Genomic DNA, 129,187 nt, shown 5'->3' on the forward strand with positions numbered 1-129,187 from the left:
TTTTCTCTTCATGAACTGTTTCAGTGCTTAACAGATTTTGCTGTTTGAAGGTTGTTCTGCTTAGCCTCGGTCCATTTCTCTTGATCCACTTATTGAGGGGTTGAGAGGGGCTGGTTATCTCATACAGTCTAGCATGACTGTTTCATAAATGGTTCAGAGGCTATGGTACCAGCAGACTGGCTGGGCTCTAGTACTGTCCTTCATTGACTAGCTGTGTCATGTTGGGCAAGCCACTTAACCTCTCTGCCTCAATTTTCCACCTGTTCAGCTTGTCCCTCTGAGCCATGGTTTCCTCCCCTGCCCAAAGGAGCTCACCAACTGCTGGATGGCTTTGTGGCATCTCCATTATAGAATACTATGTTGTAGTGACTATTGGTTTGTACATTCCCCCACTGGACAGTGAGCTCTAAGAAGGAGGGGACCACATCTTTTTCATCTCTCCTCTAGCATCTAGAAGGGTGCCTAGCACATAGCCAGGGAAGCAGGGTAATTTCTAGGCAAAATTTCCTATGGCGTTATTTTCCCCATCTACCTACAATTCCAGATCTCATGATACACTCTAACTCCTCTCTTCTCTTCACACCAGTGTCATAAGGGGCGGATGGCGGGGGCCAGCGCCCAGGAAAGCTGAGACTAAACTCGCTTGGATGAGGTTCGCGACGCGATCAGCCGTGGTCGCGGGCGAGGGGACTTCGAAGGGGACAACGACGCAGCTCCAGGCTCCACTTGGGCCCCGTTTTCCGTTTGCTCTTCTAGCCTAGCGTGCAGGGTTGGGCTGAGCTCCCCGGCGCTCTGCAGAAGTAACGCGACCGCGAGCGGCGCCCGGGATTTCCCACGGGCGCAGAGAGAACCGATGATGCCCGCGGCAGTCGCCCCCAGCCCAGCAGACGAAGTCCCGATCGGGTCAGCCCAGGTGGAGGTGACGCACCTGGAAGAGGCGTCCGCAGCAGGCTGGGTAGAACCATGGCGGCGGGAGGCGGGCGAATGCATCACAGATTAACGCGGGCACAGCGTGGAGGTGCACACCCATAACCATCGAAAACGCACAGAGGCCAGAAGCATGTCTTCCCCTGTGCACCGCAGTCGTGGAGGACTACCCCGGGCAGAGCCTCCCAGTGGTTGATTCCAAGTCAAGATGGTTGCGGTGCCGCCGGCGCTCTCGCCCGGCGAGGCAGGTCCTGTGGGCCGGGCCAAGGGAAGGGGCGGGTCCGGGGGTGGGTCCTTGGGAGGGGCGGGGCCAGGTGCTGGGCTGTCTCTGCTTGTCAAAAGGCAGCCGCGGAGCCGGAGGCGCCGGGAGCGCGGAGCAGCGTGCCCACCCGCCGGACCAGGTGCGGACCCGGGAGCGGCGGGGAAGGGGGTCCCGCGATCGGGATTGGGCCCGGGGGAGGGGCGTCGGGGGTACCGGCCCCGAGTGCCCGGGTGCAAGCACGGGAGTCTAAATCGCCGGGGCAAACTTGGCTACCTGGGCTCTCGTGCCATGAGGCTGAGGCACTGACGGGACACTGAGGTCTGAGGAAGAGCTAAAGTTCGTGCCAGGCTGGCGAGAGGAGCAACGACCTCCTCTGGCAGCTTAACACACAAATTCTCTGCTAGCACAGCGCTCCGCACTTGGGCAACAAGAAGCATTTGTTTTCTTCCTCTGTTGGGGAGCTTGGCATGGAGTGGAGGAAAGGGAGATTGGCTGTCGATGGTGCTAAGGTCTCCTGGAGGTGGGGTGTGTGTAGCCTTAACATCTTCTCGGACCTATGTAGGGTCACCTGCGATGGTGGAGTTGGATCTTTTAAGTAGAGTGTTTTTTTCTTTTCTTTTCTTTTCCTTTTTTAAACCACCAATGATTTTAGACCTACTGAACCCTAATGCACTGGATTTATTTTTTCAGGAGAGCCTATCCATGGAATTAGGGGCAAGCATCGAATCGAGGAGGGGGCTCAAGGAGTGGTTTCTGTTTGGGGAGTGAGGGGTCCCACATCTGTAAGTGGTGGGGGAGAATTCAGGAGAAGTATCTAGGAGGGCACAACGTGGGGTCTGGGAGGGAGCAGTGGACACTGCCCCCCCTCCCCCATGGACCACTGAGGCCGAGACCCAGGCTGCCTGGGCTGGGAGAGCACTGGGTCTCCCAGCAGAGGCCCTTCCCGCATCTCCTCCTCCTCCTCCTCCTCCTCCTCTTCCTCCTCCTCCTCCCTGCGGTGAGTGAGTCAGCCTCCTGTCTGGGCTCAGTTGCAGCCAGAGGGGCCAGAGCCCAGGCAAGCAACTGGGCAGGCATTTTCTGAGCATTGCAGAAGCTCCCCTAGGCAGAGTCAGCTCCACTCCAGCTCCCTGCTGGAAGGCTGTCTTCCTCAAGGCCAGTGGTGGCCACTCCTGTGAAGGGGACACCCAACACAGCCATGATTATGGGATCGCTATGGTATGACTGTGAAGAGATTGTGGATTTGCGGTAAATCCACATCTCTTATCCTTCTCCAAAGATCAGGAGGTGCATCCCAACCCTGTAGACTTCCAGCCTCTCATTCCATGTCTGCCTAGTGATCTTGTTAGTGGCCCATCTCTGTTAACAAGGTCAGTGTGCCCAAGAAGTCAGGAAGATTCTAGGACTAGGGAAGCCATGGTGTTGTCAAAGAAAGTTTTAAGCCAAGCTCAGAAACGGGGGTGGTTTGTTGAGGTGGAAATGGATAGTCTGGACACTGGAGCCCTCAACTCTGTGAACTTCAAGTGTTGTGTATTGGGGGCCTTCCTCGTCCCTTCCCTGTCCAAGTGCTGGAGGGGATTGAGGATCTTTCTGGAATGGTATGCAGCCGGACCAGGAGGTAGTAAGACTGTAAATTTCTCTCTGGCTTTTGTTTTGGGTGGTTCAGATCCTTGAGCAGAAACAGGAACACCCGAGTCCATTGCCCCCCTGTCAGCGGCCTCTCTGGATCCATATGACATGAGCCCACAACCAGGGTGTGTTGTGGGGCTGACTCAGATTGCAAAATGCTGGGACTTCACAGTCTGTACTCTTGCTGGGTCCCATGGCTTCAGTTTGGCTGGTCCCTCTTTAGCCACAACTTGGACCCTGTCCAGGGTAAAGAATAAGAAAGGAGGGAAGAGGAAAAGGTAAGAAAAGAGGAGAGTGAGATTAGGAAGGAGGGAAGGAGAGTTAGGAAGCTTTCCTGACCCCTCACAGCACCTTGGTCAAGGCCCTCACACTCTATTTGTAGAAACATTGTGGAAGGTCTGGTACAGTTTGGGGTGCCCTGGTTATTTGTGTTTGTGGTTTCTCAGTCTTCTTCCCCATCCCACCTCAGAACTCATCTCCTTTTGGGATTAAGTCCCAGAGCAAGCACCAAGAGGACCTCCTGGACCCCCACCCTCCACTCTCAGAATAAGTAGCCAGTGTCTGAAGCCAGTGTCTTCCATGTTTGGCCTGGGGCTCAGGGGCCAGACCAAGCAGTTATCCAAGCAGGAGAGGGAGCTGCAGCTGTTCAGTTCTGCACCTCACATCCTTAGGAGGCAGTGGCCACCTTGGCCGAGATCTGCTTCTGGAACCTCTGCTAGAAACCTGCTGTTGTCTTTGTCTAGCAGTTGGGTTCTGGTAGCTGGAGGGCCAGAGTCAGGAACACTGGAAGTCTGAGCTCGGATGACATCCCAGTTTGTTGCTGGACAGGATGAGTTCTAGGCCCCCGGCTTTTGGTTTGTCACCACTGTGAGCCTGTTGTGGATGCAGGTAGAGGGAAGCAAGGAAATGATAAGATTTGGTTAAGAGCCTCTTAGGCACCCAGCTTGGTGTTAGGCCCTCTGAGGGTGACAGGAAGCGGAACCCACCAAATCGGGCCTCTTCCCTGAGACAGCGTGAGCCCCAGGAGGGGCACTGCCCTCGCTGTCTCTCCACTACCGTCCGGTTCCGACAGGATCTAGCTGGGCGGAAACTAGCGTGGCTGGCGTTCTGGACCACAGGGCCTTGCTTCCAGCCATGCTTTTCTCTAATTCCCTCTTCATCCTGTCCTGTGTCAGTGCCCTCTGGGTGGGCTAGGGACAGTGCCATACAATTTACTGTCCAAACTGGGAGACTTTGAGTGTGACAGGGGTGTTGTTAATAAGTCAGGACAACAGACACACACCGCAGCTGTCAAGGCCTCACTGGGACATTTAGTCACTCTCCAAACCCAGCGGAGGTCACATGGTGAGGGGAAGATGGGTGGGAGCGGGTTTAACAAGGAAGAGAAGGTGGGGGAAGTCCTTCATGATGAGGGGAAGATGGGGTAGCTTAATTCTGAGGGCAGCCCCAACACCCCACCTTATTCCCAGGTATTATCAGCCAATTCCAGGCTCTTCCCTGAGGACAGCACTGCCCCCAGCCGCCTTCTCCCACTACCCGCAGCCGCCTTCTCCCACTACCCGCCACCCAGCCTACCACTTGCTCGTGTGACTTCCCTTCACCCTTGGCTTATGACTGGCTTCACCTTTGGTTTTCCTGCCCCACCTCTACCTCAGATGGGGACAGGAAGGCCTGCCAACTCCCCTTCAGCTGCCCCTAGGGGAATTGGGATTTTTAATGGAGCCAAGACTGGGCCTCATGCTTCCTCTTCCCTCTTCCCCCATATCTGCAGCCTCTTCATTTTGTCTGTCCAGCTTCCCGGATCTCTGGGGGCCACACCATACCACAGGGAAGTCCAGCTGTCAAGCGGATAAACAACAAGAAGGGGAGGTAGTCAAACCTTGCTCGTGTGGATAAAGGGCACAGGTCACTTGTAGTCAGGTTCTGGGGAACTGGTGAGCAGAGTGGAGGTCAGAGCCAGAGAAAAACTGCTTAGCAGGGGATGGAGTCAGTCCTCCTGGACACTGGAGTTTGACTGTCTCCTCTGGTCTGACTGTTGGGGAAATGGTCCAGGGCGGGGACAGACTATTCTTGCTCAACCCAAGCTCTAGGCGTTGGTGGCAGCGACTGCATCCTGCTGCGGTGACATGTAGAAAAGAAACTGCCCTCCCTTCTGCGTTCTTGGTTCTCGTGGTCCAGATGCTCAGGGTGGGCTCCCTGGAGAGCCCTCAGGGGGCCAGCATGAGAGTGACTGGGGAGCCTGGCATGGGGGTGGAGCCTCATCGGTAAGGTGTAGGGACCGTCTACTCTGGCAGGAAGGAAGCTGTTCTCCTCATCAACAAATGAAGAGGGCAGGTGAAGACCTCTCGGGAAGTCCCACCCTTTGAAGCAACTTGTGGGGCCAGCGAAGGGAAGAGGCGCCCTGGGCTGGAAGGGGAGGAGGGGGGCGGCTGGTCAGTAAATGGCAAAAGCAAGAAGCAGGAGCAGCAGGTGCTAGGGGCGTCTGAGCGTGTGTCATGCTTTTGCAAACCTGCCCTGCAGGTCCTGTGCCAAAGGAATAGGCCAAGCAGTGTTTCCAGAACCAGATGCCACACAAAGTCCCCATTCTGCGCAGGGGAGAGTCCTGGTCCCGAGCAGGGCGTGGGCAGAGGCACCAGCGGGCAAGTGGAGCTTGGGCGGGACCCAGAAGCCAGTTCCTGGGAAGCTGCTGCCTCTCACTGGCCTTCTGACCACAGGTTGAAGCTTTGAGGTGTTGTGCAAGGTGTGACATTCCAGGCACTATGGGGCACCTACGAGGCGCAAGGCTTTGCTGGCGACACATCCAGCGTGTGCCACCTGCTGGCACTGGATTTGTAGCTCCAAGAACAGCTACTCGCTGAACCCTGAGCTCAGTAGTACCAGGGGCTGTGCTAAGTACGTTGTGTGCGTGGCCTCCCAGACCCGCCACAACCTTGTGAGATAGGAACCACTGTTTTGCTTCTTTTGCAAATGGAAAACTGAGGCTTGGTGAGGTTGAGCAATGTGCCGAGGCTCCACAGCTGAGGAGTGGGACAGTCAGGACTCACGCTTGGGTCCGTCTTAACCTCCACGGAACCCTACCACTTCAGCATTCGTGGGAAGCCACAGGGCATTTAGCACCATGCCTTGTACATAATAGGCCAGCAATAAATGTTTGTGAGTGGCAGAATTAGATTTACTAACTGGTTTGAACAGGTTGACCTGGGTGCAAGCTCAGTTTGCCCAAAGGTTACTCTGGGGACAGTGGCCTCTCAAAGGAGGCTCCCTCTGCCAGCACCCTCAGGCCTCAGAGCCTCTCCAGCAGTCTTGGGCACCTAACTTGGGTAAAAACAGCAGACAAGAACCTGAGAAAGAGAGAGAGAGAGAGCTCCATGCAGAGAGATTGCATGGGATCAAATAAGATTTGAATGGTCTAGAAGGCAAATAACAAACACTCTCTCAATGTCACACAAGCCACTCTGTTGATAACCTACTATGTGCTAGGGGCACCAAGGAAAGGTCATTGTCCCATTGGCCAACCGGGAGCTAATCTCATCTGTCCACCCGTCCCCCGCCTGGCCACGCCTTCAGAAACACTCCTGAAGCGAGCCTACCTGGAAGGAGAAATGGACTCTAGCCGCATCTAACAGCCTCTGCCAGGCACTGTGCAATTTCTTATCTCCTTTAACCTTGACAGCTTCCGCTTGGAGGAAACTGCTGTTACCCCCTCCAGCATGTGTATGGGAAACTGAGGCTGGAGGTGATGCAGCAGCCTGCCACGCTGCAGAATTAGCCCGTGACCACTGCTCTGCCCTGCTTGTCGGTGCCGGGCCTGGCCGGGGCCAACCACTCTCAGTGCCAGAGCCCAGAGACGGAGGGAGAAGGAAGAGAAAGCGCTCAGCCCACCCTTCAGCGGGGGCCTCCGGGGTTCCTCGGCATACGACTGAAACGTTAGGTAGCGCTGTTAGAAGCTGTGCTAGCGCCTCGCCGAATAGGAGGAACACGAGGTTTGAGCTGGACACCCTTGGGTTCAAATCCTGGCTTTGTCACTTTCTAGCTTGTGACCTTGGGCAGGTCTCTTAATCTCTCCGAATCTCAGTTTCCTTATCTGTCAACTGGGGTAAGAATAACTCCCTTATGGAGCGTGTGTGAGGACGAGAGGTGACATAAGTGAAGTGTCTGGCACGAAGTAAGGCCTCCAAAAACATGAGCAGACAGATGGTCATTCAGTAGATATGCCTTGAGGGCCTACTGTGTGACAGGCACTATTCAGGATGCTGGGAATTTAACAGTGAAAAGTAAAGACTCTGGGGGCGCCTGGGTGGCTCAGATGGTTGAGCGTCTGCCTTCGGCTCAGGTCATGATCTCAGGGTCCTGGGATCGAGTCCCGCATCGGGCTCCCTGCTCAGTGCAGAGCCTGCTTCTCCCTCTCCCTCGGCCACTCCCTCTGCTTATGCTCTTCTGTCTATCTCTCTGTCAAATAAATAAATAAAATCTTTAAAAAAAAAAAGAAAAGAAAAGTAAAGACTCTGGCAATTGTTCTCAAATTGACTAGACCAGAAACTCTTTATTGCGAGAGGTCCCTTTAGAATCCAAGAACGGCCGTCTTGGTAGCAGGCTGCGCTCAGATTTGGTACATTTCTCTTTCTGCCATTTGTTAGCTGTTGAGCTTGGGAAAGTTATTTAGCTTCTCTGGGACTCAGATTCTTCCATTCTTTTTATTTTGTTAACGGTGAAATATATCATACGCACAATATGCTTATGTATAGATTAAAGAATAATATAATATATATGTATTATATATATCCCGTACACATCACCTAAATTCGGGATGGAACATTGGTAACACCTTAAAAGCTCCCGTTCCTCTTCCCATTTGCATCCCCTTCCTCCCTCCCCACCCTGCTAATATTTTGAATGTTAGTTAGTTATTTCCTTCCTTTTCTTTTTAAGTTATCATCTACGTGAGCTTTGCCAAACAATGTATTTGTTTACCTTCGCGTGTCTTTGGAGCTTACCCACACGCATGCTCTCTGCAATGTAGGTCTTCTACTCCATGTCACGTTTCTGAGATCGGTCCGTGTTGACGCAGCCAGAGGTAGTTCACTAGTCTTCACTCAGCGTGGTGTGCACGATAAGGATGTGCTGCAATTTGTACATCATCCCTCATGGTGATGGACGTTTGGGTTGTTTCCAGTTTGGAGTTAGCATGGTGACACTGCCCGGAGTATGGCATGCTTGTCTCCTGGTGTGCGTAGGTGTTTTTCCGGGGCCCGGCCTGGGGGTAAAGCTGCTGGGGCACAGGGAATTCGGTTGGGCATTGCTCTACGCTACCCAACCCTTTTCCACGGTGCTGGTTCCAGAAAGCACTCACTTCAGCAGGGGATAAAATTTCCCGTTGTTCCCCATCCTTTTCAACACCTGATATAGACGTCATTTCTAAAATGAAGAAGTTGCGCTTTCGGCTCTCGTAATTGAATCATCCTCGACTGGCTTTTGTGTACACCCGTCCGATGTGTCGTTTGCAGGCGGCCCCAGCCTAACTCTGCGGGCGCTGTGCAGGGTCTCCGCGTGCGGTTGAAGCCTTCCTTGCTGGGCTCCCAGCAACAGTGAGGGGGGGATCCCACGGCTCCACACCTATCCCAAACTTGGCATTCTGTTCGGTTCAACCAAGAGCCTGGTGACAGTGCTGAGCACATACTAGGTGACCAAGTAATACCCACTGAATTGCATTTTGCCAAGGGTGTTGGGATGGTAGATTTTTCCTGGGCAGTGATTTTGAGAAAAGGGCATGGAAATCTCAGAACTCTGTGCTTATTAGCTAATCAGAGTTCAGGGCACTGGGGGCAGAGATGGGATTCACATCTGTCCAGGGCTTTTTGAACTTTTGAAGGCTCCAGGTGAGGTAAACCGAAGACTAATTGTTCAGAGTCTGGCCTTGATCTTTGACCCTCTGACTTGTCCAATCTGAGGAGCGGGGTCTTGGGGTACTTGAGAGTTGGGGTGGAGAGAACAGAGGAGGTGCCCTGGGGAAAGGAGCAGAATGCCCACAGAGAATCCTTTTCCCTTCCAAGGTTGAACACTCTGCCTGGAGGTGCTAGGTTGAATAGGTGTTAGATAGACCCTGTGTCCTGGCAGTCACATCAACAGCCAGCTGCCCACTCACCCAGCCACCCACAAAAGAATGTGGCCGGCTGGGCAGTTGCATGGGCCACCCCAGGCCGCAATCCTGTAATTACCCATCTAGTCTGTGCCTGTCAGCTCCAGAGGCAGGCGAGTGCCTCTGCCCTGGGCCTCAGCTTGGTCACTAGGCCCACGCTGGGCTCCGTGGTAGAGCCCCACCTAGTCTTCAAGCACCTCCCACCCCACTCTGCCCCATTGTCTCTCTTTACACCAACCTTTGACCTCTGTGAGGCTAACATATCAGATAAAAGCTGACAATCGTAATAAACCAAGGGCTATTATAACTTACACATTCCAGGCAGCGTGTTAAATTTTTTCATGCATTTTCTCATGTATGCCCTTCAATAATCCTATGGGGTAGGTAATATTGTTATCCCCATTTTACAGAAGAGGAAACTGACGTTCAAAGAAGTTGAGTTGGGGGGCACCTGGGTGGCACAGTCGGTTAAGTGTCCAGTTCTTGGTTTCAGCTCAGGTCATGATCGCAGTGTTGTGAGATTGAGCCCCGGGTCGTGCACCATGCTCAAGTGTAGAGTCTGCTTAAGTTTCTCTTTCCCTCTCCCTCTGCCCCTTTCCCCTGCTCTCTTCTCTCTCTAAAATAAATAAATACATTTAAAAAAAAAAGAAGAAGTTAAGAGGTTAAATTTCTTTCCTAAGTCAGAACCAGAACTTAAACTCAGATCTGAAGTCCAGAACGTCTGCCCCTGCTTCACCTGCCCACGATTTGCCCTGCGTGGTGTCCTGGTTGTTCAACTCTGTCTTCTCTTTCCCCTTCCTTTCTGAGGAGGGCTGGTAAAGAGGCAGTAGGTGGTGCCAGTGGAGGGTGAATGGGACGGTTCCAGGCTGGCCAGGATGATGCAGGAAAACACCTTCAGGGCAGAGTTCTTTGTTCCAAACAACTCTGACTTTCCGGACTTCTGCCAGGGGCAGGAAGGTACCTCTGCCCAGCCTATTTGGCAAGCACACCAACATCTTGGGTGCCATGATGTTAAGAAGTGGGGGATGACAGCCTCAGGTAAAATTCCATTATAATGAACTCCATCAGAGATCTGAACAGCTTTGTTGAGATGAAATTCTGTTAACCAGTGTGCCGCGGAAGAACTCAAGTGTGGAGCCTGAGAACCCGGAGGGGAAGTGGAGCTAATTTGCCATTTAGTGTCTTTTAGTAAAGTTCTGGAAGGTTTTGGAACTTGGAAGGAGAAGGAGAGTCAGGGGCACCCCTGGTTCCTTCTTGAAAGCCAAGCTCCTGGCTGGTTGGGGCAGGGCCGAGTGGGGGTGTGTGGAAGCTCTGTGCTCAATTGCACCTGACAGGGCTGAGCCTGTCTGTTCAATGGTCCATGTCCCCGCTGTGTTGCCAGCCCCTGAGAACAGGGCTGGAGCCCATCTTGGAAGTGTCCCGACTCCACACAACACCTAGCTCATCACAGCTATGCTCAGTCACTGTTTATTGGATGGAAATATGTTTCTAGGTAGCCTGGGTCCCCTGAGCTAGAGAAGAGAGTTGAAGGGCAAGTGCTTCGTGTGACTAAAACATTATACGAAAAGCTGGGCTGTAGCTCAGAGGACTTGTCCCCAGTTCCCGAAGCAATCCTGATAAGAACAAGCACTAGCATTCCCTGAGCAGGTCCTGCTACCAGGCGCTGTGCTGAGTCCTTGACATGCATTATCTCATGGAGTCTCACAGACCAATGAGGTAGGTATTGTTCTTTTTCTCCTTTTGCAGGCGAGGGAACGGGAGCTTAGAGAGCTCTGGCCAGTGGTTCTGGGATGCAGCTGGGGGGAGCTGGGGGAGGGGTGGAGGCAGGGTTTGCGCTCCTGCAGCTGCGTGCACAGCCTGTTCTCTCACCTGTGAGGCTGGAGGGCTGCAAACCCGGGGCCGGTGGGATGGAGGGCGCAGCCTGGTCTGGAGGGGTAGCTCCACCTCAGGCCAGCAGGGTTGCCACGGGGACTGCAGCCCAGCGTGGCCAGATTATCCCATTTTTTTAACAGGAAGCTGGACATCCCAAAGTGAAATCTCTCTATTTTTCAGAAACATTGACAACTAATTTAAAAATTTATGATGACCAGTGGTGATGGTGGTGGGGGCACACAGGCCCCACTCGTGGCCAGGTTTAGCCTGTGGGCCTCCGGCGTGTGTTCTGGGAGTTTCTTTTTTTGAACACGTGACTGTTAGATGGAGTGGGACCAGGAAGGCCCTTGTGGATACCGAACTCCTCACTAAAGGCATAATGGCTCTCCAGGGGCCCACTGTGCAACACGCCATAAGACTTTATAGGGGCCAAGTGTTTCTTTCTGGAGAGTTATCGTGAAATCAGGCTGATTATAGTCCATGAGTGAATCCCCTCCCCCCCACCGACCCTGTATCCCCGGCAGATATTTTCCCCTAGGTGTTAGAAGGAAAATTCTGTGTAGAGAAATCAAAAAGAAACTAATAGTCAAGCAAAGGGTCTCTAGGAAAAAAGGAAGGAAGGAAGGAAGGAAGGAAGGAAGGAAGGAAGGAAGGAAGGAAGGAAGGAAGGAAGGAAGAAAGAAAAAGAAAAAGAAAGAAAGGAAGAAAGAAAGGTAGGAAGGAAGGAAGGAGGGAAGGAGAGAAGGGAGGGAGGGAGGAAAGAAGGAAGGAAGGAAGGAAAGTGGGACTTGGGGCTTGGGCTTGGGTGGCAGTGAATGACGGGTACGCTGCAGTTTGGGCTCTCCCGGCTGTGAGGAGCTCGGGCTGCCGGACAGGGTGATCCCAGCATTACTCCAACATACTCTCACAGCCTTGGACTTTCACACCTGAATTTTGTCCTCCTTTTAAAACCTGGAGGAAATAATTGTACATTAGTAACATTTTTATGGAGTATCGCAATTTGTATAAAACACTTTATTTTTAGATTTTATTTATTTATTTGACAGAGAGAGAGAACACAAGTAGACAGAGAGGCAGGCAGAGGGAGAGGGAGAAGCAGGCTCCCCGCTGAGCAGGGAGCCCAACCTGGGGCTCAACCCCAGGACCCTGGGATCATGAGCTGAGCCGAAGGCAGACGCTTAACCGACTGAGCCACCCAGGTGCTCCTAAAACACTTTAAATAATTTATCTCTGCTGATACAGCAGTGCTATGAGATAGGCAGATGGGTGGAGAAGCTCCTTTCCCAGGCTTGGTAAATGAGCAGTGTTTTCTCTTTCTTCTTCCTTCCATTCCATCAGAGAGGAGTAGCCATGGAGCATTGAAACCCAGCATGCAGGCGGCACCGGGTTCCCACAGGCCTGCCCTTCCCTGCCGCCCTCCCTCCTCACCTGGGGTTTACCCACCTAAGGTCCCCCCTCCCTGAAAATCCCACTCCAGGGGGAGTGTGGAGGGGGCATGGAGAAAGCCCTAACCCAGTGGGTGGCCCGTGGCCAGCTTCCTCCCCAAGGCTGCCCCCACTGCCTGCCACCTTGAGCTATTGTTCCCAAAGCTGGGCAGAAAATAGCTCACTCCAAGGAATTATTTTTGTCTCTGTTAAACTTCAATCCTGGGCTACTGAAGAGCCTGGCTGCAGAGTTGTTTTTCAGGTCAGGGGGAGCTCTGGCAAAAGTAAGGTGTGTGTGTGGGGGGGCGTGTAGGGGAAGCGGTGGGTGGAGGGGCCGCCCCCTGTCCCCGCCCCAGGGAGCAGACATGGGCCCCAGGCCCCTGCCTCTTCCCCTAGAACGCTGCCCATCCCTACCTGACTAGCAGCAGCTGACAGAGGGCGGCCTGCCCCACCAGCGGGAGTGAGGGCTCCCTCACAGCTCCTTCAACTGAGTGCAGGCTCCCAGCCGCCCCATCGGGCGCCTTTCCCAGGGATGTTTGCTGCTGCGGAAGCGTGTGGAGTAAAAGCAGTGGCAATTCTGTCCCCTGGTGCCGAGGCCCAGGTGGGGAGGTGGGGCAGGCCCGGGGCCGAGGGCTGCAGACAGCTGACGAGGGAGGGAGGTGGTTCCTCTGCAGACCCGGGTGTTAACTCCTCCTGAGCCCTGCAGCCGCCCTGAAAGGTACTCTGTGGAGCAAATCTGTTCCATTTTTGCCCCTGGGTGTCAGAGAAAAACAAGGAAAAGGAAGATGGCCAGTGGATAAGGCTGTGGGAGGGGATTATAGTTTGGAGAGGGTTCAGGGGTTAGGACAAAGACAGCTATTTCCTACAACAGTGTGGCTCTGGGGAAGAATCCTCCAGACAGATCTGGCCGTGTGGGCCTGAAACATAGAAACAAGGCTGTCTTCAGCTCTAGGTCTGAGGGGAAGGCCGGGCTGCTTCTGTTGCCAGCAGTGAGCGTGGACATTTCGACCCAGGGTATGGGTTGGCGTGTGCCCACACGGGTCGGGGACTTGCCGCAGGTGTGCATGCTGAGAGTTGTTTGTGAGTATTGTGTGTCTGTCTGTGGCTGATGCCCTTCCTTACAGCGATTCCTGGCAACGAGGAAGTGACCTTGTTGACCGGGAGAGAGCAGTGAGCCAAGTGGCTCAGGGGAGGCAGGTTTGGGGACGGGGTGGCTGTGTGCACCTCAGCTCTCCCCATGTCCAGCAACCGTATCTGGCCGCCCCGGACAGAGTGATGCATTCAGTAAGGATTGAACCGGTGACGTGCGGCTGAGCTGTTCGCCAACTTCCATCTGTCCTTTGTGAGGCTTCTGTTCTTTCTTTGATTTTCTCTCAGAAAACATCTATTTTCCTATTCAGCTGGGCTGAGTTTTCTAGAACTCTCTCCTTTATCTCTGCCTTTCAGCTCAGTTGTGATGGTCCTACTCCGGGGGTGGATTTGCCCCAAAGGAGGACGGAGGTGATGGTGGCTCTGCGTGTGCACCTGCCGGGACCTCCATTGTCTGAAGAAGAGGCCACTGCTCTGCTGACCTTGGGGCCTTTCTTGATAAACCAGTGGCAGAGAGCCCTATTTTTATTTTCTGCGCAACACCCGAGCTCAGTTCAGGTTGGAATGGGAATCAGACTGGAGTCTGAAAGTCTTCAGTTTAAATATCATTACAATAATTTAAAATTCCTGGTATTCAAGACTCAGTGGGTTTACTAGAAGAAGTAGTCTGTAGAAGGAAGAATGGAAGATACTTCCTATGCCAATGAGTGTGGTCAGTTGGTTCATCTCTTCCTGGTGACCTCCCTGTCTCGGGCTGTGCAGAACTAGTCTCCCTGCCTCTGACATGCCCTCTCCCCTTTTGCCTCTCGGTCTCTGCACAAAGACTGTCTGCCTGGAAGCCTCATTAGCCTTCCTACCACTGCCATGTTGAACTATGATCCTTCGTGTCTCCGTTGGCAGGCTGATAAGTGACCTCCTCTGAAGAGCCTTCTTTACCTTGCGAGCACAAAGCTAGGGGCTCTCCTGCACGCTCTCGTCCTGTGGGCTTACCTGTATGGTGGTAGCATGGACCCTACTCACTTGTCCTTCCGTTTGTTCTCCTCCGTGGACTGGAAGCTTCAAGAGGGCAGGATCGCTGTGTGTCTCTCCATTGTGTCTCTGACTTCCAGGATGGGGCTTGCCATGGTGTCGGTGCTTAAAACCAGCCAGGGGTCACCATCGAAGATAAGGCATCAGAGGCCAGAACCAATATGCCCACCACAGTGTGAGGCCACGAGGAAATGTCACAGTTCCCTGGCCATCCAAGGGCATCCCTGCGAAGAAATTTCTGGGAGGATGTCTGGAACCCTGACAAAGCTGAAGTTCTGGGAAAGATCTTTAGGGGGAAACTGTTCTGATCAGAAACTGAGGAACAGCTGGTGTTACCTTGGGGTAACTGCTCTGTGCTCTAAAGTGGATGGGAACTTCTGTCTTTGGCCCAGGCCCTGAAAAGCTTCCTGAATACCCGAGGAGTGTCCACCCCCTCACTAATTACCCAGAAGATAGAGAGGATGCCTCTGGGTGGATCAGGACCTTTGGGACTGGAGCTGCCCTACCTGTCCCAGAAGACCCGGGATCCTTCACTGTTTCTGGCGCAGGCCTAACCGCCTATCCCAGCATAAGTGAAAGGCTTTGCAGGGCCCCTAGGAGCTGGGGGCAAACAGGAGTGCAGGCTCACTGAGCCAGAGCCAGCCCAGTGTCTGGGTTGGGGGCCATGGTGTGCCCCCTGTTGCCAGGGCAGCTGCAGCTCCCACTGCCACCTCTGGGCCCCAGCCCCCGGCTCTCTGCCCCAGTCTTCCCCTGCGCTCTGCACCTGCACATGGTCAAAGCAGGTGAGGAAGTACCACGGCCCCGATGACACACAGGCCACGCACGTCACGGGGCCACTGAGCTTCCGGTCCCACTAGGAGAGAACAGATATATGACAGATGCGTGACCAGCCCTAGGTGACAGAAATGGGAGGAAGATGGCACTGGAGGGCAGAGGGAAAGGAAGGGAAGGGTGATAAGCAGAAGGGCTCGGTAATCAGTGGCACCTAGGGAGCCACGGGTCTTCGCTTCCTTGCAGAGGAAAAGTCCTGATGTAGCTCAGCTTCTCTGCTTGTAGGGGAGAGATTAGAACGATCCATTTTTCCCCACCCCGAGCAGCCAGATTTTTGGAAGCCAACAGCCAATGGGTGTGTTGGTTGGTTTTTTCCCTGTTCAGTGGAAATGTGGCTCTCTAGACAATGTTTGGAGTGGTATGTTCGGGACCGAGAGCAGGCTTTCTGCCCTTCATGCACCTCTCTGGAGACTTTTCCAGGCTCTGGACTCTCCAGTGACTATACCGAGAGCAGTTAGAGCTCTTAACAATGAGCACAAGCTTCCATCAAACTGCAATGTGCCAGGCACTAGGCACGGTGCTGAGCGCTACGCAGAGATGTGGGTCCCTGCAACAGCCCCATGCCCCAGCTGCAATCATGTCCCTGTTTGTAGAGGAGGATGCAGGAATGGGCTTTGGGGGAAGCTGGACGGTAGGCAGATTGCCCGGGGTGTCAGGCTGGCCAGGTTGGTTGTGGAGGTAAGCAAGGGATCTGATGCTGAGGATCCTGAGTATCTCAGAGCTGGTGGGACCTGGGGTACTGACCTTTAGGACAGTGCAGAAAGTCTCTGAGTGAGGCAAAGACTGCATTGGTCCCAGAGGAAAAAGGAAAAGAAGCCTGGCCAGGGTGGACTGGAATGGGGTAGGCCTCAAAGCCATCTGTCTGAGCAGGGGTGGACTCAGGCCTACGCGGACTTGGGCCGGGGGCCCGGCAGTAAGAAAGATACTTAGTCTTGGTAGAGGCCCACAGAGACACTAGAAACTGGGCTTGGGAATCTCTTGGGAGGGAGAAGCGGCCATCTCCTATTGTCTTGAGGCCATCATTGTTGCTTTAAATCCCATTCAGCCATCAGCTATATTAGCAATAGTAGGAGTTCAGGTCTCCCCAGAGGAGAGCTAGAACCACTTCCCCTGTATTCTTGGTGTTCTCCATTTGGTCTGCTCCAATGTCTATTCCTTGGTCTCCAAGTCACTGGACCAAGAGTCTCCTTGTCCCATCAACTTTGGCCTGGAACAGATACCCCACGGAAGTACCCCCATCCTCGTATCCCAGGAGAGCCTCCTAGAGTAGGGAGAGAGCAGACCAGGCACATCCCTCTTCCCTCTAAGATACTCCCTTGCTGCCTTGACCTGGTCCATTTCTTCAGGCCAGAGAGGCCAGAGCCAGGAGCGGGAGCTGGTGGGCAAGAGCAAGTGGGTAACCTTTACCCACTTTGTTCCTTTGTGTGGCGTGTCAGGATATCATCGGTGTTAGGTGGTCCCACTGCAGTCCACATCAGGGCCTCTTCTGTGGCTTCCCACAGTTCCCCTCTTCCCATGACCCATTTCTCTCCCACTCCACTCTGACCCCCTGGAAGCTACTTAGGCTGGTGATGAGAGGTTTTGAACTTGCCCAGGGTGGAGGTGGAGAAGCACTCTTCCTCATTTGTGGCCTTGGGACAAGTCCCTCCCCCTCTAATGGCCTCCGTTTCTTTGCTCTAAAACCAGAGAGATTGGGCTGCAGTTTATGAATGGGCCGGTTCCCTATGCTTCACCAAACACCGTCACTGCCCACACTTTCCAGCAGCGACAGGGCCTGGCCTGCTTGCTGCCTGGAGAGTTGTAATCAACCCAGAAATCTTGTTGACAAAGCTAAGGGCAGAGTTTCCACTGGAAAAAAGCAGCTTGCAGGAATAATTGTTGTTGATAAGAAGTGGAAATATATCTCAGTAAGTCATGTATCTCCAGCCCCACTGTCTGGGGCCCTGTGGGCTCCTGCCTCTGGGTTCTGCGCAACTCCTAGAAGCTGCCAGTGCTCCCAAGAGTAACAAGACAGTCAGCTAAGAGAGAGTCTTGGTAAATGGCAATAGAGTGGGGGCTGATAGCATGGTTTCATGGGGTGACCCACTAACCCTTGACCCTGTATGGGGTGTCAGCCCATGACCTTTATCAGGTTCCCAAAGGTGATGTATATTCTCCAAATTTTGATTAAGAAGCACCTTCAGGGGCACCTGGGTGGCTCAGTCGGTTAAGCGTCTGACTGTTGGTTTCCGCCCAGGTTGTGATCTCAGTGTCGTGAGATGGAGCTCTGTGTCAGCGGGGAGTCTGCTTAAGACTCTTTCCCTCTCCCTTTCTCTCTGCCCCTCCCCCTCTAGAATAAATAAATAAATCTTAAAAAAAAAAAAAAAAAGAAGCAACTTCAGGGTAAACTCTTTCCTGCAACTGCTGGATCACCGGTCACTTAATTTCCCATTTTTCAGTCAGTCGTTAAATAGTTTGGGATGCCTTGCCTGTGTTCTTAGTGCTGCAGAGGTGAGGGCCAGCCTCCCCTGGACACAGCGGAGCCAAAGAGAGGAGGCAGGCAGGCTTGGGGGCGCTTGCGCAGCTACTCACACTCTCCTACAGAGCCCTTTTCTTGGACTGGAAACTGTTCTCTCTAGGCGAAGGCCACGGAGTAAGACGCTGCACTCCCCCCCCCTCCTGTTCACTGCCCTTGTGGGAGTCATGGTCATACCTGGAAGTTTATGAGGTCTAAGCCAAAATTAAATGTGGCCCTGTTATCTTTTCTCCTTCTCCCCTGCAACCTCACTTACATCATAAATATTCTAAATTTTTCTACTTTTTACAATAGTTTTCTAGCAGATGAGGAATGGGCCCTTATTTAATTTGCACGATGATGCCATGTGGTGGTCCCACGAACCCTTCTTCCAAAAACTCTGTGGGAATGGCCTAGTAGCTTCATCTTATTTCCACCTTAGATGGCTGTAAAGAGTTGGTCTAGGGCCAGTGATTGAAAGCTACAGGGACTATTCCATCTGTGCATAGTGAAGAACTTTCTAAGCATACAGCCATCCAAAGAAAGTAGATTGCCATGGGAGATAGTTTTCCATCAGGAAAAATATTCAAGTACAAGTTAGAATATTACAGGGGGGATTTAAGATGGTTGGACTAGGTTTTCCTTCCAATCTTGAGAGGTCTGAGGTGACAGATATCTCTTGGGTTTTACTTTGGACATTATAGTCTGCAGAAAATAATTTCAAACCATTCTCACTGTAATTTAAAATGTATGTGTGTGTGCGTGTGTGTGTGTGTGTGTGTGTGTGTGTGTAGGGGCTGGGGAGACAATGAGGCAAGAAATAGTTGTTTTTTTTTTTTTAAGGAATTGACAGAGAGATAGGCAGAGTGGCAGGCAGAGGGAGAGGGAGAAGCAGGCTCTCCGCTGAGCAGGGAGCCCGATGCGGGGCTCGATCCCAGGACCCCAGGATCATGACCTGAGCCGAAGGCAGCCGCTTAACCAACTGAGCCACCCAGGTGCCCCAAGAAATAATTTTGAAAAATTCTGTTCATATGGTGCACTTTCCTCTCCCCTTTCCCTCTTTTTCACTCTGTTCCCCCTCAGCTTCTTCTGGGAGGTAATGCTGAGACAGTTCTGGAAAAAGAATGTGGGCATATATTGGGGATGGTGGGAAGGAAGAAAAGGTATCACCTTAGCTGACCAGTACATTGCTGTGCCTAAGTTACACTAGAATAAAGAGATGGCCAAAAGTGAGGTAGGTCCTATAGTGTTCAGCACCCTGTGGATAGAGTTGAAAGGATGATGAAGTGAAAAACACCAAGAAAAGGGTGAGCACACACAAGCTCGTGCTTGGTGTGGCGGGTCTACAAACTGACCCATCTACTCCAGAGAGAGCCCCACTTGTGGTTCATTCTGTGTATGCCAATTTCAGGAAGAAGAATTTTCTCTCCCTCTTCTGGGAAATCACTTAGGTTTCCATTTCTTTCTAGAGGGAGGGGGAGCTCTGAGCCAATGTCAACAATTAGAAAGCTCAGTTTTGATCCCTCTAGTCCCAGCCTGGCAAGCAAGCCACCCCCGTCCTGGGCTCCCCTTCTCCATGGGGCCCGTGAGGGGCCACACCACTCATGCCCTTCCTGGTCCTTGGCTTCTGAGGGTGAGGGAACTTCACTTGCACCAGCACGGTATTGGGGCTCAAAGGGGTTCCTGAGGAGGTCTGAGAGAAAGCTCAGTAGGTGGTCTTTTTTTTTTTTTTTTAAGATTTTATTTGTTCACTCGACAGAGACACAGTGAGAGAGGGAACACAAGCAGGGGGAGTGGGAGAGGGAGAAGCAGGCCTCCCGCCGAGCAGGGAGCCCGACGTGGGGCCCGATCCCAGGAGCCCGGGATCATGACCCGAGCCGAAGGCAGACAGACGCTCAACGACTGAGCCACCCAGGCGCCCCTCAGTAGGTGGTCCTAAGGCCTCATCATGATGGGAAATCCAGCCTTGGAGTTGCACACTCTCAGATCTGGAAAAGATCTTAGAAGTCAGACCTCTCGTCCACCGCTTATCGGATACTCCAGGGCCATAGCTTTACTGCCCTCAGGGCTCCCAGGATGGCTCAGTGAATGTGGTGGGGTTAAACCGAGCCCAGTGGCATTTTGGTCCCAGTTTCCCCAGGCTCTGCCCAGCACACTCTGCAGCCACCACCCCACGAGACTGTTCTAGGCGAGCCTGCCCCAGGGAATGCCCATTTAGCAGAAGCTCTGGAAGATGAGGTGCGGGGGGTGTGAGCTGACAGGCAGACATGTAGGAGGGGCAGTGGTTGTGCCTTCAATGACTGGAAGGAAACACGTTATGGCCTCACTTCTTGCTAAGGCAGGGTCAGGACTGGGTCAGGCTCAGGCAGGGGTTTTGATGTGGGATGCAGTCCCCGGAGGAATGGAAGCTAGGGGCTTTCTGCAGAGTTGAGTTCCCCACCCAGTCTCTCCGAGGCTCAGTGCCAGGGGTTTGGGTATTTCTACAGCAGAGCAGGAGGGGGTTGCTCTGGGGACAGTCCCAGCCGAAGCAATGGGATGTTCTATGTACTCAGAACATGAATTGCGGGGAGAGCTGGGGGGTGTATGATGTGGCAAAGGGGGGTGGTATGAAGCGCTTTTTTTCCACTGGTCCTTTTTCTACCCTGTGTCTTTGCCCCACTTTCCATGCACTTGAACTTCAGGCTAAATCTAGGTTACTCTCTCCTCAAAGGACCATCCAGTACTGCACAGTTGCCCAGGGAGGAGAGGCCCATCTGTCGAATGGGGCTTTCCCGGTAAGAGGGGTGCTGCCTGCCATCCCCTAACTTCGAGACATCCTTGATGTCCTTCCATCACGGCCCGGGGATTGTTCTCTTCATTGCCCCCTGACTTAGTGGAAGTGATGGGCATGCAGGACTTCGGGCTGGGGTGATGACTGAGCTCTTTCCCTTAGGAAAGGCAACGGAGTGGGGAGTCAAGGCTCAGCTTTGGGCTCCAAAGACATCGACTTCTCTGTGCCTTAGTTTTCCCATGGCTAGAATAGGGATCATACCAGGGCCTGCCTGTTGAGGTTGTGAGGCCTGAATGAGCGAGCACGTTGGAGAACCTGGAGCAGGGCTCGGTAGAGAGTTCGGTGTCTCCGCTGATGATTGTCGCTGGAATGGGAGGGGTCAGCAGGAGCAGGGGAAACATCTGGGCCTTGCACGCAGCTTGTCTTTGTTTGGCCCCTGGCCCCACCACTTGGCTGGCCATGGCACCCTGGGCAAGTCACTGAAAGTGCTCTGGACTTCGGCTTTGCCATCTGTCAAATGGGACAGCTCCCCAGCTCCCAGGACTGTTATGAGACTTATGTAGATGGTACGTATAGAGCCTGCCACGTTGGCACATGGTAGATACTCCACACATTCTTTTTTTAGCTCAAGGGTGGTAGTCTACCTGGATCTCAAGGCTGACTTTTGAAAACCTTAGGGGTTGAAGACAGGAAGGCAGTGGTCCTTTCTGTACCAACTCAGCCCTCACTTCAGCCTCTGAGGAGCACACAGGGACTCCGGGAAATTGATAAGGTCATGGGTAGAGTCCAGAAGAGTGTGGTCAGCTGGGGGCCTTGGGCAGTACAAGCAGGGGGAGTGAAGGAGAGCCTGGCTTGGGGTAAGTGACAACATGTCTGTCCCCAGCAGGTATGCTTCCTCCCACCCATGGCCCTTGGGAGCAGGCCAGCCTGGCTCAGGTTATTTCTGCTCATTGTCCACCGGCATTTTCCTCGGCTGTTCGTTGGGAGCTGCCAGGGCCCAAGGGGATAGTAAGTGGGCTCAGTGGGCTGACTGTCCTAGGGCCCACATCTCGGAATTCCCTTGGGCTCTTCCCTTCCCTGCCTAGTTGAGCCTCAGGGAGGCCGAGAAACAAAAGCTGGGGGTCTGGACCTTCCCCATCTGGGGATTGGCTTACAGGCCTTTGCCAGGGTTCAGGGTCAGGCACCTCCTGTTGGCATCCGGGAAAGAAGGGTGTGTGTGTGTGCGTGTGCGTGTGGTCTGTCTGTCTCTATGGGTAGACGAGCAGGGCTGGGTGTGGGTAGAAGTGGGAAGGGTGAAATTCTGCCAGCCCCACCTTGATGACCCAGCATGCCACTAACACATAGACTCTGGGCACCAGAATCGGCCCACCTTCAGCCTTTGAGGCCCGGGGGTGTGGAGTGTGTCTCAGGAAGAGCTAAAAGTGGCAGAAAACATCCTGTCTGAAAGCAGTAAGTTGCTGTATTTAACCCCTGCTGTACTTGTTCCAGCCGCACCCAGTCTGCAGACAGGCATCCCAAACACCTGTCTTTCAGGCTGTCCCAAGAGGCCAGGCCCCAGCCTGTAGTCTCCGCCTGCACCGTTCCCAGCCCCGCTGAGGCGTCTCGGCGGTACTCCCCGGGGTGGGGTCTTTTCCCTGCCATCAGCAGCATGCCAGGCCACCCTCTGGCTCTGCTCCCCACTGAGCATCCCTCAAATCTGGGGGTGGGGGCCGTGGGAGCAGCAGAGCTCCCTTAGAAAAAAGCCTTTCCTGGGCTCCCGGGTGGCTCAGTCAGTTAAGTGTCCACCTGCCTTCTGCTCAGGTCGTGATCCCGGGGTCCTGGGATGGAGTCCTGCATCGGGCTCCCTGCTCAATGGGGGGCCTGCTTCTGCACCTCCCCCCCCCGTTCATGCTCACTCTCTCTTTCTCTCTGTGTCTCGAATAAATAAATAAATAGATAGATAGATAAATAAATAAATAAATAAATAAATAAATAAATAAATAAATACCTTTAAAAAAGGAAAGCCTTTCCTCCCTCCCAACATCCTCTGCTGTGAAAGAAACAGGAGAACCTACAGCAGGGACCACATGCTAATTGCTGCCCCCCACCCCTTCCTCACTGCTTCTCACTACTCCCCACCTCAAGGGAGGGCCTGTCCTGGCTGCTGCCTGGCTCCCACCCCCTCGCCCTGCCAGGGATGACATGGCACGCCTGTGCCCAACAAATCACTCTGTCACGTTTTCAGTCCCTGATCTGGAGACTAAAGTCCCTGGAAAGAATCTCACCTACTGCATATTGGGCTTGCTAGAGGACTGGCTATGAGGTCAGTGCGAGCTGTAGATAAAGTCTTCCCCTTTTGTCATTGCAGGGTCCTTTTGGTTGGCTGTGTCTGTAACCTCACAGAAGGGCATCCCTGGGCTCACTTACCTGCCCCCCTGCTCCTTCAGGTGGTTGTTTAACTCATCAGCCCCAGCCTCCCTGGCCTTCTGTCTTCCAGGGGCAGGTGCAGGCCATAGTAAGGAGGGGGCCAAGGGAAGGAAGAGAACACTACCCTGGGTTTTGCACATGAGGGACAGGCCCTGTGTCAGCAGAACCCACAGCAGCCCACGCCTGAGACCCAGAGCCAGCTGGAGGCCGGGTGGGGGCTCAGAAGGGAGGGGCTTGCTGCCTCCCAGGCCGGGGCCCCAGGGGACTGTCCAGCATGGTTATGTTTCCTACCCAGCTCTAGTCTCCTCTTTCTCCCTCCCACCCTGCACAGTCTCTGCCTGCCATTCCTGGGACTGCCAGCTCTCAGGCCCTATATGCCTGGGCCTCTTTTCCACCTCTGGACTCTGGTCCTGGGCCCTGGCTCCTTGGTAGCAACAGATAACTCCAAACAGGGCTGAGTTTTCTCTCAGCTCCCCTGAAATGGTCCTGTTTTTTTGTGGGCCTCTGGCTGCTGGGTCCAGCCTTCTGTCTGGCCTGACCAGGGCCCAGGCCCCCACCCCCTGGCCAGCAGCCTTCCCAGTGTCAAGGTAGCAGCTCACGCAGTTGCAGGAAGGCACTGTTGCCATGCTGGGGTATCCTGTTCTTCCAACTCTCCTGCATCATGACATCCCCAGTGAGCCCGTGTGATGATGCACTCTTGTTGGACCGATTTGACTGGTATTCCCCCCACCGCCGGTGCCCACATTTGATTTCTCTTTTTTCCACCAAAGCCAACAGATGGTTGGTCGCCTGGGTGACACAGACTCTATAGCAACATCATGATGACTGAGAGTTGCGACATCTCAGCTGACCTGGGGTTAAGCCACAAGCATCCTAGACAGTTTCTCCTATTGCCCCATGATGGTATTGGACCTCTGGGATCCCTGCCCACGGCTTGGATGTGTGCGGCACTCTAGAAGCCCCGGGGGGAGTCAGCTTGGACTTGGGATGGGCTACCGGGACGATGTTGACAAACCCACAGGGGCTTTTTCTTCTATTTTTAATTGTTTAAAAATTGTGCAATGTCTTAGATACACAGGCATATAAAACATAAAATCATGTTTTAATAATAATAACAAAAGTAACAAGATACCATATACTTACCCCTCGAAGAAATAGAGTAAACCTGTCCCCAATCTCAATCCCTCCAAGGTTTCTGTTAATCATTCCTTTGTTCTTTTTTTTTTTTTTTTAAGTCTCTGTCTCATTCTCTCTCTGCACGTGTATATATATAAACATTGCAGTTTAACAAGTATCAGTCTAGCTGTGATAAGGATGGACCATAGTACTATTATTACATTACATTATAGTTCTCAGGAAAAGAAAAGCTGAGACAGTTAGGGGGTCTACAGGGCTCCCTCCACCCCTATCCTTATCTGTCCCACTTTCTTCCTTGGGCTTGAAGCTCTTTGTGGAATTAAAAAGAAAATTAGTATCTGCTTTGGGCATGTTGTAATCATAGTTGCTAGAGATATCTCAAGCTTTGGGCTTCTCTGGGCCTCATTTGTAAAGAGAGTGAGAGTAAGAACATTTATCTCGTGGGGTGATAAGAAGAGTAAATGGGATAGGACTCGAAGGGGCTTCGATATGCCAAACTTCAGCTCAGAGATTGCATTGGAAAGAAGCTCAGAGCCTCCCAAGGGCCCCCCAGAATCTACCCCTGTCACCTGCGGGTAGGAGAACATGGCATTGGCTCATAACTGGCTTTCCCTCTTATGTTTCTTCTGCCCTGAGGGCCCCTCCTGCCCTGGGGCCTAGGGGCCACTTAAGCCTGCAGTGGGCCTTGTGCGGACCCAGATAAAGGTGGGAGGTAACAGGGTCTGAAGCGTTTTGGGGAGGCCTGAGGAGCTCTGAGCCTGACAGCGTGACGCCGAGGGCTCAGTATGCCTAATGGAAGAGTCAAGTCAGCTGCTTCCTGAGAAGGGTTTCCAAAAGCTATTAGTTTTGTTCCCTCCATCTCTCCTCCCCCCTCAAGTGTGAAATCCATCTCGAGATGATAATGCCTATTTATAAAAGCCATCTCGGAAAACAAAATTAGTTAATTGTCTATGACTCACTTCATTCAGAAGGATGTTCAAATCAAGGGGTAAAATTTATACTGGAAAAAAAAAGAAGAGGGAACAGGATTCTGATTACATTGGTGCCAGGATGGCGGGGACATGGGCCTGTCAGTGCTGAGTTGTGTGGCTGGGAGGAGCAGGGAGGGAAATAACAGGGTCTGATTTGGGCATGTGATTGATTTACTCCATTCCCCTCACCCTCTAGGAAGAGTGGCTGAGGGCTTCTGTCGGCCTGTGAGGCTGGGGGCGGGGGGGTGGCGCTCCCCTTTTCTCATGGAGGGGGCACTGGGCAGAATAGAGGCCTCTGACTTGCTGCAGTTCTGCTACAGAGATGAGCCCATGCCGGCAATAGGCGAATGTTCACTCAGGTCATCCTTCCTCACACCCTGGAAAGAAAACGCCATTCTTCAGGGGAGGGTGGTAGGGCACAGACAGGCTAAACGTGTCACCCAAACGAGCCCGCCTGGTGGGCGGCAGGTGTGGCCTTTGAACCCAGACCAGGCTGTGAGCGGCTTCACCGCCGTTGTGCCCCGGCAGATCACTCCTGACATGGGGAAGGGAGCCCTGCCTCTGCTCCCCGGAGAGTCGGGAGGGGACGCTGCCGCATGGAGAGTCACGAGGTGAGGGCGCCCAAGAAGTCCTGCTCCAGCCTGGGACCTGGGGAGCTGCCCAGCCTCGCTGAGCTTCCGCCAGATGGGGGTGGGTGAGCAAAGGATGCTAGCCAGCCTTGGCACTGACCCCAGCTCTGGCCTTGGCCTCCTTGCTGTTCTTGCAGGGATGGAGGCAATGGCAGCCAGCACTTCCTTGCCTGACCCTGGCGACTTTGACCGGAATGTGCCTCGAATCTGTGGGGTGTGCGGAGACCGAGCCACAGGCTTTCACTTCAACGCTATGACCTGTGAAGGCTGCAAAGGCTTCTTCAGGTGAGTCCTCCCCAAGGGCAAGGGGACAGAGAGCCCTTCTTGCCCATGAAGAGAACCCCCACATCTTCCATGTCTCCTTCCTTCCCATGCCCATGGGACATGCTAGCTCTTACAGCCACTGGGAGTGACGGGATCTTGGGGAGGGTATCTCCTTCCTCCCCTCACCTCAGCTCCAGCTCTGTCCTCTGCCCCTCTCAGAAATGGTTTTCATGAGACTGTTATCTAGGTCCCCATCTTTCCATGACCCCTTTGACCCACGGCCCTAACCCGTGTGTCTGTCCTTCTGGAGTGAACCTCCTAACAGACTGATGATCACAGGCATGTCCTTGGGGAAGCCCCAGAACTTGGCCTCAGAGCTCGTCCTCTGATCCAAATCAAACCATTCCTTGGAACAAGGGGAACTGCACCCGGGCTGGATCTCCATTCTTGGTCTGTGCCCATGTCTTCACCCGCGGCTCGCTGTCCTGGGTTGGAAAGCTCAAGCAATGTCAGCAACGTGCCAGCACTTCTGTTCAGTCAGGGCCGGGTTCTCTACCGGCTGCCTCTTCTCTCCTCCAGTGAGCCCAGCATCACAAGTGCCAACAATATGGGGAAAGTACTGGAAAGGCTGGACGAAGGGTGTTCCCATAGAAAGCCAGGACAGGAGGATGGGAAAGTGATGCATTACAGTATAGATCTGGGAACCAGGAGAAATGTGCATTTGGCATATGTAGGAGAGAGAGCAAGAGGGAGAAAAGCCTGGAAGAACCCATCAAAGTGCGAGCTTCTGTATAGTAGTCTTAACTGGAGGTGAATAAAGAGAACGGGGCCTTTGGCCATCAAGAGGGAAAAGAGTGAATCAAGTCCAGAACAGGGATGCGGAGTTCGGCCTGGTTCTCTGAGCTGAGGGACTCACCCAGTGGCTTCGAGGGCAGAGTGAATCAGACCTTGGGACTTGAACGGTACCTGCCCCCCAACCCCCAACTCAAGGACCCGTGGGCCGTTGTGAACACAGCTCCCAACTCACCTGCCCTCTGTCCCGGGAACCAACAGGCCTGGAGTTTCATTGCCTTGAGCAGTCACTGGGCAGTGGGGTTTCTGTGGGTGCTAATTGACTGTTTGGCCTGGCGCGGGTTGCCTGCTTGGCTTCCTGGCAGGCTGCTCCCCAGCTTGGGGAACCAGACGGGCAGCATCACTGGCTCCAGATCCTCTTGCCATGTCTCTCATTCCTCTGCACTTCCTGCAGGGTGGGCCTTCCAGAACCCAGGTGCCACCTGGCCCTTTCCTGCCAGTGGCGAAGGGCGGCGGGAGCACCTTCGGGCTGCTTCCTATCATAAGAGCAGGCAGAGATGCATGGGCTCTCGAGCGGGCTGTGCCATTGTATGTCCTGGCTCAAATCTTCTGACTTCTCTGTTTCGGTTACCTCAACTAAGCGTCTGAGTTTAACGTGTGACCCCTTTCGTATATAGTGTTAATCTGAGGGTTGATGAGATGACATGTATAAAACCACTTTAAAAGACATAAAGTATAGTTGCGCCTGGGTGGTGCAGTCGGTCCCTCCTCCCCCTGCCCCTCCTCTCTCTCTCTCTCTCTCTCTCTCTCTCCAGTTAATAAGTAAATAAATCTTCTAAAAAAAGACATAAAGTACAATATGCTATTCTTGAGACTGATGGGTCAATACTTAGGTCCTTAATGGAACACTGTCCTAATAAAACAAACACAAGGCTCTCCAGCCATCCACCCACCTTTTGTTTTTTTTCTTTCACACCCTCACTCCCCAGATTTTAATGAGCATCTATGACCAAGGCACTGGGCTAAGAGCTGGCAATATGCGGGCTCTCACCAAAGGTTGTCTGTCACCAATCTACAATCCAAAGATCTCCAACAGTTCTTGGGGCTGTTTGGTTAACCCATAGAACCCTGCCCCCAATCCACTCTTTCTAAGCCATCTATCCCCGGGGCTCAGCTCTGAGAGATGGGACTCTTAGGCGGCTGCTCGTGGGGTTATGACAGATTGAAGGTCACTAGAGTGGCTCCAGCCCCATGCACCAGTGCATCCTGCCTTCACATACACTACTAGGCTCCAAATTCTTGAGACGAGACCATGTTAGGGTCTGGGTGGAGGGAGGACAGGTTCCCTCACGCCCAGGGCCAGGTGTGGGAAATGGCCAAATGGACAGGGATGGTATGTTTGCACACCCACGTCACCACAGTGTGGCTCTGATGCCCGTGGGCACATGATGCTGCTGTCACCCACCCTGGGCCCCTCCCTCCGGCAACCCCTGCTGTTTTTGTCGCGTTACCCTGTCCTTGTCTACCTTGTATCTCTACCGTTGCTGCCTTGATGACGGGGCCAGCAGTGCTTTCTGAAGAGCCAACATCTCTTATTGTTTGTCTCGATTTTGTTTGATAAACACACACACACACACCCCGATGGTCGATCTTCATTATTCGTGGATTCTGTCTTTGCAAATTTGCCCACCTGTTACAATTTCCTTGTAATCCCCACATCAATACTTCCAGCAATTTTGTGGTCATTTCCAGACGTGCTCAGAGTGGTGAAAAATTCAAGTCCCCTGAGGCACACATTCCCAGCCACGGAGGAACAAGGTGATGCTCTGCCTTCTTGTTTCAGCTCTCATGCTACCAAAAAAGTGTCCTTTTGGTGGGCAGTCTAGTGCCACGGTTTTTGCATTTTTGAGCTTTTCGATGGTGATCTCACTGTTTAAGATGGGCTTAAGCGTAGTGCCGAAGTGCTGTTAAGAGGTCCTAAGCACAAGAATGCTTCGATGTACCTTATAGAGAAAACCTGTGTTCAAGAAGCTTCGCTCAGACATGAGCTATAGTGCTGTTGGCCGAGTTCAGTGTTAATGAATCAACAATATATATTAAGTCAGGTGTCTTTAAATAGAAAGCACATATGAAACAAGGTGATGTATTGATTGATTGATGAAAATGTTGTGACCAGAGGCTCGCTGGAGGCTAACCCTAGGAACAATGGTTCAGTGTGTATTGATTCAGCGTTCACGTTGACTTCACAGAACATAACTGCTGCCAATAAGAATCAACTAAATATACATAATTGCTCCTCTTTTTTCCCCCCTTCGCCTGCCTCTTCTTTGCTTCATCCAAATTCTATTTGATGTTTATCCATCTTACTCTAGTTGAAATAGAGCCCTCTTGTCACTTACGTCTGTTTGCAAAATCCTGATCCCAGGAAGAAAAGTCTCTACCAGTGGGGTACCTTCTCTGTATCAGGCTCCACATCCTTAGGAACACAAAGATAAGTGCAACCGAGTCCTTGCTCTCAGGGAGTTCACCCTGCCCTTTCATGATCGTTCTCAAGGAAAGAGCATCCCTTTAGTGCTGGGTCACTGATGATTTTCCAAGCGCTGAGGACCAGTAATCTCATTTGACCCTCAGCGTTTGGTTTGACTTCCAAGATAGTCAAACTAACCTGCCCTAGGAGCTAGTTGTGGTCATCCTAGCAGGTCCAAAACTCATAATCAAACCAAAATGGGATCATGAAGGTTGGACAATGACCACAGTTCTATTGATCAATGGTCAGGAATTAGAGACCATCACTGGCCAATTCCTCCTACAAGTTATTTCATGCTGTTTCTGCTTCCTGCTCCCTGGAATGCGTGGACATCCTCAGGGAAAAGGGATATTTCCAGTGTGAAGAAAACGTTGGCATAGGCAGGCTTCTAAGAGGTTATATGTCTTGGTTATGTTAACACCGGAACATAAGTAAAGGCCAGAGGGGAAAAATATGTAGGTCTACTACAAAGTAGGTAGTGGGTGATCGATGGAGGTGAATGAATCTCTGGTCATGGGTGGCTTAGTCCAGCCTCTAATATAAAGGGAAAGGTATAAAGGACAGAGAAGAAAATCAGAGGGACCACTTCGATGAAGAGAATGAAGAGTACGGTGAAATTTAAGAGGTGGTCCTGGAAAGCAGGGTTGAGAAACAGATCAATGTTAGCCTCTTCCTCTTCTTCCTGCCTGTTGATACCTTCTTAATCCAGACGTTGCCCTGCCAGCATGGAGCTAACAAATACGGTGTGGAGAAATGTCTTCTCATTCGCTGGCCCCAAGGTTCTCAGGGACCTTGTTCATTATGAGTCCTGTGGAGTGCAGGGGGCAAAAGGCAGGCTGGTGAGGATCCGGGAACATGGGAATGTTCTGGCTTTCAGGAAGGCCACCCAGCTGATACTGCAGGAGCCGTGATGTGAAGGCGAGCAAAGAAAGGGGGCAGATGTCCAGTGACTTAAAACTCACCAAAGTGTGCACAAGCACTGGAGTAATCAGAGAGGAGAGAGGAGCATCTGTCCAGGGCATTCCATGGGCGCAAGTAAATGAGTCACCACAAAGTGAGTGTTGCTGGAGAAAACTTTGTCCAGTTCAGCTTGGCAGCTGGCCCCCTTCCATGGCGGCTCAAGGCTGTGAATGAAGGAGAACAAGGAAGGTGATCTATGGACGGGCCAAGAGTAGTTTTGGAAGCTTGGGTAGAGGAGGCCAGAATATTTAGAGAGGAAATGTCACTGGAGTTGCCAAGAAAGGCAGTTGCAAGCATGTGAAGAAGATCTTGTGTGTCTTTGGGAACTCAGCACTTTCATCAAGGCTCATTGGCATGAAGTCACTCTCAGCACACGTCGGGGGGGGGGGGGGTCCTCTCTGTGCTATGGCAGTATGGGGCTGGTGGAGAGGACCACCAGAGGTCACCCCACACTTCCAAACTGCCCATCTCGGGGACTGCTTCTATCCCAATGGCTTTGTCCTAGAGGAGACCTTCAAACAGCCTCTGCTGAATGCTCTTAGACTTTTTTTTTTATTTACTTGAGAGAGAGAGAGAGAGAGCAAGTGAGAGAGAGAGCACAAGCCATGGAGGAGGAAGGGGCAGAGGGAGAGGGACAAGCAGGCTTCCCGCTGAGCAGAGAGCTGATGTGGGGCTTGATCCCAGGACCCCGGGACCATGACCTGAGCTGAAGGCAGACACTTAACTGACTGAGCCCCCCAGGTGCCCCTGGACTTTTAGGGGCATGTTTGGACTGCTGCTCTGGCTTGGATTGAAATATGGTACATTCACAATGAGGACCATATTAGGGAAGAATACCAGAAGCTTTGGAATCAAACAGACCTCGATTCTGATCCCACTTTCATACTTATTAGCTGTGTGACATGAAGCAAGGGGTTTAACTTCCCAGTGCCTTTTCTTACCACCTGTAGAATAGGAATAGAGCCTATCCTGCAAGGCTGTTGAGAGAGTCGGAGGTGATGCATGAAGTCCAGGCACAGAAGGCTCTCAGCAAGTGCTCGCTATTATCCTCGTCCTTCTGTAGCGTTTGTGTCCGAGAGCAGACAGTCCTTTTCTCTCCTCTATCACGGAACCTGGAATGTGTGTGTAAATAATCCCTGTATATGGTTTAAAAAAAAAAAAAGAAGCGGCAGCAAATAGTTCAAAGGGGCATCTAAGTGAAAAGTAAGTCTCCTTCTCTACCCAGTTCTCACGTGCCTACCTCCTCCAGAAGCTGTCACTGGGACCAGCTCATTGCGTTTGCTTCCAAATTCTCTATATAAGAGCGCATGTATGGGTTTATGTGTGCAGACACACGCACGTGCACAGGAAGATGGGAGCGTACTATCCTCGCCCCTCTGCGTCTTGCTTTGGTCCACTACAGAACACTTCCTCAGGCTGGTTCCCGTGGCCTCGGTCTTCCCCTGTCCTTTCCGCAGCCCCGTCATTTTGTATGGAGCTACTGAGATGTAAGGGACCAGTTCTCCGTACAGCGCTTCAGCGACCACCTTCATGCACGTGTCTTCGGGCCCACGGGCTGATGGACTCACAGGATGAACTCCCAGAAGTAGGTTCACTGCGTTAAAGGCTCTGTGCCTTTTACGTGTTGGTGGATATTGCCCAACTGCCACCCAAAAAAGAGGCTCGCGCTCTTTACCACAGTGTTAGCCTAGCTTCCTGTAGAGTTGGCTTTTTAAAGTCCCCTGAGAAGCCCTTGATGTTGCCACACAAAGATGTGCCGTGCGGGGTCCTCCCTATCAGACCCTGTTGGTCTTTCCCATCAGGAGCTCCAACAGACTCCTGGATCCACTCCGGGCTCTGAGATTTCCGTGATACTCAGGGCAGCAGTGGAGACAAAGCCAGAGCTCCCACTTGGGCCCCAGGCTGGGATTTTTCAAGGTGGGTCTCTGGTGATGGGGCCACCTACCCGAGAAGGACCCTACGGTCCCAGGCCTGAGACCCTGGCCCCAGGCACTTCATGCTCTGTGAACAGCTTGTCTGTCATGTTTTGATGAATTGGTCAATGTCCTCTCTCACCCCTGACTTTCTAGAAACTGTGTCTATATTTAGCCTGGTTGCACCACCCTAACCCCTCCTTCCTGAGCTGGGGTATAATTGCCAACCATCCAGAGGATGACAGGGTCCAGGCTCAGAGAGCAGCTAAGGCAATGGGCTCCCATGGAAACTCGAAGCTCTTATTTCTCAAAACCAAAACCACTCACAAGCAATTAGCATGCAGAGCAAGGCAGGGCAGGGCGTGGATCTTCGGGACAAAGCACAGAGCCAGGGCTGGCCAGTCTGGCTGCTCTGCCTGCTCACGGGCAGAGGCTAGATGGCAGCCGTAAGTGTGGAGTGCCCTCAGAAGGCTGGAGAATGGGGAAGAACTGGGCCCCGGAGCCTGTGGGACCTGCAGCCCTGGCAACTATGCTGGGCGGACACACTGGCTGGGGCGGCGGGGGGCGGGGAGGACCTGGGTCTGCCTGTTGGAGCTGGCGAGGGAGCATTCCCTCCCCTGAACACTGATGGACACTCCAGAGTGTGACAGTTCTTCGTGACGGCTAACCTCCATGTTCCTGGCTACAATTCCAGGGTCTTGTCTCTGATTCTGTATTTCGAGGAGCCAGGGAAGAGCTGCTTAGTATAATTTTTCATAATAATAATTCAAGAGCTCCATAAATTTATAGGCTGCTTTCTGCATCACTCAAATAACGTGGAGACATGTGGCAAAGTTGGTGGTCTTTGGGATAAAGTATGGCAATGGGTGAAAGGCATGGGTGTGAGCCTTGCCATGGGATAATGTGTCTGGCCAGAAGGACTTGTAACATTTTCTTTCTTCCTTCCCTCCTTTCCTTCCTCCCTCCCTCCCTCCTTCCCTCCCTCCCTCCCTCCCTTCCTTCTCCTCCCCCTCCTTCTTCTTCTCCTGCTTTGCTTCTCAGTATTCATGAGCTTCCTACTATAACTACAAAGCTGGAAGCAAGGACACGGGGTTTTTTTCCCCCCAGTATTTTCTTTGAAGCCAGTTCTGCACTTTTTTTTTTTTTTTTTTTTTTTTTTTGGATTCCTACCCAGCCTCGTTAGAGTCCATTTCTGTTGTCCGGCAAAGCTGGGCTGAGTAGTTATCTCCAGCGCTCCTGCGTGTGGAAGCCTGGGGTGGGCTTCAGATTTACAATGAGGAAGATCCAAGAAAGACGGTGAAGTGCTTCCTTCTGAGCAAACTTGCAGCTGGGGGACGTGCCCCCCAGTGAGAGTCAGAGGCAGGTGCACTAGAGCCCAAGGAAGGAGAGACAGGTCCCTGGGGGATGTGGGGCTGCCTCCCACCTGGGGCCTCAGGAAGCTCTCAATCCCCAGCACAGGGCTGGTGAGAGGGTTTGGCTCATGTGTCTGGAGGTGCCACACAGAAGTTACGCTCCTCTTGGTGCCTAAAGCCCTAGAGAATTAATAGGAAGAGCCCTGAGCCAGACAAGACAGTGGGTGGGAGGATAGAGCAGACCCTCAGCTCCTGGGCAAAGTGCCTGGTTGTAAAAAAAAAAAAAAAAAAAAAAAAGGAAATGAGAGTTTACGCAGAATTAGAAACTTCTGGCCCTTGAGTAAGTTTAGAGAATTACAGGCATCCTGGGGCCTGAACATTTGTGGTAACAGGCGGAGCCTCAGGAACCATAATTGGGAAGGAGGGAAAGGAGTAAAGGGGTGAATCAATCTCATATCCTGTGGTGATTATAGTAGCTCATTTCAGGGTAGCCAAGGTACTTCCATATTTGCCTGTCCCTCTGGAGAGCTACAATAGATGGATGGAGGCTCAAGGAGAAAGGCTTTCTCTTTCCATAAAGGTAGGCAAAAGCCTGGTATACGATCTCTCTCTGGGTAGTCACCACAGGGTGGGTGTGGCCGTTGGTGGGCTGGACTCGACGCCCATAGCCTCGTGTTGTTCTACCTCCCCATGGAGCCCAGTCTACTGGGGGCCCCCTTAGGTCAGGAGAGGGGCAAGAGGAGGGTACTGGGGGCCAGGGTCCAAAACCAAGAGCAGCTACCTCGTGGGCCACTGAGTCATCCTTGGCCTTGAGTTGTTCTCAAGGGCCAGCTGCCGGAGCTGTTTGCCTATAGGCTCTACTTCATTGAGCACCTTGAGTTTCTAGGGATGAGAGCGGTGTGTTCAATCCAAGAAGCCAAAAGCCGAGCCTCACATCTCTAACAGCCAACTGGGGAGCCTCCACTTCTTGCTGAATCCCCTCACTGATAAGTTTCTTCCCTTCAGTGGTCTCACCTAAAAGATGAGGAGGTACACCAATAGTCTCTTGGGTCATCCCCTAATCTTAGAGTCTGATTACCTGTGACTGGTGGCAGGCCATTTCTGTGTTCTCTTCTCCACTATCCCATGGGTCCCCATCTGTCCATATCGACTGATGAGTATGTTTGTCCCAAACCCCATTTGTCTTCTAGTGAATGTGAAGTGTGAGTCATTTTTCACCAAGAAACATAACTAGTGTGTGACTAGCTCATCTCTGAGAGAGGGAAATAGTTGGGCCTGGGCCTTTGCTCACAAGGTTTGAGCATCTCCTTGGAAGATGCTGCTGGTCTCAGAGAAAGTGATTCTGCCACCATCTTTCCCCAACTAAATCCTGTCACCTGTCCCCGGGCAAAAAAAACTGGGGCCTGCTCCTACTGGGACTGGGAAGAGTATGAGGAACCCCTAGGACACAGATGATGTAGCCTCCTGAAAGTCCCATGTGGTGTGGCTGGCAGCAGAAAGCCAGAATTAGGAAAATGAGCCCTCAAGCTTGCACATGCACGCATGGGCACACACGTGTGTGCACGTCCCCCCACACACATAATTTTACATAGAATACCAGGGGCCCGGGGCTACTGGCTTCCCAGCTAAGAACCTTCAGTAGGTTTCTGTCCTCCACAGTCCTTGCTTCCTCTGCCTTTCGGCGTGCAGGGTGCGGGTCTCTATGATAATCACCTGTGACCAACAAAGAACAAACAGCCCCTAAAAAGGAAGTAAGCCATCGAAGGTGTTATCAATAGAGATGTTAAAAGGATTGAAGTTCCCTGGTTAGCTTTCTATAAAAAACCAACCCTAAAGGCCCTCATTGCCACCCTGTCGGGACCCCTTTCACTCTTGAGAGCTTTTTCTGTATTTTCACTTAATAAACTTCTATCGCTTTACTCACACACACGCAAAGAAGCCCAGGCCAGACCTCAGGGCTCCCACGCACTCATCTGGCCTTTTCTCTCTGGGCGTGTGATCTGGAGGCCTCGAGCTATGGTCTGGGCCCCTTCTCCCTTCGTGCACCCACGCACATGTCTGTCCCTGGACCAGGGATGCTCTAGCCATAGATCTCCAGACTCCGGATCACAGACCTGCCACCAGCGTCCTCACCTCCCCTAATGGCTCACTACAATCAGTGACGGCTGATCTGCAGATTTTAGTATTTTAAAAAATGTCCCTAATTCACTCATGTATTTCCTGTGTGATAATAATAATAATAAAAAGAGTGAGAAGTAGAGTACCATAAGAGTAAATCAGGGGTGCTGGGCTGGCTCAGTTGGTAGAGCAGGCGACTCTTGATCTCAGTCAGGGTCATGAATCCAAGCCCCACGTTGGGTGTAGAGCTCACTTAAAAAAATGAAAGTGATAGGGGCGCCTGGGTGGCTCAGTCGTTAAGCGTCTGCCTTCAGCTCGGGTCATGATCCCAGGGTCCTGGGATCGAGCCCCGCATCGGGCTCCCTGCTCCACGGGAAGCCTGCTTCTCCCTCTCCCACTCCCGCTGCTTGTGTTCCCTCTCTCTCTGTCAAATAAATAAAATCTTAAAAAAAAAAAAAAAGTGAAAGTGAAAGTGATAATAAATAAATTCTTCCAAATACTAAAAAAAAAAAGGTAAAACGATGATGGGAGCAGAGTAGGCAGTGAAAGCCTAGAGCGTGGGGGAGGGGAGTGGTGGTCGCTGGGAGTGGCAGGGGCTAGGCCCCAAACCCTCTGTGGGAGACAAGGAGATCGGGGGTGGGGGGCAGCCTTGTGGGCAGGTCTCAGTGGTCACAGCCCCACCAGGCAGCCAGGGCTGTGGCTGGAAGGCGGGTGACCCGGAGCTGGCATGTGCTCTCTCTCCCCGGGCAGGCGAAGCATGAAGCGGAAGGCGCTGTTCACCTGTCCCTTTAACGGGGACTGTCGCATCACCAAGGACAACCGCCGCCACTGCCAGGCCTGCCGGCTCAAGCGCTGTGTGGACATCGGCATGATGAAGGAGTGTGAGTGTCCGGGGCCGGGGCGGGGGTGGCACTTGAAGAGGGCGGTCGGAGCTGCTCTTTAGGCAGGTTTGGCCCAAGAGGTCTTCGTGCCTTTCCCCTGGGGCTGCCGGCACCCGGGGCCTGGAGCTGGGTTCCTGCGGCCAGAACAACAGGGTCAGAGGCCCCAGGGTTGTTTGGACTTTGGGAGAGTAGGCTGCTGAAGTTGGGGAGGGGCAGGAGTTTTGGGGAGAATAAGTATTCAGAGCATCCGGGTCCTGCCCCGCCCTGGCCTTCGGGCCACTCTGGGGCAGATCTGTGGGCCGGAGCCCAGGGGAGACCAGGGGGAAAGACTCTGTGAGGGGAAGCACTGGACTCTAGGATGGCCCTCCAGATCCAGATGGAGAGAGAAGAGCAGTCCTATAGGTCTTCTTGTCCGGCTCTTGGGGTGGAGGAGAGGACCAGTGGCAGATTGACTTGTTCTAACCCTCGGTTAAAAACAACCCCTGGACTTTGCATCTGAGCTCTGGTGCCAGTTACTTGGTAACCAGAGTAGCCATTGAATTTGGCGGACCCTGGGAGGGGCAAGCCAGGCCCTCCCTGGGCTAGAGACCAGGACCCTGGGCTGGCCTGGGCACAGGTGCCCTCTGCATCTTCAACCCTGCTCAGCCTCTTGCTCACTCCTGTCTGCAGTCTGCACACCGATCCCCTCCTTGGCCCCAGGACAGAGCCTATGCCTTGCTAAGCTGCGGACCTGAGGAGGCTTAGGAGGGATGCTCAGATGCAGGCACGCCTGGAGGCCCTCCTAGCTATGGGGCTATTGTTTTGGGGGTGAGGGAGGCAGGTACAGGGAAGATGTGTCCACAACAAGGGAAAAGTCATAGGACAGGGCTTAGGGGATGGAACATTTCTTCCCTGATGGGAAAAAAAAAATTCTCTGTTGTTGGGGAATAGAGACAGAATGAAGACCTTCATGGGGGGCCTCCTCCTTGGGCCTTGACAGGCTCCCCTCTGGTGGGTCACAGCCCTTCACTCCTGATCCCGGCTCCCCCGTCAACACTGGCAGGCCTTGAAGAAGTTTCCAGGCTGTTGTTCCTCCTCACCCCCATGGGAGTGTGCAGGCCTGGACATGCTGATCCCTCCTAGCACAGTCCCCTGCCCCGCCCAACTCCTGTGTTTATCCTGGAACAGAGGAGGCCAAGGCTGAGTGCCTCATGGGGCTTCTCACACACCGGCTTGGTGTGGTCCGCCCTGTGCAAGGCACTGGGGTGAACACAAACAAGATGCAGTGGACACAGCCTCTGCTCCTGCCCCCAAGGGGCACACATCCTCCACAGGGCAGGGAGCCTGGCTCTGAGGCTCTGCCAACCAAGAACAGCACAGTTCCACCACTGGGATTCAGTAAGACTCTGCCCTAGAAGTTCTGGGCAGGGCCAGCCTCACTGAAGTCCCAGACACTCCTCTCCTATGTCTCAGGACGAAGGAGATGTCCCATCAGCTAAGAATAGGAAGAACACTTAGAAATCATCTGAGACTCACAAAGGTAAAAATATCAGGATTGGAGTCAGAAAGCAAGTCTCCATGTCTGCTTCTAGATCTCTTCTGGTCCCCAAAGACAGCACTGCATCCATGGTGATAAACAGGTCTTGGGTGCATCGGGGTGCCCCTAGGAATACCATGTGGTGAAGGGAGCCAGCAATCCGGAAGTGGATGCCCACCCCAAACCCCAACAGCTTTGTGCTTCAGTCACCCAAAACACAGCCCCAGTCTTCCCCAACAGAGCCCTGTGCCCCACCCTGCTATATGCCCAGTGCAGCCCTGTGTCCCCCACACTCAGGATGCCCGTGTGGGGAGCTGTAGTGAGTTAGCTGTGGGCTAGTGGAGTCTGGGTAAAAGAAAACCTGGAGCCAGCACTAGGCTTGTTCCTCTCCACTACTCCAAGGGGAGGTCCTTCAGGAAGGGCTGTAGTTCTCAGACTCAAGTCAGCCAGCTGAGAGAAGTCTGTCAGAGTGGTCTGGGCCTGGAGCTCCCAGCTCTGAACCCTAGGAGAGCTGCTCATTCATCATGTGGGTTGGCTGTTGCCTTAAGGCTCAACCTCCCAGAGACAATTTTGTGTCAACATTTGTAAAACCATAGGACACCCCAAGACTCCCTCTGAAGGGACCTGCGAACACAGGCTCCCTTCTGGCAGAAGCAGAGCTAATAAGATGGTATGGTATCGACATTCTAACCTGGGTCTGTTTGCTTCCAAAGGCCAGGCCTGTGGGCTCTACCCGGGTGCAGCCCGCCAGGTACCCCCAGTGGGCCAGAGCTCTTCCACTGCGCATTTCCAGGCACATCTGGTCCCTAAGGGATGGGCTCAAGAGACCGTTCCCACCAAAGACTCCCTTTCTCTCTCTTCAAGTCCTAGTCGACTTGAGCATGTCCTTGGAGCCCAAGAACTTTCACAGTTGAATTCTTGCTTCTTATTGACCTGTCCTGCCCAAAAACACCTCTATGTGACTTTAATGTTTTTACAGATGTATGTCTTTCCTGCCCCACATTAGCACAGCACCTGGCACAGCATAAGTGCTCAATAAATATGTGTTGAATGACTCTTAGCTCCCCATGATGCTTCTTTGTACCTCTGCATCTCCCTGTAGATCAGGAAGATCTCCCAAATCTGATATTGCCTGTGTCATTCATTTGGAAAGACGTTACGTTCTCTTCTCTGATGTTGTCCTTAGGCCACCAGGGGCAACTTGAGGTGTTTTTAAGTTGTTCATGCTTTCAGATCTTGACTTCCAAATGCAGTTCTAGACTTCATGAGGCAGGGAACATCTTGCATGGGAATAAACGGGTGCAAAGCCATTTTAGCGCTCAGCAAGGAGCCTAGAAGGAAGGTGGAGAAGCTACTGAGCAGCCATATGGGTTTCACAAAGTCCATGGACACAGCTCATGCATCTTATTCATTGGAGAGCCCATCAAATGCTCTTTCAGAACCTGTTTGCTCTTCTTCTAGGTCAATGGCTTTCAACTCCAAAACATGTGTCCTCCTACATGATAGTAACGGGCATTTTCAGTAGTGATTCACTGAGAAAATGATTTTTTAAAAATTTCCTGTGAAATTAGTAACCCCCTCTAAAAAAAGACTCATTTCCTAAATCACAACAGCATCTGTGCATGTGAGAGCCTGATGACTTACTCAGTCTCCAGACACTGTTGCCTGGAGGGAGGCCCATGGATTGGCAGCCCAGGGAGAAAATGCCAGATCTCAGCATTTCTTTCTCTAGTACTGCACCCCGGATGGCAGTCACCATTTGATGCAGTGATTGAGAGGAATAATGTCATAAGGTTAACCTTGAATCTTCTTAACTTTGTCCTTTTAGAGTAAATCATTTACAAACTTTGCTACTTTATTTATTTTTTCATACTCTTCAGATGGATTGGAACATTTTGTGTGTTCCATGGCTGAGGACAAGAGTCCTACGGAACAGTCATAGCCAATTATAATCAGAGGGGATATGGGGCAGTAGTTACAAACATGAACTCTTAACCATATTGCCCAGGCCTGAGTACCAGCTTCACCACGTGTTAGCCATGTGACGTGGAGCTAGGTACAATAGCCTTGGGTCCCTCATCTGCAAAATGGGTATAATAGCACCCGCCCTAAGAGGTTGTTATGAGGACTAAATATCTGTGAGTTAATATTTAAGAAGCATTTAGCGTAGTGCCCGGTACATAAAAACTTCTATATTTTTTATCCATTTTTATTTCATGATTTTTTTTTTTCTTACCTAAAACTTGATCACCAGGATTCCCAGCTCCCCAGCAGACTAGAAGTTAACTGTTAAGGGGAAGAAAGGCACCCTTCTAGAGGGAGGCACCAATAAGAAGAGACAACATGGAGCTTGCCAGCGCCTCTGCCCACAGAACTGGGGAGTTTCACAAGAGCGGGGAAAGCAACCCCCTCACCAGAGAGGGGGAGACTGAAAGCTATGAAACGTAGCACAAGACGTCCAAATCCTAGCAGGCTGAGTCATATAGTGCCCGAACACAGCCCTGTACCGTCCTGAGGTCATAACCTTGCTCCTGCAAAGTCCAATAATTGTTCCGAATGATGCCTCTGAATCATCAAGTAAAGGTTACATGATGTTACAGGTGTTCTGTTACAAGGTAGTCTGTCTTGAAAATATTTCAATCACAATTATTTAAATTGAAAAGGTGAGCAGGGCTCAGGTATCTAGTGGACTGGTATCTGACGTGTGCCATCCCGACATGATAGGACACACGTATTGGTGCACTTCTCACTGTCATTTCCTGAGCAGAGGACAATGACTAGCACATAGTAGGTACAATCAGTGTGGATGTGTTAAGTGTCCAGTCTCTCAGACTACTGAGCAAACACCGTGGCCAGGAAACTTCGCTGGGCTAGCCATTAGGGGGGAAACACAGGTAACTTATTCTAGTGAAAGAGATCTTGATCTCTATACGGGCATTTATTGGAGCCTGTACTAACCATAACTATTACAGAGAGGAAGACAGCTGGGTGCCAACGTGTGTGGGAAACAGTAGACATACCACAGAAAGAAGAAATGAAAGCTCAGTGCAGATCGGGGCAATCCAGAAAGGCTTCACGGTAAAAGAGGGCTGAAGGCTGGGTGCTGGAGAACGGAGAGAACTTGCCCAGCTGTTGGGGAGAGAAGACCCAGTTGGACAGGCAGCCAGCATAAGTGGAAAGGCAGTGACAAGACTGAGCAGGTCATGTTCGCAGGTCAGCAGTCTCAACGTGACTGGAGCAGGAGCAGAAGCAGAATGAGGATGGAAAGTTAGGAAGAAGTAAAATCATGGAGAATCTTGACTTTAACTTGGACCGTGGTAAGCAGGAAGGATCCAGAAAAAGTTTCTGAGCAGGAGAGTGACATCATCCTCAGAATCACAAGAGATTATCAAAGCCCAGTCAAGCTGAGAGGCATGTCCGTGGATGCCTGTGGTATGCCACCCTCGCCCCCCAGCTCCAGCCCCAGCACCTCCTGCATCCACCCTCAGGGGAGCAGGAAAGACCAGACACCTAATCTTGGATTCCCCAGGCGAGGGCCCCACACCCTGCCTTCAACGCAAAGCTCCCTGCTCCTTCCTTTTCTAACCCGCTTGACCTCTTGGGGTCTGAGCAGACACCCACTGTGGGAGAGGGCTGGCAGCTTTCTGGGCAGGTGAGTCAGTCAGCTGGGCGTGGCCTCCTCCAGGCCTCCTTTTAGTAGGGCTTACCTCAGCTGTGGAGGGAACTTGCCATCCTTTGCCACAGGCCTCCCTTCCTGCTGTGCCGGAGGCTCTGGCTACCCACTCCCCATCCACCCACACCCCATAGGCTCTCCCTCCACCTCCCGCCAGCTTCTTTCATTCTCCGCCCACCTGAGGGGTCTGGGGCCAGTGGGCCCCTCCTGAAGCCCAGAACCCACCCATCCTGGGGTTCTGGTTGCTTTCCCCGCTCTTGTGAAACTCCCCAGTTCTGTGGGCAGAAGCGTTGGCAACAGCGGCGCAGTTGAGCAAGTAGCTACAGGCCAAGGGCCCCAGTGCCCACTCCTGCCGTCAGCGCTCGGCAAGCCCCGGCCAGGAGGTCTGTTTGCCCGGCTGCCGTGCCAGGCATCCCTGCTCACAGCCCCGCCCTCCTGGGCAGCTGCCCAGCGCGGTGAGGTGGGCGCCACCCCAGAAGCCCCTGCACTGCCCGACGACGGTGGCCTAGGGTCTCCCCGTCGCCAGACACGCGGGCTAGCGGATGGAGAGGGCTGCAAGTGAGGGCTTTGAGGTGTTATCTTTGGGACTTTTTTAGAGGGCTCAGAAACTTCCCTGGGCAGAACTTTCAAGACTGGACAGGCTGGAGGAGGGGTTGTTTTGCAGAGAACCAAAGACGCAGAGTCTTGCTAAGTTGGTCAGAGTAGATCAGACGCCCGAGTTCCATGCCTCGAAACTTGGACGTGGGAATGCCCGTGTAGAGGGCTCTTTCAGCATCTTCTAGCTTCCGACACTGGGACTGGCCACACAGTGACTCTCGCCCTTCTTCCCCCCACCCCAGGTCTCCGTCAAGATCATGGGCAAATATCTGAGGGAGAAAGACAGGGCTTGACATTTAATGAGCAGCTGCTCTGTGTTACCCATGCATTCAGTTCTCAAAACAGCCATCCTCCAAGGTCGGTGTTGTCGCTCTGCCACCCCACATACCCACGCTTTCTGGAGGAAGGAACCACAAAGGACCTTAGAAGAGGTTTTAATGGAGCAAACTGCTTGTTTGATTAATGAGATGACAAAAGCCCAAAGAGTTCAAACAGTTTGCCCAGAGTCCGATCACTTGCTCCTGAGAACCCAGACTCACTAATAAGGCCTGACCATCCCACCTCTCAGATCCCTTTTCCTCCAGTCTCATGCACCTGCCTTTTCAGTAGAAACCCACTTTTCCATCCATATGGTGGGCTCGGAGTCCCCCATGGCAGGAAGCGCCCCCCCCACCCTGTGAACCCCTCGCATCTTTTGCCTTTAGCACCTGGAGGGAGGTTTCTCGGAGGAGCTGCAGGCCCAGCCCTCCCGACATCCCCCTTCCTGCCCCACAGTCATCCTGACGGATGAGGAGGTGCAGCGGAAGCGGGAGATGATCCTGAAGCGGAAGGAGGAGGAAGCCTTGAGGGACAGCCTGCGGCCCAGGCTATCCGAGGAGCAGCAACGCATCATCGCCATTCTGCTGGATGCCCACCACAAGACCTACGACCCCACCTATGCCGACTTCACCCAGTTCCGAGTACGTCCGCTCCCTGGCTGGCTGGGAAGGATGAGCTGCGGAGTGAAGAGCCGCAGCTGGGGCCGGGGCGTGGGAGTGGGGACGGAGGGCTACGGCCAGCCAGACCCAGGGCAGGGGTAGAGGCTGCTCTGGAATGGGGGAGGCCTCCCCCTCCCGCAGGCCTGCCTCGAAGCCACTCCTGTCAGAGATCGGGGACAAGGCAGGAGAGTGGCCCCCAACGTGAGCTTCTGATACTCCATCTCTCCCTTCCAGCCTCCAGCTCGCGCGGATGGGTATGGAGGGAGCCATTCCTCGAGGCCCTCCTCCCTCCACACGCCCAGCATCTCTGGGGACTCCTCTTCTTCCTGCTCAGATAACTACACAGCCTCTCTAGGTGAGTCGATGCATGCCCCCAGTGAGCCCAGCTGTGGGAGAAGACCCCAGAGCTTCCACAGCCCACCTGTCCTTGGCTGTGGATGGGAAGGTAACACTTTCATACTGTGTGCCACACAGTGTCCTCAGAACACCGCCCCCCCCCCTTGTTTTTATGGAAGAGCGCTAACTAGCTGAAGGGCTCATGCTGGGGAAGAGGCCAGGCTGGGGTCTGGCTGGGCAGGGTCTGTCTGCAGAGTCCCCGCTCTTTCCTCCATGCCAGGCTTCTGCTCCTGCCTTCCTCCCTGTGGGTAACCTGGTTCCTTTAAAGGGTATGTTGAGCCTGGGCCTTTTGGGGGGTTCTGTTTTTGTTTTTTTTCCCAGTTCTATTGAGATATAATTGACATAGAACATTGTATTCGTTTCACGTATGCAACATAATAATTTGATACATGTATATATTGCAAAATGATTACCACAATAAGTATAGCCACTATCCATCATCTCTCAGAGTTACAAAATTTTTAATTTCATTGTGCTGAGAACTTTTAAGATCTACTCTCTTAGCAACTTTCAAATATACAAAAGTGTATCATTAACTACAGTCATCAGAGCCTAGAAGGTGACATCTGGAGTGGAGGGAGAACATGTAGGTCCCATTGCAGCCTACTTTCACCCCACCCTGAGCTCTGGGGGGTCACCACAGCACCGGAGGACTCGTCATCTCCAGCTCATCCTTGCTTTCCTTCTTATGGTCCTTTTCCACCTTCTTTTTTTTTTTTTTTTTTAAAGATTTTATTTATTTTTTTGACAGAGAGAGACATAGCGAGAGCAGGAACACAAGCAGGGGGAGTGGGAGAGGGAGAAGCAGGCTTCCCGCAGAGCAGGGAGCCCGATGTGGGACTCGATCCCAGGACCCTGGGATCATGACCTGAGCCGAAGGCAGACGCTTAACGACTGAGCCACCCAGGCGCCCTTCCACCTTCTTCTTCATCTTCCTGCTCCATCCTCCCCCTCCCCCTGTCCTTCATTCCTCTGCCTCTCACCCAGCCCTGCTGCCCTCTGCGTGGATCCAGCAGGATGGGAAAACCCCTTCCCTCTGGGGAACTGGAACCCTCAGATACGGTACTTCTGTACTTACTGATGGATCTGGGCCCAGATCCCCAAGAGGTGGGAGGGGTCTCCGTGGCAGCTGGACAAGGATGGCAGTGGAGCCAGACATGGTGTCTACCCATCCAGGAGTGACAGGAGGGAGGTGGTCAGGGACTAAAGAGAAGCAATGACCATTGCAGAGATTGACCCTTTGAGCCCCTCGTCTTATAGGGATTCTTCCCAAGTGTTAATTTTCTTTTTTTTTTTTTTTAAGATTTTATTTTTTTATTTATTCATTTGAGAGAGAGAGAGAGAGAGCAAGCAAAAGCATGAGCGGGGGCAGGGGCAGAGGGAGAAGCAGGCTCCCTGTTCAGCAGGGAGCCCGATGCGGGACTCGATCCCAGGACCCTGGGATCATGACCTGAGCCAAAGGCAGACGCTTAACTGACTGAGCCACCCAGGTGCCCCCCAAGTGTTAATTTTCTCTCCTTACTTTGTTGCTCTTTCCAATTGGTGGGGTATTTATTTGCATCGATGAGGATCAGTCTGCATGTTACACATTTAGCTTTTAATAATTCCGTATTATTTAATAGTTTTGATACCCTCATAGGTTAATTGATATGAGGTGCTCAGCCCCACCAATGTTAAGTTCAATATAGCATATATTGATTTAAAGGAACACCTGGCTGGCTCAGTTGACATAGCATGCAGTTCTTGATCTCAGGGTCATGAATTCGAGCCCCACGTTGGGCATAGAAATTACTTAATTTAATAAATAAATAAATAAATAAGATTCAAACTAGTTAACATTTTTAATTTAAAAATATTTTTTAAAGGTTTTATTTATTTATTTGACACAAAGAGAGAGAGACAGCTAGAGAGGGAACACAAGCAGGGGGAGTGGGAGAGGGAGAAGCAGGCTCCTGGCTAAGCAGGGAGCCTTATGCAGGGCTTGATCCCAGGACTCTAGGATCATGACTTGAGCTGAAGGCAGACGCTTAATGACTGAGCCACCCAGGCATCCCTTTAATTTAAAAATATTAAGCAAAGGTAATACATGTTTACTGTGGGCATTCAGAAAATATAAGCTAAATAATATATATAAAATAAATATGTATTTTTATATATGTAAAATCTTTAAACCTACTACCCAAAGGTAATCACTGTTAACACTGTGATGTATCTCTTTCCCATCTCTTTTTTTTCTTTAAGTGCATATGTATATTTCCAAGTGGAATTATGCTATACACAATCTGGTAACTTGCTTTTTTCTTTTAACAGTACATCATATCATATTTTCATGTCATCAATATGCTTATGGAATATATGCTTAAAGGCTGATTAGTATTCTGGGGTATGAATGTACAATAACATATCTAATCTAGATTGTGTTTCAGCTTTTCATTAAGATAACAGTATGCTTGTGGCTAAATATTTGTCCTTATTCCAGATTTTTTTCCTTAATGATGAATTTATGGAAGTGGGGTTACTGGTCAAAGAATATACATCATCATAGGCTTCTGATGCCTACTGTCAAATAGCTCTCCAAATTACTTGCACAAATTTATGCTTCCTTTAGTACCCCATGGCACAAGGGTTGCCTAATTCCTTGACAATGGCATCCACATTTAAACATATTTGTTTCTAGTTTATAGGTGAAAAGCCTAGACGTTCTACTCTGTGGTTCTTTGATCACTGGTGTGGTTGAACATTGTTTTCCATAAGTTCATTGATTCCAAATTCATCTTTGATTTGAGGTCATTAGAAACAGGTGGTCTATAAAATCATGGCTCCAGGAAATCTCATTTCTTGGAGCATCTCTGATCTTTGATTGTACTGCCTTGCTCTGCTTGAAAGAAAAGCCAGGGGGAGTCCTAGAGGAAAGGCTGGGCTGAAGAGTGACCTTGGAGAGAGCCTGTCACTATGGCATTCCTGGCCAGCCCTGCGGCAAGGGCATGGGAGGTCCTCACAGGGCCAAGCAGGAAGGCATCTGGCTCAAGTATCCTTAAGTAGCTCTTTCTCTCTCCTCATCCTTCCCCAGATGTGATAGAGCCAACCAGCTTCTCCAATCTGGATCTGAGGGAAGAAGACTCAGATGACTCTTCTCTGACCCTGGACCTATCCCAGCTCTCCATGCTGCCCCACCTGGCTGACCTGGTCAGTTACAGCATCCAAAAGGTCATCGGCTTTGCCAAGATGATTCCAGGGTTCAGGTAAGAAGAGTCAGACTCCTAGACTGAGCTAGAAGAAGGCCTGGAGGTCACCAATCCACTGCTTCCCAAAATAGAGACCCAGACCCTACCTGAGGCCTCCTAGGTCAGAATCTCTGGGAAGTACGACCCATCTACATTACCCAGCAGGCCCGCGCTAGAAGAGAAATCCGTCCCCCTCCACACACACAGTTTCTGGATGACAGGACAGAAGCCCAGAGAGGTTCAGTGGCCAGCCAGGATTGTTTTCTAGTGCTGGAGCCAGGATGTGTGAGAGCCAAGGTCTAGAATTCCAAGTTCACTGCCGTGTGCACTCCAGCTGGCTTGGGTCTAATCCTCATGTTAACCGTTTAAATTAAACCTCCATTAACCCTCCACACCCTAATCTGACACCAAAATGAAGTGATAGAGAGGAGAAAGGGTTGCGCAAGTGGACTTGTGAAATAATTTAGGGATCCCAGAGGGAGACAGGTTTCCTGGAACACATAACCTGGGCCTCCATCACCCAAATTTCTGTGAAAAGGCCTTTTCCTAACCATACTGAGACCTTTGCCAAAACATATACGTGTAAGGAGTTCTACTGGAGTAACGATCGGATGTGAATTTCATTCAACTGTTTTCTTGTTTTGGTAATAACAGCTCATATGCTTCTATTTACATAGCCGTGCAGCATTAAATATTCTTAAAGTAAGAGAGTGTAGATGCTTTTAGTAGAATGTCGGGAGGTAGTTATATCGATATTGACACATTATTTATGTCATTTGGAGCATTGCCATACAATACATATATAATGCGGTTGAGAAAGAGAAAGAAAGAAATCACTAGCAATTACTGTTGGCCTCAGGTCAAGGAGCAGTATTTGCAGTTGCCAGCAGAAGGGGCTTCTGAGTGCTTTCCAGATGCCAATGCTCAGATTCAGTGCTGCAATTCTGGGAGCCCCAAATTATTTGACCTTGGCTAGCTCTGAATGGGAACTAATGTGATGTGCTAGTTATTGTTTCGTGAATCTCTCTGCCGTGCAAGGAAGCCATCGGTCACTGTCTCAATGACCTCACTGACAGCTACATGGTGATAATTCAGAGCGCCCAGCCCAGTTCTTCCCAGTTTGTGTCTGCCCTGAGATAGCTGGCTCTGTGTGATCTTATGCCCCTCAGCAGCTCAGAGACCCGGGGCTCTCCTGTGCTCTCCCACGGGAATTCGTGTGAAAATCGTAAAGAGGAGAGAACATCAAACTCGCTTACTGCATCGAGACACCCTTGAGATGCCCCTGCCGCACCACACGTTTTGGTTGCGGAAGGAGCCAAGGCCACTGTGACATCCAGCAGGAGTGTCACCTGTGAGTGCTGTGTCGCGCTGGGCCTGGAACTTACCCTCCAGAGCCTTTCCTTGGAGCTGACGACACATTCCGCTTAGCCCAAGTTCCAGCTCCCTCCCACACTCTTCAAGTTAGTGTTTGCGAACTCGGGCTGTTCCAAAGTCTTGTTTGGTGTAAATAGCTAGAGACAAAAACACCTCACGGTGCTGAAGGATGCGCAGGAGCACCCGGCTTCTGTCCCAGCTCCAGAGAGCAGTCCTCACCTGTGAAGGGTTCGTCTTTCCTCGCCTGGTGGGGAGCTGGGGCACAGGGCCCCTGAAGCTCCGTCCAGATGCTCGGGTTTGCTGATTCTAAGTGGTGGCTGGGATGGCACACGTGGCAAAACTGTCCTTAAAAAAGGACATTTATTTAACCAGATGACCTCAACGCTGCACCCTGGAGTGAGTAAACCAAAATCCCATTTTTCTCCCATGCCCTTGGTTACCCTTGCCCCATATTCTCTGACACAAGTAGCATGAGCCCACCCTTAATGTCTCTCTCCAAGGATGAGTTGTAGTCTGCCCCCTTCCTCCCATACCCAGCCTCATTTTCCCCGGTTCCCCAGTCTAGCCGCGCAGTCATGGCCCAAGTAAGTTATATAGGAACAGACACTGAATTGATCCAGCGACTGATCCCAGATCGGTTACATTGATCCTGCATGTGCTTGGTTGGCTTCTCTCTCTTCAGAGTGACTTAGGAAATCTCAGAATGGAAGGTGTCCCAGTAAAAAGGGAGCAGGCCTGGCCAAGAGCTCTGTGGGTGGGGGGCCACTGATGGGGATACTCTCTGTGACTGGACAGAGGTGACACCGAGCCTGGACAGAGGCCAGAGCCCCGGCTCTGGTGGGCCCCAGGTGGGGCCAGCCCCACACCTCTCCAGCTCTGCTGGTTTCTGTGTTTAGGGGTTCTGTTTTTCCTAGAAGTGAGAGAACAGTGGCTATGTCCCTGGTGGCTTTGATCCTGCTGCCTGTAGGCAAGGGTGGAGGGTGTGGGGAGGGCAGGATGAGGCTTCTCTGTGGGTGAGTGCGGGGCGGGTGGGGGGGGGGGGGCGGGGGTTGGAGGGGGCAGGCTGAGACTCCAGTGCAGGCAGGGGACCAAAGTGGGGCAGGACTGAATAGGCCGTGCTAGGTGTGAACTGCACTGTGGTGTGCCTTGGCCCTGCTCCTGCTTCCCACCTCCCCTCGTCAGCCTCTCCCTCTGCACCCCACAAATCTCCCGCCCTCAGCGCTTCACCTGGAGGTGGGGTGCCTGGGTTGAGTATCTGCTTTCAGCTCAGGTCATGGTCCCAAGGTCCTGGGATCGAGCCCCACATCGGGCTCCCTGCTCAGCAGGGAGCCTGCTTCTCCCTCCCCTGCAACCCCTCCCCCTGCTTGTGTTCTTTCTCTCTGTCAAATAAATAAATAAAATCTTTTAAGAATGAAAGAAAGGCATGGAGGAAGTGAAATCAGGAGCAGCATCCAAATGGCCAGGAGCCAACTTGGACCTGAGAACCAAGGACCCCCAGGTTTCATTGCCAAGAGAGGGGTAAGACGGACCAGGCCAAACCAGCCAAAGCCCAGCCCTCTGGGAGAAAGACCTTTGACCTCACTGTCATTTCTATTCCCAGGGGCTCCTTCCTGGGTCAGAGGCCTGAGGCCATAGCGTGTTTCCCTCCACCCATGTCCTCTCCTCTGTCTTCACTTGCTCATTTATGTAACAAATAGCTTTTTTCCATAAACTGTGAAGGATACAAGTTGACTAGGACACAGTTCCTGACCTCCAGGGTTCAGTGTCTGATGGAAGAGATAGACATGAGACAATTGCGGTGAAGAGATAAGAACCAAGAGAGGTCTGCTGGAGGTACTGTGGGAATGCAGGAGAGGAGGGGCTGGGCTCTGCCTGGGGGTGGGGACGACCAGACAGCCGCTTGTCTCCAGAGCGCCCCCCAGGTGCCCAGAAGCAGCCGGCCACCGGTATGGAAACTAATCAGGGGATATAGATATTACACAGGTCCGGCGAGGAGGCATAGAGCCTGACCTGGTGCCTGTCAGCAGGAAAGAGCTCTCTTACCGGTTTCCCCTTCACTTCCACCTGTCCCCCACCTGCCACCATCCCCTCTTCTGGCTGCGACTTGCACTTAGAAAATTCCTGGGTTTCTGGCCATAATCTGAGGTCATTCTAGGTTTGCTTTCATAGGAGCCACGTGCCTGGATCACAATAAGAGAGGTGCCCCTGAAATCTCTCTTGCAAGTTCACTTCCGGCCATCCACTTCAAATGGGGCACTGAACAAAAGGTTATGTACAAAGAAATGCCTCACAGAATTACTTATAATGGCAAAAGTTAGAAGCAACCAAAATGTCCCGAGATAGGTGGATGGGAGACTGATTAAATAACTTATAGTATGTTGATAAGATGTAATTTTATGCAACTCGCTATGGACTGGGCCAAAGAATTGCTCATGATGTAGGAAGTGGGACACAGAATTACCATGAACTCAAGTATGTTTGAAAAAGAGAGATTTGCGGCTCATCTGGGTGGCTCAGTCGGTTGGGCATCCGACTCGGTTTCTGCTCAGGTCATGATCTCGTGGGTCCTGAGATTGAGCCCCAAGACAGGCTCCACACTCAGCAGGGGGTCTGCTTGAGGATTCTCTTCTGTCCACAGGTGTGCACTCTCTTTTTCTCTTTCTCTCTCTCTCACAAATAAATAAATTTAAAAGAGAGAGAGAGAGAGATTTGCATTTAAAAAAAGATAGGAAGGAAATAGACCAAAATGGTCATTGTGTTTATGAACAATTTTTATTTGCTTTTATATTTTTTCTGTGTTTTGCAAAGATTTCATAATGAGTATCTTTTATTGTATAATGAGTTAAAACTAAAATGAGGCATTAGTTTTTATTTTTAAAATGTGTACTGAGCATCAAGAGAAAAGTGGCAAGGGTGGTGAGATGTCTAGGCACCATGTCATCAGGGCTGTCTGTCCTGGAGAAGAGGCAGGGGCTCATGGTAACTTTCTTTAAATGGTTAAAAGATGCCGATGGCTAATGGAGAAGTCTAGTTCTGTGTTCCTTGAGAGGACAGAATGACAAGCAGTGGATGAGTGTGTCATCCTGTGGGTGTAGCTCAATAGAAGAAGCTATTAACCCAGGAGTTAACAACCTCATGGCTAGATCCAGAGACCTCAAGTATCCTGGCCCCAGAAATATCCTGCATCTGTAGGGAATGCTGAAGAAGGAAATGGATCACATAGCTTCTAAGGGGGGCCTTCCAACTCGAGCGCTTTGAGATTGTTTTCAATGTAGACCCTTTGCGGCCATCCTAGCCATCATCTATCACCTGCTGATACAGAACTCTCCGTCTGTCAACATCTGCCTCCCACCTCTCCATGTACTGAAGTACAGCCATGGGAGAGGGCAGCAGCCTTTCCATGAGATATCCAGGTGGAAATGTAGTCAGGAAGAGAAGAGGAGAGAAAACTGGAAGCAAGTTGATCTGTGGGTGCTGCTTTTTCCTTGTCATTGTTCAGGCAAGCCCAGCTCATGACTCAGAATAGTGGAACTAGTCATTGGCCTCTTGACTCATCAGCACATATTTATTGACCTTGTTGTGCTCAGGGCTCAATAATCATTGTGCGGGCAACACTGAGGGAATTGGGAAGTGGTGCTGGCCCTTAAGGAGCTTGCCTGTTCAGAGCCACAGACAAGCACGTTAAGAGCAGAGCTGAAGGGGGAAGGGCAAAGTAGGAGTGCAAGCTGCAGGCTGTGAAGAAATGGTTCTAATCCTACAGAAGGTAATTGGGGGGGGGTCTCCGAGGGAGACCTCACCAGGTTCAGAGTCAGGAAGATGAGGTGGAGCAGTAGAAGCAAGGCATTCTTGGCTGAAGCTGTCACATGCCCAAAGGCAAACTGGTGTAAGAACACACGACACTGTGGAGTAGTGTGAAGTTGCGAGAATGGAGGGTTGGTGGAGTTTGTGAAGGGAAGTGGGCTGGAAAGACAGGTTGGAGCTAAGGGATGGAGCATGGGCTTGATGCTGAGTGGGTTGAGAGTCAGGAAAGTGGTTCTGAGCACAGGCAATATCTCCCTGGAGGAGCCGTAAGCACCATGGAGGAGGCAGCCGAGAGAGACTGGGTTCCAGAGTTCTAATAAGAGGCAACTGAAAAAGATGATGGAGCTCTGAACCAGAACAGTCCTGATGATAGTGGAAAGGAGGTCAAGGGCTCAAGAGATGTCCTGGAGACAGAATTGACTGAGTTTTACTTCTGGGAAGGACCAGAGGACAGGAAAGGGAGAAAAAGAAGGCATGAGAGGTGTAGAAGATGACTGTGGCCATACCCTTGCTGACCTCCGCATTCATGCTCTAACCCTGAGAGCTCCCCCAGGCTCTTCTTCCTTCCCCTAATAGCTCTGGCCACTTAGGCCTGGGGACCCTGGTAAGTCCCTGGGTTTTCCCTGCCTTCGTAACTGAGCTCATTTACTTCCAGCCTTGGTGCACAATCACAGTCTTGAGATGTTCTCCCTCAGGGAAACAGTTTTTTTCCTTTCCGATCAGACCACCAGCTCTTCAGTGAAGGACCCAGGGCACATGCTGGTCACCTGGCAGGCGCCTGTCAAAATGCTACAGTGATTTGCGTGACTTGAAATTCTTGACCAGTAACCTGGCTCCTCCCTGCCTTCCCTGGCAGAGACCTCACTTCTGATGACCAGATTGTGCTGCTGAAGTCAAGTGCCATCGAGGTCATCATGTTGCGCTCCAACCAGTCCTTCATCATGGACGACATGTCCTGGACCTGTGGCAGCGAGGACTACAAGTACCGCGTCAGTGATGTGGCCAAAGGTAACTTCAGGCCCCACCTCCACCCCATCCTCTGCTCCTAGACTCTGGCTCCGCCCTTCCTGGGGTCATGGGCCCCGATCAGGTGCATCGGAGGGGGCTAGGCAGCAACAGGGTGAGAAGGGTGAGAGGCAGGCCCAGTCAGGGTTGGAGGTGGGGTGGGGTGGTTTGGGTAGGCAGCTCCTCAGTTCTGCGCACAGCATCTGGCCATCTGTCTCATAGCTGGACACAGCCTGGAGCTGATTGAGCCCCTCATCAAGTTCCAGGTGGGGCTGAAGAAGCTGAACTTGCACGAGGAGGAGCATGTCCTACTCATGGCCATCTGCATTGTCTCCCCAGGTATGGGGCCTAGCAGTGGGGACCTGAGAAGGGGGAACATGAAGCACTAAGCCCAGCTGAAGGCCAGCAGGGCAGTCTGGAGGGAGGAGGGAGCAAAAGGAAAGAGAGACAAGGAAATACCCACTTTGCTGGGTTTGCACAGCCCATATGATATGTGTATGTTGAGAGGTCCTTCACTGCCTTTGGCCCTGAGACCATAGGTGATTCATAGGTAGGACTCTGAGGAACCAGATAAATGGGGTTTCTCGGGCCACAGACAGGTCTGGATGTCCCCAGTATTCAGGTTCTGCTCTTGTATGAACTGGACTGAACTTTGCTGACACTTGAGATCACCTATGGGGTAGGGTAGAAAAACTTGGGGCTTACAGACACTTCTGCCTCGGAAGCTTACCCGACGGATTTTGGAGGCAGTGTGCTGTGACCCTGAGCTCTTCTGTCTGTTGGGGTGGGAAGAAAGAGAGAGAGGCTCAGAAGGAGGTTATTGTGATCTTGGGGATGTTATATTAGTGATGAGGCCTAAGGGGGGGCAGCCCTGCCTCTACCTATGTTGAGGGAACAAACCAACGGCCTCTGATCAGGGTTGAGCTGAGGACCCATGGAAGGAACGTGGGCTCCCTTCCCCCTGCCCAGCCAGCATTCACTCATTCATTCCTTCCTACACTCAGCAATGATTTATTGAGTACCTACTAGGTATCAGGCACTGTGCTGGGCATTGGGATTTAGCAGCAAACAGGACACAGACTTCTCTTCCATGAACTGTAGGAGGAGACATTAAACAATTACTATTTAATGACTGATTTTACTGTGATGAAAGTTTTAAAAATAACTGTCTGATACTATAGCAGGGTATAATAGAAGGAGAGAACCTGATGCAGTCTGGGGAATGGAGGTAGGGGGTCATCGGGAATGGCCCTTTTGAGGAAGATCTTTTAAGCTGTTACCTGAAGGATCAGTAAGAAGCAAAGACACAAGAGCTAAGTTCCAGACGGAGGGAACACAAATGTGAAGAGTGGAGGCCAGAGAGCACGGCACATCAGTTTACTCATGGAAACATGGAGCCTAGAGATGGAGGGAGAGAGTTGAGCTGGAGACAGGGCCGGATGGGACCTAGGACACTTGATCCGAAATGCAAGGGGAAAGGGTTGAGAGGCTTTAGGGGGGACTGTGGTGTCACAGGTCAGCAGCCATACAGGGGTGACCTAGGAGGATGCTGAGGTTGGGTGTCTGTCTGGGCATAGGGGTCCTGGGGAGATGGACTATTAAGGGACCTGGCTCAGAGCTCTTGTGCCTTCTCCTCCCGTCTCCCTGTGCGCCCAGACCGTCCCGGGGTGCAGGATGCTGCCCTGGTTGAGGCCATCCAGGACCGCCTGTCCAACACACTGCAGACCTACATCCGCTGCCGCCACCCGCCCCCGGGCAGCCACCTGCTCTACGCCAAGATGATCCAGAAGCTGGCTGACCTGCGTAGCCTCAATGAGGAGCACTCCAAGCAGTACCGCTGCCTCTCCTTCCAGCCCGAGTGCAGCATGAAGCTCACACCCCTCGTGCTGGAGGTGTTTGGCAATGAGATTTCCTGACTAGGCCAGCCTGCCCGGGCCCCTGGGCAGGGCTGCTCCTCGGGGGCCTTGTGCCCTGGCCTGGGGCCCGCTGCTGCTCTACGGGCCTCCCCGCCCTCTCCGGAGCCCAGCCCCTCCTCCCGCACCTCCCCTCCCCAGCCAGCCCACCGGGTCTCCTGCGCGACCTAACAGCAGGTCTCCCCTTCCTGCTGGCCACAAGCTGCCCGCATCCCTTGAGACCTCAGTCATGAGGAGTTGCTGTTTATTTGGCCAAGAAACTCAAGTGGGGGCAGAGGGCAGATGGTGAAGGTGGGGCCTCACCCAGGGATGGCCCTACAGCTCCAAAAGTGGCCCCTGGTTGCTGCTGAGGGAACAGTGAGGCACGAGAAATGCGCCCATTCCTCAGGGACGGAGATACCCGCACCTCCCCACCACGCCCGGCCCGGACGCCCAGAGCCGAGTGGGCTCTCCTTCCCGCTGCCCCACCCACGGTGAATAACTCGCCACAACTCCCTCCCCTCGCCCCCCATCCCATCCTGCTGCCAGTCTGTGCTGTTTTGTGCCACAATGGGGCCCTCTCCCTTTGCCTTCCCAGCCCTGGCCTGTCTAGGACACTCACTGCCAAGGACGAAAGGTGACAAAGGTCACACCTCCCCCCTCACCCACCTCTGCTGGCCAAAGGGCACTCGCCTAACACATCAGTGCCCACCTTCATCCCATTGCTATGGTGACATTCTTCCCGAAGTAGCGATGGTCAGGTGGGCTTTCACCCCACGGCAGGGACCACTAGCCCAGAACCCACCCGCCGAGAGGCCCAAGGAGGGAGGAGAGCAGGGCCCAGGAAGTGGGGGACGGGCAAACCCAGCCTCACAGGAGAGTGGTAGATGGTGGCCACAGCTGTCCCTGTCTCCAAGCCCATGGCTCCTTGACCTGGATCTGAGAGGTTGGTGGAAGCCAGAGCTCCCCTTCCAACGATCTACGTGGCAAGACGGAATTGCCCCCAGGTTGCAGAGAAATGCCCAGCAGCATCCTCATCCTCACCCTGCCAGTCCCTTACCTCCCACTCAGGAGAGAGAGAACCAGTGGCCGTGGGTGCTGGAGGGGCCTCACCCTGGGACAGTGGAGGGTGACCCTGAGATGGGTGCACTCTCCCAAATCCCCCACGGCCTGGAGAAGCAGTGCCCCTCTGCTCACCCTCAGTGCCACCTCTTTTCCACCTAGCAAGGTGGGATGGAAGAGAAGAACCTCAGACCCCAACAGCCCAGGCCCTGGCCTCCCGGGGGGCCCATCTAGGTATAGTTCCAAGACTGCCATCCCCCAGGGACCCAGGAGCTAGTGCTCCAACACCTCGCTGTGGGTGGAGGGAGAGCGGGCTGGCCTCGCATGGCTAGGCCGGGGGAGCATCCAGGGGTGGAGTCATGTGGGGCTGGTTCGCTTCTTATTCTCACTCCAGCACCCCCAATTCAGAAGGGGTGGGGGGTACTTAACTGCCAACTCCATTTTCCCTTCCATAGTCGGTCCAACCCGGGAGGTGGGAACTCTCACTCTGTTTCCCCTGGGGTGGGGTCCTCCGGTGAGTAAGTTGTAGGTGTGTGGGGCCACTGCAGAGGGGCTACCTCCAGGAGTCAGAGAGCGTCCCTCAGATGGTTGCTTGAGTTTGGGGAATGCGGCTCATTCGGTGTCTCACTGGGGAGGAGCTCCTGTCGGTCGGATGCTGCCTCCACCTTCCCTCGCTGTTCTCTGAGGACCCCGGGAGCAGCGAGCCTTCCTCTGTGAGCACTGTCCGCGTCCCCTGGACCCGGTGTTTCTGCTGGTGGAGAAACCTCTGACAGCCCTGTTTCTCACGGCACAGTACTTCCGATATGGCCAAGGTTGACATTTATTAGCTAGGAGTTGTTTTCAGAATCAGACTACATTTTTTTTTACCACATTCTAATGTAGCAGGTAGTAGGCACCACTGATGAGGAGATATTTATGGGGGGAAAACTTACATTGTAAAAAAATTCTATACATCAGCTATCGTTATTGTCCTTGCTGTTATTTCACGAATTAGGGAGAGGCCCTTCTTGGATTTTAGCTGCAGAAGACACTGGTCTAGCATGCTAGTCAGTGGGGGAAAAAAGGCTTAAAAATCGCTACACTAGTTAACTTCCTTGCTAAAGAAAACCTGACCCTTGGCGGAGGGTGTGGTCCCCCGAGCTCAGACAGCTAGTTAGAAAGAGCTCCAGGGATGGGCCTGGTCTATGGACTCCCCGCCCAGTGCTCTATTCACTATACCACACTTGTGCTCAGACCCCATTTCCCGCCCCCCCCCCCGAAGGCTGCCCTAGTCCCGTAGGGGAAGGTCTGGATTTTAGACAGCAAATCTAGATCCTGGACCCCTGCGTTCCTTCCCTGAGTTGTCACCCTGCTGACCCATCAGGAGGAGGAGGAGGGACACCTCAGCCTGTGTCTCAATGTGAATCAGAACCCCCTGCCCCAGTGTGGCCCTGGCCAGACGGGGTCTCTGCCTCAGCTCTGTATAATGTTGTTGTCTTATCAATAAAGTGCATTTGTCTTTGTAATGTTTCCACCTTCCCAGTTCTCCCTCTGGCCCTGCCTTCTCCAGGGCACCCCACTGGACACCCTGGAAACACCAGCTCCTCAGCCCTGGGGCCCACACCAGCTCACTACCGAAGGGCAGTCTAGGAGTGGGGGAGAAGACAGGAGGAAAAGTGAGGTTTCCCAGGACCGGAGTGGGAGAAAATATTATCATCTCTTCTATTTTAGAATGAGAGAATGAAGGTAGACATTTGTAAGTCTAAAATGTTTAAAGCATATTATTGGAAATGCTGGAAAGTGCACACCTAGATGCCAAAGACGCAAGATTCTGGGAGATGGGAAAATCTATCTGCAGGGTTAACTGGAAGCAAGTGGGGTCCTCCCAACAGAGAAGGTCGGAATGTAAGACAGATCAGGAGAAAGGAATAAAGGAGCAAAAGAAGGCTTCACAGAGTGCCTCCTCAGGGATTTCCAAAGAGAATATCAAGTTGCCAGAAATTTGTCAAATAAACAAATGAAGAAAGCTTTGCTTATGGTAATAAAATGAGCTTATACTTACGTAGCACGTACTTTGCGGCAAGTCCTGCTGTAAATAAATCTTATGCAAACCAACTTGGACCCCAGGGGAGCTGGGCTGCTATGAACCCCATCTGACAGAGGGGTAACTCGCCCAAAGATAGGATTTGAACCCTCGGCAGCTGGCTCCGGAAGCCATTCATTAACTGCTGCACTAGTCTGCCTCCAACCGAGTTGAGGAGCCTGACAAATGACAGATAACAGTCTCGTCAGCAGAAAGCAGGGGGTCACATGTGTTGGGTCCAATCCAGTGCGGCTCTCACCTGAGACCCTCAAGAATGAGAACCAGGCCACTGTTGACAAAAATGTGCCTCATATTCAAAATGCTGTGTCGGTGACTTGGAGAATTGCAAAGGTCTCCTGTGCCTAAACGGACTCCCAAGGGACCCAGAGGAACTGATGCACCCCACTCCGTTCCCCAAGGAAGTGAGGTGCGTGATAAAGGCAGCACCCCTAAACGCAGCAAGCAAAAAGACCCAGCCAAAGCCAAAGCACCGCGCTCTGTGAACGGGGAAATCATGCGCAACCAGTGCATTTATTTCAGGATAAATAGGTTAGTCTGGAAACGCGTAGATGTGATTTACTTTAATTTTTCAGAAGTATCTGTAAAGATTTCAGACGAAAGGCTATAGTGTGTCACCACGAGATGAGATAGTAGTAGAAGAATCGGGGATAGAGGCCAAGGGCTATTTTGTCATGAAAGATGAATGAGCTTCGAGAAGGAAGTCAACAGCTGCATAAATGGGCATGTCTCTGGCTGGAGAAGTGTGAAGAGGAAGGTCTTGAAAACTGTTAGGAGAATCTGATTTAGCATTTTATGGATGAACTAGAGGAATACAGGATCTCCAAGGCTGTGTGTTACCATAAACTGAGAGGAAGGCACTCCCAAAAGACCTTAGGGTTAGGATAAAGAAATAAAAAAATCTTAAAAAAAAAAAAAAAAAGAAATTCATTAAAAGTAAATAAAAGGAAACATTTAGCTCTTTAGTGGCACTAGCCACATTTCCAGTGCTCAATAGCCCCAGGGCTACGGGAATGGACAGTCCAGACTCAGAACATTTCCCTGGCTGCACGAAACTCTATTGGACAGTGCTGGTCTACACAAGGCGTTCTTATCTGGTACTAATTATGGATGACAGGCTTCTGTTGATCTGTTGGGCAGATAGCCACTCTACTAAACTCTGCTTTTCTTCCTTTTTTTTTTTTTAAGATTTTATTTATTTATTCGACAGAGAGAGACACAGCGAGAACAGAACACAAGCAGAGGGAGTGGGAGAGGGAGAAGCAGGCTTCCCGCGGAGCAGGGAGCCCGATGTGGGACTCAATCCCAGGACCCTGGGACCATGACCTGAGCCGAAGGCAGACGCTTAACCACTGAGCCACCCAGGCGCCCCTAAACTCTAGCTTTTCGTTGAAGCTATAAAGGAAACATCCTCCCTTTACCCCAGGCAAGGCTGTAACTGGGCTGCTGTGAATAGGTCTGCTCCTTAAAAGAGACAAAAAGGAAAAGCACAGGCCGTGGGGTTGATAGCTCAGAGCTTTATGTGGCGTAAATAGGTCGGAGGCTGTCGCAGGGTGGGGTCTGTCTCCCAGCGTGGCCAAGGGGAGGTCTCCTCCTGCCCGTGTCCTGTCGGTGATCAGTACTCAGGGTAGGCAAGAAGCCTGTGAGGCTGCCGGGGCAGTCTGTGCACAGGGGGTGAGAAGCAGTGGTTGGTGGAAGTCCCTGCTCCGGAGGGGTGCTTTGAATCTCCATATTCAGACAGGTTACATACAGGATATACGAGAGAGAGAGTGTGGCTAGTCGGGTCCCCAGGAAGCTGACTCTGAAATGCAGCATGAAGTAGAGAGGTCTCAGATCACCAGCTTCTGTGGCAGGGAAGCAAGTGGGTCAGGGAGAGGGAGAAGTCGGGCTGCAGTGTGATCTCAACCACCGTCTCAGCTAACCCTGATGGGGAGTTCTGAAACTGGGATGACCCTTCACGTGGCCCCAAGTTGAGGTGAGGAAGACGGCTTCTTTATTCTTGCATCAGCTAGTCATTGGATGCAGGCCAGTCCCCAGGAAGAGAGTGTGACCTTGACAGGACCTTGAGCTGGGTGGCTTTTTTCAGCCAAGGGCAAGTAGGGCTGGGGGTGTGTTTATCTTTACAGTTTGTACAACCAGGCGGGGCTTTTCAGAGTGGGCTGCTCTGCCTTGGGGAATGGCCAGAAGGCTTCCAGGCCCTGCCCTTTGGCTCTCTGGAGGGGGGCCCCAATAGTCCCTGGAGCTCCCTCCAGAGGATGGTGTTCCCCGCCTCTCCCCAGCTACGGACGATCTAGTGCTTTTTTCCTAAATCATTTTGAACTTCACCACTAGGTGGTGTTACTGCCCTACAGGGACAGGCTGGAGCTACTTGCTTGGCCTCTTCCCCTGTCCTCCCTCTATCTCCGGCTCCCGCCCCTCTCTCTCTCCGTGAAGGCGGCTGAGATCCAGGAAGGTCCTGACTCCCCGCCGCTGGAGACACCCGGTGCTGTTTCTGTTTCCTCATGTTGGGGGACCAAGCAGGATGGACAAGGGACCTGCTCTCTGGCTTCCCAGGCTGTCTCTGGAATCACAGCAGGTGGGGCGGGGGGTGGAGAATCTGACACACCTTAGCTAAGGGCCCCCCAAGACGGAGCTCTTCTGCCTCTGGTCACCTTCCGTGCTGGCTCCAGCTTCCCTCTGAGGTCCATCCTGGTTGTGCAGTCCTTTAGTGCGTTCAAGCACAAGCACTGAGCTCAGTGCGGGAAATACAGAGGTGAATAAGACATTCACTGTCCCCAAGAAAGGTGCAGTCCAAGAGGAGAAGACAGCCCTCCAGACAGAGCATCCCCCAGCAGCGCAAGCAGAAGCCACCAAGTAGATGGCAAGTAGATCACTCGATGTCATAAACGGTTGGGTCATCTCCTGGCCCTATGGGAACTTGGGCAATTTACTTACCATTTTTGAGCCTCAGAATTTTCACCTATAGAATAGCAACAAAATGGTGCCTCCTTCTGGGTTTGTTGTTGTGATATAATCTGTGTAAAAAACCAACCCCACTACCTGGACGTAGCCATGACTCAGAAATGCTGGGCAGCATCATCACTAGGCTTCAGAGTGGAGGGATAGTCAAGTAAATTTTCGTTAGGAGTTGACATTGCTCCCATCCTCTGACCACTCATCCTTGCTGAGCCCTCTGGACTCACGCCAGAGGGTCTCCTTGGCCCCTCGTCCAGACCTCAGCCTCAGGACCCGAGGGCTCCTACTCCCCAAATAGCTGTTAGAGCCGGGGGAAGGCATCATTGTGCCATCTGGCCACCAGAGGGCAGGTGTGCAACTTAGTAAGCCCGAAGCCGCCCCTACCTAAACAGCCCTGCTGCGGAGAGTGGTGAGGGAGTGATGGGAAGCTAGGCACAAAAATCGGAAACACATGGAACTCCAGATAATACTGTCCCCAACTTCTTCCAATGACGCTCTTTCTCTGCCCGTGTCTACTAGACACTTGCCCCTCTGGCGAGGTACGTAGCCCACCACGATCCCGCCTGGCTGCCTCTCACATGGCACTGTCCACACGCTGAAACTCCAGCCGCCTGCAGCTCTCTGATGGTTTGCCTGTGCCTTGGGGGCCTGCCTCCACACCGGTGGCTCTCAGTGCTTTGGTCTTAGGACCCCCTCACTCTATTGAAAATAAAGACCCCAAAGAGCTTTTATGCATGTGGGATTGTATCTATCCATATTGGCCATGTTGGAAATTTAAATTGAGACATTTTAAAAGTATTTATTAAATTTTTTTAAAAGATTTCATTTATTTATTTGTCAGAGAGAGAGAGAGAGAGAGGCAGGCAGAGGGAGAAGCAAGCTCCCCGCTGAGCAGGGAGCCCGATGCAGGGCTTGATCCCAGGACCCCGGGATCATGACCTGAGCTGAAGGCAGATGCTTAATGACTGACCCACCCAGGCGTCCCTAAATTTTTTTTAAAATTTTAAAAAAAGTAACAATAATGAATGTAAGTTAACATAAATAACACGTTTTTTATTAAAAATAAACTTTTTCTGGGTGCACCTGGGTGGCTCAGTCGGTGAAGCATCCGTCTCTTGGTTTCAGCTCAGGTTTTGATCTGAGCCCCTGGTGGGGCTCCCTGCTTAGCGGGGAGTCTGCTTGAGATTCTCTCCCCCTGCCTCTCCCCCATTCACCTGTGTGCTCGCTCTCTCTCTCTCTCAAATAAATAAATCTTTAAAAATAAATTTAAAAAATAACCTTTTTCCAAAGCAAGACAATTTAGTGACAAGAAGGCACTGTTTTACAGTTTTGCAAATCTCTTTAACGTCTGGCTCAATCAAAGGCAGCTTGGAGTCTCATATCTGACTCTGCATTGTCTGTTAGGATATCACACATCATGGAACCTCTGGAAAACTCCTCTGTACACGGTGGAAGAACGAGAGTAAAAAGGCAAACCATGCCTTAGTTTTATAACAAAAGTAGTTTTGACCTTGCGCTGTCCCTACATGGGGCTCAGAGCCTCACAGGGACCCCCAGACTACACTCTGAGACCCACACTGTACGTTTGTCTATCCCGTTGTTTCCTGGGCCTTCAATGCCCTCCCCTCATCCTCGATCCCCCAGTTTTCTCCGAATACTCCTGCCATTGCCAGCTCAGGTTTCAAGTCTTTCACAAAATCTTCCTGGAACTTCCCCGAGCTGTACCCCCACCCCCCGCGCGCCCTCTTGGGTAGAAGTGTGCACCCACCCTATTGTCAAATGAAGCACCCATTGTGGTGTGTTGTAAGTTTCTGTTTTGCCTTTGGTGCTCCTTACCAGACTGGAATAAACGAGGGATTCCACAAAGGCTGGAATAAATGGACTAATGAATGAATACGGGGCAATGTGCTAACCACTTCTGTGAGCCTCCAAAAGATCTGGTCTTCACCATAGATGTCAAGTGGAAAAAAAAAATCTGCTTGGGTCCCTGCTAGAAAATGAAATGCAAACGGACTTATGCAAATTTAAACACCTTCCCTTGAACTTTGGAAACTGAGAAGTTAAGTCCCTGTGGCTTCAGAACCCATATGCTCACTAACTACCTCTCCCTACAGCATCTGACACATCTCCCTCATTCTGCATGTGGATGGACAGTCTGTTTCTGGACCAAAATGCCGAAATTAGCATTTATCCCGATTCCTGTTTATCTGACTTGATTTATCCCACACTTTAGCAGGCTCAAATCCTTTGAATCCTCATTTTGTCATTCAGTATTCTGGCCATCTCCCCTGGTCGTATATCTTCCAAAACTTAGGTCTGCAGACCATGTGCAGAGTTCACTGAGACTGAGCCAAAGGCTCTGCCCTCCTGCCCTTGACATTAGCACACTGACCAGAAACACTTCAGTTCAATTGTTCCCTGGGAGCAAGGGGACGGGGTGGGCAACGAGACATTATGTCTCAGGAGAAAGGAGTAGATGGAGAGACCCAGGCATCCACAGGAATCGGGGGAACTTGTCAATGCTTCCACAGCTCAGCCCTCCCCGAGACCCAACAGTCTTGCCCAAGTCTGAACAGACTCTTACAGAATCCGACCAGATCCGAACCCTGGATCAGGGATCCAGGGATATCTGATACAGAGAATGCAGGCAGAGATGGATCGAGTATCACATTCCCAGCTGGATTGTTCTGCAAACCCTATCCGAGCTGGACTCAAGGAAGAAAGGCATAGTCTCCGAGGAGAGGAAGGCTGTAGACAGTGGGCAGAACTCTCCCTAGGCGTCCCTACCCCGATGGAGAGTGGAGAAGTCACATGTAGCCCAGTCCAGCCCTTATTTAGCTTCACGAGGCCGCCCCACTGTCCTTTGCACTTGTGTGCAGAATCCTACAGGGCTTCTAGAAAGGCCTGGGCCTCTCTGACCCAACCCCATCTAATTAAAAATCCTGCCTGTGAACACCTGGGGCATCAGACGTGAGGCTAGGGCAAGGAGGGGCTGGGGTCCTAACTGTGTCTGTGCCTGGCTCCTCTTTTTCCATTTGCCTACCAGGGTGGGCTGGGTAGATCAAGCAGCCCATCAGAAAAGGATTGGCAACCCAGGTCAGCCCAGCCTGGGTGCGGAGGACTGGGAGCTCCAGGTTCAGAGTGCCAGGGAAACCCCTTCCTAGTGTCCCCTCCATTTCTGCCAGCCACCCCCAGCCCCACCCCCAGCTCCTGGGATTTAAAGTTCTTTCGTCTCCCAGCCTGGAGCCCCAGGGGAGCGGCCCAGAGGGGACGGTGGATCAGCCAGTTGTGTTCGAGTGGGGATGGGGAGAAATGATAAAGGGGATGGGAGAGAAGCCAGCCCCGCTTCCTCTCTGATAGGACCCCACCCCAGGGGCTCCCTGCCTTTTGCTGTGTTTATGGGGAGGCCTTGAGGTGGGAGAGGAGTGAAGAGGAGGAAAGGAACACTGTCAGGGGCCTTTGGAGAGGACCTGTGCTTGGTTGTTAGTTCATTCTTTGAGCAAATGCTTACCCAGTTCCTCCTCCCCCAGACCAGCACAGTCTAGGCTAAGAGGGCGGCATAGACAGAGGGAGCTCAGGGCCTCTCCCACCCCCTCTCCTGCCATTCCTGGCCCTGGGGGAAGCCAGACTAGTGAGGAAGAACCTGGACTTCAAAAGTAGGTTCTTCCTACCTGGGGGGAGTGATTTGAGGTCTCTGGGCCCGGGTTTCCTCACCTATGAACGGTGATGCCCGTGAATAGGTGTTGTGAAGACGGAGTGACTGCACACACACAGCATTCAGAGCAGTGCCTGGACTGAGCAGGTGTTTGATAACTGATTATTATAGTTCTCGTTACCGTCTGGGGACCCTCTCCTCTAAGCGGATATCCTCTTCCTTATAAGGAGCGCCCTCCCCTCAACATGCACACATGACCAGGGCAGGGCTGGAGGAGGTGGACGTTGGGACTGGCAGGTGGACACCTCTTGTGGAGGACCAAGCTGGCACCCCAGGGGCGCTCACAGCCCGGCTCAGTCCCCCAGCTCCGGCGCCTGTGGCCAGGGCAGCTTCCGTCCGTGGCCCCCAGGGCAGGAGGAGCTGGGGTGGAGAGCCGGTTGACCATGCCCGGACTGAGGGCACTCTGTTCCAGACCGGGACTCTGCTCCACCCCATTATCTCCTCCTGCAAAGCCTCCTCCACCCATCAACCCCCAACCGAGATTATAGACCCTCAACTGTCTCCAACTGCTCTGATTCAGGGATAAGGCGGGACCCTTGTCCCCGCTGCCACCGTGCACACCCCCGGCCACCCCCCCACCTCTGTCCCATGGAGGGGGGGGCTGCCTGTTCTCTGGGTCCTGGGGAGCTGGGAGGCAGGTGTCCCCAGTGGGGAGAGATCTAAAGTCTCCCTCGTCTTCCTCTTGAGTCAGTGCTGCTTGGTCTTTCTGTCCCTGCCTCTGTGTGTCTCCAGGGTGCTCTGGCAGAGTTTCTGCCTCGGGCGGCTCTGCACCCACCCCCCGAGCACACCTGGCTCCTCACATCAGATAACCCAACCACAGCAGCTCCCTCACCCCCACTTGGCTTCCAGTAGCCCCCTCCTCGCCCCTTGCCCTCTTCCTCTCCCTCTTCCTCCCCTGCCTCCCCCACCTCCTAGCTCCCTGACTCACCTAGATTCCGGGGTGGGGGGGGGCAACAAAGCTTTAAGGTCCTACTGGGTAATGAAGGTGTGAGAAGACAATTCTTTCTACTCCCCAACACATTCTCTCTCTGTCTCTCTCTCTCATACACACACACACACACACACACACACACACACACACACACACGGTGGAAACTCTATACCCCTGTGCCCTGTAGGAAACAGAGTGAGGTATGAGGAAAATCCAGCCTGAGGAAGTGAGGGGGTGGTGATTGGGGGGGGGGCTGCCTCTGGGGCTGGGGGCTCCACAGCTTCTAGGCCAAGAGAAACTTCTTCCCTTTTCCAGGGCTTCCTGTTTGTGAGCGGTCACCTCCAGTCGTAACGCCACGGGCCTTCCCAGCAAAGCCTCCCTCCAGCCAGGTCCTGGGCTGGGGAAGCGATGGATCCCATCTGGGCCATTCGCAGCCCCTGCCTTCTGCTCCCCACCCCAGGCCAGGGAGGGCAGAGCTGGGGTGTGGGTGCTGCGGAGGAAGAGGCGCTGAGGGTGGGGGTACGGCCAGAGCTGGGAAGACCCAGTGGGAAGAGAGCAGAGGCACACAGGGGCGCTGGGCCAGGGGACCGGTAGGTGCCTGGGGGCTGGGGATGGAGGTTTTAATGCCTCTTGACAACAAGTGAATCATAGGCAAATTATGTGGAAATGATGGCATAAATAAAGATGTGTTATTTCAAGGCCCCAGTGTGTCAATGTAGGAAGAGAGCTAGGGGCGTGGGGGCAGGAGGCAGGCCAGGCCGGATGGTGCCCATAGGTGGGGCCCAGGTGGAGTTCCTGTGGGGGGCTGCGGAGGTGATGGCCCACTCCCATCTCCTGTCACCTTCGGGGAGACATGAAACAGTAGGTGGCAACCACAGCCCAGCAGCTCCTCCCCCGGGGCGAGCAGTCTTCACAGCCCCCACATCCCTGGTGATCCCTCCCTGGGGCCACTGCTATCCACACACACAGCTCCCTTTCCCCAGCGCCTGCTCTGGACTTGCCTGGGTCCTGTCCTCTGGGGTCTGTCCCTCCGTGCCCAGGACTAGGTCTTGCCCCCATCGGCGACACAAGAGCCAGCAAAGCTCCAGGAGCTTGGAACCCAGACAGGGAATCTATGCTTTTCCCACCGGGAGAGGGCTGAGCTAATGCCCCAGTGACAGCACCTGGCGCGTGCGCAGAGCCCCATAAATAAACCAGGTGGATGAATGAATTCATGACCTCCAGAAGGTGGTCAGGGCCCTCCTTGTAGCCCAACCTAGGCTTCTGATGGACCTTCATCCCCACTCTCCTTCACAATGTTGACAATCTTTAAATGACTAGAAAAACATGTACACTCATACCACCCTACCTAATCAGTACCTACTGCGTATTTCCTCTCGATCTTTTCCTCTATGCCCATGTTGGGTTTTTTTTTTTTTTTAATACAGTTGCCATCACAGTGCATACACAAATCGATACTCTCCTGCGATGCTATATTGCATTCATAAACATCTTTATAACAGCTTCATAATTTTCTATTAAGTGGAAATATAATTTGCTTCACAATTTTCCAGTTGTAGGTGTTCAGATTGTTTTTAACTTTCCATATTCTAAATAGTGCAGGGGTGAACGTCATTATGCACATATTCCACTCCCCCTCCCGAATTCTGGCTGTAGAAATCTAGTTTAGGGTACATTGGGTGGCGTAACTGAGCAAAGGGTGAGACCACTTTATAGCTCTGACTGTCTATTGCCAAATTGATTTCAAACATGTAAATTTCGCCGCACTCTCACTAATGTTGGAAGACAGCGTCTACCTTCCTCTTATTTTAATTGGCATTACTTTGATGGAGATCAAGCTAAACATTCCCCTACCTCACCTACTGGCTGTATCTCCTCTTTCCCTGAAGAGTCTTTTGCGCTTTGAACTTCAGTCTACCCCTGTTTTCTTGTTCATTATCAGTTTGTGTGAGCTCTTTTGGTCAGAATGGTTTTAAGGCGTCATCATTCGCAATCGAGGGCAAATCTCCCTTTTTGCCCCTTCTCTCCCACTTTGGCTTCTGACATGGCACCTGCTCTTGCTTCATTTAAATCTCTGCCTCCTTCACTGGCTGCCACACCTCTGCCCACCCAGAATCTTTGTTCTCTCATGTTCCTATAGTTAGCCATCTTTCAGGTTCCCTTCCCCTCTTTTCCCTGCTCTTATGATCTCATCCACTCCTACCTACAACTCCAGTTCTCACTGGTGACCGCAGATCTTTGTTTTGCCTTCCCTCCTTGGATGGCAACTGTCCACTCAACATCTAAACTCCACACATCCGCTTCTTGACTCTGTATTTCCCTCCAAATTCACTCTCCTCCCACACTGCCTAATTTTGCTGCCTGAATCCCTTTGGTTTGGGGTTGTGTTTGGAAGGGGAAAGAGAAGGGTTGCGGCTGACACATTTGAAGAGGAAATAGGTTTCCTCCAACCTTCAGCTTAGAGCAAGAGGTTGAGGAAGAGGAGGAGAAGGCCCGTTGTCTAGGAAGATGCTGCTCTGTGACTCAGTTTCCCTGCTTGCCTGTATGTTAAGACTGGCTCCAGGTCTAGACCTACATGCTTGAAAATCAAAGCAGGTGGCCTCCCTCCTAGAGCCAATTAACCCTTCATATGGACCTCACCTGCCCCCTCCTCTACTTCTGGAGCCTCTTCCCCAGCAAGCGGCTGAAGAAGCAGCTCAGCTACGAGCCGTGTAGACCCGTGCTATTCACTACAGCGGCTGCTCGCCCAGAGATGTGGCCAGCCAGGCCCGCAACGTGAGGCAAGCGTGGTATACACATGGCTTTCCCAGACTGAGTCTGAAAAAAGGATGTAAGACATCACATTAACAATTTCGCTGTTTCAATTACATGCTGAATTGATACTATTTTACATATATTAGGTTAAATACACTATTAAAATTCACTTCGTCTATTTACTTTTACTTTGTTGCTGGTGGTGGTGGACAATTTCAAGTTGCACATGTGGCTCACATTCGGTTTCTATTAAATGATGCTGGTCTAGACTATTCCAGCAGGCAATGCACGGGGCTCCAGGCTGAGAGGCAATGATGGGTCATTGCCCACAGACCCCACTGGAGACATGGACCAGCCAGAGCTCCAAACAGATGTCATCAACCAGTCCGACACCGAAGGACAGGCTCTCGGTGGCCAGTCTCTCTCAGGCAAAGCAAAGCAAAGCAAAGCAAAGCAAAGCAAAGCAAAGCAAAGCAAAGCAACATTTCTGGGATGACTTCTTTAATCCTGGACTTCATGAAGCCCTCTGACCTAGGTCTTGGCTCTCCCGGGTGTGTCCCCATGGATGCCCTGTTACTCCAGGAAAACAGTTACCCAGATCCACACCAGCGTTTTGGATCTCCTCACCCCAACGGTTCATGGGGAAGTTCTCCATCATATTCCACTGGTGCCAGGCCCTGGGCCCCTCTGGCAGCCCAGAGGCATCTTTGCTCCAGTCTAAGCCGTCTTTCCCACCCACTTGGGCTTAGGCTCAGGCCACCTGTGGTCTGGGAAGGGATGAGGGAGGAAGGTGGGCTTGACATAACACCGGGCCTCTAGATACACTGCCTGCCTCGCATACATATTTTAAGCTCCAAATCCCACTGATAGGGGAACAGAAAGGGAATAGGAAGGGGTCTGGAGTGGCAGCCCCAGTCCACTGGGCTGCCCTTGTCTGTTTCCGTCACCCTCACCTGTACCCCAGCTGAGCCATAGGAGGGCACTGGGAGCCTGTGCCACAGCCTGTGTGGGTCTGCCCTTCCTCCCATCTCCTAGATGACTCCACCTCTCCCAGGTCCTGGCTGGGATCCGAAGGCCCCAGGCAAGTGGGGGAAGGGAGCCACTCCTACTTTCCCAGCAGCTGCTGCTGCCTCTTCCTGTTTTGCTAAAACTCTGGCTCTGGACCCAAAGGGGTGGGGGAAGTCGCGGGCCGCTCCCGCCCCCCAAAAGGTCAACCTCATCCCCCTGGTCTTCTTAGCTAGTTATTTATAGCCCCCTAGGCCCTGGCTGAGGAGCTGGATCTCTCCTCCCTCAAATGTCAGCAGCTGTGAACATTGCCCCAGGGACGCAGCCAGATGTGCCGATCACTCCAGATGCGTGGTGCCCGGATTTGAGAGAGGCAGCGGGGCCCTTTCTGCAGTCTGTTTGGCTGTCCTCTGCAGCCCAGCCCATCTAGACGTCCCTCAACTGAGTCAACTCGGAGCCCACACCTGTACCTTGGGAGGGTCAGGACAGGTTCCCCAGAGTTCCCCATTCCCACAACCCTGCCAAGCTACTCTGTGCGCCCCAGAAGGGTCAGCCGCTGCGAGACTATCTGGATTTCTTTGCATAAATTAAGACAGTATTTATTTTGAGACTGAGTCTGTAGGGGAAAAGTGTGGCTTGGAGGGACAGAGAGGACAGGACACTGTCTTCTATTACTAATGTCTGCATCGGGCTGTGCCCCGAACAAAGCCCAGAGTGGGCAGGCTCTGCACGAAGCGCTGCACTCCCCATGCCGACGGTCCTCACAGCTACCCCAAGGAGGCAGGCCCGTCGCACCCCTGTTTGAGGATGAGGAAATGAGCTTCCCAGAGGTCAAGTAGCGTGCTGAAGGTCACACTGTGGGTAAGCAACAAACACCAGCCCAAGCAGACTGACTCCACACTCTTGCCTTGAACAACAATACAACACACCCTCTCTTTAGCTGTTCCTTTACAGGTTTTTAAATGTTTCCTTGACAGTTCAGTGTAGGGAAGTGTGGAGCCCAGCGTCGGGGTCCGCCCAAGGGGAGAGGGGCGTCTTCTCTGCCTCCCGTGCCCTCCTACCCCTAGCTACTCTGGCAGAGCTGGAGTAAGGGATGCGACGGGGGCAGAGACTTCTAGAATCACCGTTTCAGGCACAGAAGGCAGCAGGTCAGAGCAAGACCACTGCCCTAGCCCACCAAGACCCCGTGGTCCATCAGGTCCCTTCAAACATGGAACTTCTGCAACTCTGAACCCAGTGTGTCCTCGACGGCATGGGCGTTGAACACGCGAAGGGGCTCTTTTTCTCTGGCCATAGCTTGCTCTCCAGGAGATGATGAATTCCTCAGGGGTAGGGATTGTGGCTTCTTTGGCCTCTGTGCCCAAGAACCTGGCACAGAGTAGGCGCTCAATAAATCCAAAATTACGCTGGATGGAAAAGAGGGTAGTGGTGGTCATCTGTGAGTGGGGTACTTCAAGGTCCTAGCAAGGACACCCTGTTCACATCCTGAGTATCCAGCCTCACCCCATTCACCCTCCCCTCCGCTCCTCACTTCTTTCTTGCCTCCACTCCCCTGACCTACAGAGACACCATCTAAACCCACCCTGAAAGACACCTCTGGGGAAGATTGGTACAAGCCCCTAAGCCAGGACCTCCTCAAGGTCTTTCTAGAGATTCTGGGGCCAGAGGCAAGTGCTTCCAAAAAGGAATCGTTAAGACATATAGCTAGGTCAGACCCTGCCTTCCAGCCAATTCAGCCGCTGGGGCTACAGAGGGTCCTCCTGGGGGCATGTAGCAAGGCTGAAGCCCCCAGCCCACCAGAGGGTGGACTACAGCATCCCTGCAGGGGCCCACTGGAGCCAGTAATGGTGAGCTGGCTGCAGAAAGGCATTTTGCAACTCAGACGGATTTCTTCTTGCTCATGATTAGAGCATGGCCCAGTGGCTGCCTCCCTGACCATAATCTCTGCTGGCACAGGTATCTCCAGGGCTGGGCAGTGTGGGCTATTGGCAGGAGGGCTGATCTAGAAGCTGAGACACCTGAGTTCTCTGCCTGCTCCCCGCCACTGATTAACCATGCCATCTCCGGCAAGTTATCTGCCCCTTGGGCCCCCAGTTTCCTTATCTGTAAAAGGAGTGGTTTGGATTGGATCAGAGCATACTAAACCCGAGATTACTGGGTACCCCCCGCCCCAGAGAGTCTGACTGAGTCTGTGAGAGGGCCCAGAAATCTGTTTTTCACAGATCTTTCTAAGTGATTTTGATATAATGTCAGGTTTGGGGGATCCTACAGATGAGATAATCTTATAAATCTACTTGCAGCTCTTAAAGAGCCAAGATTCTAGTAAACAGAACAATGGTATCAAGATGTTTCAGTGCTGTGGGGTTTATCAGAGGGCAGGTGGGGGGTAGTTTACCTCCCCAGTCGTCCTCATCATCATCATTACTATTATGGTGATTTTGCCTCTGGTGTTATTGTTATGGAGGGACGTGCCAGGGCCCCCATCTGTTTGTTCCCGTCACTAATGGAGGCTCTGGCTCCAAGGTCCCTGGCTTACCTCAAGGTTGGGAGTGGGGCTGGGACAGAGGGAAGGGTGGATGGGGCCTCTTGGCAAGGGAACCTTTCTTCCTTTCTCTCCTGGGTGGAGTTTGGCTGGTTGGGTTCTGGCACCGACCTCTGGGGCTTAGAGAGTGTCTTCCCACCCATATTCCTCCCCCACTTTCTATCTCAGCAGCCTCAGCCTGGTGACTGCCCGCTCTCCTCCTCCTGTCGGGACTTCCTCTCCAGATTCCCTGAGTCCTTACCAACCTCATTCCTGAGCCTCGCTAATCTGTTTGCCACCCCTCTGCTTCCTTGCCTCGCCTTGCACATGCCATTCTCCCCACCTGGAATGTCACCCCCCTCACCCCACACTGATTCACATTTCTGGGCTCCTCCAAAACCTAGCTCAAAACTCCCTACTTCATTCGGCCCGGATCGGCTCAGGTCATTCCTGTTTGCTGTCTACTCACTGACGCTTGGAATAACAGGATCAGAAAAACTGCTTTAGACTCAGCAAAATAAGTCGACATGGCCTAAACCAGCTCCCTCATTTGAGAGATGAGAAAACTGAAGCCCAGAGAGGTTGTGACTTGGTCAAGGTCACACAGTAGTGAGATGTCCAAAAGAGTTGGCTTCTTAGCAAGAGGCTTTCAAGTATTTTATATTTTTGTTTCCTCAACACACTGTGCTCAATAGGAGGGCAGAGGCTGTGCTTTTGTTTTTGTCTTTAATGTCCTTTATCTTCACTGTGGTATGTGCGCACGCGTGTGTGTGCTCTGCGTATCCAGGGGCTATCAGGACAATGATTCTAAAACTCACAGTGGTACAGATGTTTGAATATGTACTTCATGTGACCTCAGATCAGCCCTGTGAGGAGGGAGCCAAGATACTGCTATTTTACAGAGCAGAAAACTGAGACTTAGAAAGGTGTGGCCTGTGAAGTTAATGGCCTAGTTCTAGAACTAGGTCTAAAACTCCAGTCCGCTGACTCCCAGCCCAGAGCCCTGATCCCCACAATGTCTTTCTTCTAGCTCTCTCCTGATGGTCCAGGCTGGGGCCCTGGAGTAGTCAAGGGGGTGACCTCTGCCATCTTTTGCATTCATTCTGCCTTCTTCATCTTGGGGTTAAGGAGACCCTGTCTTTGGCTTCCTGCCCCTCCCCATCCTGTCCCACTGCTTTCTCCTTGTGTCCTCCCCTCCCCATGTCATTGCTGGTACATAGACACATACACATATGCTAAGAACTGCAGGTGTGTAGGGCAACAGACCACAGGGGAAACCACATCACCTTTGTTGACATTGGAGGGAGGCAAGGGGACGGGGTGAGGGGCTTGCTTCTTTCCCTCCACCTGCCTTAGTCCCCGCAGTCATCTGGCCTACCAACCTGAGCCATCTGGACTTGTAGCCATGCCCCGGCCTCTTCTTGACTTAGCCATCCAATTCTGGCCCAGGAGGATGTATCCCCTCTTCCCTTACATCTTGAAATCCAAAGCAGGGGTCTGGCTGGCTGCGCCCCCAGTCCTAACTGGAATACTTACATAACTCCTCTAATCCTGCCTTGCGATGCCAAGAGAAAGGTGGGAACCAGGGATGAGAGCACATGGTTGGGGCCAGTTAGGAGGTACATTTGGCATGTAGAACGTCACACGTAGATCAGCTGAGACCTCAAGCAGCCAGGTTTACAAAGCCAGCTTCTCCATTGTTCTGACCTGCCACAAGATACTGCAAAGGCTCTGAATCAGACATTCAGGATTAAGTCACTTACTGGCTTTGTGGACTTAGGCAAATCATTTTGTCTTTCTGAGCTTAAGTTTGCTCACTAAAACAATGGGGATAATAATGAGGTATAAGTGAAGGGGCCTTGGGCAGCACATCATACAGAGGAGACACTCAATAAATCCAAATTATCTTCCCTCCTTCCTTCCTGCCTTCTATGTGTTATATCTGGTCCCATGAGACCCTTTATTTGGAGTTGGAGATCTACCTCTCCTATCAATCTGCAAATCCCAAACCCTGTGAATTGGCATTTTTTTTATTCTTATGTTAATCCCCATACATTACATCATTAATTTTAGATGAAGTGTTCCATGATTCATTGTTTGTGCATAACACCCAGTGCTCCATGCAGAATGTGCCCTCCTCAATACCCACCACCAGGCTAACCCATCCTCCCACCCCCCTCCCCTCTAGAACCCTGTTTGTTTTTCAGAGTCCATCGTCTCTCATGGTTCGTCTACCCCTCCGATTTCCCCCGCTTCATTCTTCCCCTCCCGCTACCTTCTTCTTCTTCTTTTTTTTTCTTAACATATATTGCATTATTTGTTTCAGAGGTACAGATCTGAGATTCAACAGTCTTGCACAATTCACAGCGCTTACCAGAGCACATACCCTCCCCAGTGTCTATCACCCAGTCACCCCATCCCTCCCACCCCATCCCCCACTCCAGCAACCCTCAGTTTGTTTCCTACAATTAAGAATTCCTCATATCAGTGAGATCATATGATACATGTCTTTCTCTGTTTGACTTTGTGAATTGGCATTTGATCCCAGGTTCAGAAACTGCAGGGCAAGGCCCAACCCAACCCAATGAAAATGGCTGTCCTCTGAGATCTCACAGAGGCCTTGGGGAATGAGCGCTTTCTGATTGGCTTTGTGGGGAGTGTGTGGGAAGTGTGGGTTAGGGAGGGATTTTGGCGTCGGCTACCGCATCTAAAAGGCAGGGACAGGAGTGGTCTCAGAGCCCTGAGTGTAGACCGGTTGACTCTCTGGAGCTTTGAATCCTGGCACAGGGTGGGCACTCAATAATATTTGTTGAATGAGTGAATGGCCCCATCACTTACTTTGGGTAACTTTGATCAGATTTCTTAACCTTCGTGGGTCATACTTTAATCGTGAGCATAACAAGAATTATTAAGAATAAATGACCTAATGTTTGCCAAGGGGATAGCATAGGGCTGCTACATGGTATATAGTCGGTAAAAAGTAGCCAAGTAAGGGAAGGAGAGGAGAAAGAGAAGGTCAAGTAGGCCCAGAGGCCCAAAGAGAAGCAGAAGGAGTGTGCCCTGGGGCTTGGGACTGGCCAGAGACTCCAGGAAGACTTGAGGGAGCCAAGGCAGGTCCTACGGGGCTAACGTCTTCTGCGAGGTGCTTGGCTGAGTAGCCTGGGAGAGAGGCCTGACTCCAGAGCTTTGCAGAGAAATTCCCATGGTAACCAGGATAGAGGAGAGACAGGCAGCCTGCACTTTCCTGCCTCATGTCTCTCAGGGTTCCTGGAGACTCTCTGACATATCCCAACAAGGAGCATGGGACTTAGAAACTGGCTTAAGACCCTGCCTCGGGTGGGAGTGTGGTGGTGCTGGAGTGAGAAGTTCAGCTGTCCAGGGAAGGAGGGACACTATCCAGCTTCCCGGGTGCAGGTCTCACATGTTGTCTTTCTGTCTATACTTTGGGGACAGCGAGTCCTGGTGTGTGTAGAAAGTGCTGGATACTTGGGGGACAGACAAAGGCAGGGGGAGATACCCCTTTTTGCTCCAATCTCTTAGAACTCAGTGATTAGGTCAAAAAGAAAAAGAAGGCTCACAAACAAATACATGAATGATGCACATGGCAGAAATGAGACAACAAGTGCCTGATTTCAGTCCAGAAATAACTACAGGAGTCCTGGGGTGTATTGGGGGGGGGCGGGCATTGCAGGGTTAAAAGAGAGAGGGGGAGGGGAGAGGCTAGGAGTCTGAAGTAGCCAAGCAATTTTTCTGGAAGCCATGGGCACAGAGGAGGGATCTGAAAGGAGAGTCATCTGGTTTGGAGGTGAGAGCTGGGAAGAATGCACCTGAGGTAGAAGAACATGCATCTTGCAGAGTCGTCATGGGGAGTGTATGGGGAGTCATGGGAAAAATGGGTGTCCAGGTTGGGGGGGGATGTCCTTGAAGGCCATGAACATCTGCCTCACTTCAGCAAATAACTCATGGAGAACTTGAGCTCTCTGCAAGCTACTTAGCAAGACACTACAAGAAATGCACCCATGACTAAAGGGCTCGAGGGATGTCCGCTCTTGAACATTCTTGGCAAGAAGGAGAGTTGAGACACGTAGACTAGGTGGATGAAGGTCAAGACTGACAAAGTGCTGGGGTGGGGTCCTTTAAGGGAGGGAGAGAATCCCTCTGGCTATGTGAATCCTGCAAAGGCTGCTGGAGAAGGTGGTTATAGACCCCAAGGATTGGAAAGATTTCAACAGGAGCAGCAAGGGGCTGGGAGGGCATCACATGTGGAGGAAACATGATGAGCCAAAGAAAGGGAGTAGGAAGGCACGAGGGCATGATGGGGAGCAGACAGCAGCCCAGTTTAGCTGAAATAATCCGAGAAATAACAGCAACTAATATTGAGCACTGCGTACCAGGAGCCACTGGGCGGAATAGCGAGAAAAAAAAAAGAGGGAGACAGAAAGAGGGGGGGATGTTTGCGAAGTGTGCTGCCATGTTGTAGAAGGGCTTGGATGCCAGGCAAGGAGCCTTGTGAGGGTATGTTAACAAGAGCAGAGGGGTTAGATCTGCCTGCTGAGTGGGCCCTGGGACAAGGAAAGGAACTATGGTAGGAAGGCAGCTTCTAAAAATCCCAGGTAGCAACAAGTGGTGAGGCCCGAGCTGTGCTTGCAGGAACAAGGGTCTGTGGTCAGAAGCTGGACCTTGCCATGGCTAAGCCCTCCTAGGCCACTGTGGACTCTTGCTTCCCATGAGGCATGGCTCTGCCTCAGTTTCTCCTTCTGTAGAATTGTGAGGCTCTTGGGGTTCCTAGGATAGAGGGAGGGAGGAGGGGTAGGAAGTCAGAGGGAAGCTGCATCCTGCCTTCCAGAGGTGACGCCTCCCACCACAGGAGAGTCTAGTGTTTCGGGTTGTGGACCTCTCCCCTTCCCAGAGCCAGCCGCTGTGTCTCCCACCCAGCAGACTGCCAGAGGCCACAGGGCTGATAGGCTCCGCCTGGAAGCACAATGGGGAGGTCCTCAGCCCCTGACCCCTGAGTCTGACCTTCTGGTCCTGTTAAGGGGGGTGGGGGGCGCAGAGAGCACTGCTGGGCAGAGCTGGCCCAGAGCTGAGTTTATTAGCTGAGGGAGGGCTGGAGGCGGCTGCATTCCGACTCACAGACTGGAACATTTCTGTGATCCGCTGTAATGCACTGGGAGACACTGGGCACATTGCTGAAGTTTGACTCATAGGGACCGGGAGGGGGAAAGAAGGGGGGAGGGTTGTGGGGGGGGAGAGGAATGGGAGGAAGAGAGGAAGAGGAGAGGAGGGAAGGAAATCCCTTGAGAAATTTCTTTAAAAAAAGAAAACTTTCAAAATCAGCACCACCCCCACCCCCTTTTTCTTTTAATAGGAACAGGCTGGACCCTTCTGTTCCCCTCAGCAGGCGTGGGGGGGGGCAGGGGGGTAGGGCTGGGCAGTGATTCAAATCAGTTCCTGGAACTTTCCTCAGGCAAGTCGTGTTGGTGAGGGGTATTGGGGGGGACGGGGGTGTCCGTCTGGGATTCCTTGCCCGGGACTTGGGGCTCCACGAGTGTCCCACGTCCCTGTGTGCGGCTGTTGGCCGGTGGGCTGTACGTGCACGCACTTGCCAGCGCGGGGGTCCCTCCCAGAAGTGTGTCTGTCTGAACGATTCTGCCCCCGTGTAAACAGGGCTGCGCGCTCGTGTACGCTGTGTGTGCAAGGCTGCGTGCGCTCAGGTATCGGGGTTTCCGGGAATTGTGCGCCGGTCGGCGCGCCGCGCCTCGGGCTGGGCGGCAGCGCGGCGGCCGCGCGCGGGTCGGGGCCGCGTCCCGCGTTCCGGGCTCGGCGCTGCCTCCCGGGCCGCGCGGGGTGTCCGCCGGCCGCCCGTGCGCCGCGCCGGGCAGTGTCTGCCGCGGTGGTGTGTCCCCGGGCCGCGAGCGCCTGCCCCCTCCCTCCCCTCCCCCTTGGCCCGCTCTCAGACTCAGATAAAGCATTTCCTTCCATTGTCATCCTACCCGGCCGGCCGGGCTGCCAGGGCCCTCCCCCTCCCGGCCCCCTCCCTTCCTCTCGCCGTCTCAGTCGCTCTGCAGCCGCCGGCGACTGGGGGGATGTGAGGCCGGCGCCCAGCCCCCCCCGCCCCGCCATGAGCCCCCCGCTCTGAGGGCCCCGGCCACTGGATGCACAGCCCCGGCGCTGGTGAGTACTGGGTTGCGGCCCCCCGCCCCGCCCGCCCCGCCCTGCGCGCGGCACCCAGCGCCGCCCGCCCGGGCTCGGGCTCGGCTCCGGCTCCGGCTCGGGCTCCGCGCGGCCCGCGGGCCCGGCCTGGAGGGCGCCCCCGACCGCGCCCGCCCCGCCCGGCTCCGCGGGGGGTGCGGGGGGCTCTGGGAGGGCCCCCGGCCGGGGCCGGTTCCGGGGCCGGAGGGCTCGGGCCTCCCGCGGGGCGCCCACATCCGCCCGCCCCAGGGCAGCGACAGGCCCGAGGGAGGGAGTTGGAGGCCCCGGGCCGCTGGCGCGCAGGCCGGGGCGTCCCATCACCCCCAAGCCCGGGGAGGACCGACCGGCGGACCGGGCAGGGAGGAACGGCCGCCGCGGGGCCCGGGAGGGGGCGGTGCTCCGGAGCGGAAGGTTTGGAAGCGCGAGGGCAAAGGGCAGGACCCGCTGAGTTGGGGCCGGCCTCTTGGCGCTGGACATCAGCGCCCCCATCCCGCGGGTCCCGGGAGGGCCGAACTCCGACCCCTCGACATGGGGGGGGGGCGGCGGGGGGAAGTGATCCCCTGGAGGGAGGGTCCCGGACCGTGAGGTTTCTCTGAGGACCGCCCCCCACCCGTGCTCACCCATCGGGACGAAGAGACACCTGTGCCCAAGTGAGCTGCTGAGGTGCGGGCAGCGGCGCGGGAGGGTGGGGACTGAAGGTTGTGTACTGAGGGGTGGGGGACGGGATGTGCGTCCCCCAGGCCTGGGGTCTGTTGGTGCTGGGGAATGTGAGCGGGGGGCGAATCTGGCAGCTGGGCCGGGCTCTGGCGCCCTGAGTTCCTAGGCCTGTGGCTAGGAGAGAGCCCTCTGGAACTTGCAGGCCACCCAGTTCCCCCAGCCTCATTTCCTTCTCTCTGGCTACCCATTCGGCTCTGACCTCGCCAGCCACCGCTGCTACCCCCGCCCCCCCCCCCCCCCCCAGTCCTGGCCATTCCCTTGTCTCTGCTGGCTGTCCTGCATACAGAGGCCTCTTGCAGCATCTGGACGCTGGCTCTCTTGCTGCCGCCCATCCCTCCCCACACCCAGAGTCAACATCTGCTTGAGGCCCAGCTCTGCCTGCCAGTTTTTAGGTTGAGAATGAGACATTGGCCCTCAACATCTGGACTCAACAGCCTGTTCCTGAGACTTGCAGCAGGACCCATGGGGACCTTCCGCAAGACCACTGCCCAGCCACTGGGCTAATGGAAAGGAGACGGTGACTCAGTTCCCTACCCCCTAAAGGGGTACTTTGGCAGCCCATATCTCCCCAACAAGGACCCCATAGGCCAGGTCCCTAAAGTGGTTTGGCTGCCACACACACTTCTCTCCTCACTCCTCACCCCAACCCTCTTATACTTCCCAGGCACCTTTTCTGGCTTCTGCAAACCACTCTTAGCTCCTCATTGCTTATCAGCTCATCCTCCTTACTCTCTGCTGTTTCCTCTACCCACCTCGTTTGTAAGTAATTTTCTTCTTCTCTGTAGTCACTTTAGAGGGAAACTAAGGTACAAAGCAGTCACTGTGTTGTACCCAGTGAACCTAGACTGGAACCGGGTCTGGACGACCTACCAGGACTCCTTCGCTGCCTTTAGTCCCCTGATGTTCCTCCGCCTGGTAGGGACAGGCTCAGAGCGGCCTCTTGGTGTTACATCTAGAATGGCCCTGGGGCAGTGTTCTGAGGCCTCTGTGTTCTTAGCTTCAGCCCCTGGGTGGGTGTCTCTCTGGCCACTTGGTCTTAAGCTGGGATCCTGAGGCTGGCAAGGTTGCATTCAGGTCTTGCATTGACCTTCCCAAGAATCTAAACTGGTCACTCTGCTTTGACACTGAAGCTCAGTTTCCCCATTAATAATATGGGGACAACATTTCAGGTGCCCTTCCCAGAGCACAGAGGAAGAGAGGTTGACTTGAAAGAACTGGACCGGCATCCACTGTGGGGGCTGTTATGCTGCCCCTAACTTCCTTCAGGGATGCTGGACAGACCCCCACTTTCGTCCGTGGTGGCTTCTGGGAATGAGAGGTGGAACTCTTTCTTTCTCCATCCTCTCCCCAATCCTCATTTAAAACACTTGGGAGTGATGAACGAATGTGTGATGGGGGTGGGGACCCTCCTATAGTTGTAGGCATGCTGGCCCAAGGACTTGGAAGGTAGAAGCTGGTGTAACCCCAGCCTCCTGTTGTCTTTCTCCTGGCCTTTCATTAAGAGCTGGTAATTTTGAAGTTGCAGGGGCCCGAGAGAAGGTGAGCTAAGGCAAAGTTCAGGGTCATGCAGCCAGGGAATGGTAGGCTGAGTGGGGCCAGAACCAGACCCTCTAACTCTGCTGGTGCCCATTCTCCTGGGCTTCCCCTCCTCTGGCCTGGCTGAGGTCCTGCCCATGCCCACTTTTCACACATTGGCTCTGGCCTGTCCTTAGTCAGACTTAAGACTGGCCGGGAGGTATTGCTAGAAGCAGGGGCCAGAGTAAGGCCTGGGAGCTGGGGGGAGGGCATCTGTCCAGGACTGTGCATTTGTGTGTGTTGGATTTGTTCACTAGATGGGGCACTTCCTCTGGGGCAGGAAGCTTTGATTTCCTGTGGTGGGGGCGTTGGTAGGATTAGGAGTGGGGGGCTCAGCTCCGGGCCATCCCTGATGTTGTTTAGAACCACAGAGGGGCACTTTCTGTCTAAGGCTGCTTCCCCCAAGCCAGGGGAGGCAGGAGGAAGAGCACTGGTGAGGAGGCCCAAGCTGAAGCCAGAGAAGGAGGCTAGAGAAGGAGGCCATGAGGGCAACGAGATGGTGTGTGTGGGGGGGCAGGTAGTGGTGGGCAACACAGCAGGAAGCCTGGTCAGCAGGTGACCCTGCCGGCTATTGTGTTTCCCTGTGCTATTTCCCCCCCGTTTCTGTGGTAACCTTCCCCGGGGGACCCAGGCCTTCGGGCCGCAGGAAGGTGCCCCCAGACAGCCCTTTCCTTAGAAGCCTGAGTATTAGGAGGAGTCCCTAGATCGGGCCACCTCCCTAGCCCTTTTGGCTCCTGAGGACCAGGGCCTGGGAATCCAGGCGAGTGGTTTGAGCGAGTACTGATGGGGGTGGTACCTGGGTGTAGGCCCTCTCGAATCTCCTGGGTGGGGAGGGGGGCGGGCAGGGGAAGAGGAGGGGCTGCTGGACTTTGGGGAGGGCTCTGTACCTCCCCTCATTCCATCTCTCCACTGTCCTCCTCCGGCAGCCCTCCCTCTACCAGGGGAAGGTGGACAGCCTGCTGCCTGGGGCACGGGGGAGGGGTGGGGGTGGTAGACGCGGGAGGGATGTTTTCAGCAGAGCATAGCTCCTTTGGTCCTGGACCAGTTCCCAGAGGCAAAATAAATTCAGGAGAGCGTCTGTTTAGTGTGGGTCACCATGTGATGGGTGTGTGTGCACACTGGGTTTGTGGCGGGGGGTCTGTTTGTGTGCCCCCAGGGCTCTGTATGTACATGTGTTTCCGTGGCAATTTGTGACCCATGTGGTGGCTCTGTGTTGGGGGTTTGGAGAGCATGCACACGTGTACTACAGATGTACGACATCCGTATCGTTGTGTACCTTTGCAGTTTATTGCTCTGTGTGGGATATATGGGCATGTTTTGGGAGAACGTATACCTGTGTAAGAGTGGCTTTTTTTTTTTTAATTTTTTATTTATTTGACAGAGAGAGACACAGCGAGAGAGGGAACACAAGCAGGGGGAGTGGGAGAGGGAGAAGCAGGCTTCCCGCCGAGCAGGGAGCCCCACGTGGGCTCTGGGACCATGACCCGAGCCGAAGGCAGCCACTTAACGACTGAGCCACCCAGGCGCCCCAAGAGTGGCTTTTTAATAGAAGTCCAGATGTTTGCTGAAAAGCACTGTCTTCCAATGCCAGTGCCTGTACCATTTGCTTCAGTCACCTGGGAGGGTGTTAAAAATAAAGATCCTTGGGCCCCATTCCAGACCAACTCAGAATCTGCAGGGTTGGGGCCTAGGAATCTGGATTATAACACGTGCTTCAGGTGATTCTGGTGCAAAGCCGTGTTTGAGGATCACTGATCGGGGCCAATCTTTTCGTTTTTTTCTTTTGAGAAGACTGAGACCCATAAAGGTATGTGGTTTGTCCAAGGACACAGGGCTGTGAAGAGGAAGATCTAGGAAAACTCAGCCCTTTCAAGACCAGTCCTGGACCTACCCAACCACTGTCTCTGTGTGCATGTATGCACGTGCCCACACTGGGCCAGATGGGGCTGGTGTAGACACTAACTGGGCCTTGACCTTTCCCCTGGGGTGCCAGGCTTCCTGACCTTGCTCTTCCTGTTACATCCTGCTTTCTCCTCCCTGAGGAAATCCTGGAACTGTTGAGCATCTACCGTAAAGGTGATGCTGAAAGCCAGGAGGCCCCATTTACTGAGCTGGTCATTCAGCTAGTCATCCATTCATTGGAGGCTTACTGGCCCTGCCGTGTGCCAGGCACCAGGCACAGATACACAGTGAACCCATAGGCAGAGCTTGCTTCTGACCTCAGGGAACTTCCACTTTAGTGGAGGAGACAGACAGTAACAAGTAGGCAAGTAAAGAAATGAGTGTATATATCTAGTTACACACTGTGATAAGCCCTAAGGAGGAAATGAACTGCGTGCAGCAATAGAGAATAGCAAGGTGGGACTTCCTTCAGATAGGGTGGCCAGGGGAGGCCTGCTTGAGAAGGTGACATTGTTGCCTTCTCTCACCTCCCCAGACCAGAAGTGGGCCCTCAGCGCTTCTGAGCATGCTTGGGAACTGCCTGGCTCCTGGTGGGGGCCCTGGGCTGAGCGCTGGCTGAGGACTGAAGCCTCTTTCCTGGCATGGCAGGTAGCAGGGTCTCTGCTCCCCAAGCAGCCCCCTGAGGTTGGCTGAGGGGGAGAGGAGGAAGGGGAGCTGGACAGGGCTGAAACTGAGGCTGCCCCGTTGCTCTGAGGAGCGGCAACCTTTTCCCTCTGCCAGGCTGAGTCCAGGGCCAGGCTGAGTCCGGGGCCCTAGGCAGGCATGGTGTGGGGAAGGCAGCAGCCTCTCCCCAGCAGCTCTCAAGCGCCACCCCATTCCTGCCGCTCCAGCCTCACCTTCCTTCCGCCTCATCCCCTTCCTCCCCATCTCCCCACCTGGGAACTCCTGTGCCAAGTCCCTCCTCTCTGGGTCCAGCCTGGCTGCCTCGGTAGCCACTGGGATTTATCTGCCTGGCTCAGGAACCACTGTGGACAGGGTCAAGACTTAGAGAGGACCTGGCCCTGGAAGACAGGAGAGACCAGAGAGCCTCTGGGGCAGGACCCGAAGAAGACCCGGCAAAGGAGAGAGCCAAGGCCAGCCGATCCGGGGTCCCGGCAGGAGAGAAGGCGTGAAGGAGTGCTTTGGCTGGTTGCCCCAGAGACTCTCCTGGGCCCTTGGAGTCTGCTTCCCAAATTGGGTGAGACTCTCAGCCCAGGGGGCAGACATTAGCTAGTCCCCCTGCAGTCCTACCCCTTCTGCCTCTCAGGAGGCTAACTTTCACATCGGGCAAGGAGCCCTCAGACCCTCTCACCTCCAACCTCTTCTGCAGTGGGAGGTGGGGGGGAATGTGTTCCCTGGGGAACATAGAGCTGAGGCTGCAGGGAGCTGCAACCCTTTCCTTAGAGACCGAAGCATCAGAGGAGCCCCCCAATAGGAGAAGAGCCCTCTTCTGCCCCCTCCCCCTACTGCCTCGGCTGGCATTCTACCTGGGGCCTCCTTTAGGCTGCTCAGTGCCCAAGCCCCCTGGACTCCACTCCCAAGCTTAACCCCAGCCCCTCCATAACCCCCGCAGTAGGATGGGGAGGGGACTTTTAGTAAGGAGGGCACAGGGCTAAACTCACCATCCCCACCCCACCTCCTTCCCACTTCCTTTTTTCCCCAAGTTGCCTGCAGGGATTGGAAACCCTGGTGGTCAGAGACCTTGGGCCTGCAGGGAGAGCCTCTGCCCTGGGAAGAGGGAGGGCTACCCCATTCCCGCTCAGGAGTACAGCTCAGCTCCCTGCAGAGCCCGTTCCAAGGAGCCCGGCGCTGGCTCCTGCTGTCGCTCCCAGCCCAGGAGGTCTCATTCCTGCCTCCCTCCAGCTCCCAGGAAGCCTGGGAAAGGCAGGGCCGGCTGGGAGCTGCAGGTTCGGAAAGAGTCCGGGGTGGGGGAATTCGGCAACTGGGCTGTAACCGTCCTGTTTTGCTTGCCCCACAAAGCTGCCCGGGCATCCGCTGTACCGCCGGGGCGTTCAGGTTCGAGAACTGCTCTCAGAATGACAGGCTGGTGGCACCCGGTTGGGGCAGGGGGTGGGGGTGGGGTGCAGGGGGGAGCCCCCAGCGAGGGGGAGCTGGAGGGTTAAAAATAGCAGCAGCCGGGTTTCGGTTAGCAAATGTGGAGGCGGGGAGCTGGAGGCGGGGCAGGAGGCGGGCAATGTTTGCCCGCCGCGCAGGGCTGTGTTTCCCCTGGGTCCCGGGAGTGAGTCACGGTGGAGACGCTGAGGAGGTGCTGGCACAGCACCCCCACCCCCACCGGGGCGAGGAGCTGAGCGCAGCCTCGTAGCAGTGGTTCTAGAAGGTGTGCACCCACCTTCCAGGCCTTTAGGGCCGTCGCGAGAGTTGGGCCGGTGGTACTGTAGGATCAGCGGCGGGGGGGTGGGGAGACGAAATGTACCCTTCGGAGGCCAGAGACCTGGCTTGGATTCCGGGTGGCCCTGTGTGAAGCCGCGGAAGGGCCCTGAGTCTTGGTTTCCCAGTCTTTCAAGTGGGAATTTTCTCAGATGCGGAGGCAAACCCGGGATGGACTCTAAAGCCCCCTATGGATGTTAATTATCACCTTTGGACCCTCCTGTGCCCCTTGCAAAGCCTGACATCAGAGCCTTCCAGTAAGGACACAGAGGGAGGGATGGAATGGCCTTGGCAGAGTCCCTATTTCTCTTGCAGACAGCTAAGTGTAACCTCGGGCACGTGGCTCTTGGTGCCTCAGTTTCTCCATGTCTGTAACACAAAGATAGCAACAGTTTCAGCCCCATGGAGCTGCTATAAAGATGAAAGTAAATAATGTCAGCGTCAAGCCTGGCATGAAGCCGGTGCACACAGAATATTCATGATTATCGATGTTATTGTTCGTATTTTTGAAGGTCAGGGATAGGGACTGTTGAAGACGTGAAGAACAGAAACTGGGCCCAGCCCCCGTTCACAGACAAAACCAGGCCAAATTCACTGTTCCAGATTCCTCCACCCATGAGGGCCTGGGATAGCAGGAGTCTGCAGCCAGAAGTCACAGGGTGGACCCCTTCTTCTCTCTTGTAGTCTGCTGCCCCCCGGGCTCCCCCAGCAAGGCAGGCTGCTGGCCGACCCCGGGGCCTCCCAGCCAGCTGGCACTGGGGAAGGGTCTGGGATGGGGCCGGCCTGATGGGCCTGATGGGCCTGATGTAGGATACCTTACCAGCATCTGCTGGGGTGACCTTTATTTTAGCCCCTCCCTGGCAGCTCTTAAGAGGAGCATAAGGGAGAGGAGGGCTGGGAAGGTCAGTGATGTCAGCAGTGAGTATTCCCAGCACTGTGGCCCTGGAAGAGGCAGGACGCATTTCTTTCAGGAAATGATCATTATTCAGCCTACAGGCATTCATTAAGTCAGTCCTGACCTGGTGCCCAGCCCTGTGCTAGGCCCTCTGTGTGATTCAGGAGAGGCAGGGGATGCGAGGTTGTAAATAATGCAGAACCTCAGAGGCTTCAGGGTCCAAGAATACGGTGCATGGAGTCCACGAAAGCCTGCTGTCCTAGTTCTCATGGGAACCAGAAGCTGAACCTTGACTTCATGGCCCATTGTGACATCTTTATCCGTGGTGTGCGTGTGTGTGTGTGTGTGTGTACATATACATATGTATTCTGTTTTATTATTACAGAGGCAGTTCTTGTGCATTGTAGATGATCAGACAACACAGACAAGCAAAAATTCAAAAACTGAGAAGCATTCTACTCCCAGCGGTCAGAGACCACTGCCACAATACCTCTTCGCATCTCCCTGTTTCCCGACATGCCTTTCTAGGTTATAGTTTTTACGAAAATGAGATTACACTGCACATGCTGGTTTTTCAGTGCTCGCCACCTTCCACAATAGTAAATTTTCATCTCATCGAATTCCCACTTGGCCAGAGATCGTCCTTCCCAGCTGATTTGTCCAAATCAGTACCCGGGACCATGCGTCTGTTTACTGAGTTCCCTGAAGGCTCTGTGAGCACCCTGGCTGCATTTGTGGTCTGGAAAAACCCTGGCCCACCAAGTCCCAAGGGCAGCCGCAGAACCCTGGCCGCAGAAGGGAATCCTGTCACCAGGAGAATCTGCCTGGCAGGCCTCTGCCATCTTCCAAAAATAATAGGCAAAATGAGGGGGATGCCCAGGCACAACTGGGATGGGGATCTCTGGGTACTTACTGTCATTAATATTAATGTGGTGCCCTGTGAGTGCCAGCATTCATAGCTTATTGCTATTCATGGCCTCCTCTATCTGTGATGCCCCCAGGCCTGGGAGCTGGCCCAGGTCTCCACGGTGGCCTCTGCCTTCCCCTGCCCCAGGTCCAAGGGCTGATGGTCTTTGGCTGTGGTCCTGGTCCCCAGGAGTCTGCTCTCAAGGAGAGTGCTCTGTTCTGCACTGGGGGGTGCCTCCGTCTCTTCCACCTGCCCAAGACCTGGCTGTGTGTCTGAGGCCTGGGCGGGGAGAGAGAGGTGGGGGGGGGGGTGAAGAGAGAGGGAGCACGAGCTTCTCTTCCCAAGGGAACTCACTCCCAAGTAGCCGCTCCATGGGTGACTTGCTCTGGTTATGCAACCTGCATTTTCTCCAGTGCTTGACAGTTTCCAGAATGCCTGCACACAGTATCTGATCCTCCATGGCAGCCCTGGGAGGGTTGCTTGTTTGCTTATATCCTGCGGGAGGCTGCTTACAGGAAACAATGAAATAGTAACATGTATGTTTAAAAAACAGGGAAAACAGAAGATGAAAAAGGAAGTGAAGATGGGTTTGGGAGTGCCTCCTGGAGACAAAAGGCATGTGAAGGACACAGGCGGAGATGACTATCTCTGCTGTTATTTTTGTTGCCGTGGATGTTTTCTGGGTGGAATACTAGCACACTGTGGGAACACACCACCCTTGGGGGGCACGCCCAGGCCTTCAGATGCTGGGATCCACTGTGTCCTCTGGCCCCTCGGTGACCTCACCTCACCACCTGGGGAGGTGGGCGGACCTGTGTGCCAGGGTCACGATTATGAGCTTAGGTCCTGGGGCCCCAGGAGCCCACTTATGAGCTGTGAGGCCTCCGCAAGCTTCTTAAAAACTCCACACCTCAGTTTCTCCCTTTGTATGAGAAGGATGCTTGGAGCATCTACCAGACAGGGTTTTTGTGAGGACCAAGTGAGATAGTACGAGTAAGATGCTTAGCACGGTAACAGGCACACAGTGGGCATTTGGTACAGAGTTGTGGATCGTCACTAATCTTATTCATTAATAATTATAAATCCTAATTATTAATAGTACTAATCTGATGACTTGAACTTCTCCCTGGCAAGTCTCTGGAGTGGGCTGAGTGGCCTCCTGGTGGCACAGGTGGGAGGAGCCAGGGAAGGCACATCTCGTGGCTCGTGCGGTTGGCAGAGGGTTGGCAGAGGGTGGGGGGCGAGCGGGAGTGGGGGATGTGGGAGGCAGGACCTGGCCGAGGGGGGCCCAGAAGCCGAGGGAACAAGGAGGAGTGCGAGGGAAGGGATATGAGACCTTGGAGGGGAGAAGGAGCGGCTCTGAGAGGCAGCCCCGGGGCGGGGACTGTGCTTCCTGTTGGGGCAAGCGCTGGCCCTTGAGAAAGACTGTCTGGGGCTGGCTGCTAAGAGGGAGCAGCTGGTCTAAGTGGGGCAGCAGGGGCTGGGGGAGGGGAGAGACAAAGGCAGAAGCTGACGGAATCTCCCCTCCTCTCCCCACATTACAGATGGGGCCCCCATCTTGACGGCTCAGGATGTTTTGCTTATGATAGGAAAGATGGTGGTTAGATACCATGGTGAACTTCCTATCTCAGGGATTGGAGCTCCTGGAGCAGGGGAGTGAGGGTAAGTGGGCTCTTAGCCTTTGAGGGCTTTCAGGACCTGAGAAATCCTAGGGCAGCCTGACCAGGGGGCTGGGAGTGGGGGGGAGATGTGCCGGCTCAGGAATTCCCTAGGTGCTCGGGCTGACCTGGCTGTCCGGAGACGCCGGTGGGTGACAGGAAGTGGATGCAGGCTCTCCGAGGCCAGCCACCCTGAGCAAGAGGCTCTGCCTGCCCCTTTGCACCTCTACGGAGGACAGGCAGGGAAGACGGAGTGGTGGTCTGGGAGGCCCCCGGAGGTGGGCAGGGCTTGGAGGAGCCCCTGTTTCTCTTTGCCAGAGGACGGCGAGGCTCCGCTGAGAGTGCCAGTCCCAGGCACCGACAGCTGCACACGACTCGGGATGGCTCGGCTCCCCGGGCCTCAGCGTCCAGCGGGTCCCCGGCTAGGAGGAGAGGCCACGGTGGGCGGGGGGAGAGGACCTGGGCGGGGGAGGGGGGGCAAGGAGCCAGGAAGGACGCTTTCCCACCCCCAGGGAGCGCGAGCTGCCGCTGCCATGGTTACGTCTGCTTCCTGTTTGATTCATCTCAAACAGCAGAGGGGGGGTGCCGGCCCCCAGCTCGGGCCACTGCTGCGTGGGGCTGTTTACAACAGCCGCATGTGGGATTCCCAGAAAGAGACTCCAAACCGGACATCCTGCGGCTGCAAAATACCCAGGTGTCAAGAGCTAAAAATAGCTGCCCTAGGGCCCCAGGCAAGGGGCAAGGGGCATGCTCACCGCGGGGGCGGAGGGCTGGCCTGTGGCCTCCCATCCAGGCTGTGGGAGTTGCAGGGCTTCAGTCCCCTTGCCGCTCCCCCCGTCGCCCCCCGCCCCCGAACTTGGGCTGACAGGGGGCCTTTGTCTGGGTGGCCGTAGCCCAGGCCACTCACCTGTGAGGCAAGCCTCTGCCCCAAGGGCAGCTGGCCTCTCTGCCTGCGAGCAGCCCAGCTTGCTTTGGGACTCTAATGAGAGTCTCAGAGGGACTTGGGAGCTTCTAGAGAGGGGACGTAGCAGGCAGTGGAGAGCAGGGAGAATAAAGCCGATGCTCTTCCAAGACCGCAACCTGTCACCAGCCCCTTGCTCCCACATGCAGTCCGAAATCATTGCTTGGAATCTTCGAAGTCAGCAGTTGCTGTCCATAAGTGATTCTTCAGGACAGTCTTCACGGGAACCGGGAGATGAAATAAGCAGCTTTTGCTCTCTAACCTCCAGCAGGCCTGGCGTCTGCCGCTGGGACTGGTCTCTGCGGGGCTGTGTGCTCTTTCCATCTTTCCCTGTGCTGAGCCACGTCCTGCATTTGCTCCCTACCTGCCGGCCTATGGGAGCAGATGCGCCAGGGAGGAGCAGGGGAGGGTGTTAGTTGAGAACACGGATTCTGGAGCCCGGGTGCCTGGCGCAAGTCCCAGCCGAGCCACTCCCACGTTATGGGACTTCAGACAAGTTATTTAATCCTGCTGGGCCTCAGTCTACAGATCTGTGTAATGGGGATAAAAACAGGAACTGCCTCCTCTGGTGAGGGTTAGATGACTTAGCACATGTAAGGCCCGCAGAACAACTGGCCCATAGTGAAGTGTTCGTTTACCAAAGTTCGGATGGAAGAGAAAGGGAGGGGAGTGCAGTCGGAAGAGGTGGGGCAGGGAATGCATCGGGGAGAAAATGCACTGGGGCAGAAGAGGAGAGGGCGCAGCTGGGACCAGACACTGAAATGCATATGCCAGAAGGGAAGCCACAGCCCAGTTCAGGGACAAATGGTAGTAATGGAGACTATTGAGGGAGCACCTACCGTGTGCCAGGAGCTTCACTCACAGCGTCGCTAATCTCAGATGACCTCTTCCAAGTGCATGTTATTCTTGCCCCTTGGGGCAGCCAAGGCTTGACCAGGTTACACTGTGTCCCTGGCTCTCCCTGTGGGTCACCAGGGGAGCCAGAGTTTGAACCCACGTCCGTCTGACCTCAAAGCCAATGTCCTCTGCTGTGGACCCTCGCTTCCATTACTCTGGGTGGCAGGAGTTTCTAGCCAGTTTGCAGCCCCCTGGGTTCTGGAGAAATCTGGAGAAGCAATAAGTAGCTTCGTGCCAAGATAATGAGCAATAGAATTAATAATGAGCAAGAGAATTTCTGGAAGGTGGGGGAGAGATAAGAAACCATTAGAAAAAGGGTTGATTCTAGGGAAGTTCTTGGGAGTTGGATGACTGAGAAAGTTTTTGTCTTACACTTTTTGAGACCCTGAACTTTTTAGTATCTGCAAGTCGTCTACTTTTTAATTTTTTTAAAAAAATTGTGGGCTGTATGTGAAGCTTGTTGAAAGTGAGAAGCGATTTCATTCATACGTCCATGTCTTCAAGGCCTGGAGCAGTGACCTCACATGGGAGTACTGGGTGTCTGCATTTGGGATTGCTTTCTTGGCTTTCCCCTGCCCTGGCCTGGCCGGGCGGCTCCCCTGCTGGGGGACCATGACCTAGCCCCTTCCCCTTGCTCTTGCCTCCTCTTGAAGTGAGAGGGTTGCCCGGAATAGGCTCTCGAGCCCCATCAGCTCCTAAGGTTCTCAGATTCTGTGACCGGAATGCCTTCGAGAAGAGCCTCTCCTTGGTGCTCAGTGCTCAGTCTGTGTCAGGAGGGCCTGGCAACCGTGATGTTCTTTCTTTCTCGTGTTTATTTATTCTTGGATCTTCCTGAAGCCGTTTCAGCCCCAGCTTTCATCTTCTCTGCCAGCCCCCATGCAGAGTCAAGCTTTGTCCTGCTTGTGTCAGGGAAACAGAACTAGAGCCGCAATGTGGGGTGTGGAGGGAGCCAACTCTGAACCTGGGACCTGGCCTCCTGCCGTCGCCTTCTTTCCTCTTGCCCGCTGGGGCCCAGGCCTTCCTGCTACTCCTCTTCAGCTGGTTGGGAGATCAGGGAGGTGGGGACAGCCTCAGAAAAGACATCAGAGGTGTGGGCAGGGGGCTTCTGCTCCTAGGGAAGCCCTCTTCCTGACAAAGGGCCTGAAACACCTGGGAGAGCAGGTGAGCAGTCTGGGCTCAGGTTTCCCGCCGCCTTGCGCCTGCCTAGGGGCAAAGTCCCATCTGTGGGGGAGGTGAGGCCCAGGCCCACCCAGTAGGAGTGGGAGACCAGCTTGCACAGGGGCTCGCGGGGCCTTCGTGTCTGCTCTGGGGCTGCGGTAGACCCACTGGGGCAGTATTTCTGGGGCTCTTTGGTTCTGTGTGGGGTCAGGTGCACTGGCTTGGGAAGTTAACTTGGTAGGCCCAGGTGCCTCGGTGCCAAGTAAACCACCTCTTCAGTCTGACTGTGGCGGCTTCTGAAGGTAGAGATCAGGGGGGCAGCCAGGATTCCAAAACGGAGAGCTCTCCACCCTGGCGGGGAGCTGTGTGGAGAAGGGTCCAGGCCTAGGGCCAGTTCAGGCCCTCAGGTCCATTCACTCCTGGTTTTATTGGTCTGGTCCCAGGGTAGTGGTAACAGCACCCCAAGAGGGGCCAATGAGAAGAAGTGTCCCCCAGATCATGGCCAAGCCTGGCTTGCAGAATGATCGCTTTCTGGTTTTAGTTGAGCCAGCAGCTGGGTCCCCTTAGACACTTCCCTTCTCTCTGGGACATGGGAGAGCTGTTGCACAGGTCTTACCTTCGTTGCTTTGGGCTCTTCTGAGCTCAGAGGCCGTCAGAACAGAGCCAGGGCACTGGGGGAGAAGCAGAACTTTTTCCAGGAATTGCTTCTGGAAGCAGCCCCTGTTGGCAACCCGCGCACTCACAGGCGTGCCTGCTCCCAGCTTTTCCGAACAGAGTTTCTATCATAGATCATCATCACAAAACATCCCTTTGGGCTCAGTAACAAACACTACAGAGTTCAGGGCCATTTGCTTGTCTTCTATCCAGAGAGTGCATGGTGTCCTGACTCCATGGTTACCAGGGGAGCAAGGCTTGGCCCTGCTCCCAAGCATGATTGCTGCTGACCAGCCCGCGGGCAGGGGCTGAGGGGAGGTAGGGGAGAATTCCCACTACGCAGGGGCTGGAGGCCCCGGACTGACACAGAGGCCTGACTCAGCCTCTGCGAGTATATCCGGGAGCCCAGTTCAGAAACCTCTCTTGGGAGACCAGCAGAAGAAATAGGAGGTCCTAAGAGAGCCTAGAGAGGGGGTTACTGCATCCTGGGGAGGGGATGCTGCCGGCCACACCAGTGTTCCTTGGGGCTCACAAAGCTTGAGAAATCTTCATGCCACGTCCTAGGCGGGGGGCCGGGGGGGGGTGTGGGGAGCACCATGGCTTTTGAGTCACTCCTTCCTGATGGGCCTGGCATGCATGCAGCAAGGTGGTAGGTGCAGACGGGCGCTGCTTCCGAATGACACCATGGAGACCACGATTAGTGGAGTGTTGAGGGGGCAGACGCAGAGTGGGTGCTCTGGGCAGGGAGCGGGAGGGAGGTCGGGGTGAGCTTCATGAGGAAGCCTGTGGGCCTGGGCTGCGCCGACTTTGGGGAGGTAGGGCCGCCCTTCCCTACCCGACGTCAGCAGCTGGAGCATGGGGCACTGGTGTGTGAGGGCAGCCGGCCCGAGGCTCTCTGGGCCTAGAGCTGCCCCCTCCCGCGGTGCCTGCTTGCAGGGAGTTCGCCTTTCTTCAGCTTCTGCCCCTTCAACCCAGACCCAAAAGAGCAGCGCCCACCAGTTGCTCTTCAGAAAATATCCCTTCTGCCCCAAGGTTGGCCTGGGGACATCTTTGTGTGTCCCTCAAGGGCCCCTTCCACGTGGCCTTCCAGTCTCCTGGACTCCTGTCCCCTGGGCCCTGAGCTGGGACAGCAGAAGGGAAAGGGGTCCATCTGGGACAGGTGACCTCAGATTCATCTGTCTTTCCTTACCCCAGTGGGCCTCTGGGCAACTTCGTGCCTCTGTTGCTGCCCAGCTCTGGCCCTACCATGGGGTTTCTTGGGTTCTGAACAGGATGGGGGTGCTCTGGGCTCGGCTTATGAGCCTGAGAGAAGCGACCCTTTCCAAAAGCAAAGACTTTTATTTCAGGTTGTTAACAAAACAAAACAAAAAAACAACGCTGCGAGGTTCTTGTGTGGGGGGGCACAGAGGTTGCAGGACCCGGGCTGGGGCGGCAGGAGGAAAGGGATTCCTACTGTGGGGGCCTTGGCTGTGTGCTCCAGACCTGCTACTTCACAGCTCCCACCATTTCTGACTTGGCCTTCAGGCCATGACCCAGTCCCTCCCCAACTGTGGAAGCTTTCCCATTGCCACCTGCTCCTATCTGCTCCCACCCGGGAAGCCTCTGAGCAGCCCCCAGCTACCCTTCTCTGGGTCCGCTTCTCCCCATCTCCCTCCTGGCAGCCTCACTGGCCATGCTATCCCACCTCTGGCCGCCTCCCCTCCAGTTCTCTTTCCCTTTGGGTTATGGGAGCCTGGGCTCTAGGAGGATGGTGTTCGAGCACATCCAGGAGGGCTGAAGGCACCGTTGGGTGAACTGGGGCCGCCTCGGGCCTGCTGTGGACTGGGCTCTAGCAGGGCGGGATGTCTGAGTCACTGGCCGAGTTGGATGAGGAAGAGAGGGCTGGCGAGCGCTCTCATTCAGCATGGGAATTTGAGAGAAGGAATGGGGCGGAATCCTTGCTTTTTGGGTAGCTTCTGATGGAGGTGCCGGGTTTAGGGGTGCTCAAGCTAGAGTGGGGCCTCCCCACCTGGCCTGGCCCTCTCACCCTTTCCCCACCCCTTCCCTGCAGCCCCTTCATGCCCTCTCTCTTCTCTCTACAGATGGGACCCAGGTGAGCCCGGGTGCCCGCTGCCCCAGTCCCCCTGGCACAGGTAAGAGTCAGGCCCGAGGGAGCCCGAGGTGGGGAGTGCAAGATGAGGGTGGAGAGGACATCAGAGGGGCGAGAGAAGCAGGGGAGCTGGCTGATGGACCGGAGGGTTGGGAGGTTGGGGTTCTGGGGGTGGGGGCGAAGTTGAGGTGAGGGTGGGGTGAGGAGGGGGGTGGGAGAGGCAACTTTGGATCTAGGCTGGTCCCACTGCTGCGAAGCACAACAGGAAAAGAAAAGGCAGGATGCTCTTCTTGTCCTTGTTGGCTGCAGTGAAGCAGGAAGGCAAGTAGGACGCTAACGTCTGTCCTCAGCCCCCTGTCTCACATCAGGCTCTGGGCAGGGCGCCTGCTTCTTGTTCGTTGGCTTCAGTCCTCACACTGGCCCCGCAAAGTGGGCACAGCACCCCTTGCAGGTGGAGAGATGCCTCTTGCCACTCGGGTGGGAGGGGAGGGACCCCTCTCCTGGGTCCTCTCACTGCCCCTTGCCTCCTCTGCCGTTCGGCTGTGCTCTGGTTTAGGATGTGCCCACGGGGCGGGGGCTGGAGTGGCTGAGGGCCGCCCCTCCTCAGCCTTAGCCCACGTCCACGGAGGGCCTACTGGGTCTGATGCCTACAAGTTACGCAGGGCAGGGGGGAGTGAAGTCCGGGTGTCCTCTCGCCTCCCTCCTGGGTTGTCTAAAAGTTTACAGGCAGGTTGGGGAGACAGGACTCACCAAGAGTAGAATGCAGTAGGTGACCAGTGCCAAAGGAGGGCGCAGTGGACAGAGTTCATCCCTTCATTCAAGAAACACTAAATTCACACCTGTTGTCATGTAATCCTAGACATGTAATTTCCAAAAAAAAAAAAAAAATACAGAAATTGGAAAAAGAAATATTGATGAACCTCATCTCTGGGCCAGGGCACCTTCCTAGGCATTTTAGGGGGGCAGATACAGAGGTGTATTCATTGATTCAACCAGTATTTATTGGGTTCTTGTCATGTGCTAGGTACTATTCTAGGTGCTGGGATAGTAAGAAATAAAAAAAAAAACACAACCAAATTCCTGCCCTTGGGGCTGGACTCCGATTGTCCCTGCCCACACTGGGCTTGGGGGGCACAGAACCACCAACGTGACTGGAATCCAGAGGAGGGAGGAACATGGGGCGGTGGGCTGAGTGCAGGGAAGAAGGAAGATTCCAGCTGGACTTGGAAGAAGGGGCAGGATCTGGAAAAGTAGAATCTGAGGGGTGAGGACGGTACCACCAGGGGGCAGCCCTGTGCTCAGAGGGGGTGGATGGGGCCTCTTGTCCCTGTGAGGCCGACGCAGCTAGCCCTTTGCCCTGTGGCCTGACTGGGGTTCTCTGAGGTCCCTCTTACCTCATCAGGGGAGTCACCCCAGGAAGCCAGGACACCAGATGTGGAGGACTGAGACCCTTCCTGGCAGGAGACTCAAGCTGAATGAGAATCTGGGTTCCCTGAGTGGATGCTTGAAGACGGGTGGGGGCATAGAGGCTGTGCTTGCATGCTGCAGGGCACATCTGGATGCACAGCTGTTCCCTCTGGTCTCTTAGTATCCGGACAGTCGTGGTGGGCACCTCCCTGCTGGGCTCCTCTTGTCTCTCACGGGCAGAGAACGTTAGAGCGGACGCCCCTTAGCAGTAACCTACTGCAAGCCTGTCTTCCTCTGTCCAGTGAGGAACCCCCACGAGGGGTGCTGACTTCCTGAAAGTCCAGGGGAAAATGGAGCCAGAGCACTGGCCTCGGCAGGACCAGAACCCGTGTTCACCATGCCTCTCGCTGGGTGGCTTTGGAGAGGTCCCTTCCCCTGAGCCTCAGTTTCCGCATTTGGGATAATGGAATAGCAATAACCACCTTCTAGGGCCTATGGGCGCTTCAGGGTGAAAGGGTTTTGCAGGCATGCCCACAAGTGTGCTGTAGATCGAAGGTAATGGTTGGTGATGGTTGAGTCGGGCCTGGAGACTGCGTGCCCTGACTCCCTGGCTGCTGCTGTCACAGCTGCCTTCCAGCGCCCCTCAGCCTCTGGCTGCCCTGATGGCGGATGCCGAGCCTTGTTGGCTGAGCCGAAGGAGGCCTCTCCAGAAAGCTTTCCCCAATTGTGTGCTCTGTCCTAGGCACACCCCCACCCCCCCGCCCGCCAGCCGGCTTCCCCTTCTCCAGGATGACTGACGGCCCTGCAGACACCCCGCCCCTGAGCATCTCCAGCTGCTCAGTCCAGCCTGGCCCAGCTGGCTGTGTGGGCCTAGGACCTGGTCTGGTGGCCGGTTATAAATAGCTCCTGCCCCCACAGCCCTGGGCAGGTACTCCCGGTGTGGGTGCAGAGGACACTTGAGAAGAGGCGGCTGAGCCTGCCGTCCTCCCAGTGCCAGGCCCAGAGCTGGCCTGAGGGTGCCGGGAGCAGGCCCCACGGGCATAGGGGCCAGTGAGCTGAGGAAGGTGCCCTGCGGATAGGGCTGTGCAGGCTCAGGGTGGTGGGCCAGGGCTGGCTGTGGGCTCAAGGCGCTGCTTCTTTATCCTCTGGCCTAGGAGAGAGCATGGGAGGGGGGCAACTGGGAGAGCCCCTCTGGGGCTGGAGGCTGAACAAAGGGGACTGCCGGATAGCTGTCTTTGAGTGCATTAGGGGGCATCCTGGCCAAATCTTCTCATCACTAAATCCTCCCAGCTCCCAGCCCCTGCCCTGGAGGGGCAACACCGTTTAGTGGGAAAGCACAGTGCTCGAGTCAGGAGGCTCCGTTCCAGCACTGCCTCTGTAGACTAACCCTGCAAGGTTCCATGACCCGCCCCCGCCCGGGTGAAATGGAGCTGGAAAGACCTACCTCGTGGGACCACGGTGACAGAAGTGAGGAAAGGCCCCTGCAGAGTGTTTCGCCGTGGTCAAGGGAGCCTGCAGCAGGCCAGGGGGGCCCTGACCGTGCCCCCTCTCTGTGCGCCCCCAGGCCACCCCAGGCCCCGTGCAGACACGCCAGGCCCTCAGCCCCAGCCCATGGACCTGCGGGTGGGCCAGCGGCCCCCGGTGGAGCCCCCGCCAGAGCCCGCGCTGTTGGCCCTGCAGCACCCGCAGCGCCTGCACCATCACCTGTTCTTCGCGGGCCTGCCGCAGCGCTCAGCAGAGTCCATGAGGGTAAAGCCCTAGCTCCCCCCACCCGCGGCGGCCTCGAGCTCAGCACCCCCGCCTTCAGCCTCCCCAGAGCCTCGGCTCCTTCTTCAACTCCTTGCCCCTTCCTGGGCGGCCGGCCCTGCCCACAGCTCCCGATGGACGCGCCGGTGCCCCAGTTGCAGGCGGGCCCCCAGGAGCAGGAGCTGCGGCAGCTTCTCCATAAGGACAAGAGCAAGCGGAGTAAGGATGGAGCCTCCCGCCCGGGGCCGTGGCCTGCCCGCAGGGGCGCATCGGGCTGGGGCGGGAGCCACGCCTCCCTCTGCTTGCCGGACGGGCGCTGCCTGTGAATGTGGGTGGGGGTCTGGAGGCTTCGCGGGAGGGGCAGGGCCCCAGGCTTGGCTCTTGCCTCCAGCTGTGGGTATGGACAGGGCGGTGGGCAGGCCGCGGGCCGGGGAGGCCACCGCCCACCCACCCCCGACCCACTCCTGCCCCCCCGCCGCCAGGTGCCGTAGCCAGCAGCGCGGTCAAGCAGAAACTGGCAGAGGTGATCCTAAAGAAACAGCAGGCTGCCCTAGAGAGAACAGTCCATCCCGGTAGCCCCAGCATTCCCTACAGGTAACGGTCCCTTGTGTCCTTGTCATGCCCCGCCTCCCAAAGCGTCAACCCACGAGCCCTTGTCCTCGCTCCGCCTGCCTCCTGGGTGCTCATCAGCAGACCTGTACCCCCACCTCTAATCATAATGCTGCCCCAACCTCTCTCCTCCCGCCACACACCTGCCCCCTTTTCTCCTTTAATTATCACTCCCTACCCCACCTGAAGCCCTTCCTCGCTGCACCCCTCCTCCACCCCAGGACAGACATACCACACTGGCTTGCTTCTTCCTACAAGAGTCCCTCTTCTCTTTAGGACTTCCCCTAAGCACAAAAATATCCTGCTTCCCAGAGGAGTTTCCTCCCACAGGGGACAGGGTCCCCAGTGTGACTGGCCCTCACCCAAGTCCTGGGACCCTGGCTCCTATGCCGAGATCCCGACCTGCCTTGCAGGCTGCCGGGAGGGAGAGTGGCCCGGTGCTGCCACCTGGAGATGGCCCCTGTTCTTGGCAGCCTCACGACGCATGGCCCTGTCAGTGACTGCCTCCCCTGGCAGGTCCTGGGGCCCCGTGCTCAGGAAGAGCCCTCACAGAGCCCTTGGCCGCCGGGCCCCTGGGCATCCCTGCCCCTCTGAAGCCGCCTTGGCCTTTCCTCCACAGAACTCTTGAGCCCTTGGAGACGGAAGGAGCTGCTCGCTCCATGCTCAGCAGCTTTCTGCCTCCTGTTCCCAGCCTGCCCAGTGACCCCCCAGAACACTTCCCTCTCCGAAAGACAGGTGAGTGGGACGGGCAGGTGGGGGACCCTCCAGGGGAGGGTCAGGAGCGTGGAGGGGCAGCAGCAGGTCAGCCCGCGGTGCTTTTCTCCCGGACGCTGCCCTCGCTTGCCTTCACCCAGAGGTGACCGGGAGGGAGGAGGGTAGTGTGGGGCCACGTAACACTGGTGCTCCCACAGTCTCTGAGCCCAACCTGAAGCTGCGCTACAAGCCCAAGAAGTCCCTGGAGCGGAGGAAGAACCCGCTGCTCAGAAAGGAGAGCGCCCCGCCCAGTCTCCGGCGACGGCCCGCGGAGACCCTTGGAGGTGAGGGCCCGCAGGGTGGGCAGGGGTGGCCGGTGTTGTCGCTCTGGCTCGGTCCCGCCCGGACGGGGCGGCCGTGCACGGTTATACGGGATGTGTCCTACACGCTCGCCAGGGGGCGGAGTTGAGGCTGAAAGCCAGCCGCTGCTTGGTTGGCTAAGCTGCCGTCTGCCCAGAAGAAGGGGCACCTTAAAAACGTGTGCAAAGGCACCGGAAGCGAGTGGTGGCCTGCCTGCCCTTCTGGGCAGAAAGCGGGAAGCAGAGGCCACCCGCTGGGGAAGGGGGCCTGGCCCCGTTGTCCCAGTCACACTGGGCCGCTGACTGTGCCCCCCCCCCCCCAGACTCCTCCCCGAGTAGCAGTAGCACGCCGGCGTCAGGCTGCAGTTCCCCTAATGACAGCGAGCACGGCCCCAACCCCGTCCTGGGCTCCGAGGTAAGGCCTTGCCGGGCCGGGCCCTCTGGGGGCGGTTCTGAGGCTCAGCCTTCTTCTCGGCACGCAGCCCTGACCGAGCTGGGGCCGCAGGGTCTGGGCAGCCCGGCCCCGAGCCTCCTGGGGGTTCTGGGGAAGGCGGGCCCAGGGGTAGAGGTCTGGGACCGGTGACCCCTGCCCTGCTCCCCACGGCAGGCGCTCTTGGGCCCGCGGCTGCGGCTGCAGGAGACCTCTCTGGCCCCGTTCGCCTTGCCGACAGTGTCCTTGCTGCCCGCAATCACGCTGGGGCTACCCGCCCCTGCCAGGGTGAGTGGCTGAGGCGCCCTCCCCCCGCCGCCAGCCCCCAGCTTCTGTTGCTCCCTTCTCCTACCACCTCACCCCAACACCTTCACTGCTCTCTCTCGGCGAGGGGTCGTTCCCCCCCGACCCCACCCCCATGACTTCTCCCTACCTCTCCCCAGGCTGATGCTGACCGCAGGGCCCATCCGACTCTGGGCCCTCGGGGGCCAGTCCTGGGGAGCCCCCATGCTCCCCTCTTCCTGCCCCACGGCCTGGAGTCTGAGGCTGGAGGCCCCTTGCCCTCTCGACTACAGCCCATCCTCCTCTTGGATCCCTCAGTTTCTCACGCCCCTCTGCTGACTGGTGAGTTCCAAGGCTTCTCCAGGGGAGGGGCTGGTCCCTGCATCCTGCTAAGGGCCAAGCTCGGAAAGGGTCCCTTCCTTCCTGCCCCTTCTGCAGCGCCCCCATCCTGCGTGTCTCCCCGCTGAGCCCATGCCCCCTTGCCATCCCGTGCCTTTGCTTCCTTCTGTTCCTCCCTTGGGTTCCCTCCTTATGCCCCCCCCCACCCCGTTCTTTCCAGTGCCCGGGCTTGGGCCCCTGCCCTTCCACTTTGCCCAGTCCTTACTGACCACCGAGCGGCTCTCTGGGTCAGGCCTCCACCGGCCACTAAGCCGGACCCGCTCAGAGCCCCTGCCCCCAAGTGCCACCGCCCCCCCACCGCTGGGCCCCCTGCAGCCCCGCCTGGAACGGCTCAAACCTCACGTCCAGCTGATCAAGGTGAGGGGAACTGGGTAGGGGAGGTGATGAGGGGTTGCTTCACTGGGCCCCTGGGGGCTGAAAGAAGGGAGGCTCAGGAAGGGCTGGGACCTGGAGGGCCAGAGACAGGATATGGCTCCTGAGGGCCCAGAGCCACGTGGCCGCTCAAGTCCCAGCAAGATGAGTGGCCACGCAGCCCAGCCCACCATGGCCCACCGCACAGCCTGCACCCCGGCATGGCTTCTCAGTGGGCGTCTCCCTTCCCCAGAGGCCAGCCAAGCCAAGTGAGAAGCCCCGACTGCGGCAGATACCCTCTGCTGAGGACCTAGAGACGGATGGTGGGGGAGTGGGGCCAGTGGGGGATGACGGCCTGGAACACAGGGAGTCGAGTCACGGGCAGCATGAAGCCAGAGGCCCCGCTCCTCTCCAGCAGCACCAGCAGGTACGGCACGCCCACGTCCCCGGGAAGGGGTAGTCGGGAGACTCTGGGGCCTGGCATAGATGGAAGGGAGGGCGCTAGCTCATCAGTGCAGGAGACAAGTCTGGGACCCAGGCTGCCCTACCAGATCGGCACCAAGGTGCAGACACGTGCCCCCTGCCATGCACACATGTTTGCATATGTGCATGCATGCACGCGTGTGCACTCACACATACACACTCTGGCAGCCTGCCCGTCTCGGGAGGAAGCCATGTCCCTTGTCTGGCACTGGCCTCTCACAGAGCTGGGCATGTCCCTGCCCTGGCCCGTCTGCCCTGTGACCGGTTGTCCTGCGTCCAGAACGGGGGCTGGGACCGGAAACAGGGCAGAGCCAGGCACGAGCACTTCAGCCAAGGCGCTCTCACAGCCTGAGTCCAGCAAGCCGTGGGGGATTAGTTTGCTAGGGCTGCTGGAACAAGTACCACAGACCCGGCCCCTCAGAGGACAGAAATACGTCGTCTCACGGTTCTGGAGGCCTGGAGGCCGACATCAGGGTTCGTTCTTTCCAAGGGCTGTGAGGGAAGGGGCTGCTCCCGGCCTCTGTCATCGGCTGTAGGTGGCTATCTTCTCCCTGGGTCCTCATGTTGTCTTCCCCCTGCCTGCCTGTGTCTCACCTTTCCCTTCTTATAAGGACAAAAGTCATATTAGATTAAGGCTCACCCTAATGACCTCATTTCAACTCGATTACTGCTGTAATTACCTATAAGGGCACATGCTGAGGTCCTGGGGTGGGGCTTAGGGCTTCACGAATGGGAAGTGGCTGGGGCACAACTCAGCCCACGGCACGTGGCAACAGTCCACGTACCTGCAGTGGCTCACGCACGTCCCTGTGTCCTTGGGCAGTTGGCCCGAGGCCCCTTACCTGGGTTCTGGCTTTGGACTCCCAAGGGTCCGAGGAGCTGTGGTGACACAGGGTGGTCATTCTGGGCTGCAGACCTTTGGGGGTGGTGCAGGGGGCCGAAGGTTCAGAGATCAAAGGCTAGAGCCCTGCCAGGAGGCTGGACTAGAGGCATCCTGGAATCTCTCCCGAAAGGGGCCTGCCTGGAGGTTTCCAAGGCCTTGGGCAGCAGGAGATGGAGCAGAATCCTGAGACCTGGAGACTGAGGCCCCCTGTGTCCCTCAGGTGTTTCTCTGGGAGCAGCAGCGACTGGCTGGGCGGCTCCCCCGGGGAGGAATGGGGGACTCTGTGCTGCTTCCCCTGGCCCAGGGCAGTCACCGGCCCCTGTCCAGGGCTCAGTCATCCCCAGCCGCACCTGCCTCACTGCCAACTCCAGAGCCCGCCAGTCAGGCCCGTGTCCTGCCCAGCTCAGAGACCCCTGCCAGGACCCTGCCATTCACCACAGGTGAGGCCTACATTAGACTGGGGCAGGAGAAGGGGCTGGGGGCCTACAGGGGCTCAGGCGCATGTCCATGTCGCGTCATGCTGTCACTCGGGACATTTTTCGAGGCCACAGAGCACTTTCTTGGCCTTGTCAGATCCACACGGGGCATCCCACGAAGCAGGTGGAGCGGGTGATTGTTCTCCTCTTGCAGAGGAGGAGGCCTGGGCTCGGGAAACTAAGGTGACAAGCTTGTGGTCAAAGAGCAAGCTGATGGTCAAGCTAGATTAAGAATCCGGGTCTCCTGACAACTCGTTCAGACCTTTCAAAAATGATATTTACTATGGTTTCTCTGTTGGTAAAAAAAAGAGCTCAAAAGCATTTTAGAAATTTTGAGAAATACAGAAAAACGTAAGAACACAATAAAAATCACCAACCGGTGTCCCACCAGCCCGAGGCACCTCTCCTAAATGCTGTTCTAGCTCGGCGCCATCTTTGCCGTAGCTGTATTCAGATACCACACACACGCTGGTTGTGGGTTGAGCCCCGCTTATTCTGTGAACGTATTATGAATACACCCTGATACAATTAACGTTTAAAAATGAGATTTTTATAGTATTTCATCACAGTATTTTTTTTTTTGAAGATTTCTTATTGGTTGGGCAGCTAGGTGGTTACTCATTTTTCCTCATGTGAATTTCCTTGTCCATGAATCTTTACCCATCCCTGGCGTTGTTTCCCAAGGGCTACTCTTAAGGAGTGTGGCATCCCTGGGTCAAGTGGGGTGAGCATTTTGAGGATCCCCATGTCCTGAGGCGTGCTGAAATTGACCCACCCACTGACAGCGTGCAGGGCCCTCTAGGCGGCCCGCTGGTCAGGCCGAAACAGTCACTTCCCCAAAACTGCATCTGTCTTGTCACGTGGCCCAGCGTCACTGTGGGCTTCCCAGCTCTTGGCTTGGGGGTTTCTGAGGAATTCTTTCTCCTCTCACACCCCCGTGGCAGCCTGTCTGGGTCGTGACATCCAGCGTGAGACCCCGACATTACGCCTCCTTTTGTCAGGCTCTGGGCTCTTGAGGTCTTGGTAGCCGTAGGGAGCCATGTGGGGAGGGTCAGAGGGCAGGAAGGCAGGGGCTCTATGGCCTCGGTGTTGGCTGGGGCCGAGCTGGCGTGTGCGGGGGTGGGGGGGCGCCTGAGGCTGGAAGAGGCTGGGGCGTGTGTGTGTGTGTGTGTGTGTGTGTGTGTGTGTACACGTGCGTGGAGGGCTGAGGGGCCGGATGGGGCATGCGGGGCTGTGTGAGTGGTGGGGGGGGGGCTGTCAGGTCTGGCTCCATGAGGGTGTGGGCGTCTGCGGCCGTGGGGGGCAGCGGGTGGGGGCTCCCTCGGGCCCGGGCCCTGAGCCCTGAGCCCCGCTCTCGGCAGGGCTGGTCTATGACTCGGTCATGTTGAAGCACCAGTGCTCCTGCGGAGACAACAGCAGGCACCCGGAGCATGCGGGCCGGATCCAGAGCATCTGGTCCCGGCTGCAGGAGCGGGGGCTCCGGGGCCAGTGTGAGGTGAGGCGGCAGCGTGGGTGCGTGTGGAACCCGCGGAGGCAGGGGTCGCGGGCGGGAGGGGCCGAGCGGGCGGTGGTCGCGGCAGAGCGGGGGTGAGCCGGGGCTGAGGAGCTCTGCGGGCCCTCCCTCAGTGTCTCCGGGGCCGGAAGGCCTCCCTGGAGGAGCTGCAGTCCGTGCACTCGGAGCGGCATGTGCTCCTCTATGGCACCAACCCGCTCAGCCGCCTCAAACTGGACAACGGGAAGCTGGCAGGTAGGGGCCCAGGGGCGCCTGGGATCCCGTGCCTCCCCCGACTCACCCAGCCGCTGCGTTCCCAGCTCTGCCCAGCCTGTTCCCCCAGCGTCCTGGGCGTCCCCACGCCGCGGCCCACGCCCCCCTCGCCCTGGGCAGCCGGCCCCAGCCCTCGGCGGGCCGGAGCTGAGAGGCTGCAGCTCACACAGCCCGGGCCTCTCCCCACAGGGCTCCTGGCACAGCGGATGTTTGTGATGCTGCCCTGTGGTGGGGTAGGGGTAAGTGTGCCCGGCGGGGGGGCTTGAGCGGCCATTGCCACGGGCTCTTGGAGCGCCTCCCTTCTGTTCTCCCAGGCCCAGCCCCTACCTGCTTGTTCTTGTGGTTCTGCCAGACCTCTTGGGCCAGGGGCTCTCCCATAATGCTCCTCTGCCGGCTAGAAGCTCCTTGTGGACAGGTGTGTCCTCCACCCGTCAGTGTCTCCTGAGTGGGGAGCCCTCTGCCTTGCACTTAGAAGGTGTTTGGTAAATGTGGAGTGAGGCTCAAAGAGCAGGGGGCCATCTCCCTTCGTAAGACCCTGGTGGTGGTCGGGATTCGCCCTTCCACGCTGGCCTCCAGGCGGAGTTGGGCTGCTCGGCCTGGGGCTGTGGGGGTGCCTCCAGGGTCCTTGGTGACCCAGGCAATTCTCTCCCACGGCCCAGCTTCCCCTCCTCCCAGTTCACCCTGCTTCCTCTGGTGGTGTCCCAGCCAGGAGTGTGGAGGCAGGGGTTGGAGGCCTAGTTCCAGAGGGAAGTGGGAGCTGTAGCTGGGGGGCTGTTGGGGAGCCGGTCAGCGCCCTGTTCACAACTTCCCATTTCTTGCCACTTTCTGATTTTTCCAACTGTTGTTGCTTCTGTTTTCTCCTCCCTCCTCTCCCTCTCTGTCTGTCTCTCTCTCTCTCTTTCTCCAGCCTCTTGCGACTCTCTCTGCCTTCCTCGCCTCTCTTGGTCCGCCTCGCCCTCCCCATCTCCCCATCATGCCCCCCGGCCCCTCCCTAGCCTTGAGGCCCAGGGACTGGGTTTGGGGGGCCTCCCAGCCTGGGCTAGGGGCCCTGAGTGGAAGACAGTGGTGCAGACGGCCCCTCGAGCTCCGACCATCCCGCAGGGCCTGAGCAGAGTCAGCTGGGGCTTAAAACCCCCTCCCGGTCCAAACCCCAAGTCCCGCCCAGGTAACGCCATGCCCCCTCCTCTGAGCGGGGAGGCAGGCGCGATGCTGCCGGCCGAGTGCTGGCCAGATACGGGCTGGTGATGTGGACTGAAGCTGGGAAGGAGAAGTCATGCTGGGATTGGGGGACACAGGAGGCCTTGCCTTTGGGTGGTGGGGCACTGGGGAGGCAGCACTGTCTGCCCAGCTCCCTGCCCCTGGGGTCCTGGCCGTGGGGTGGGCACCGCCCAAGTGGGCCCTGGCTCCTGGGGGGGCCTTGGATGATGCGGGCCCTGACTCTGGCCCCCACAGGTGGATACCGATACCATCTGGAATGAGCTGCACTCGTCCAATGCAGCCCGCTGGGCCGCCGGCAGCGTCACCGACCTCGCCTTCAAAGTAGCTTCCCGCGAGCTAAAGGTAGGAGCTTTGAGTGGGAGGTGGGTAAGCCGCAGAGGGGGTGGCAGGATGGGGCAGCAGGGAAGGCCAGACCCAGAGCCCCAGACCTCTCACTCCTCTTGGATATCTGCCACAGGGTGGGAAGGGAAGGGAAATCGAGAGCACTGGGGACGAAGCTGAGATTCGAACCTTACGCTCATGCTGTTTGGTGGGGAGTCAAGCCACTGGTCTCTAAGAGACCCAGGGTCATAATTATTCAGGATCATTTCACACACAGACCCGCTGTGTGACCACCGGCAAGTTGCAGAGCATCTCTGGACCTTTCCCATTGGCAAATTGGTTCTTTGCAATACCGAGGTTTTATAGACCCGGTTGGTGCTTGTGCTTGTTTGCTCTGGGCTGGGCACCTTCCAGGGGCTCGTGCTGAGGTCCGTACCCCCAGCTGTTGAAGAGCTCATAGCCCAAGGTGGTCACACATTCAGTGTCCTAGCTCCTCCTCGGTGCGGGGAGGACATGCAATGAAGAGCTCAGCGCTGGGCTTTGCGTTCTGGCTTCACCCTTTGACAAGTGGGCAACTTCCCACAAGTTATTTAACTTGCCCAAGCTTCAGATTTCTCCTCAGCTGTGAACTCGAGAGAATCCTGTTTATCTCATGGAGATGTTGTGAGGATTAGATGACATTTACCTCAGAGAGATGTCAGGATGAAGTCCCGCGTTTATAGAGTGCTGGGGCACAGTGCCGGGCGTGTAGCTTCTGCCCGACAAACAGTAACTGTTGTTATAAAGTGGTAAGAGTCCAGACACACCAGGGTGGGGGGGTTTGTGTTCACGGCCAGCGTAAAGGCAGAGGATGCCTGGCCTGGCCTGGGGGCCAGGCCCCAGGGCACCTCAGATCCAGCCTGGCCGCCGTCAGATCTGCTGACAGCCATTGTCTGATGGCCCCTCCTCAAGGGATGAGCCTGGGGTTGGGGGCAGCTTCATGGAGTTGTGGGTCCGAGTGCTGGCCCCTTGGTTGACAAGCATTCTTTCTGTTTCCAGAATGGTTTTGCTGTGGTTCGGCCCCCAGGACACCATGCAGACCAGTCCACAGCCATGTAAGGCTGGGGGGAAGCCTGGGAGGGGGTGAGATGGGGGCGGCATTCCCCCTCCGTCCCCTGAGCCTTCTGGGGCTGGGCCACGCCAGGGGTGGGCAGAAGATGGAGGCTGGAGAGGTGGGGACCGGGGGGGGAATGGGCGGGCGGGCAGAGCCTCTCTCTCGTCCTCCCAGGGGCTTCTGCTTCTTCAACTCCGTGGCCATTGCCTGCCGGCAGCTTCAACAGCAGGGCAAGGCCAGCAAGATCCTCATCATGGACTGGGTAGGCCCCGGTTCCCAGCCCCTTCAGATCTGAGAGCCCCTTGCAAAGAGCCCTGAGCCTGGCATCAGAGGACCTGGCTTCCTGCCCGAGTTCCGCATGCGCCTCCCGGGCCCTCTGTATAAAATGTGGGCGAAGATAAGAGCCACATCGGGGGGCTGCTGGGAGGCCCGGGGGCGATGGCGTGTGGGAAGGCCTCAGCCATCTCGAACTCCCTCGGCGGGAGGAGCCACTTGAGCGCTCTTTGGCCTCCAGGGGCTTCTTTCTGCAGGCATCCTAATTGCTGCATTGTCCCTGCGGTCACAGTGTGATAGCAGGTCACCTCAATGTGCCCCTAATCACATCCAGACCCTGCGGTTTGCCCTGTGGTGGGTTTTGAGCCTGACTGTTACCTGGTTTCAGATGAGGAATGTGAGCCCAGAGAGGTTAAGTAACTTGCACATAGCCACACATCTAGTAAGTCCTGAGACTGCGATTTGAACGCAGGCCAGTTAGCTCTGGAGTCCATGCATCCAGCTAAGCTGCACACTCTGCATGAGCGGCTGTGAATGGACGTGCGTCTGCAGCCGTTGAGGACAGTGGAGGAACTTGCCACCCTTGTGCCCACGTGTGGTCCTCTGACTTACCAAGTGTCAGGCCACAGCTCTTCCTAGCAGTCGTGGCCCCGGGCCTCGTGGACCTGCCCCTCTGTAACTGAGCTTGGTTTCCCATCACCCTATCACTCCTGCACCTTGGACAAGACGCAGTAGCGAAGGTTCCTGACATGTGTAAGGCCGGACCCCTCCCTCTTCTGCCGTACATGTCTTGCCCTTGGCATGCCTCCTCCCCTTCAGGGTCTCGTGGTATATCCACCCTGGTTCAGGGCTGTGCACACATCTGTGTGCACACGGAGAGGGCCAGTGGACTACTTGGGACCACCCAGCAGTGTAGCTCTAAGAACCCCAGTCTCCCGACTCCCAGTCTAGGATCCTGACAGTCAGAAGAGGGACGCTCACAGCCCTTTTGAGCTGCGCCAGCCCCCAGCTGTGTGCTTTCAGGCCTTCCCTAATCATTGTCCATCTCCCTGCCCAGGATGTTCACCACGGCAACGGCACCCAGCAGACCTTCTACCAGGACCCCAGTGTCCTCTACATCTCCCTGCATCGCCATGATGACGGCAACTTCTTCCCCGGCAGCGGGGCCGTGGATGAGGTAACTACATGCTCCCTCCCGGCCCCGTTGACTCTGCCTCTGTCACAACTAGCTGTGTGATCCAGGGCAGGTTGGGTAGCCTCTCTGATGCTCCGCTTCTCGATCGGGAAGTGAAGAGGCCGGGCGAGCTGGTCTCGCAGCCCTGGCGTCCTGGGATTCCTCTCCTGGGACTCTGCTCTCCTCTTGTCCCTCTTGCTTCCTGTTTCCCAGGTGGGAGCTGGTAGCGGCGAGGGCTTCAACGTCAACGTGGCCTGGGCCGGAGGTCTGGACCCCCCAATGGGGGATCCTGAGTACCTGGCCGCCTTCAGGTAAGTGCTGTGGGGGCCCAGGGGAGGTCTGCCCAGCAAGGCCACTCTTTCCTGCCCCCTAGCCCAACAGCACCAGGCTGGAGGTGATGGGTTGGCTTGGGAGCCCGTCCTCATCCAATCACTGGACATTATAAGCCAGTCCTGGGGTGGGCCTTCCAGACTGAGACAGACAAAAGGAAAGACACTATTACACTGGCCTCTAGGAGCCTCCAGTCCCCATGAGAAGACAGGAAACACAGAATGAAAAAGTCAAAGGTGCTTTATAAAGGCACATGTTACCCAGAGCCAGTGTTGAATTGGGTGCCGGAAGATAGGCAGGGTGGAGTGAGCATAGCTGCCACATTCAGTCAAAGAAGCCTGCCTGGAGGAGGTGGGCTTTGCACAGGAGGTAAGAAATTTAAATTGTGGAGAAAGAAAGCAGATGATGTTCATACTGGGGGAGTTGCTTAAGAAAGGGCATTCTAGAAGAGGGGCTTGGGCTCTGTTTAGGAGCCCTTATATGTTTCATTCCAGGGTACCTATACTCTATTTGGGAGAAGAGTACCCTGGAAGTAGGTCTCAAATACGTTTCTGGAAATATTCCCCATGAGAGCTAATTCTGTAGGCGCCCTGGACTGGGCTTCCTAGTGTCTGTGTGCCCTGAGCCCGGGGCTTTGAAACACATCAAAATGGACGCCAGAGTTGGGTGAGGGATGGAGGGAGGCAGCTGTGGGGGGCCGGCAGGGGCAGAGGATGAGAGAATGGATCTGGGTGGCCCAGGACCTCAAGAGAGTCAGCTCTCAGGTAGCAGGTGGTGAGGTGTGGTCAACTCAGTCCAAAGCGGGTGACAGCTGAGTACCAATAGTTTCAGCCCCCGAGGCTTAGTGACCTGCCCCCACCGTGGTCCTGCCCAACTGCACCCCACAGACACACGTGGACACACACACACGAGTGCGTGCGCACACATACACACACACAGACAAGCACCCATGCATGCACGCACGCTCTTCTTTCTTTCCCTTCAGTGCCCCTTCCTTGACTCCTTCCTGCCTCAGCTCTGGGTGGCTGAGTCCTCAGGCTGTGCTAGGGATATGGGTGGCCAGCCAGGTCAAGGAGGTCAGAGGGATCCATTTATCCTGCTGGGAGATTGGGTGTCTTGGAGTCCTAAGAGCAGGGTACCCACAGTAAAGCTGGTGGGAAGGGGCCTCTGCCCTGGCAGCCCTGCACGGAGTGCTGAGCCCCTGCCTCTGGCACCCACACAGGATGGTTGTGATGCCCATCGCCCGAGAGTTCTCTCCGGACCTGGTCCTGGTGTCAGCTGGGTTTGATGCCGCCGAGGGTCACCCAGCCCCACTGGGTGGCTACCATGTTTCCGCTAAATGTAAGGAGGGCCCAGCCCAGGAGGCGATGTAGGGAATGAGGGCTAGGCTGGGAGGAGAGGCACTGCCCAAGCCCAGGGGAAGGTGGCAATGGCCGGCCCAGGGCCATGAGTGAGGACTGGGGTGTGACAGCTGGTCCTGGCATTCCCTAGGCCCTCCTCGCCTAGTCCTGCCCAGAGCCCTTTCTCATGACAGGGCCATCACCATGGGAGGCCTAAGCCACAACCCGGGGGTGAAGTCTGGTAGCCAAGCTCAGCCATGGGACCCCCCCTCCCAATGCACACCCCAGTTGTGCATCCCCAGCTGGGTTGGCAGCTTCTCCCGGAGGAGGATGGGGAGGAGCATGTTCTCAGAACAGAGGGAGCCCACTCAGCCTGCTGGGCCCCAGGGCTTGGGGGACAGAAAGAGAAGATGTTGTGGCTTAGTGGAAAAGACGGGCTGGAGCCCAAGCCCTGGGTTCCAGTACCGGCCCTGCTATTTACTAGCTGTGGGCCTCATGCAAGTCCTTCAAGCTCCACAAGCCTTGACTGGGGCATACGAATAGGTTTGACCTGGGGGTCCACGTGAAGGGCCTGGAAGAAAGAGAGATGTATGCATCTGATCGTTATTTATAAAGGAGGACGCCAGCAGGGAAATCACAGAGAGGGTCCACCTCCCCTCCAGCCCTGCCTCTCCTCTCCCTCCCTACCCAACCTCCTAGGTTTTGGGTACATGACGCAGCAGCTGATGAGCTTGGCGGGAGGTGCAGTGGTGCTGGCCTTGGAAGGTGGCCATGACCTCACAGCCATTTGTGATGCTTCTGAGGCCTGTGTGGCTGCTCTTCTGGGCAACAAGGTGAGCAGCCCGCCCCCCCGTCTATGCATCCACAGGGCAGGAAGCCCAGCTCCCCGAGGACGGCCCCAGCAAGCAGGCAGATGGAGTGCCCCCAGAGGGCTCACAGATAGGGCCGGGGTGGCAGGCCTAGAACGAGGGGGACAGAGTGGGTACCCCTTCCCCAGGTCAGGTCTAAGACCAGTGTTTCCAGCCCTAGGCAGAGCTGGGAGCACATGCATATTTGTGTCTGGAAAGCCAGGGCCCTTGGCGTGGGAGAGAGCTGGGCCTGTGGGTCCCTAAGAGCTGAGGTGCTGTTTTCTCTTACAGGTGGATCCTCTCTCAGAAGAGGGCTGGAAACAGAAACCCAACCTCAACGCCATCCGCTCTTTGGAAGCCGTGATCCGGGTGCACAGTGAGTACGGAGAGAGGGCACCTGCTGACCCCACACTTGGGAGAACCTCAGGGGTCTCCTGCCCTCAGTAACCCGGGCCCCATGGCTTCCAGTGCCCGCCAGGCAAGGGGCTCCACTGCTGTGCTGGAGTAGGCTTCCTATGAATTACCCCAACGGTAATGGTGGGACTGCCTCCCTCCCTGCAAATGGGTACTCTCGGAGCCCTCCAGATGGATCCAGTGGGGACCACCAGTCAGTGGGGACCACCTGCCTCCTCAAGGCAGAACGGCCTCCCATCCCCAGCCGCAGCCCTAGGCCAGGGCCAGGCCAGTAGCAATAGGCCTTTTGCCAAAAGCCCTGGTTCTACCTTGACCCTCAGTCCTGTCCACAGGGATCTTGGGAGCTCTGCCTGCTTTGGGGCCTGGTCTTAGAATAACCCCACATTTGGGGGTGCCTGGGTGGCTCAGAGGGTTAAGCATCCAACTGTTGATTTGGGCTCAGGTTTTGATCCTCGGGGTCATGAGTTCAAATCCTGCATTGGACTCTACGCCCAGCATGGAGCCTACTTTAAAAAAAAAAAAAGGAATAACCCTACATTTGGAAAGCACTTTAAATTTTCCCCTGCAACTTAGCATCTATGGAGCACTTTATGTAAAGACCCGTGTTCAAGGGGTTCAGTGCTAGGGATACAAAAATGAATAAAGTAGATTTCCCCACATCCAGTAGAGGAAGCGTGCATAACAGTAAAGATGCTGCTGGTACTTTGTATGGTGTCTTCACGCTGGGCCGGGCTCTGGGCTGGGCGTGTGCCATGGACGTTATTTCTGACAACAGTGGGCAGGATGGTCGTGTCCATGGCTTAGCGGGGGTGGTGGAAGCCCGGGGCCGTGAGTGACCCGCTGACGGCCACACAGAGTCAGCTCTCTGTGCTGCGTCCTTCCCGCCCCCCACGCTGTCCTGTCCTACGTGCTGGGCAGAGATGCAGACCCCATCTAGGGAAGAGTGAGCCCCACTGGTGCTCTAGGAACCCCACACTGTGGGAATGGCTCAGGGCTGGGCCAATAGCTTGGGCACCCCAGTAGCCACAGTGAGCCAGCTCTGCTCACCCTGGCAGGGCTGCAGGGGGCGGAGGGGCAGGTGAGGGGACGTGTTATGTTGAGGGTAGAGGCGGGTGAGAACGCTGACCCCAAACTGAGGATACGCCCGCCGCTGTTGGGCCCTCGCCCTGAGAGGTCCAGCCTTGTATCCGTCTAGGACGCGTGGTGTGGCAGGGTGGGGGGGCTCGTTTCCCCAACCCCGCCTGAGTCGGCTTCTTGCCCCAGGTAAATACTGGGGCTGCATGCAGCGCCTGGCTTCCTGTCCAGACTCCTGGGCGCCCAGGGTGCCCGGGGCCGACACAGAAGAAGTGGAGGCAGTGACGGCGTTGGCGTCTCTCTCCGTGGGCATCCTGGCTGAAGAGCGGTAACGCCCACCCCCGGGCCCCCAGCCTCTCCACCCCTCGGCCCCTCCCAACTCGAGGACCCCAGATCCCAGCACAGCTGCCCCAGCCTCCTGAGGCCCTCCAGCAGCCCCCACCCTTGTCTCTCCCCCAGGCCCTCAGAACAGCTGGTGGAGGAGGAAGAACCTATGAATCTCTAAGCCTCCAGAACGGATCTGCCTGCCCACCCTGCCCTTTGGACCTGGTTCTCTTCTAACCTCTGGCAACAGTGCCCGTTCCCGGGGTCTTCAGAGAGCCTTCGGGCAGGTAGTTGGAGCTAGAGAACAGCCCCTTGCAGTCACCCCAAGGAGCCTGAGAAGGGCCCTGGGTCTAGGATAGGGACCAAAGAGGACCCGGAGAGGAGGCAGGCTGGGCAGCCAGGCGGGCCTCAGTAGGGCTCTCTCAAGAACAGAGTCTACCCGTTTGGGGTCCAGGCCCGTGGCTGGGCCCCCATTCCTCAGGACTGCACAGAGGAGGACTAGCTCAGTCGGGCCCACCGATAACCACTATTCTTGGCTCTGTAGACCCTGGGCTCTGCACACAGCCCCAGGCTCCACACAGAAATGTGAACTTGGCCTCAGCCAGGGTGGTCCTTCCTAAGCTCTGAGGGCTGGACTGGAGTGGGGGAGAGGGGGCTGGGTAGGAGGAGCCAGGGGGTCTGCCATCCCTGAGGGCAGGGGGCGTCCCTCTTGCCGGCTTCCTCAGATGACTCTGGAAGCTTCCCTCCCACCCCCACCCTGCCCCGCCACTGGGCAGGGAGACAAAGCTCCTTCCGAGAGAGCAGCCATCAGCAGGCCTCCCATCTGGTCCCTGGCCCCGCCAGAGGCCACCCTACGTCAGCCATCTCAGTGCCCTGGTGGAGCAGACAGGTGCTCTGGGAGTCCCGTGCTTCCTGAGCCAATGGTGCCAAACTCTTCATCTCTCCTCAGCGGCACGGCATGACCGCCAGGGGCCCCTCGGTCACTGCCCCCCTCCGTGAGCCTTCTCTCTTTCTGGGGTCTCCCTCACCCAGCTCTGACTCCTGCCCTACATAGGACTAGCTTGGCTGAGGGGAAAGGGGGTGGGAGAGTGGACACAAGACATGGGGGAGGGGAGGCTGCCCTGGCAAAGTCTTCAAGGCTTCTGGGGTCCGGGCCTGGGGCCAAGAAGGAAAGTGTTGGGGGGTGTGTGTGTGTGTGAGAGAGTATGTGTGTGTGAGAGAGTACGTGTGTGCACGTGTGTGTGTGTGTGTGTGTGTCTTCCCCAGGACCACCATACCCTGTGTACGTATGCATGTTTTTGTAAAAAAAAAAAAAAATGGAAAAAAATCTGAACAATAAATGTTTTATTTGCTTTAAAGGTGCCTGTGAAAAGGCCTCTGGGGATGCGGGGTGAACCGCCGGCGGACAGCAGTGCGGGGGCGGGCGGCGGGCCACACGGCACGGCGTGCGTCTCATTTGATGTGGGAAAGAAAGGGACCAGGCTGGGCTGCGGGCCAGCCCCCCTCTAGCTCCTTGCCCTTCTGTGGGTAGCTCCCTTGCAGGAAGAACCCATTCTGCCCACACCCTAGCTGGCCCCCACTCGCCCAACCTTGGGGTAATAAAGAGGCAGCAGCTTTGGTCTGGGTCCAGAGACAGAAGGCCCACTGAGTGGGCGGGGATAGAGATACGTGGACCCAGAAAGCATCCCCAGAGAGTGGTGAATCAGACCTACCTGGGTTCAAGTCCCAGCTGGGAGCTCAGGAAAGTCACGTCACCTTCTGGGGCCTCTGTTTATCAGTTAAAGGCTCCAGAAATAGACACTGTTTCTGGTCCCTTCCCGCTCGACTGCACCGTGGCTTCCTAACATACACTGAGCCTAGAAGAGACAATGCATGAGGCAGCAGGCTGGGACAAGCTCACCCGACCACCAGAGAGGAAGGTGCCAGGCTGCCGGCGCCTGTCTTTACAGCTGAGCCAGCCAGGCTTCTCCGGCCAGTAGGAGGAGCAGCCTTATCCCCTCAGACCTGGCCCCAAGCCCTCAGCCTGGGAGAATATGAAGGGGAGCAGGTTCAGCCCCCTCCCGTCTAGTCTGGCCCCGTGGGTGACAGACACTACATGCCAGCGGTGGTGCTGAGGCCATGCCTCTGAGCATCTGCCCCCTGGCCGGCGTGGCCTGAGAGCCAGGCTGCTGGGCTCCCCTGTGCCAAGAGGGGCCAGAGAGGGAGGGCCTCCAGCCCCTGAGACCGTGATCCCTCCTCTGCCCTCCAGGGCACAAGATGAGCTAAGGAGATGGCTTCCTGAGACACCTCGAGACCCGCCGCCGCCACCACCCGTCCCGCTTACCACTCCCACAGCACCCCCCCCCCACTCCCCGCAAGATTCCCGCCCCACAAGAAACCACCAGAGGCTGTGGGATACAAAGGGCCGCTGTATTTCCGCTAAAGTGACAGTGACACAGATAAGGCAAAAGAGCTGAAGGGCAGGACACATCAGGTGGGAAAAGGGTAGACCGTGCAAAATGGCAACCTAACATAAAAAGAAATCCATAACAAAAGCTCCTTCCCTCCCGAGTTAGTGAGCCCTTGTGCCCATGTATAAGCAGAAAAGCAGATTTTGTCCTTCAGAAGGGAGATGTAAAAAAGATGAAAGCTCTAGGCAAAGGGCAGTGAGCGGGGGAGTGGGGGGACGTTTCGTGGCCAGGGGTGACGCGTGTGAGAAGTGATGGAAACACAGATCTGCGGGGTTCCCTCCAGCCTGCACCATGCTGCCCCCTTCCCCGGAGCCCTTCTGGGGGCATGGCACCTTCCCCAGACACCTTGTCTGGCCTCGCTCAGGAAGCCCTCTTTCAGGGTGTGTGGTGTGTGGTATGGTGAAGGAGATGACTGGCTCTAGCACACTCATGGGAGACCGGCTCTGGGGGGGGGAGAGGGACACTCACCTCTCCACTCAGGTCCCCAGGCCTTGGGAAAGAGAGCCAAGTGTTGCCATCCCTGGGATTGAGGAGTTAAGCTACCTGACCCTCAAAGGACAACAGGATGGGGTGTTGGGGTCGGGCTTGGGAGGTCGCCCGTAGAGATCCCTTACTTGACCTGACCTCCCAGGTTCTCAGGCTGGCCTGAGGGAGAGTGCCCCCAGGCAGAGGTCAAGGCTCACTGCCCTACCCCTTGACTCACTGCCCTGGCCCTGCTTACGAAGATGCCTCACTGAGTGCTAAGAAAATAGATCCATCTGAGAAGGTCTAAAGCTGCCCTCCAGCCAGGCCGATGAGGAGCAACATGGCAGGAAGGACCCCTTTCCACCGCACCCAGGTGTCCCGCAAAGGGGACAGGACAGCTTCCTAGGAGACCGCAGTCCTCTTGCTGTGTTTCTTCTGCCACAGATCCAGGGTTTCCAGGGGGAGTGGCAGGCCTGCCCAGTGTCTCAGAGGCTGAGTCCAGGTCCTGAGGACCCCCAGGGTACAGAAGGCTCACCCCTTGGGTCAGAAATCGCTGAGGATGCTGATGTCGGCGAAGTCCGCGCGGTAGCGGTGGGCATAAAGGCTGAGCAGGAAGGCCCACTTGAAGGAAATGAAGCTCCAGACGCAGGAGAGGTAGTAGCTGTTGGGGTCTGTGAGGCCTGCAGGGGAGAGGAACCCCACGGTGACTTGAGAGGGCTTCACCCTGGACCCCAGCCACCATGCCGCAAGCCCAGGACCACCCCTCCCCACCAGCAGAGGTGGAATGTGATAAGCACTTTTAGAGCATTCAGGGTTGGCAGGCAGGAGGCCGTGGGCCTGAGGGAAGGTCAGGGCTGGCCAGTCCCAGGTCTGTATCCTCTACTCTGCCTTTCTACATTTACCCTGGGCCACTTGCAACTTGTTTTGAGCATTAGACTCCTTAGGGGCAGGAAGGGCCTTTGCCTACTTGCCGGCCGCAGCCACCAGGGGGCGCTCCCATCCCAGAGCTGGGCAGAAGGACTAACCCCGTGGGGCCAGTAAGAGCACTCGGGGCTGAGGACCCGCAGAGCACACCCCGCTCAACATCTCCCACGCATTTCATTGAACCCTTCCGACCCGAGGGCGGCTGGGGACTCCTTTCCCCTCACTGAGAAAGCCCGGGCACGGGCTGTTTAAGTGATCTGCCCAAGCTCCTTGGACACAAGCTTTGGAGCCAGGATCCGAATCCCAGGGGCCCTCCCCCGCCCTTCCCTCCCTGACCGGCCCTCACTCTGGTGTCTGGTGATGGCCAGCACAAGGAAGGTGCAGAAGGCGGCGAGGGACACTGCCGAGAAGAGGACGCCCACGAAGAAGAAGCCACGCAGTCCCTTGAGCCAGGTCCTCCAGTAATCCTGCATGTACATCACGTGCGTGACCAGCACCCACAGCGCCAGCGCACCTGCCGGGACAGACCCGTCAACCGAGGGAGCCGCCCCTCCCGCCTCCGCGCCCCCTGCTCCCCCCCCACCCAGCCTTCAGCCCAGGACCCCGGGGACCCTCCGGCCCCTGAGGCCAGGGCTGTCTGCATAGCAATACTAAGATCACGTTGGCCTTCCACTTTCATTGCTTTCTGACTGTGGAGTGGAATGTTCTGGAGGCTACGAGGCCTCTGGCATCACCAGGACTTGGATGCAAAAGCAGATAAGAGAATCTACTGTCTTCTGTTAAGCCAGATGTTAAAGTGATTTGCAAAGATAGGAAACCATGCCATTCTTTTCCCTCATTTTTTTTGTTTTAAAAAACATGACTGTTTCTTACACAAACATGTTATTTATGCTAACGCAGTGTTATTTTTAATATTACTTTAAAATGCTTGTAATGAGCACTGGGTATTCTATAAGACTGAGGAATCACAGACCTGTACCCCTGAAACAAATAATACATTATATGCTAATTAATTGAATTTAAATTTTAAAAATATTAAAAAAAATTTTTTAAATGTTATGAAACAAGTGGAAAAATTAGGACACTGGATATTTGATGACAATAAACAACAATCGATATTTTTAGATTAAAAAAACAAAATGCTTGAAATGTTCTCAGTCTTAATTTCTAGTATGGTACAGCTCGAGAGCTATCACCCACATACACAAGATTTCCTTGGGGCTTCACTACTTTGCAAGCGTGTGAAGAGGTCCTGACATCGGAAGGTTTGGGAATCCTGCAGTCTGGCCTGCTTTCCAGGACCTGCGACCACCTGGGGGGGTGGGGGGGCTGTTGCCGCAGCTCCACCTGGCCCTCAGAGGCCTGTGGCTGAGCTCTAGGCCGGCGGGGCCCTTCCAGAACTCCGTGGATTGCTCTTGCAGCGTGAAGAGGCCCAGCAGTGAGACCCCCCCAAGACCACCCAGCACCCACGTGGCCGTCTTGCTCTTGACCAGACTCCATGCCACTCCCGCTAGCTTGCTGAGAGGGCAGGCCAGACGCCCCCAGCCTCTGCAGGGCCTGCCCTCCGGGCCTGGCCGGGCACTTGCCCTGGAAGCCAGCTACCACTCGGCCGACACAGTCGGTGCCCTCTGTGCCAGGCCGTGCCTGCCGGCGCAGCCCTGGGGGTGGAACAACTATCAGTCCCCCTGGCAAGGGTCTGGAGCAGGGCCACAGGGTCCCAGCAAGGAAGGACGGATGAAAGAGGCAGAGCCGGCTGCGAGTTCTGTCCGTGTGTGGGGGCGACACAGGCAGCTGGGTCCTAGGGGTCGGGGGACGTTTCCAGCAGGCCGCCGCACACACTACATGCAGGGGAGCATCTGTGCTTAGGGAGGGCGGGCATCTGGTTGGGGAGAGCGGTTATCTTGAGCGAGGGAGAGAAGGAAGGGAAGTGGACGGGAGATTGGGGGCGGCAGCGTGCTTTGACTGGCTCTGTGGTATTTTTATTTCTTAGGCTGGGTGCTAAGTATAAGGGAGTTCATGAAATCATCTATCCTTTTTTATATGCCCAAGATATTTCTCTCTCTCTCTTTTTTTAAGTTAGGAGGGGAGAAGAGGCTGGTGGCGGCGGTGGCGGGAGGGGGGCATCGTCACAGAACTATGCTCTGGTTGTCAGCTCAGCAGTTGTCACAACTCTGGGCAGCCTGGCACGGGACGCAAAGCCACGGGACTGGGAGCCAGGAAGTCTGGGGCCTGGCACTGCTGTGCTGCCCGTGACCTCGCAGAGCCTTGGTGTTTCCACGTCCAGAAACGGGTGAGCCCAAAGGTCCTGCCAGCCTGGAAACTTGGCCACCCCAGGGTTCCTCCCTAGTGAGGGCTCAGCCCTGCCAGCCTCCCGTCCCACCCTGTTTGACCCCCCTGCTCTCCCAGCTCTGCCCCTCCCCACCGCAACCTTCTGCGGGGCTCTGGGGCCTGGAACGTGGGTCCCTCCACCCCTGAGATCAGGGTGAACCAGAACAGGCGTCTCTCCAAGCCCGCCCAGACAGGAAGCTGGAGCAGGCCAGAGGTGGACAGAATGATAATCTCATGGCTTTTCCGCTGACATCTCACACGATCTGCAGCATGTGCCAGAGGCATTTCCCAAACCTCTCACATGCACCCTAAGTGTTCGTCTGGGGATGCCATGTAGGTCCTTAGGAAGAAGGCGTATTGTTACTGAGTGCATCCAAGGAACGGTCAGATGGGCATTTGTCTGGGACAGCTCCACCTGCCCTCTGTCTCCTCAGTACGCCATGGGGGGGCTGGAGGAGATGAGCTCTAAGATCCCTCACCAGTCAAAGACCCTGGAGCCAGCTTAGGAGAAAATAAGGAGGTCAGAGTAATTCCTCTGTGACTCAGCAATTTCTGGGTTAGGAAATGCTGAAATAGGGGCCTGTGGAAATGCCATGTTTTAGTCCACTGGGTGCGCTGCAGGAGTGCCCCCAGACAGCTCCCCACCCCCCCCGCCATACACCCACGTACCGAAAAGGAAGATGGCCATTTTGGGTGTCCCATGTACTAGTTCTTGTTAATAAGCAGGCAAACCTTAACCACCTCTTCCCCGCTGCCCACAGGCCTTGCCTCCAGATAAAACAAGCCACTTCTGGAAGCAGGCCCATTCCCACCCACCCGGGCTCCCACCGCTGTCCTTGGAACAGGGAGCTCCCCCAAGGTGGTCAGTGAACGAGCAGGAGCCCCGACTGGTCCCCTCCCACACCTCAAGCAGGAAGCAATTGTCCCTCAGCTTTGCTCTCTTCCTGAGGACACACTGGACTCTAGGAAGCCCGGTCTGTACAATTCAGGGCAGGATGGTCAGTTCCCCAGGCCCACCCGGCTGCGTGCTCACCACCCCCCCACCCTGCCCCACCACTTCAATGAGCAGAGCCCTTGCTCCACTGGGGGCTTGCAGCTGACAGACCAAGGGCAAGGAAGGGTCGGAGTTGGTCAGTGAGAGTATCACCAGGGTCTGGGTTGGAGGTGAGGAGCCGGGAGGAGGCCAGAGGAGCCCACAGAGAAATTCAGACAAGTGGGACGCTGGGCCAGTGCACCCCTGCCCTCTACACCAGCCCTGGGGAAAAGCCAGGCCCGAGCCCCAGGGCTCCTCTCCCTCCCAGCTCAGGTGGAAAGAACACAGAGCCATTTAGACTCCTGGGGCAACTTTTCCATTCTTTTCACCTTTTCTTGGTCTACTAGACCCGGAACAAGAGTCTCTGTTTCCCCAGGATTCCCCCAGCAAAACCATTTTCTCTGCAACGGCTTTCCTCCAGGCCGCTTCTTCCTAGACACCCATCAGGATGGGAGACAGGGGCCCCTGGAGGCTAGCCCTGCCTCAGAAACCAGCACCCCCATCAGCCCCTGCCTGGTATGCAGGGGAGAAGGAGCATGCTGGGGCTGCCCTCTGGTGATTCAGCAGTTTCTGGGCTGGAAAATGCTGAGTCAGAAGTGGGGTGCTCACAAGTCAGTAAATCTGCTGATGCTTCACCCCCAAAAAAGGAAGGAGGCTGACTGGCTACAGACTTTCTCAGAACACACTCAGCGTGGAGAGGGCTGGTGGCTCTGACCTGGCCAGCCCTCCGCCCGCCCGCCCCTGGTACCACCACTACCTAGTGGCTTTGCCCGTCCATTGCCACCTCCTGGTTGTCTGCGAGGCCAGACTGTCAGGGAGGCGCCAGGCCCTGCTCCAGCTGCTTGCTGCCCTTGCACCCCTCCCTGCAGGCGACTCCACAGCTGGCCTGCCTTGGAGCCTGAGGGAAGCATTCAGGGAGGGAGAGAGGGCAGGGTTTGGGTCAGAGGGAAAGCCCACACTCCCTGGAGCCCGAGGTACGGTGCCTTTTCCACGGCCTCCTAAGACTGTGGGATGAACGCTATGGAGCCTTCTAAGCTGTCCTACTGCCAACCGGGAGGGTGTGTCCAAGATCACCCCTTTTAGTGGTATTTCCTCCCACTCCGTACAGATGAGGAAACTGAGGCCCAGGAGGCATCGGCTCAGCTCAGCTTCACCGGGCTCAGCTCCCCAGGACCAGACTCTAACAACACCAGCTTGGATCCCAGGGATGGACCCCCCTCCCTCCTCCACACGACCAGTCCCTTCACCCCAGGTGTCACTCAGCCACAGGCCTGACGACACCTCCTTCCCAGGAACAAACACACAAAACTGCAAGGAGAGAACCTTGAGGAACAGAGCAGCTGGTGGGGGTGCAGAGGGGGAGCCAGGGGTCTGTAGAGAACTGAGCGATGCTGGGCTGGCTGCCTCCAGGGAGGACAGGAACCCACAGGTGGGGGGGGGCATCTAGGCAGGCATGAGAGCATCCTAGCCAGGGAACCCCCCCCCCCCCCCGAGGGCTCTGTTTGGCCTTGCTCAGGCTATGGCTCTGTATGCCCCTCGATTAAGGCAGAAACCCCACCCCCCGTTCCTTCTCTACCCAGGGATGGCACTCAGTAGGCTTGGTGGCAATGACTAAATCTAGTTACTTTCAGTGAGTACATTTAGGGTTCTCTCGGGCAGAGGATTTTAGGAATGGAATGTGATCACCATATGTAAAAGTAATATTCTTGCATGTATTTTTTCCCCAAAGTTCTTTTTCCACACACTGTTTCGTGTAGCTGTGTAACCCTGGGCAAGCTACTTATTTACTCTAAGTCTCAGTTCAAGCCTTATCTGCGAAATGGACACAATAAAAATGCCCACTGCACAGGACTAATGTAGAGATGAAACAAGATGATGGAAACGCTGCTTAACACGGTGACTGACACACAGAAAGTATTAGAAAAAAATGTTAGCGACTAGGAAGAACATGTTTTGTCTTCACACCAACGCACAGAGAGGTTCATCGGGTGTCCGCAGGTGTACAGGGAAGACACAGCATTGGTGCGGATCCCGCCTCCAGCGGCACCCTGACGCTCGCCCTCTAGCACTTGGCTCCCCTCTGCTCTTTAAAGCACAGAAAAGGCACCCAGCACAGGCTTCTGCAGACCTTGGCAGAGGAGCCACAGCGGAGGGGTGGCAAAGAGACACCGACGGGGTGGGAAGAAAATGTCCAGTTTCCGTCAGATCCCTAGCGCGGTCCCCCGGGGCTCGGCTGAGGACTCCGCTGCGGGTGGGGTCCGCCCTGGCGGGAGGAGACGGCTTCCCCGAGGAACCCCCCCTCCGCCCTCCTTTCCACTTACTCCTCCTCTGCCTCACCCAGCCCCCAGGGAAGGGGCGCTTGAGGAGCGGAGGGCCCCGGGCAGAAGCGCGCGTGCGGTTGGGGGGCCGAGCGAAGGGTGGCAGGCAAGCGGGTGCGCAGCGAGGACGCTGTCACCGGGCGGCTGGGCCGGCGGCGCGGCAGGCGGGTGCCAACGGGAGAGGCGGCGGGGGTGTGGGGGGCATGGGCTCCCGCAGGCGCCGGGGCCCGCGCGGGGCCTGCGCTGCCCACGGACGGTTTGGGGTAAACAGCCTCCCCCGCCCCGGTCCCCGGGGAAGCGCCGCCCGCGAGGAGCCTCCCGGAGCAGCCGACAGCGCCTCCCGCCGCCGCGCGCCCGCAGCAGGGACCCCGCGTCCCCCTCACCCCCCGCCCCCGCGCGCCCCGGGGTACCTGCGAGCCCCCCCATGGCTGCCGTCCCCGGCTGTCTGTACACCACGGTCCAGACGAGGAAGATGGAGAAGCCGGCCGCGGAGCTGAGGCCGGAGTAGGCGGCGCGGAGGCCGAGCTGCAGGCGGGACGGGGCCATGGGGCTGCGGGCGCCGGGCGGGGAGGGCGAGCGCCGCGACAGTCACAGGTGCAGGGCCGGGGCCGGGGCGGCGAGCTGGGAGCCGGGAGCCGGGAGCCGCCGGCCGCCCCGCGCTCCGCCCCCGGCCCGCCCCCCGCGCCTCCGGCACAGCGCCCTCCCCGGCCGGAGGCCGCCCGCGCCCGGAACCGCGCCGCGCGGCGGGAGCTTCGCCAAGTGAGGGCCTGGGGCCGCCGGGGCGTTTGGGGGTGCCTGGTAAAAAAAAAAAAAAAAAAAAAGGCACGTTCCGGGGCTCATCCTCATTACCCTGCCGGGATATTCGGGGCTGGGCGGGGCCCGGAAATCTACAGGTACACAAGCCAGCTGGGGCCAAGACTTCAACATTTTTCTCTCTGAATAAAATTCTCGCTTAAAATTTAAATTTCTCGTTTAAAATTAAGATATAAAAATGGAGAAACATGCAAGTACGCAGTGAATAGATTCCCTCCACCCTGTCCCTATCAACCAGATGCTCTCCCCCAGACGTTATGCGCATCTCAGAAGATTCTTCACACCAAGGTTTGAGAACCCAGGCGCTGTGACCATCACCTCATAACCTCAAACACTTCACCCACGCTGACAGCTTTCCTTTCCTTTCATCTCCGTAAGCTTCACCCCCCCATCCCAAATCCCTACCAAACATCACCCCGACTCTCAGAATCTATAGCAGGAGTATGTTGAGCTTCCACTGTGAGCCCGGCTTCCTCCTGGGAGCTGGGAGGGAAAACCAAACATAACTCAGAGCCCTCAAGCACAGATAAGCTAGCTGGGGAGGCCCATCACATCTCTGCACAAAATAAGTAGCCAGTATCCCTATTAGTTTCCTTTAAAAAAAAAAAAAGATTGATTTATTTATTTGACAGAGAGAGAGAGAAGAGAGAAGGAGAAGCGACTCCAGCTGAGCAGGGAGCCTGATGCTGGGCTGGATCCCAGGACCCCCGGGTCATGACCTGAGCCAAAGGCAGATGCTTCACCCAGGGAGCCATGCAGGTGCCCCCGCCTGTTAGTTTCCTTTTGCTGCTATAACAAATCACCACAAATCTAACAGCTTAAAGCAACAAATACTTATTCTCCTGCAGTGGTGCAGGTCAGGAGTCCAACAGTGGGTCTCACTGGGCTAAAATCAAGGCGATGGCAGGCCTGCCCTGCTTCTGGAGGCTGGAGGGGAGAATCTGCTTCCTTGCCTTTTCCAGCTTCTATAACCACCCACATTCCTTGACTCATGGCCCTCTCCCTTCATCTTCAAAGCTAACAATCACATTACTCTGATCTCTGCTACTGTTGTCACATGTCCACTGATGACTCTGCTGCCTCCCTCTTCCCTCGTAAGGACACTGTGACCAAGAACCTGGATAATCTGGGGCACCTGGGGGGCTCAGTCAGTTAAGCGTCCAACTCTTGGTTTCGGCTTAGGTCGTGATCTCAGGTCAGGGTCTTGAGATTAAGCCCTGAATACGGCTCTGTGCTTGAGATCCTCTCTTCCTGCCCCTCCCGCCTAAGTGCTCTCTTTCTCTCAAATAAATAAATAAATAAATAAATAAATAAATAAACAAATAAAATCTTAAAAAAAAAAAGAACCTGGATAATCCAAGCTAATTTTTCCACTTCCTTACCTTAATCACATCAGCAAAATCTCCTTTGCCACGTAAAGTAACATATTCACAAATTTTGGAGATTAGGACGTGGACATCTTAGGGAGGCATTATTCTGCCTACCACAACCTTCCAGAATGTTAACTCTATGAATAAGGACTGTGCCACTTTCATTCACATGAACACCTAGAAAAGTGCCTGGCACCTAGTAGCCCCTTAATGAACATTGTTGAATAGGTAAAGGCAGTGAATGAGGTAAGCATTAAATAATGATAAAGGTGATCGTCATTAAAGTCCAGGCAGGACATGATGAATTGCCCAGGGAGTGATATAAACCAATGTAAACCACACTTGCCTCACTTCAGAATAGTCTGGGAGCTTCTTAAAAAATTAAAGAGGGCACGTACTGCATGGAGCACTGGGTGTTATACGCAAACAATGAATCATGGAACATTACACCAAAAACTAATGATGTAATGTATGGTGATTAACATAACATAATAAAAAAATAAAAGCTCAATCAAGACAAAAACAAAAACAAAACAAACAAAAAAACAGACTCCCATCCATCCATGACTTATTAAATTTGAATCTTGGAAGTGTATTTTTTATTTTTTTAGAGATTTTATTTATTTATTTGACAGAGAGAGAAAGCACAAACAGGGGGAGCTAAAGGCAGAGGGAGAGGGAGAAGCAGGCTCCCCGCTGAGCAGGGAGCCTGACACAGGGCTGGATCCCAGGACCCTGGGATCATGACCTGAGCTGAAGGCAGACGCTTAACCGACTGAGCCATCCAGGTGCCCCGGAAGTGTATTTTTTAATAAGAAGTAATTTTCATGTGGTAAGCTCAGCACTCAGCCCTTCTCTGGGAGCCAGGGTTGCGGTCAGAGAAGAGAGTGAGCCCCATGGTCCAGAGTACACTGCCACGGATGGCTTCAGCCCTGGCTGGCTGGGTAACACTCCAGGCGGTGGGAACAGCATGTGTGCGGCCCGGAGGGAAGAAATAACATGGCAGATTTGGGGAAACTGTAAATAGTTTGTGGTCTGTGGGTGGAGTGGTGGGTTTTGAAGTTAGAAATATTCTGAACATAAAGGGCCTTTGTGCTCTGCTAAGGGGTGGGAAGTAAGAGCTCCGTGTTCTAGAAATATGGCCAGGGTAATAGCATGAGGACCAGCTGCCTGTGCAAAGACTAGAAGCGGAGAGCTCATTTGGACAAGTCCTTCCCCTCGCTGTGCCTTAGTGACCTCATCTGCAAAATGGGGACAGCAGGGATATCTTCTTCCAGTGTTGTGACGAGGAGTCGGTGCTTAGAAGAGTGCCTAGCACATAGTAGGTGCTCAGTAAGTATGATTAGCTGTAGCAGTGCAGTACAGAGGCCCTGGCAAGAGATGAGGGGAAGCTGAAAGGTGGTTCCGGCTGAAAGAGTGAGAAGGGAAAAGTGGGAACTGATTCGACAGATATTGAAGCTATTTGAACCTTAAAGGTCATTTAGGAATTCATTATCTGGGCAGACAGAAACGAGGAGGGTGAAAATATTCTGAGTAGACATAGTGGGAGCGTTGGAGAGTAGTGAGCAAATGTGTCACTCCGAAGTATGAGATCGTACAAGAAATTAATGAGAAAAAATTATCTAACTGTAGCTGGCCCAGGTCGTACAGAAAGGTTAAAAGCAGGCTGAACCTTCTTCTTTTAAGATTTTATTTATTTGAGAGAGAGAGAGCGCGCGAGAGAGCACAAGTCAGAGTTGGGGTGGGGGGGAGACAGAGGGAGAAGCAGGCTTCCCATGGAGCAGGGAGCCCAATGCGTGGCTCTATTCCAGGACCCTGGGATCATGACCTGAGCCAAGACAGACTGAGCCACCCAGGGGCCCCTGAACCTTACTCTTGATTGTAGAGGTAATATGGAGCTGTTGAAAGATTTTATACTCAGATGGGGTCACCACTTACAGTGTGACCCTAGGCAGGTTCCCATAACTCAACAGAACTTTCTAACTTTCTGCCAAGAAAATACTCTATGTCTCTGCTCTTCAAAATGGTAGCTATTACACACATGTGGCTACTGAATACTTGGTCTGTGGCTAGTGTGACTGAGGAGCTGAGTGTTTAATTGTTTTTAATTTTAATTTAAATAGCCACAGGTGGCTAGTGCCTACTGTGATAGCCCAGGAAGCTCTCGGGAGTCCTGTTGCTCTGCTCGTGTAATGGGGAGGGTGATGATGCTTAGTAGGCTTGTTACAACAATTGAGATATATTGATAGACTGCAGTCAGAGCCCTCAACACAGTAATTCAACAAGTTATTTTCGCTGTTCTTAAGATTGTTGCTATTGTCCTCATTGAATAGGAGTAGCAGGACATAAGCCATGTCTTAGGAAGATTATTGAGACTGTGATGTCCAGGTTAGATTCAATGGGAAAAGAAAATTGTAGAAAAGAAAGCAGTCACGAGACTATTTCAGTGGTAAGGTGTGGGATAATTAAGGTCTTATCTGGAGAAAGGCCATGACAATGGGAAAGAATGAAAGGGTTCTGTTGTGTTCTGCAAAGCACATGAGTGTGTCCACACTTACACGTCTTCCCACGTTAGCTTCCTTTCCAAGGTGCTTTCAGAGAGCACACTCCCATCCCAACCCAAGACAAGACACCGCTGCCTGCTCCCTCCAACAAGACAGATAGCCACTCTCCCTGCTCACTAATGCTCACCATTAGGGACTCTTCTGGCACATCACCCACTAAATTTGAACTTGGAACCCTTCCCAGTGTCCTTGCAGTGAAACTGATGCCATGGGATTGAGTTCTGAACAACGGAATCAAAGCGGAAGCAATGCGTGCCGTTTCCAGGCTGGACCCATGCAAATCTTCCGTGCACCCTCAATTCCCTATTTCCGTTCTGTCATAATTTGGGAGGCCACATGTTGAAGATGGCGGCACCACATGATGGAAGGAGCTTGGGACCCCTGAATGAATGAATGGAACAAAACCTCTCACTCTGTCCTCATGCAACTGTAACGTGAATGAAAAACACACCTTTGTTGTGCTAAACCACTGAGATTTGCAGGTTGTTTGTTACAGCTAACCTGATTACCCTAAGACACCATCCCTCATCCCATTTCAGGTCATGTAAACATATCCCATGTGGCTAACCCGTCTGAACTATCAATCCCTTAGGAGTCACTTTTAAATTGGGCCCCACCAATATTAAGACATGCTCTAACTCCCACCTGCAGGCATCTTGCCTCCCAAGACATTCCATCCTCACTCCCCCAAAGCAGGAACATTCCAGACACATCTCTCCCTCAACAGCGCTACATCAAGGATAATCCCACTGAGCTATACTTGGGTTGCCTGAGTTTATTGGACTTGCCAGGGCTTCCTCCTCTCTGCTCCTTACTCCCCACACAGAGGGATCTCGCATGCCTTCTGGGGCATGTCCTTGTTTACTGTGGCTCCAGCCCCAAACCCCAGGGTCATTTCGGAGTCCTCGGTTTCCTTCCTCCCCACATCCAATTCATTAGCAAGTACAGTGGGGTCTGCCCTGTCCTTCTTCTCCTTCTCCCTGTCACCACCCTCGTCCAGCCCCTGCCCACTGGCAAGGGTCTCCAAACTGGTCTTCCTCTGCTCATCCCTTCCCTTCCAGTCCATTCTCCAGCCAACGGCTGGCACCGTCTTTTAAAGATAACAAGCAGAATACGGTTCTCTCCTGCTTAATCCCTTCGTGAGCTTCCCATCTCTCGTGGAGTAAACTGACTGGGGCCTTGCCGGCTCCAGCTATTCTGACCATTCATTCCAATTCCGGCGCACGGGCCTTCTTTCTGTTTCTCGAACGTGCCACACTTGTTCCTGTCCCAGGGATTTTGGACTTCGGGCCTGGAAATCTCTTCTCTGAGTGCCTAGAAGATTGATTCCTCCTCATCGTTCATCAGCTCAGACTCTACTTCCTCAGAGAGGCAATGCTGTCCTCCCTATCTCAAGCACGATCTGCCACCCGGTTTTATGTTTTCATGGCACCTATCACTATGTGAAATTGTGTTTGTTTACTTTTAGCCCCCACTTCTCCTATCCCTTCGGAATATAACCTCCATGAGGGCAGGGGCTTTATGTGATAGGGTCCGACTCCTCTTGGTTTGCCCAGGACTGTCCTGGTTTTACCACTAGAAGTCCCACATCCCAGGAAATCCCTTAGTCTAGGGCAAACCGTGATAGTCACGCTATTGCCTGTCTTGATTGCTTCCTCATTCCCAGTACCTAGTCTAAGGCCAGGTGCATAGGGAGGAACTCAATAAAAGTTTGTACACTAAGTATAACAATGGCTGGCTGTCCATAAAGAATTCTTTGATCCTAGCTCTAGGGGGCAGCCTTCTCCAACCTTGTGCCTCTAGGCCCAGCTTTCCGAGGTTGGGCAGAAAAATCTCCTGTGCTTGAATTTAGGTGGTGAGTTCCACAAGATTCTCCCCAGACATCGCATGACCCCCTCGCCCACCCCCAGCTCTTGCGGAGTTCGAGGCCGAGGACCCTGAATAAGATCACACCCTCACTCCAGTTCCACCTCCTGCAGCTTCGTCTTCCTCCTGAGGCCAGACTGATAGACCAGAGCAGAAAGGACTGTTCTAAGAGGGGGAGCAGGTGCCTCACTGAAGGGAGGATCTGGCCCCATCATAAGCGTCCCAGCTGTCCAGGTTGTAGAAAAACATCCTGAGTTGAGGGCTCCCTGGGGGTCACTTCGCCCCCCTGCCCCCCTGGGCTCCTCCCCAGGGCTGTGGCTGCCTTCTGCCCCCAGAAGGGGATGTCTTTGCTTCTTAGGGTGAGAGTGAAACTGCTCAGAGTCTGCCTTTTCACTGAGACCCCACTTCCTCTGCCTGCCCACTGACAGCCTAGAAGTCCACAGAGTGGGCAGGATGCAGGGTGAGAAGTGCTAAGTGAGCATCAGAGGCAAAGCCAGAGGCAGCAGGTGGGGAGGCGGGGGAGTGTGTGTGTGTGTGTGTGTGTGTGTGTGTGTGTGTGTGTGATCACAGCCGCAGTACTGTTTGGGAGGGCAGCGTGGGGCCCAGGCCTGCTTGCCTCTCCTGGGGTGTCCTGGTGACCTCCATCTTCTGACCAGAACCCTGGATCACAGGTACCTACTCCAACTCTCTTTCCCTTTCCCTGTGGGCTTGCTGTTGGATGAAGAGGGAGGCAGGGAGGGAGGGAAGGAGCGGGGGGAGGGAGAGAGAGACTGCTCTTCACCTCCACGTGGAGGTGGACTTACACCGGAGCTGTGGGGAGTGAGAGACCAGCGGGGCTGAGGGC

The 129,187-nt window shown here is 54.8% G+C and overlaps 3 protein-coding genes across 14 annotated transcripts; 2 read left to right on the plus strand and 1 right to left on the minus strand.

Annotated features, from left to right (window-relative positions):
• The first annotated feature begins 1,279 nt into the window (after positions 1-1,279).
• VDR (vitamin D receptor) lies at positions 1,280-57,426 on the plus strand. The gene is made up of 9 exons (XM_045873548.3): positions 1,280-1,328; positions 25,741-25,888; positions 36,280-36,410; positions 42,971-43,155; positions 43,408-43,528; positions 46,640-46,811; positions 52,825-52,976; positions 53,196-53,312; positions 54,630-57,426. The coding sequence occupies exons 2-9, from the start codon at positions 25,743-25,745 to the stop codon at positions 54,887-54,889; spliced, it is 1,284 nt and encodes a 427-aa protein (XP_045729504.1). The 5' UTR covers positions 1,280-1,328; positions 25,741-25,742; the 3' UTR covers positions 54,890-57,426.
• Positions 57,427-77,916: 20,490 nt separating this feature from the next.
• HDAC7 (histone deacetylase 7) lies at positions 77,917-113,570 on the plus strand. 12 transcript variants are annotated; one of them, XM_054507080.2, is made up of 28 exons: positions 77,955-78,062; positions 88,048-88,165; positions 93,913-93,963; positions 96,618-96,794; positions 96,892-97,076; positions 97,202-97,292; positions 97,556-97,667; positions 98,302-98,417; positions 98,594-98,719; positions 99,058-99,149; positions 99,342-99,452; positions 99,608-99,788; positions 100,006-100,202; positions 100,450-100,623; positions 101,783-102,002; positions 103,400-103,533; positions 103,665-103,785; positions 103,993-104,042; positions 105,256-105,363; positions 106,381-106,436; positions 106,610-106,697; positions 107,766-107,885; positions 108,096-108,193; positions 109,435-109,553; positions 110,252-110,385; positions 110,692-110,776; positions 112,078-112,216; positions 112,348-113,570. In XM_054507080.2, exons 2-28 carry the CDS (start codon positions 88,114-88,116, stop codon positions 112,391-112,393), a joined length of 3,183 nt encoding a protein of 1,060 aa, XP_054363055.1. In that variant the 5' UTR covers positions 77,955-78,062; positions 88,048-88,113; the 3' UTR covers positions 112,394-113,570. The 12 variants fall into 12 exon arrangements, 11 of the variants coding, with proteins under 11 accessions (XP_045729507.1, XP_045729510.1, XP_054363055.1 ...); XM_045873551.3 differs by lacking the exon at positions 88,048-88,165 and having other exon boundaries at positions 77,917-78,062; XM_054507081.2 differs by lacking the exon at positions 96,618-96,794 and having other exon boundaries at positions 77,958-78,062.
• A 1,032-nt stretch (positions 113,571-114,602) lies between these two features.
• SLC48A1 (solute carrier family 48 member 1) lies at positions 114,603-122,396 on the minus strand. The gene is made up of 3 exons (XM_045873557.3): positions 122,141-122,396; positions 116,398-116,565; positions 114,603-115,807 (listed from the first exon to the last, which is right to left on the minus strand). Exons 1-3 carry the CDS (start codon positions 122,274-122,276, stop codon positions 115,671-115,673), a joined length of 441 nt encoding a protein of 146 aa, XP_045729513.1. The 5' UTR covers positions 122,277-122,396; the 3' UTR covers positions 114,603-115,670.
• Between the last annotated feature and the right edge of the window lie 6,791 nt (positions 122,397-129,187).

Source organism: Mirounga angustirostris, unplaced genomic scaffold (assembly GCF_029215605.1).
Source record: "Mirounga angustirostris isolate CCGP_5_RB_7025 unplaced genomic scaffold, mMirAng1.0.hap1 SCAF_5, whole genome shotgun sequence".
In the NCBI taxonomy this organism is placed as follows: Eukaryota; Metazoa; Chordata; class Mammalia; order Carnivora; family Phocidae; genus Mirounga; species Mirounga angustirostris.

Excerpts from the sequence above, each read along its gene's own strand:
- VDR (XM_045873548.3), top strand. The coding sequence starts at position 25,743 with ATGGAGGCAATGGCAGCCAGCACTTCCTTGCCTGACCCTGGCGACTTT. Across the intron at positions 43,156-43,407 it reads CCGACTTCACCCAGTTCCGA|CCTCCAGCTCGCGCGGATGG; the intron begins GTACGTCCGCTC and ends TCTCCCTTCCAG. Across the intron at positions 43,529-46,639 it reads TAACTACACAGCCTCTCTAG|ATGTGATAGAGCCAACCAGC; the intron begins GTGAGTCGATGC and ends ATCCTTCCCCAG.
- HDAC7 (XM_064591348.1), top strand. The coding sequence starts at position 83,097 with ATGGTGTGGGGAAGGCAGCAGCCTCTCCCCAGCAGCTCTCAAGCGCCA. Across the intron at positions 99,789-100,005 it reads TCACGCCCCTCTGCTGACTG|TGCCCGGGCTTGGGCCCCTG; the intron begins GTGAGTTCCAAG and ends CGTTCTTTCCAG. Across the intron at positions 105,364-106,380 it reads TAGCTTCCCGCGAGCTAAAG|AATGGTTTTGCTGTGGTTCG; the intron begins GTAGGAGCTTTG and ends TTCTGTTTCCAG.
- SLC48A1 (XM_045873557.3), bottom strand. The coding sequence starts at position 122,276 with ATGGCCCCGTCCCGCCTGCAGCTCGGCCTCCGCGCCGCCTACTCCGGC. Across the intron at positions 116,566-122,140 it reads AGCCATGGGGGGGCTCGCAG|GTGCGCTGGCGCTGTGGGTG; the intron begins GTACCCCGGGGC and ends CTGTCCCGGCAG. Across the intron at positions 115,808-116,397 it reads GGCCATCACCAGACACCAGA|GCCTCACAGACCCCAACAGC; the intron begins GTGAGGGCCGGT and ends TCTCCCCTGCAG.